We start from the raw sequence: 144,179 nt of genomic DNA, 5'->3' as shown, positions 1-144,179 counted from the left end.
ATTATTCCTAATATTCTATATGAGGCAGCATTATCTTGATATAAAAACCAAGCAAGGATACAACAACAACAACAAAAATATAGGCTAATATCCCTGATGGACATAGATGCAAAAATTCTCAACAAAATGCTAGCAAACAAAATCCAGCAACATATTAAAGAGATCACTGTCCATGTTCAAGTATGATTTATTCCAGGGATGCAAGCATGGTTCATCATATGCAAATCAATAAATATAATACAGCACATCAACAAAATGGAGGATAAAAACCACATGATCATCTTAATTGATGCAGAAAAAGTATTTGATAAAAGTCATCAACACTTTATGATAAAAACCCTCAATAAATTAGGTACAGAAGGAATGTACCTCAACAAAATAAAGAGCATATATGATGAACCTACAGCAAATATCATGTGGAGTGGAGAAAAGCTGCAAGATTTTCCTCTAAGAATTGAAACAAGACAAGATGCCCACTCTCTTCACTTTTATTCAACATAGTACTGGAAGTCCTAGCCAGAGCATCTAGGCAAGAGAAAGAAATAAAGGGCATTCTAATTGGAAAGGAGAAAGTTCAATTGTCCCTATTTGCAGATGACTTTATCTTATATATAAAGAACTCTAAAAGCTCCATCAAAAAACTCTTAAAACTGGCAAACAAATTCAGTAAAGTTACAGAATACAAAACCAGCAGTCAAACATCAGTAGCATTTCTATACACCAATAACAAGCAAGATAAAATTCAAGACAAAATTCAAGAAAGCAATTTCATTTACAATATATAAAAAAAATAGGAATTAAATTAACCATAAGGTGAAAGATCTCTACAAGTAATACTGTCAAACACTGTGGAGGAAATTGAAAAGAACACACAAAAAATGTTTGGACATCCCATTTTCATGGAAGAATTAATATTTTGAAAATAATCATACCACCAAATGCAGTATACACATTCAATGAAAATCCCTGTCAGAATACCAATGGCATTCTTCACAGAAATGGAAAAAACAACCCTGAAATTTGTATGGAACACAAAGACCCAGAATAGTCAAAGCAGTATTGGGGGAAAAAAAGTTGGAGACATTACACTACCTGACTTGAAATATACTGCAAAGCTATGGTAAGCAAAACAGCATGGTACTGCATAAAAACAGACACATGGACCAATAGAATAGAAAAGGGAATCCAGAAATAAAGCAATGTATTTACTGCCATCTGATTTTTGACAAAAGCAACAAGAACATTCATTGGGGTAATGACAGTCTCTTCAATAAATGAGGCTGGGAAAACTGGATAGCCACATGCAGAAGAATAAAAGTAGAGCCCTATCCCTCACAACATATCAAAATCAACTCAGAATGGATCAAAGACCTAAGTGTGAGACCCTAAACCATGAAACTTCTAGAAGAAACATAGGGGACACACTTCAGGTCATTGAGCTGGGCAAACACTTTATGAATAATATTTCAGAAGCAGAGGGAACAAAAGCAAAAATTATTAAATGTGATTATATCAAACAAAAAACCTTCTGCACAGCAAAGAAAACAATCAAAATAGTGAAGAGACAACCTGCCAAAAGGGAGAAAATATTTGCAAACTATGCATCCAACAAGGGATTGATGTTTAGAATATATAAGGAACTCAAACAACTCAGCAGCAAAAAAAACAGATAATACAAATAAAAAATGGGCAATGACCTGAATTTCTCAAAAGAAGACTCACAAATGACCAACAAATATATGAAAAAATGCTGAGGGGTTGATTAATGGATACAAAATTACAGGTCAACAGGAGGGATAAAATCTAGTGTTCTACAGCACTGTAGGGTGACTATAGTTAACAACAATTTATTGTATAGTTTCAATTAGCTAGAAGAGAAGATGTTGACTGTTCCCAATGGAACAAAATAATAAACGTTTGAGGTAAAAGAAAAAAATCAGTGATAGTCAAGGTTTCAGGAAAGGAGAAAACGAGGGAGAGATAAATAGTGGTTTTTTTAAGGGCAGCAAAACTACTCTGTATGATGCTGTAATGGTGAATATATGACATTATGCACTTGGAAAAACCCATAGAACTGTACAACACAATGAGGGAATGCTAATGTAAAACTGAGTTAATAATACATCAATATGGTTTATAATTGTAACAAATGCACCACAGTAATGTAATATTTAACAGGACAGATTGTGTGTGGGGGGTGGTAGTGGTGTAGGCACTATCTGTACTTTCTGCTCAATATCTCTGTCCACCAAAAACTGCTATAAAAATAAAGTCTATTACTTAGAAAAAAAAAAGAATAAAAAGACCTAATACAATCTGTAATGTAGAACTTACAAATATATATATATATATATATATATACATGGATTCTCACACACCGGTAGTAGAAAACACATTTTTTTTCATTATTCTTTTAAGAAACACACAAATATGAATCTTTAAAGCAAAAATTGTTATCTCGTATAGTGGGGGTTAGAGCATCTGGAGTTTTAATATATATGATAACAGTACCATAATGGGTAGGGACATAAATGTAACTATACTTTATTAACGCTCTTACATTTTATGTAAAGTGTTGCAATAGCAGCTCTTAGAAGAGTGTGATAATTTGAGTGCATACTATAATCCCAATACACACTTAAAAAAATCCAAAAAAGTATATTTAATGTGGCAATAAAGGAATTAAAATGGAAAATAAAAAATATTTTTAAAAATATTTAATCCAGAAGGCGGTAGAAAAGGGAAAAGAGAAAAAAATAGACATAGGACAAATTAAAATGATAGGCAAATGATACACCTATGTAAAAAAAGTCAATAATTATATTCTGTGTAAATGGACTAAACACTCCAATTATGTCAGAGGTTGTCAGACCAGCTCTATGCTGTCTACATGTGATATACTCTAAAGACAGATTGAAATTAAAATGATGAAAAAGTTATGCAAACAGCAAGCTTAAGAAACCTGGAGGTGTAATATAATATTAGAAAAAGTAGACCTTAGTGCAAGAAGTATTATCAGATGTGCAGAGACCACCCACCTATTCCAGGATTATTTTTCCATCTCAGAAACCTTAACCTAATCATATCTTCAGAGTTATTTTTGCCGTGCAAGGTAACATTCACAGGCTCTGGGGATTAGGAAGTGGTTATCTTTTGTTGGGAACTGGGGGTGGGTGGGTCGGGAGGTGTTGGGGGAGGGGAATTATTCAGCCAGCACAGCTTGTAATTAAAAACGTCCCTGCAAAGGCAACTCCTGGTCTAGGTATTCTCACTCATAAATACTTCTAAGCAATTTAGGAGAAAATAATACCAATTTTTTTTTCCATAAGATAGGAAAAGATGTATTTCCCAATTCGTTTTATGATAGACAAAATTACCTATACACAAAAATCTGGCAAAGACCTTACAAGAAAGCAAAATTATACGCCAATCTCTCTCTCTCTTTTTTTTTCTTTAAATTTTTTCTTCTTCTGGTTGTTATTTTTAAAAAGCTGGCTTTTGTTTTTAAATTGAAACGTATTGATTGTACATACTTGTGGGGTACAGAGTTGTATTTCAACATAAGACTACAATGTGTAGTGATCAAATCAGAGCAGTTAGCAAATTCATCATCACAAAAAATTATCACCTTGTCATGGGAACATTTGAGCTCTCTTCTAGCTATTTGAGAACATACAATAAATTATTGTTAATCACAGATGCCTTGCACTACTGTACACCACTAGAACTTATTTTTGTATCTACCTGAATTTTGTGTGCATTAACCATCCTCTGATTCTCCCCCCTCCCCTTCCAAGCCTCTAGTAACCACAGAACTACTCTCTCCTATTTTTTTTCTCCATTTATATGACATTTACTAAATCACATAATTAGAAAGATGGAGAGCAGTTTACTGGTTGCAAAGATTTAGAAATGAGGAAAGAGGACATCGATGTATCTACAAAGGAGAAGCATTAGGTAGTTATGCAGTAATGATACAGTTACACAACTTTTTTTTTTACTGGTTATGAATATTCATGAGATACAAAGCTAATTGTCACCCTTCGTACCCATGTTGTGAGGGCCAGATACCCTGGCAGCATACCCATTACTACAAATTACATTTGGACCCCGTGTCGCCCACCCAATATCCCTAACCTCCCTCTCCATCTCCCTTCCCGCCCCCCCCCCACTCTGCTTTGTAGCCCAAGGAATGTTCTTTCCCTCTGCAAGTCCAACATACTACTGTGGTCTTTCTTTCCTTCCTTCTTTCTCTCTTAGCTCCCACATATGAGTGAGCACATGCGGTATTTATCCCTCTGTGCTTTGCTTATTTCACTCAATATAAGTTTCTCCAAGGTCATCCATGCTGTTACAAATGGGAGAATTTCATTCTTTTTTATTACAGAGTAGTATTCCATATTGTATATATACCACAGTTTCCTTATCCAGTCATCTACTGACGGACATTTAGGTTGGTTCTATGTCTTGGCTACTGTAAACAGAGCTGCAGTGAACATAGCAGTGCAGGTATCCCTTTGACATGATGATTTCCATTCATCTGGGTATAAACCCAGAAGTGGGATTGCTGAATCATATGGAAGATCTATCTGTAGTTTGCATAGTTAGCAAAAATTTTCTCCCACTCTGTATGTTGTCATTTCACTTTGTTGATTGTTTCCTTTGCTGTGCAGAAGCTTTTTAGTTTGATATAGTACCATTTGTTTATATTTTCTTTTACTGCTCATGCTTTCGGGCTCATGTTCATAAAGTCTGTGTCCAGACCTAGATGCTGAAGTGTTTCACCTATATTTTCCCTTAGTAATTTTATAGTTTCAGGTCTTATACTTAAGTCTTTAATCCATTTTGAGTTGATTTTAGTGTATTGTGAGAGATGCATATATAGTTTCATTCTTCTGTATATGGATACCTAGTTTTCCCAGCACCACTTGTTGAAAAGGCAGTCTTTTCCCCAATGTAGATTTTTGTTACCTTTGTCCAATATCAGATGGCTGTAAGCCTGAGGGGTGATTTCTGGGTTCTCAATTCTACCTCACTGGTCTGAATGTCTAATTTTATAATAGTATCATGCTGTTTTGGTAACAACAGCTTTGTAGTATAATTTGAAGTCAGGTAGTGCTATGCCTCTGGCTTTATTTTTTTTGCTTAGGATTGCTTTGGCTATTCAGGGTCTTTTGTTGTTCCATATGAAAGGTAAGATTGTTTTTTTCCATTTTTGTGAAGAATGTCATTGCTATTTTGATGGGGATTGCACTGAATCTGTAGATTGCTTTGGGTAGTATAGACATTTTCACAATGTTAATTCTTCCAATCCAAGAGCATGGAATATCTTTTCATCCTTTTTATGTCTTCTTTAATTTCTTTCAGAAGTGGTTTGTAGTTATCATTGTAGAGGTCCTTCACCTCCTTGGTGAAATTGATCCCTAGGTATTTTATTTTTTTTGTGACAATTGTAAATGGGCTTAATATCTTTATTTCTCTTTCTGTTAGTTCATTATTTGAGTATATAAATGCAACTGATTATGGTGCATTTATTTTGTATCCTGCAGCATTACTGAAGTTATTAACCAGCTCTAGGAGATTTTTGATGGAGTCTTTAGGTTTTTCTATATATAGTATTATGTCATCTGCAAATAGAGAAAGTTTGACTTCATTTTTTCCTATCTGAATTCCCTTTATTTCTTTCTCTTGCCTGATTGCTCTGGCTAATACCTCCAGTAATATGTTAAATAGAAGTGGTGAGAGTTGGCATCCTTGTCTTGTTCCTGTTCTTAAGGGAAAGGCCTTCAGTTTTTCCCCATTCAGAATGATACTGGTGGTGGACTTGTCATAAATGGCTTTTATTGTGTTGAGATATTTTCCTTCTATACCTAATTTGTTGAGAGTCTTTATCATGAAGGGATGTTGAATTCTGTCAAATGCATCTATTGAGATAGTCATATTGTCTTTGTCCTTGACCTTGTTGATGTGGTGTATCACATTTATTGACTTTTGTATGTTGAACCATCCTTACATCCCTGGGATGAATTCCACTTGATCATAGTGTATAACTTTTTAAATATGTTGCTGCATTCTGATTGCTAATATTTTGTTGAGGATTTTAGCATCTAGGTTCATCAATATATTGGCCTGTAGTTTTCTTTTTTTGTTGTGCCTTTATCCGGTTTTGGTATCAGAGTTATGATGGCTTCATAGAATGAGTTTGGGAGAGTAGCTTCTGTTTCAATTGTTTGGAATAGTTTGAGGAAAATTGGTAGTAACTCCTCTTTAAAAGTTTGATAGAATTCAGTTGTAAAGCCATCTGGACCTGCACTTTTCTTTGTTGGAAGATTGGTAATTACCACTTCAATCTCCTTGCTTGTTATTGGTCTGTTCAGGTTTTCTATCTCTTCTTGGTTCAGTCTGGGTTTTTTGTATGTGTCTAGAAACTTATCCATGTCTTCCAGGTTTTCATATTTATTGTCATACAGTTGTTTATAATAGTCTCTAATGATTCTTTGTATTTCTGCAATATCAGTTGTAATGTCTCCCTTTTCATTTCTTTCTTTTTTTATGAAAGATGACTGGTAAGGGGATCTTAACCCTTGACTTGGTGTTGTCAGCACCAGGCTCTCTCAAGCGAGCCAACCGGCCATCCCTATATAGGGATCTGAACCTGTGGCCTTGGTGTTATCAACATCACACTCTCCCAAGTGAGCCATGGGCTGGCCCTCCCTTTTCATTTCTGATTTTTGTTATTTGGGTCTTCTCTCTTCTTTTTTTTTGTTAACCTAACTAATAGTTTGTCTATTTTATTTATCATCTCAAAAAACCAACTTTTTCTTTTGTTGATATTTTCTAGTGTTTTTTGAGTCTCTATTTCATTTAGTTCTGCTCTGATCTTAATTATTTCTTTCCGTCTACTACCCTTAGGTTTGGATTGTTGTTGTTTTTCAAGTTCTTTGAGGCATAGTGTTAAGTTGTTTATTTGAAGTCTTTCTGTTCTCTTGATGTAAGCATTTATCTCTATAAATCTGCCTCTTAGTACTGCTTTTGAAGTATCCCACAGGCTTTGGTATGATGTATCTTTATTTTCATTAGTTTCTAGAAATTTTTTGATTTCCTGTTTAATTTCTTCTTGGACCCTTAGGTCATTCAGGAGTCTATTATTTAGTTTCCATGTATTTGTATAGTTTCCAGAGTTTTGCTTATTATTAATTTACAATTTTATTCCATTGTGGTCTGAAAAGATACTTGAAATGAATTCAATTTTTAAAAATTTGCTGAGGCTAGATTTGTGACCTAATATGTGGTCTATCCTGGAGAATATTCCATGAGCTGATGAGAAGAAAGTATATTCTTTAGTTGTTGAGTAAAATGTTTTGTATACATCTGCCAGGTCCAGTTGGTCTAACATGTATTTTAAATTCTGTGTCTCTTTGTTGATTTGTTGCCTGGAAGATTTGTCCCATACTGAGAGAGGGCTGTTCAGGTCACTCAGTATTAACATATTAGGGCCTATTTCTTTCTTTAGGTCTAGGAGTTTTGCTTTATATATCTGGGTGCTCCAGTATTGGGTGCATATATATTTATTATTTTTGTGTCTTCTAGCTGGATAGATCCTTTTATCATTATATAGTGGCCTTCTTCATCTCTTTTTATGTTTTTTGGTTTAAAGTCTATTTTGTCTGATATAAGAATAGCTATTCCTGCTCGTTTTTGGTTTCCATTTGCATGGTAAAAGGCGAAAGATTTATGCGATCTGAAGAGAAACCAGAGTATCCATTTGCATGGTATATCTTTTTGCATCCTTTCACTTTTAGTCTGTGTGTGTCTATATATGTGAGATGGATCTCTTGAAGACAGCATTTACTTGGGTGTAGCTTTTTAATCCAATCAGTCAATCTGTGCCTTTTGAATAGGGAGCTTAATCCATTTACATTTAGGGTGGTTATTGACAAATATGGTTTAAGTTCTGTCATTTAATTGCTTTTTGTTCAGATGTTTTAAATATCTTTTGATCCTTACTTCCCCTTTTATATCTCTTCTTCAATGTTAGTTGGATATTTGAGGTAGCATGATTTAGCTTCTTGTTCTTTCTCACTGGCATTTTTGTTTTAATAGCAGGTTTTTCTCTTTTTTTGTGTATCCATGGTAGTTACATTCATTATTCAGATTCTGGATGAAGGGCTACCTTAAGAGTTTCTTGCAGGGTTCGTCATGTGGTGATAAACTCCCACAGTTTTTGTTTGTTTGGGTAATATACTATTTCTCCCTCATTTCTGGAGAGCCTTGCTGGGCAAGGCTGGTAATTTTCTTCTATTAGTGTTTTGAATATATCATTCCATTTTCTTTTGGCCTGTAGGGCTACAGTTGATAAGTCTGCTGTTAGTCTGATAGGGGTTCCATTATAGGTGACTTGATGCTTTTCTCTTGCTGTTTTAAGAATTCTCTCTTTGTCTTTGAGCTTTGTAAATTTGACTATAATGTGTCTTGGAGAGGATTTTTTGGATTGAATCTGTTTGGGGACCTTTGATCTTCCTGTATCTGAAGGTCTACATCTTTCCCTAACCCTGGGAAGTTTTCCGTTATTATTTCCTTAAACAGGTTTTCAATACCTTTTCCTTTCTCTTCCCCTTCTGGAATACCCACAATTCAGATGTTAGAGTACTTGAGGTTGTCTGCTATCTCTCTTAGATTTTTCTCATTATTTTTAATTCTTTTTTCCTTTTTTTTTTTTTTTTTGGACTTCCTGGCTTATTTCAAAAAGACCATCTTCAAGATCTGAAATTCTTTCTTCTGCTTGCTCTAGCCTGCTACTTAAGCTCTCTGTTGTGTTTTTCATTTCAGTAAGTGAATCTTTCATTTCTAGGAGTTCTGCTACATTCTTTTTTAAGGTATTAATCTCTTTGAAAATTTCCACCTTCATATTCTGGATAATTTTTCTTGTTTCCTCATGTTCTCTAATTGAGTCTTCTCTTATTCTTTCAAGCTTTCTTAAGATTATTGCTTGGAATTCTTTCTCAGACATTTCTAGGATTCCTCATTCTATGGGGTCTGGAACTTGAGCATTACTATATTCCTTTGGTGGTGTCATATCTTCTTGTTTGTTTGTGGTTCTAGCACTTTTTCATTGATGTTTGGTCATCTGGTAGAGGACTTGCTTCTTCTTTCACTCTGTGGTTGGGTATGAGGATAAAGAATTCCTCCTCTATTTGTAGGCTTTATTGGTGACTCTTTTTATATCAATGTAGTCAAGTGAGTGGCAGGTTGCCTGTAGAGTGGCTCTGGCTGCTTCTGTGGTGGTGAACTGTCCTTGTGGTGACAGAAGGTATAGTGGTATCTATATTACACCACCTTGGCTCCTGTTCTAGCTTTCCATGGCTGTAGACTGAGCCCCTGGTGCTGTGCAGGTCTCAGCTCACCTTGGTGCCTGCTGGGCTGTGTGCATTTCCTTTCCCCCAAGGACCTTAGGCTGGACCCCAGTGCCACAAGGGTCTGGTCTCAGCTCACCTTGGCAGCTGCTTGGGTATGCACACTTCCCTTCCCCTTGGGGCCTTAGACTGAGTCCCAGTGCTACACAGGTCTTGGCTCACCTCAGTGGCTGCTGGGCTGTGTGTGCTCCCCTCTGGGCTTTAGACTGGGCCCTGCTGCTGCAAGGGTCTGGTCTTGACTCACCTTGGCAGCTGCTGGGCTGTGTGCACTTCCCTCTGGGCCTTAGACTCTACTTTCTACTTCTAAATGTTCAACTTTTTGTCATCATCATCATTATTATTTTGCTTCCGCATGAGTAAGAGCATGCAGTGTTTATCTTTCCATGTCTTACTTATTTCACCTAATATAATGTCTTCCAAGCTCATCCATGTTGCTGAAAATGACAGGGTTTTATTCTTTATTCATGGCTGGGTAATATTCCATTGTGTATGTACACCACATTTTCTTTATCCATTCATCTGTTGATGGAAACCAGGGTTAACTTCATATCTTGGCTATTGTGAATAGTGTTGCAATAAGCATGGGAGTGTGGATATCTTTTTGGTTTGCTAATTTGGCTGTACTAATTTACATTCCCACAATAATGTATAAGAGTTCCCCTCGGTCTGCATCCTCACCAGCATTTGTTAACTGGGGTGAGATGATATCTCACTGTGGTTTTGATTTGCATTTCCCTGATGATTAGTAATGCTGAGCACTTTTTACATGTATCTGTTGGCCATTTGTATGGTCTTTTTTGAGAAATTACTATTCAGGTCATTTACCCATTTTTAAACTGGATTATTTGGGTTTTTTTTGGCTGTTGAGTTGTTTCAGTTCCTTGAATATTCTGGATATTCAAGATGAAGAGTTGTCAGATGAATTGTGTTCAAATATTTTCTTCCATTCTGCTGGTTTCCTCTTTACTGTGTTGATTGTTTCTTTTCCTGTGCAGAAGGTTTTTAGTTTGATGAAATCCCATTTGTCTATTTTTGTTTTTGTTCCTTGTGCTTTAGAAGTCTTCTCCATAAAAATTTTGCTCAGCCCAATGTCTTGGAGTGTTTCTCTTATGTTTTTTTCTAGTAATTTTATAGTTTCACGTCTTATATTTAAGTCTTTAACCTATTTTGAGTTGATTTTGATAAATTGTGAGAAGTAGGGGTCTAGTGTCATTCTTCTGCACATGGATATAGTTTTCCCAGCACCATTTATTGAAGAGTTTAGTCCTTTCCCCAATGTATGTCCTTGTCATCTTTGTCAAAGTTAAGTTGGCTATAAATATGTGGATTTATTTCTGGGTTCTCTGTTCTGTTCCAGTGGTCCATGTGTCTGTTTTTATGTAGAACCAGCTTTTTTGGTTACTATAACTCTGTAGTACATTTTGAAATCGGCTACTACTATAATTCCTCCAGCTTTACTCTTTTTGCTCAGGATTGCTTTGGCTATTCTGGGTCTTTTGTGGTTCCATATGAGTTTTAGGATTGTTTTTTCTATTTCTGTGAAGAATGTTATTGGTATTTTGATAGGGATTGCATTGAATCTGTAGATTGCTTGTGATATATGGTTATTTTCACAGTATTAATTCTTTCAATCCATGAACATATAATGTCTTTCTATTTCTTTGTGTTCTCTTTAATTTCTTTTGTCAGTATTGTATAGTTTCCTTGTAGAAATCTCTCACCTCCTTGGTTAAATGAACTCCTAGATGCTTTATTTTTTGTAGTTATTGTAACTACAAAATGGGATTGCTTTCTTGATTTCTATTTCATCTTGCTCATTATTGATATATAGAAACACTACAGATTTTTGTATGTTGATTTTGTATCCTGCAACTTTACCAAATTCATTTATCAGTTCTGAGTTTTTTGGTGGAGTCTTTAGGATTTTCTGTGTATAAAATCATGTCATCTGCAAACAGGCACAATTAGACTTCCTCTTTTCCTATTCAGATGTCCTTTATTTCTTTCTCTTGCTTAATTGCTCTGGCTAGAACTTCCAGTACTGTGATAAATAGGAGTGGTGAGAGCGGGCATACTTGTCTGGTTTCTGTTCTTGGAGGAAAAGCCTTCAACTTTTCCCCCTTCAGGATAATGTTAGCTGTGAGTTTGTGATATATGGCCTTTTTGTGTTGAGATAGTTTCCTTCTACAACTAATTTTTTGAGTATCTTTATCATGAATAGATGTTGAATTTTGCCAAAAACTTTTTCTGCATCTATTGAGATGATCATATGGTTTTTGTCCTTCGTTTTGCTGCTGTGGTGTATCACATTTATTACCTTGTGTATGTTAAAACATCCTTGCATCCCTGGGATAAATCACATTTGATCATGGTGAATAATCTTTTTAATATGCTGCTAGATTTGGCTTACTAGCGTTTTGTTGAAAATTTTTGTGTCTATGTTCATCAGAAATATTGTCTGTGAGTGCCTCTGTGGCCTACACACTGGAGCATTTGGCAGCTCTTTGGCTGGATTGGGCAACACTGGTTTGGTCCACAGGGATCATGGACAAGGTTTTGAGATTCCCTGAAGAATCACTGGAGTCCTCTGCAGCCCCTCAGTTGGAGTGGGTAACCCAGGGCAGGCTCAGTGGTGACCCAGCCAGGCTCCTGTGCTGACAGAGGACTGGGGTGGTCTGCAGCTCCTCAGCTGGAATGGGCTATTCTGAGTAGGTTTGTTGAGACGGTAAGCAGGATCCTGCAACCCCAAGAAAGATCCTGGGGCACTCTGCAACTGCTCAGCTGAAGTTGGCCACTTTGGACAAAACTTTCAGGGCTGTGCATGAGTCCCTGCACCTTCAAGAGAGACACTAGATTGCTCTGCAGCTAATCAGATGGAGTGGACTGCTCTGCATAAAGTCACTGGGGTGGTGGGCTGGCCCCATGCCCCTTTCCCCTAAGAGAGATGCTGAATTTCCCAGAATCAGATGACCATGGGTGGGCTCACTGAAGCTGTAGACAGGGCTCTGTGCCTACAAGAGAGGTATGTCGGCACTTCTCCCAGCTGGAGTGCCTGTCTCTGGGTAGGTTTACCTGAGCCTTGGCAGAACTCTGTGCCACTAGAAGAGGTGCATAGGCACTCCACTGAAGAGAGCTAGACTGCCAGCAGTGGCAGAAGGCCCCAATTGGTTGGCTCCCTGGCTCCTGAAAGTGCACACATTGGCTCCTTCTGTCCTGGAGGTGGCTTTTAACTATGCTGAACTGCTTGTTCCCAGGGTGCAGGGGACCACATGGGCTTGGGTGTGAGAGTTCCAGTGTGATGAGGGGGCATTAGGGCTGTGGAGATGCTGGGGCTATTGAGCCCCAGAGCAAAACACACTCGGGTGTTGGCTCTGATCCCAAATGGTGATATGCAGTAGCCTGGAACGTGGGGGGTGGGGAAGCTCTCAGTGTGAACTCCCTCCCTAGATTAATATAGTCGTGTGAGCTCCCGGCAGCTCCTCACACTGGGTTCACAGACTGCATGGCCATGTGGCTCCCTTGTAGCTTGGATCGCAGGCATCTGCAGCACAGCTCTCTTTTCCCTTTTCCCTGTAGGCAGAGGCTCCTTCTGGTTTCCTGCTGCTCCTGGCTAGACGGGGTGGTGGAGGCCAAGTATTTCCTTCCATTCTCTATGTGGCTATCCTGAGTTTCTGTTACTCTTTTGATGTGCTCAAGCACTCTGCTTTAGTTATTTTCATCCAAGTGTAGCTGCATATTTGTTGTTTTGTCTGTCTTTGTGGGAGAGAAGAGCAGTAGGGCCGTCTAGGCAGGCATCTTGCTCCACCCCCTGCCCCAGTACCTCTTATAAATGTAAAATATTATGAATAAAAAGATAGCAATAAAAAAGATAGAATTTAGCAATACATAAAGGGGATAATGTATTCCACAATTTACTCATAATCTTTACAAGTCAATTTTCCCCTAGGACTAAGGAAATCGTTGGGATATATTTAAACACAGATTATGATTATTTTTGCCTATTGAAGAGCACTATATATGCAGTCATACAGTACATATTCTTTGGTGTCTGGCTTCTTTCACTCATTATAATGTGCCTGAGATTCATCCATGTTGTGTATATCAGTAATTTGTTACATTTCTGGTTAGTATGTCCTCATATGAATATACAGTTGACTGTCATTATTTGTGGTATTTATGTCCTATAAAGTCACTGAGAACACCTAATTTCTGATTACTGAAACATTGCTACTAGGAGAAATACAGGAATAGGTTCCTGTATCCCCTGGCCACGGCATTTTTGCCAACTGATCAATACATAACTGTATTTTATGTGTGTTTTATTTTTAAAGACAACTTAATAAATATTGTTGATTCATTAACATTAAACTCATGGACAACAGCATTATAACTTACACCTGAATGAAACTTATCTAACACATGTATTTTCTTTGTAAAGCACATCAAAGGCTTCTTGCACTTGGGAACACTTCAACAAGACAATGCTTCAGCACTATTCTTTGGGACAATTATAAACATCAAAATCACTGACAAAAAGCACAAAAATACAAAGAAAAAAGTGGTACTGAAAATGTGAAAAGAATACTTGTATAGAGTATGACAGAAACAGGAAGGCAGAGCATTACCTTGTTTGAGCTTAGCTGAGGACATGTGCACCAGGTAACTCAAAACTTCCACACATACAAATACCAGCAAACAACCTTGAAAGAATAGCAAGTCTTGATTTTGAGGTTACAAATAAATTTTATAGAAGAGGTGAATTTGTAAACATGGAGTCCATGACTAAGGAGGCTCAGTCTTACCACTGTCTTGTTGATGGATATTTGTTCTGTCCTCATTAGGTACAATGAATTAAAGTGCTATGAAGTTTCTAATAGAAGTCTTTGTGAGGCCATCTGCTTTCATTTTTCTTAGGCTAAAACCTAAAAGTAGAATTGCTAGATCATAGGGTAGGTGTATCCTGAACTTTAAAGAAATTGACAAAACTCTTTCTAAATGGATTTTACTAATTCATACTTCTTCCTGCTTCTGAATTATGTACTGGGCCAGTGTGGCCTTGCACAACACTTGGAGAATACCTATGGAAACTGAACCATGCTCTGAGTTAGGGAAGTTAGTTCTGCAATAAGCGTTCTCAGAGAAAGGTTTCATCCTCTTTGGATTTCCTCATTTTTCCAGCAATTTCTCTTCACATTACTCTGTAATCACATGACCCACCATAGCTGCCTAGGCACAGGTTCAGCACAGTTTCCATGGGGATGTGTCCTTAGTTCACAGGATGATTATTGACGTCTACTTTCATTTCTAGCTGGGGTCTATACAGGGCTAACACTGAAACATCTTGCCAAGAGGCTCTGGGGCTAGTTTCAATAAAATCTCATTTAAAGAGGTTATGAATTAATGCAAATTTTGGGGGGTGACGTGAAAACAGCTAACTATTTAATGCAATTCTTTTAAAAGATATTTTTGTACAAATGTACAGACTTACCTATAAAAATATTGGCTACAGCATTATTTAAAGAAGAAAAATAGAAAAAATGAAATGCTTATCACCAGTATCTCATAAAGTAAATGATCGGTATGTTCATAGAGTAAATATTTATTAAGCAATCACTTAAAATGTGATTGATTATAATTGCTAATATGGAAAGGTTTAATATACACAGATGTACACGTACAGATACATTCTTTCACACACATATGTTTATGTACATTATATACATATATGCATGTAAAAGTAGATAGAAGGACAAAATGTTTACTGAAATGTCACTTACCTTTAAACATCATGTAGGGATATTAATATAAGCACACAAAAATTTCTGTGTAAGTGCACTAGAAACTTACACTATTTCGCTCTAGAAGTTAGATCAGAAGCATCAAGCAGAGGGGGCCATTTACATCCTTCCAGAATATTTGATTTTAAAAATACAACCTGTGCTAATTTCATGATAATTGACAGTTGTTTTACAAAATGTAATTATAAATATTTTATATATAATTCTGCCATTTTATTCAGAATCCCAGCCATCCTCACTTTTATATAGTACTTTTTGTCACTCCTAAATATTGGTTCTTCACCCTTTACCACTCAGTTCAAGAAGCTCAGAAGGGCTCAGCATTCGAAGACTTGCAAGGGAAGTGTGTGGCTGAACGGCCGCAGCTGGAGAATGGGCTGCAGCATTACCGGATGGTGAGGTTGGAGCAGGTGGCAGATCTTCTCTGTTTCTCATTTACCAGTGTTCCCATAGCTATAGGCAGAGGGGATCTGACAGAAGGAGTGCAAAGATCATCTGGGAAGACGAGCATCATAAGAGCTTGGAGATGAAGAGACGTTTTTACAGAAATCCACTTGGTGGCCTGAAGGTTTTTGATATGTGTCTTGGGGCCACTAGTGGGGTCATCAGCTTGGGGGTGGCTGAGGCTCTGTGGGGCTAAATGGAATCAGGGATTGGCACAGAGCAGATGAGGGCCTAACTAGTCACAGCTTAGGTTGTTGGGTGATAACTTGGAGCGTGAAAAGGAGACAACCTGGGTGTTGAGAAGTTGCTGACAAGGGAGATTTCAAGTTTGCCCGTTAAACAACTTTTCAGTGTTCTAGAACTTGATTAGCCTCGGGAGGGAAGAGTGAAAGTTTTCTTTTGCTTTTCCATGATAAATCCCTAGTGTGCCTCTGAACTTGTACAAATTGTTCCTCAGTGAATAGCTATCCTCTGAGACAACAAATAAGGGAGAGATGGAAGGAAGCAGAGAGAATGAGAGATGCGGAGACTGCTGGACTCCCCGCAGCACTAGTGTTTCTGGCCTTTTTCCTATGCTCTCTCTGTGTGGACAGTGTTCTACACTAAGAGTGGAGAAGGAAGCAGCTGCCCCTGTCTCCTAAGCAAGCTCTGTACTTGCCAGGCAAGTGACAGCCTGGGTTGATCCCTGGAGACCAGTGGAACATTCTGGGCCTGTCCCCTTCTCTGGATGTGAGTGTCTTCCAGAGTTCCTCTCTGTGAAATAGGGATTAAGAAAATATCCCGAGCTTGGCTGTCTTCTGGAACGAGGCTAGCTAGGACCTGAGAAGTGGATCAGAGGATCTGCAGAATACATAAGCTTTACGTCCAGGCCTCCCTCCACAGCACAGAACAGATTAATCCTTTCTCTACCCAGTGCTGGTGATAGGCACGCTCTCTGCCATTACCTAAGAGCCTGCCTTCTCGTTTTTCCCCATTTCTTCCTCATAGCCTGCCATTTTTTAGGGAATCTCCAGGAAAAGAGATAGCAGTTTGGGAAATGCTTTAGAGAAGTGTGAATGGAAAGAGAGCTGGTAAGGTTGGGTAGTTTTAGTTCATTCATTGAATTTTTCTTTAATCTATTCATTTCATGTTTATTTTATTTCTAGAGTGCTTATATTGTTGGTCTCTATTCTTGGCATTGGTGATACAAGAAATATAAATTTAAAAAGAAAGAGAAAGTACCTACCTTTGAGATAATTAATTAAATGCAGGATTTTGATGATGAATTAATAAATAAGTAAAAGTATAAAATGATTTGAGATATTCATGAAAGCCAATAGTGAGAAAAATACAAACACATAAAGGTTAGAGGGTGAAGGTCTGCATGTGTTGGGTAGTGGGAAAGGGCCCACGAACAGGAGACATTTGAGCATGGACCCAAGTGTGGTAAGTGAAGGAGCCCAGGCATCCTTAGGAGCTCAGTGTGACCTATTTTGGTGTGTCCTGACACTTTCCCTTACCCCAGAACTCTGAAAAAAATAGGCGGTCCTAGAGGAGCGGGTCTGCTCTGTGAATTTTCCAAACTGTTTCTATGGGATTGAGACGATGGCAGATTGTGTACAGAGGCAGGCTGCCCCTCTGGAGGTCTTCTCTTTCTACTGGAACAAGGGTGTTGAGAACTGGGGAATGTAGAGGAGATGCTGCCTTTAAACCACAGCTGTTTTCTTATCTCCTGGCCCCAGGGTGGAGACCGTGCAGGACAGATGGGAGTTGGACATTAAAGTTCCAGCCTCTTCTCTCCTTTTGGGCTCTTCCTCTCCTGTGTCATCTGGTGACAAAAAGAATCAAAATCTCAGAGCTAGAGGCCACTAACTGAGAGCTAGTCAGACTCTCCCTGCATGGAGGAAGACACATTCACTGAGATGGGGGGTGGGCTTTTATCACAAAAATAAAGAGGAAGAATTGGATTATGTACTCCAGGGAGCAGGCTCCTACAAGTCAGAGAAAGACTTAATGCTCTTACCTTAATAGCGCTTACCTCATGACAATGTCTTGGATAGACTCCACTTCCCAACAAAATCCCCAAAATGATAAATAGAACTAAAGTAAAAACTTTTAAATGAACAAAATGCAAATGGGGCTAAAGTTAGAGGACACACACAAAAAAAGAGTAACCACGTCTTTGTGGAATTGCTTTGAAATATAGCAGGACATTGCAGGATGGGAATGTAATAGGCAGAGGAGAAAGTTTAATTCCGCTCAAGATGGAAGGCGAGGTGCTATAAATGAGCAGGTTGTGATCAGAGAAGTGGGCAGGGTGGCCAGTCAGAGCAGAGTTGGAGCCAGGATGTCCAGCGCACTGAGAGGCAAGGGTGCACTCTGTGAGAGGGGCATTTCATGTTTATGGTGTGGTGTTGGTAACTGGTACTCATCTTCTCGTACTTACACATTTATTTTCACATATAATACATATTTTTTACAAAATGTTTAAGATCAACGTTGTATAGGAAATAGCAGAGTTGTAAAGTCAAAGAGCAGGAGGGGAATGTTTCTTCAACTCAGAGATGTCATTAATCCTTTTGATATTAAAAGCAGTGTTGTCTCCCTTTTGCTGTCTACATATCACAAGGAACAAGGGCTCAGAACTAAATGTTGGAGAATCAGTCTAGTGTCACTGAATTTTATCTCCTTGGCTTCCCTGGCTCCAAAGAACTACACCATGTCCTTTTTGCTATCTTCTTCTTCCTCTACTGAGTGACATTAATGGGAAACACAGTCATCATCGTGATTGTCTCTGTTGATAAACGTCTGCGGTCCCCCATGTATTTCTTCCTTGGCCACCTTTCTGTCCTGGAGAGCCTGGTCACGACCATAACTGTCCCCATGATGCTCTGGGGATTGCTGCTCCCTGGGATGCAGACGATATCTTCGAGTGCGTGCGCTGCCCAGCTTTTCCTGTACCTCGCTGTGGGGACGACAGAATTTGCATTACTCGGAGTGATGGCTGTGGACCTTTAGGTGGCCATCTGTAACCCTTTAAGATACGACATCATTATGAACAACCGCACCTGCAACTTGATAGTAATCGTGTCATGGGTGTTTGGGTTCCTTTTTCAAATTTGGCCAGTTTATGCCACATTTCAGCTCACTTACTGCAAATCAAATGTTACAGACAATTTTTCTCTGTGACCGAGGGCAATGGCTCAAACTATCCTGCAATGATACTCTTTTCATAGCGTTTATCCTCTTCTTAATGGCTGTTTTTGTTCTCTTTGGTTCTTTGATCCCTACATTGTCTCCTACACCTGCATCAGCTCCACCATCCTCAGGATCCCCGCGGCCTCTGGCCGGAGGAAAGCCTTCTCCACCTGTGCCTCCCGCTGCACCTGTGCCTCCCGCTGCACCTGTGCCTCCCGCTGCACCTGTGCCTCCCGCTGCACCTGTGCCTCCCGCTGCACCTGTGCCTCCCGCTGCACCTGTGCCTCCCGCTGCACCTGTGCCTCCCGCTGCACCTGTGCCTCCCGCTGCACCTGTGTCGTGATCGGCTACGGCAGCTGCTTGTTCCTCTACGTGAGACCCAAGCAAACGCAGGCAGCCGAGTACAACAGGGCAGTGTCCCTGATGGTTTCTGTAGTGACCCCTTTTCTGAACCCTTTCATCTTCACCCTCCGGAATGACAAAGTTATAGAGGCCCTTCGGGATGGAGTGAAACGCTGCTGTCAGTTATTCAGAAACTAGCCTATTCTATGACTGGAATAATCCAGAAAGGACTTGCTCATCTTTGAGCTGCCTCATAATCATTATCATCATTAAATAATCTGTGTTCAACAAAAAGACTTTGAGTTATGGCCACGGTTTTTAACATGGTTGTTACTCAAAATTTACTTTATCGTTTTTAAGATATATAGACCCTTCTCAAGTTATGGTACATTTCACAATAAAACCTTGAAAGTTAAATATAAAAATAATACGTGTGATATTTAGATTTCTGTACAGAAAAAGCAAGGAAAATTATTCTCTGACTGCAGAGTGGAATAACTACTTGATCTTAGGTTCCTGAATCATCTTCCTGTAAATTGTCCTGTGCTTTCAGTCATCTAGCTGTGTCATCTTCCTGTGGCTTCTCTGGCTCGAGCACATTCTCTTGATTTTCTACCCCAAATTTTCATTCCCTTAGTACTTCTCTGTATATTTTCTTGGCTGACATAGTTTATAGAATAAACTCATTCTATAATTCTGGACGCCTTTACAATCCCAGGAGTGATTGTTTTTTGGTGTAGACACATCTGTAATTTGTGGACTTTCTCAGGGTGTAGGAGGAGCTAGGAAAGGAGGTGTTCTCTTACCTGATAACAGCCATATCATGCTGCCTGCCACGAAGGAGATGGCAGCTGAGGTGGCAAGGGACAGCTGGCCTTGCTGTGTCCTTCCCTGGGCTGAGGGAGGGGTACAGACAGGGCAGAGGAAGAGGCAGCCTCTGATCCCTCTCCCTGCACTTCTCACATTCTCCAACCCCTTCAAGGTCCATGATACCTCCCCGGCTGCCTTTCTGCTTCCTCTGTTCATCCTCTCCAGCCCACTCTCTTTCCTGAGTCCTCTTTGTGTTTCTCTTTCAGTGACTCCAGTTCTGCAATTCATTGCTAGGTCCCCATGTTCCTCTACCTTCTCAGAAATCCCAAGTTTACCAGGCTGTCATCCAGATTACCATAGTACTGCACGAACGCCTCCTTTCCAGCATCGGCCAACTCACCCTTCCCTCCCAATCAGCCCCACCCCAATCTAGTCAATGTTTCCGTTTCTTATGTCATGGGCACAACTTTATCCATTACAGCATTTTTGTACTAACAAAAATATTGGTAATCAAATGGAATATCAATAGGTGACTGGTTAAATAAGTTGTATTTCATCCATACAATAAAATACTACACAGCTGTAAAAAGAGTGAATTTCTTTCTGCAATGATTAGAAGTAACCTCCAAGCTATATTGTTAAGTGAGAAAAACAAAATGCATTGAATTTAATATTAAACCTTTTGCATAAGAAAGGAGTAGAAATATGTGAATATTCATTTTACTTCTGTTTACTTGTGGAAGGTATCATAAGTCTTACAAGTGATTACCTGTGCAATTGTGGCAATGGGAATGGGCAGGTAGGGTGGGGCAGGTAGCAGGACTTTTCACTATATGCCTTTTAATATTATTTTTATTTTTGCAGCCATGTTTGTGTATCATCTATGCAAAATTAAAATAATCTAATTTCCTTTATGTGTCATAGTGAATGTATTAATTCAACTTCTCACCCTTTAATGATCCAGGAATACCTGCTTATTTATACATATATATTTCCCAAACTGGGTAGATATTTAGTAAGTGGAGACTTGTGTTAAATCAAAATATTTCTAGAGCTTAGCATAGAAGCTTGGAGCTTAAGAAAAACATTAGGAGATAGAGACATGTGTAAGTATGACTGTACACTTTCCTTAACTTAAGGCTTAGGTTGATATGTCTAACAGGAAAAAAATATCACTCTGAGCAGAAAAGAAGAGGCTGCCTCATTCTAAGGCAGTTTGCTCTGACACAGTACGTACCTTACCTGTGTACTAGGTACCAAAAGTCAGAGAGAACTATCCATCTGGAACTCCATACTCCAAAGCAGCATACTCTGGGAGCTATAAATTGCAGAGGCTCAATGTCTAAACTCTCCTATATCCAACTCTCAGGGTAATAACTTCCTATATACTAAATATTTCTCCCTGCTTCATGAAATTAGTTACAGAAATACTTGGGTTTTTTTATGTATAATACAAACAATAACAATGGTATTAACAACCATTATTTCATGTTATGCCTGTCAAGTGCACCTCTCACATCTGGCCCTAGAGCTTCCCTGTTGATTTCACCAAAGGACCCTCTTGGCATCCAAGCCTGTGCATGGACAATGCAGAAATTCTGGGGAGTTACTCTCTTGTTGGATAAACTTTGACCAATAAAGGTGGAAGCTGAGAGATAATTCTTTCCCTTTTACCCTCAGAAAGACAGTCCTGAGACACAGTTCATAGGTCCTCTAATGTGCGTAGTCCCAAAGATCAAGCAGTTAGATGCACTTGGTGGCAGCAAGCTTGATAATGACCTTTTTATCGCTTTTACAGGCTTCTGGGCCTCTCACCCTTTGTCACTCATCCTGCTCTCATGGAAAGTATTCCCTAATGGAGTAATAGCTCATAAGTCCTTGGCCTCCTGGGGAACCCAAGCTAAGAAAGACTGCTTAAATCTGGCACTTACTTTTTACTACTAAACAAAGAAGAACTTATTTAAATCACAAAACAACTCTACAGGGTAATTATTATTATTATTCAAGAAACTGTGGCTCAGAGATGGTAATTGGCTCTGTATGGCCAAGATCACGTTGTTACCATGTAGGGGCCTGAGTCTACACCTAGGCAATCTGGCTCCAGAGTTCATTCTCTTAACCACTATTTTAAATAAGCTGTACTGTGAAATTATGCAATGCTAGTTGTATATTTTTATCTGAACTACTTGTTACTCATTTTTATCAAATAGTATAGGCTAGATTATGTCATTGTAAAAAACAATAAAATCTTTGTGGCTCAAAACTACAAATATTTATATTTGCTCCCATTATTTATCTTCTGTGAGTCAGTTGCCCCTCTACTCCTGTGTTCTTTATTATAGTCCAGGCTAATGGGGCAGCCCCTAACTGGAGGTTGGTCTTGAGATAGTGGGGAAAGAGAATGATGAATCATGGTCAGATTTCACTGGCCAAAGCAAGTGACATAGACACCTACTTATAATTAATTTAAGGAGGGGAAAAGTTGGACAGAACATTGATTTCAATCCTAAGTTTTAAAAACTTGGCACTTGGAAAAACTGGATGTCCACAAGCAAAAGACTGTATTTGGACCCTTGCCTTACACCATATACAAAAATTACCTCGAAATGAATCAAAGGCCTAAATGTAAGACCTAAAACAATAAAAACTCTTAGAAGAAAACATAGGGCAAAAGTTCACAAAATTGGATTTGGCAATGATTTGTGGATATGACACCAAAAGCACAGGCAACAACGACAACAAAATAGATAAATTGGATTTCATCAAAATTAAAATATTTTGTGCATCAGGACACTATCACAAGTGAAAAGGCAACCCATGGCATGGAGGGAATATTTGCAAATTTTATATCTGATAAGAGACTTGTATCCAGAATATATAGAGAATATTTATAAGTCAATATTAAAGAGACAACCCAATTTAAAAATGGTCAAAGCATCTGAATAAGTATTTATCCAAGGAAGATATAAAAATGAGCAATAAGCACAAGAAAAGTTGCTCGATATCATTAATCAGTGAAATGCAAATCAGAGCCACAGGGGGCTACCACAATAAGATAACCAGTAGGATAACTAGAATCAAAAGTTAGGTAATAACAAATGTTGGCAAAGATATGGGAAAAAAATGAAATCCTATACAACACTGATGGGAAGGTATAATGGTGCAGCCGTTTTGGAAAAGTTGGCAGTTCCTAAAACAGGTTGTCATAGACTTGCCATATGACCCAGCAATTCCATTCCTAGGTATATACCCATGAGAAGTAAATAGACACAACTACACAAAAACTTGTTCATGAATGTTTATAGTGGCGTTATTCATAATAGCCAAAAGATGGAAACCACCTAAGTGCCCAGCAGCCGATGAAACAATGGAATATTATTCAGCCGTAAAAAAGTAATACTGATACATGTCACAACATGGATAAACCTTGAAACCATGACGCTAAGTGAAAGAAGCCAGTCACAAAAAAGCGACATATGTTACGATTCTATTCATGTGAAAGTCCAGAACAGGGAAATCTATAGAGATAGAAAGTAAACTAGTGGCTGCTAAGGGCTGAGGAGAATGCAGGGATAGGGTGTGCTGTGGATTGATTGAACTGTGTTCCTACAGTAGTAGACTGCAACTGTTGAGGGTGGGAAATCCTATTATGGTAACTGAAAGGTGGGGCCTTGAAGAGGTGATTAGATTGTAGGTCCATGCTGTAGTGAATGGATTAATAATGGTGGTCAGGAGTGTGGTTCTAGGGCTTTAAAAGAAGAGCACGTGAGCGGTTAGTCTCTCTCCGCTGCACCATTTCATGATGTGATACCCAGGCACCACTGAGTTACCACCAAAGAAAGCCTTCACCAGATGTGTTCTCTGGACTTTGGACTTCCAGCCTCTGAAACTGTAAGCAATAAATTTTATTTTCTTATTCATTTCCCAGTTCCAAGGATTTTTGTTATAAGCAACAGAAATGGACTAATACAGGGTGGTGATCACTAAAGAATACAGGCTTTTTTCTTGAAGTGGTGGTTGCAAATATCTCTGACTATTCCCCAAACCATTGAATTGTACATTTTAAATGGGTAAATTTTACTGTATGTGAATTATATCTCAATAAAGCTATTACAAATAGATAGTATGTTAGATGGTGGGAAAGTGTCGTAAAGAAAAGTGAAATAGGAATGAAAGGGAATATCTGTTGGGGGAATGTTGAAATTTTAAGTGGGTTGTCAGGGAAAGCTTGGGAGAGGTAAGGTAGTGAGACATTTGGACATTTATTAAAGGACCTTTCAGGCATAGTGAAGAATATGTTGAGAGATCCTAGGGAAGGCGTAGTAGGCAAAGGTGCTGGAATAGAGTGAGCAAAGGAGAATGTGAGAGAAAATGAAATCAGAGGGGAAATTGGAATGTAGATCATATAGAGCATTGTAAGCCTTGTAAAGAGTTTTGCTTTTTCTAGGATTGAGTTGGAAAATCATTGCAGGGTGCTGCAAAAGAGTGAAAGAATCTGTCTAATGTTTTACAATATTATTCTGTTGGGTGGACGATAGACTAAAGGATAGTAAGGAGAGGAGGAGACCAGTTAGGAGATTTTATCAGTTAGCTTTTGCTATATATGAGGCAACCACAAAACTCCAGTGGCATATGCAAATAAGCTTTTATTTTCATGCAATAGGGTTTCAGCAGATTTAGGTAGGCTCAGCTGGTGGTTCTGCTGATCTCAGGTGGGTTTGTCCATGAGTCTAAGAGTTAGATGGGGTTGGCTGACCTAGGCTGGGCCCATGTTTGGAGCCATGGGAAGCATGGCTTTGACCTCCATGTGGCTTGGCCACAGAATTTTTGAGGTACCCTTCTCTGACTTTGGAATAAATACGTAAACAAGTTCTGAGAAACTCAATGGCTTGCCTACATACAGCTTCAAGCAAACTGAAAAGCTACTTCTTGGATGAAGATCTCAATTCAAATCCTCCACAAAGTGCTTTTCCTAATGCTTATGCCACTGAGATACATAAAGGGGATTTTATTTAATAGGTACAAGAATTTCATGAGATGAGTGTTACCTACTACCCCATTTTGTAGGTAAGAAAACTAAGAAACAGAAAGAGTAAGAAATCTGTACAGATTTACATAGCATATTAGAATCAAAGTCAAAAAACTCAAACCCAATGGGTTCCTAAATTTTCATTGCTTTTAAAAAAAATACCATTGCTGCCTCATAAAAACCACATTTATCTTCCCTTCTAAGCATTCATCAACCCTCCCTAGTAATGAGCTTCAACCAAAGTCCACATATTCCCTACTTACTCTCCGCTCCCAGCCCAGCCCACTGGGCTTGTTTTAGAACTGGCACAAAAGTGCCTTCTCATCTTGGATGGAATTTTAGAGGTCTCCTAGTAATTTCTAGATGTCCATATTTCCTAACTATAAAACTCTGCAATTATTCTGTCATGAAGTAGGCAGTGTGGCAGCTACAGTTCTCTATCCTCAAAGCAGAAGGACTGCAGTTTCATTTCTGTTTTCTGAGTTCTGGGGCTTACCTGTGGTTAGAGTTCTGATGATTCTTTTCTCCTTCATAGACTCAGCCCCTCTCCCTGCCCAACTGTAGCATTTGTTCTTTACTAAAACCACCCGAGGACGTTCTCCGTGGGGTCCTAATGTACTTCCAGTACCCACCCCACCCCCAACACGGAGTATTTCTGGTAACCCCCTTTGAGCAAATTCTAACTCCTAATGTGATATCTCATTTTTGAAAATTGTAAGTGGTCATGCTAATGAACCAAAAGTTATAAAACCTAGAAACTTATGAACAGAACTTAATGTCATAATAAATAGTAAAACTTACACCAACTTAGTCTGACATACATATGATGATGGTATACACAATCATTGTTGTGGGTTCATTGTTATTAGACACAAATGGTAAGCAGTTAACTTAGTTTTACATGGTCTTCCATTATGGTTTAATTCTTGTTACTCAAAACACACCAGGCATCTCTTTTGTTTTTTTCATGCACTGAGGAAGATAAGTAGCTGACGTCTTGTGAGTGTACAGAACAGCCAGATATCCCAAGACTTTCTACCTTTTTCTTGCCTTCCTTCTCTGCTTTTCCCTTTCTATTGTATACTTACTCCTGGCCTCCACCCAAAGTTTCCTTGAGCAGCCTCCTCTTTTTATACTCCTTGGTTAGCTGGACCAGTCCTGGTTATGTGTGTGCAAGGATTCTCTGGGCCAGTAGGCTATACCTGGTAGCAAGGTCTCTCTAGAACTGAAGGGAGAAATATGTTGTAACTACTGAGGCCTAAGAGACAATCCCTAATTCTTAAAATATATTAATTTGACAAACATGTTCAGGTAATCAAAACCTGCACAGTGAAGAGAATCTGCTTACCCAAATTTTGGTTGCAAAGGAGTTATATGTATGACAAAGGAGATTCAGAAAGACAGGAAACATTTTTTAGCTTTAGCAGCTCTTCAGGGGTATGTGGTTTGATTCATCCCCTTGGCTGTCTGTTTTTTATAAGGAGTCTCTGAGAAGATTCCTTCTTTGCCCAGACCCCCTTCCATTCCCATAAACAACATTCTTTCTGCTCCAAGAAAAGCTCTAGGAGCCCTCCTCAGGGCCTGGCCTCAGTTCAGAGACTGAAGGGCCTCTGCTTTCCAACTTTGGGGAAGGGGAAAGGCGGTTGTAGTTGACGTATGAATGGGGGTCTGTTGGACACAGAGGTGCGGCCACAGAAGCTGAGCATATCCTTCAGCCCATGCTACTCTCTAAATAATGTTCATACCTTCTCAGTCTGCAGTTTCTTTCTGGTGGTATGATCATGGGCTCTGAGGATAAAACATACTCTGTCGATAGAGTAAACTCTGTCGATCGGCCAGGAATACTCAGTTCTATAGAAACAGAACTCATCTCTATACCAACTGACAGTCCATGAAGTTGACCCAGTCTCCTGGAGATGGCCAGCATCTAGTCCTCCAGAGCAGAATCTGAAAGCTCATTTTCCCAAACGGGCAAAGACTTATACTGGTCGACAGAGAGATAAAAGAATCATTGATGGGACAACTTGTGTGGATCTGAAAAGTCTCTGGTGTGGCCCACAGGAAATGTGGCTCAAAATGGGGAGTGTGCCCCAGGTGTGTGTGTAAGTATATGTGTGGAGCGGGCAGTGCGTTAGCCCTGATGATTCATCAAGGAGCACTGCCAGTAACCTGTGGAAGTCTGACACAGTAACTTGATGTTCTGTATTTCCAGAACCAGTCCCAATTGCAAGTATTCTCTTTTTCTGTCTCCATAGGTATATTTGTTCTTGTCCAGAGAATTGTGATCACTTGGCTGCCTTCTCGCAGATCCTGCGGTAGGTGACGTCACACAATGCAGCATCAAATGTCATTGTGAGTCCTATGGTCACACAGTCAAAATTCTGATTGTGATTGGTAATGCTAGATGAGAAAAGAAAGCGTAGTTAGGTCCATGCTTTCAGCCCTGTCTTCTCCTAGTACCACAATGAGAGTTTCAGAGGAGCTGTCCATGGGGGACAGCAGGCTGACCAGATGCCCACACACTCCACTAAAGCAAGCCCCCTTCCCAACTCAGACTCCTCTTCTAAATCCACCTTCCCCAAACTCAGCCCTAAACAGAGCTTTTCCTGTCAACTCTCCTGTGAGCTTTTATGGATTCACAGAGTCTTGGACCCACTCACTCTTGCATTTGGTCAGAACCATCTCACGGGCTGTCCCTTTTTCTTACAGATATAAAGTTTGAGTATATATGTCTGCTCACAGAAGCAGGACCTAAAGAAGAAGGAAAGAGTTCCCATTCTTTCCTAGACCCCAGTTTGCTTTAGGAAAAACTTGGTGGAAATATTTGTTGGTCTTCTCCTACCTCTTTTTCTGCTATTCAGTCCCGTTCAGAATGCGGAGAGTCTGGTTTCACAGAAAGGTCATGAGTTTTGGACCGAAGGGGACGTGAGACCAAATTGTGACTCCACCACTTTCTAGTTGTGTGACATTCATTATGTTTCCAAGCCTTTCTTGTCCTCAATTCAACTGTCTGTTGAGTGGGGAGTAATAAAAGCTTTTTCTGCAGCATCTTGGCAAATACTGCAGAAAATAGCATGTGTGAAGTGCTTAGCGTAGTGCCTGGCATTTAGTAGACACTGAATGAATGTTAATTTCCTCCCCTCTTTGGGGAAGCCCAGTTACACGCTGTGGAACTAACTTGCACTCTGACAACAGTTTCCTATGAACACCGGGAATATTACATTCTCCACCAACACTTATCTCCATGGAATTTTTCATAGGAGATAGCTCTTGGGAGTTAAAAGTTTATAGTTTTAAGGCATAGACAAATTGCTTATAATAACCTTTCTTTAGATAAAAAAGCTATAAGTGGGGAAACTTGTAGGCACTTAGTAATAAAATGTGGTATGTGGATTAAAAGCAATTTGTGACTTCACATATCAAATGAACGCGATATATGTGGATTTGCTTGGATATTGATTTGAACCAAAGAATTCATTATATGAATACTCTTCTCTCTACTTTCGAATGTTTAAAATTTTCCATAATAAAAAGTTTCTAAAATAAGTGTCTCTAGGAATGGATGGGTTGGAAGAAAGGTGGAGGAGAACGAAGAGTTGAGTCTCAGCCTTTGAGCTATCCCAGGATGAACCTGCTGAATTTCAGATGTGGTCTCTTGACACAAACCAAGATCCTCAGAAAAGTGTGGAATGTTCACGTACTTGCCTATGAAGACAGAGTTGTCGATCCAACGCCAACTTTTCTCTGCATGTTGGTATGTTAATCCAATAAAATACTTCTCAGCACCAGTTATGCTCTGGAGATACTTCTAGAAATTAAAAACAAAAATAAACAGTTGAACAGCCAGTCCTTTGCTGCTTTCTTCCTTGAGCCAATGGGCCCGTGATTATATCTGATTCTGGAAGAAGGAAGACTGGTGGGGAACTCTGAACTGGTTGTCGCTGGCACTCGCCACTAGCCCTAGAGAGGGAGTTCTCAGGCTTCACAGGGCATCAGATCATCTGAGGTCTTGTGAAAACACCGATCGCTGGGCTTCTGGTCCAGTCAGTGCAGTGCATAGAAATAGGAATTTACATGCCCAACAAATGCCCAGGGCTGACTGATGTTGCTTTCCAGGGATCACTGAGGGAATGAAGGGGAAAGGGTACTGTACTATCCCAAACAGGGTAATTTCTTTTCTTATTTGTCATGCTTCTCCACATAGAGTTGTTTTCATTGCAGCAATTTTGTATCTTATTTATTTGTTTATTTTTTCGGCAGCTGGCCAGTTTGGGGATCCGAACCCTTGACCTTGGTGTTATCAGCACCATGCTCTCCCAGGTGAGCCAGCAGCCAGCCCCCAGAAATTTTATATTTTAAATGAGGTTGAATCAAGTGGTCTCATAAAATGCGTTTCTATTCCTTGAGTACTTAGCAAAGGAAAACAGGGAGACTTAAAAGTGTGTTTGCTAAATAATCCAAGGGGAAAAAATTCAAGTGTTTATCAAATATTTGCTATATTGACCGTAGTCCAAGATGCCTTAGTTTCTGTATTAAACTGATGAATTGCAAATCACCTAAGCCAGAAGTCTGGGAGCTCCTGTACTCTTCACAGACCTCCTATAACCATGGGGTTTACGAGTCTTATTCTCTTCTTGCCCACAGCCCCTGCCTTAATTTTTCCTTTCTTGATGTTCTCCTTCCCTGAAATATCTCAGCTCATTAATTTTGTTTATTAATTATTGAATTACTCATTTAGCAAACATTTTTTTGAGTGTCTATTACATGCCACGCATGTACTAGGCTAGGGATAAGAAAATACATTTGTTTCTCCTGAAAAATATTATCTAAAACAAGGGTTGGAAAACTACAGCCAGCAGGCCAAATCCAGACTGCAGCCTGTTTTTGCACATACAGTTTCATTGGGATGCACCTATGACTGTTTGTTTGCATGTAGTCTATGTCTGGTTTCAAGCTACAACAGCAGAGTTGAGTAGTTGCGACACAAACCTTATGTCCTGAAAAACTTAAAAAATATATTTTCTGGCCCTTTAAGAAAATGATTGCTGATCCATGGTCCAAACAAGTATTCTTAAGCCATAATGCTCCTGCTGGAAGCCATGGATGGTTTCCAAGGGAATCTATGAAGCTGTTGGCATTTTATTCAAATATTGTGCTCATATAATGTTTCTGGGAAGAGGTGCATAAATTTCATCACCATTTAAAAAAAACTCAGCATTGCCATTGTATTGAAGAACCACAGGTTTAATAGAAAAAGACCAATGAGTTAACTAGTGTAGTGAAGTATCACAGGCATACTTTTAGGAAATATGTATTAGACCTGGCACAGGCAGAAAGGGGAAAGGGATCGATTCTACATGGATTAGAGGTTTTTCTAGAAAGACTGTGGATGAAGTGCTACTTGAGATGAAGTTTTGGAGACAGCTAACTGTAGATCAGGTAGAGGAAGGTGAATTTCCCGGGAGAGGGAGCATGGGATTGCAGGCAGGCTGGAAAGCAGCTGGGAACATCTGAAGAACCACAAGATGTTCAATACGGTTGGTGCAGAGGTGGGTTGAGAGACACGGCTGGAGAGAAGGCAGGGACTGGACTACACAGGCCTTGTATGTCTTGCTAGGAAAACTGAACTTGTTAAGTTCATGTTAGTCTGAAGCATGGTACAGATGGTCGAGAGCCTTAGAGATATTATGTCAGTACAGAGGAAGATATGAGGAAGAGGGCAAAACTGAAGGTAGAGATGAGTTAGGAGAATTCAGAAGAACTGCAGGTGAGAACTAAACTATTTGCGGTGGGGATAGGGAGGAAAGGATTTGGCTAGCAACTAATGTGGGAGGAAGAGAGAAGGTGAAGTCCCTGCAAACTCCCAGCGTTCAGTCTTGGGTGACATGACTACTCACGAGTATTTGGAATATGAAAGAGGAAGCAGTTGGGGTAAAAGATAACCTCAATTTTGAACATGGTGAGTTCGTGGTACTTTTGAAGCATCACAGTGAAATCTGGACTAGTGTCTTGTTTGGAGGACAAGGCTGAGCTGAAGATATAGAATTGAGAGTCATCAACAAACCATTGGTGTGATGAGCTTTTTCTGAGGTTAGCAAGTTGTATAATTTGTGGAGAATCCCAAGGGTGGAGCTCAGGACACACCAAAACTTAAAGGTGAAGGAAAATGGTCATCAACTTCCTGTCCCATCTCCCTTTTCCCTACTCCCCTTCTTTCCTATTTTCTTCCCCTGTCTTGCTCCTGGTTTTCTACCTTAAGGTATTTTCTCCTAGTGGACCTATGGCATCCTGATTCAAGCCCTTTGCTGGTCATCTATTAATAAGATTCAGAGAAGACACTCTTACAAATTCTCACACAGGAGGACTTTTTAAGGAGGCATGAAGGAAGAGAGGGGAGAGAGACAAGGATTGTGTATATAGCACAGTGCCTAGCACTCAGCAAATGCTTAAGATTTGAAGGAGAAGCAACTATAAGCTAAAATAAATTATGGTCTAAAATTGATTAGAGTACAGGTTTTGGAGTCAGAGAGATCTGAATTCAATCCCATGTTCTGTCATTTAGGTGTATGACTGTGGTCAAATTACTTTTCTGTGCCCTAGTTCCCTCAGTTATAAAATATGGATAATAATGCATCCTCAGGGTTGTTACAAAGTAAAAGGAGATAATAAATAAAGCTTTCTTCATAGTGTTATCTATTTTTATTATCATTATTACAAACTTCAAACCCAATTCTATGACCTGATTCTTTGTTTCTCAAATTACTAATTTTTAAAAATTTGCATTTTACTTATTTACTATGCAGACTGGGATGATATATTAATAGCCCACATCTATGATGTACGCTGTAGTTTTTAAACAGCTTTTATACACGTCAACTCATTTGGTCATTCCCTGCACTTTAAATGTCTTGGCCTGTCCTTGCGATACCAGTCCGTGTAGTTCAGATGAACCTGCAGAACATGCCCTGCTGCTACTGAGAAAAGTCTCCCAACCCCAGGTTCAGAGCAAGGAGCTCGAACTTCCCAGCCAGCCATCTCTCCATTCCTTACTTCCACTCCACCCCCGCTGCACCAAAGTACCCCAGCATCTCCAGCCACTGAGGCTGGCGTAGGGTGGGCTGCTTTACTGCAGCATCCCAATGCTCTCACCAGTTTCTGTGGTGTGTTGACAATTGCCAGAGTGGATCCTTCCTTTTTGCAAGAGTCCCTGCCTTCATTCCAAGATAATTCAGAGGTGGACAAGAAAAAACATCTTCCTTGATGAAAATCCCAGCCACTGGGGCAGACTGAAGAGATCCAAAAAAAGGGAGTATGAGGTTAGTAATCTGAGGTGTGAACCCTGGAATTGAGTCGTAAAATAGTGGGACGTGGGTTTCTTTATAACGATTATATTCATACAATTGATCCTCAATTCAGTATGAAATTCCACCCAGTCCAGTCTGTTTCCCTGTCAATAACATAAAGGGAATAAACTAGAAGGTGTTTAGGGCCCATTTAAGGGAACAAAGTTCCATAAGAAGAGAGGCAGTGGGGAAAATCTCTAAGAATTCAACCCCTGAGAGCCTAGGGGTGGAGAGGAGGTTGGATCCATGCACTTCACCTGTTCCATAGCTCCTCGTGGGAATTATGTTGTTGGGATTTAAGGAACTGCTCCCAAAAATCTGCGAGACTGAAATGAAAAGAAAACCTGAAAGTTACTGCACAATGAATAAAACACACAAACAACAGAATATGGACTGTGACTATTGTCTTTGGAAGGTGGAATGACAAGGGGATCTTGGATCCTCTGAGCTAGAATTTTTACATATTTTCTTTCTTTGAACCTTCCATCTAACTACTACCATTATTTCTCATGCTTGACATCTGAAGTCCTATTTCATGACTTTTTTTTTTTTGGTGTGGCCATAGGTGTGAAATGCTGAGAGAAAGGGCTAGAAAAAGGAAAAGTAATGGAGGAATTTAGTATCAGAGGGAAACACTCTCAGTCTTCTCTTCTATAGACCTTTGACAGTGTCATCCCTAAAGAGCTGTTCGGAGCGCTTCCACTGCAGGCCCCACACAGCAGCTTTGCTCTTCTCCCTAATTCTGGTGTCCTAAAGCCTGTGTGAAGGCTCGTAGTCCTGGGCAGCTCGTGGACTCATTTCTCATCATCTTTATCAGCTGTAAGGATTGTGGCTAATTTGAACAAGTTTCAGGACCAAGGGGTATTGGCACAAAAGGAAGCAGGTGATTATTCCAGAGGTTTTCTATAAGCAGAGAAGGGTTCATTTATTTCTATAAGTACAAATAAGGGAATTCATAGCTTCCAAGGGGCCTCATTTTTCCTGAGAACATTGGCTGTAGAGGCCCCAGAGGCTGGTTGGACCTCTCCACAGTGGCTTCAGTTATTTTTCCATTGTGGTTGAAGACTACCTTAGTTCACCCAGACACTAAATCAGTTACTTAAAATTATATTAATTAAACAGACAAGTTAGCATTCACTTTTTATTTCAGTCCCCAGTTCACGGACTCTTTCTAATACATAATAGCCTGGTTTTCATCAGAAACTACTTTGGGATTATAGCTGAAAGAACCCAATACATGGGTCTTCAAGAAGTTTATGGAAAGATTCATATTATCTCTTAATTCCATTTTCCATGAACTTTTTGTAGGACCCTCAAATATTTCATGAATATTTTCTCCATATAGGTCATTGTACTGGGTGCCTCAGTTGATACAAAGATGAATGAGAAATATTTTTTTCTCCTAATTATGTCAAAAGTAACAGGTGTCTGAAGAGCAAGTGAGAGGGAGGTCTCAGGAAAAGCTTCAAGAGGAGGTGGAATTAATAGGGAGGGGACAGTTGTGCCTCACTCATCTCTTTATCCCCCATAGCTTCTGGCCTTGTGCCTTGTGCTTTACAGATAATTGTTACCTTATAGATGATGGCTGATTCATAACTCCTTTTTATTTTTCTCCTGTGGTTGGTCTAGCATAACACTTGGCACACAAAAGCGTGCTTAATATGATCTTTTTTTTTTGTTTTGATTTGTGGTGCATGGGTTACTATACAATTCCTCATTGGTGCAGATCACTTCAGAGTCTATAAAGCACTGTCACATCACATTACAATGATTACACACAAATCATCCTCACACCCACCAGGAAAACTGAGGATCAGACATTTCACACAGTCTGCTCATGGTTTTCCCATCTATAAAAGGAAAGGGATTAATTAGATCTGTGTGGACCATCTGTAAAAGAGAATTTCTTGAGAAAGGAGGCCTTGAAGAAGGTCTCAAAGAATTCAGAACAAAGAATGAAATACTACTATTCGCAGCAACATGGATGGACTTAGAAAAAATTATGTTAAGTGAAATAAGTCAGGCGCAGAAAGAGAAATACCAGATGTTCTCACTTATTGGTGGGAGCTAAAAATAAATAAATAAATACACAAATGGGGGGATGGGGAAGACACAACAATCACAATTCCTTGAACTTAGACAAATGAACAGATATGATGTTGATGGGGGAGGGGGAGAGGATGGGGGGAGAGAGGAATTGGTAAAGGGACAAGAAAATCAACTACACTGTATATTGATAAAAATAAAATAAATTAAAAAAATAAAGAACAAAGAAACCGGATGGTGAAGAGGAGATTACCTTCCTGCACAGTACCTGTTTCGTAGCTCCCCGTAGGGGTGAAGCCATCATTATTTGTGCCAAAAATCTGTGGGACTGCAAAGAAAATCAGTTGTTGGCTCAGCCCCAAATGTGGCTGCACGGTAAATATAACAAAATCACCACAGGCACTGTGACTGTTCATGGGGAATACTCAGCTCTCCGGCTCAGGTCGGTGGAGATGTGTACGTGTTTTTTTCTGTGAATATGTTCACTTATTCCTACTCGTATTTGTTTCCTGCTCTCTTAAGCAACAGGAATTGCACCTTCAGATTGAGTCACGAGCAAGACATCTCTTACACAACTGCTGCCTCCTACTTACATTTCCTTCCTTGTTTATTTTTCCTACTGGCTTCTGGGGCTGGAGAAGATTCTACTTGATGAACTGCAGTAAAATCCTTTGATATGAGACTTCTTTTACTAAGCATTTGGATGAACTAATTTATATGTACATAGAGAGAAATTTTCTCCCTCAGTTAAATCCTGTTCCCTTATAATTCGGTTCTTACCACACCTTTATCATTGGGTTGAACTGGAGCTGTATTTTCAAATTTTAGCAACAATAACAAGCACTGCCAAATACTTCAGCTCAGATTAGCCAACTAATACTCTAGTAGCAAAAGCTTTGTGTGGGGTTTTGACTACCAGACAATGGTCAGTTCCACGTCTCCAAGGCAGAGCAAGAACCTGGTCCATTGTGTGTGTTAGGGAGCTAGAAAGACATTGTTAAGTTGTCCTCAGATGAAAAGACTTGGGCACGTACCCTTTACACTCAACGACATTCTGAAAGGAGAGTCAAAGAGCAAGACAGTATGCAGGTTGGGGCAAGAGGTAGCTCGGATACTCACAATACAGCAGAAAAAAGGTCATTCCAATAACTTTAAGCACCACTACGATCAGCCCAGAGATTATCATATGCCAGTTCATGATGACGAGATTCGGAGGCCTGTGGGGTTAGAATATAATGCCATCAGAATTTGGGGACAAGGCTGCTTTTTAACAGGACACATTCTGTCTTTTGCTCACAGCACTCATGGGAGTCTTGGAAGACAGGCATGCCAGTGACAGGTATAAGGAGAGGATCCAGTACATGCCCAGAACACAGAAAGGACCTTGTGCTGTTGAGAGCCTTTCAACTTGACATGCTGCCTCTCCCTCACCCATCCCTTAGCGCTGGGCCTCAGCTCTGTCCCCATGTGTGGCCTTCTAAATTCTGTCTAATAAGTAGATCCTCTCCTGTATTTCAAGAGCCCTTAGCTTTGAAATGATCCTTGCTCCCAAAGACCTTAATCTGAGGTCTTGTCCATCATGACCTCAGTTGTCAGAACATTCAATGTGCAATATGCCAGGGGTAGGTGACAGAGAGAACAGGCATTCTTTAAGGTCATGGCATTGGGGAGAAAAGCCAACAGTCTGCACAGAGAGGACAGACAGACAGACTAACCTGCTCTCTTTCCCTGGAAGGCTGGGCTGGCTTGCAGAGGGGGCTCTTTCCGATAGCCTAATGCCCAGTGCAGTGGGCCGGGGCTCTGTCTCCTGAAAATATGTTCCTTCTGCTTAGACAATGTCTTTCCTTCTTCACACAGTCTCTCTGTCTTGGCAGCATCACTTCCTGTTCAGTGTTTTTGGCAAAGGGAGCAGGAGGGGCCAAGAGGGGAAGGGAGTCTCTAGCCTTGGTAAGAGGAAGGCTCCCGCCAGGGGAGTTCTAACACAGGGGAACATTTTTAGGAGAATTTGAAAAACAAAATACCTCGACACGGACTCACTCTTCCTCTGTGTCTGAATCCTCTTGAAATACAGTGCAAAGAAAATGTAGTAAAATGTTAACAAATAAGAAATCCGGTAAAAGTTATCTGAAAATTAATTGTACTTTTTTAAAAACAATATTTCTGCAAGTCTGAGATATGTCAAAATAAAAATGTTAAGATATCCAGCTGAAGTCACGGATATCAGTGAGCAGGGCCCTCGTGTGTCCCATTTGGTCTATTCACTGCCAGCTCTTCTCAGTCCCCTTTATCACGGACTTCTCTTCTCTGACACCCCCCCCCCCCCGCTCACCTTCCAGACCATATGGTGACAATTTGTATTACTTGGGCATGGCGCTCTGCTGGACACAAGGAGCAGGGAGGGAGTGAATGATACTCAAGCCTTATTGTCAAGGAATTTTTACTCCACATTAAATTTGGAATTTTTCTTTTACTATTCTTCCCTGCTATAAAAGCTCCATGTGGTCATTACAAAAAATGTCTAGAAAACATTGACGAGGAAAATTGATTAAAAAAATCTGTAAGTTTGCACGTTTATCTCAGGAGGTATTCTTTCAAGGTGGGTAGATAGATAAACAGATAGATAGGTGAGAGATACTGGCTCACTGAGAAAAATGGGACCATATTGTACATATTGTTTTGTAATCTATACATCATATTTTAAACTAACACTGTTATAGATATCTTTCCATGTCAAAAAAATGTATTATTTAATATATGTGTTGTATTCAGGTATAAGGGTATATAATTTATTTATTCAGGTGTAAGAGTATGTGATTTATTTAACAATTTGGACAACTGTGAATCTTTTAGTACAGTGTAGTGGATAAGAACAAAGTATTTAAAATTAGTCCTGGAATTGATTCTCGGATCTGTCATTCATTCGTTGAATGTCCTTGACTAAGTTACTTAGTCTCTTTAAACGTCCATTTCTTCATCTGTTAATAGGAATAATTATAGCAAATGCCACATGGGATTGTTGTGAGAAATAAGCAATCTAATGATTATAATTTTAATAGCATGATATCTGGCATCTTGAATATAAATTCTTAGTATTCTAGCTATTTTCTAATAGATCCAATGGACAATGAACAGTGCCTGCATCTTTGTACATATTCCTAATAATTTCCTTGGGCTAAGTTTCCCGAGATATAAGTGCTAGATCAAAGGACATGCACATTTTGAAGGCTTTGAAACACTAAAGTTGCATTTTATTTGCACTCCACACATGTAGTAAACACCGTTCATTAGAGATAAACAAAAGATACACAGAGATTTAAAATGTACTATATTTCATTGACTCTAAGACTTTTTTTTTTACTTAATAACACCTCTGAATTTAGGATATATCCTGGTCAAGGACAAGAGAGCATTGTGCAACATTTTAATTGGCAGATTTTAATTTTTCTCCCATAGTGATATATAAAATAATGGTGTATCTTATAATTGATACCATCTCAGATTCTGTGAAATATAATAATAAGAGAATACCACAAATTTAAGCCATTACAATTTTAAATTTACATGAAATAAATCAATACAAATATAAGGTACCAAAATTGGTTAAGAAAGAGAAGATCTGAAGAGCCTAAAAATTGGCTCTAAGATTTTGGAAAAATTGTGAAGCATAAACTTCAAGAAAATGTTGTTTGAAAGTGGCCATTTCTGTATTAATGGCTACCAGAGGTTGAGAGGAGAGTGGGCGAGGGGGAGGAAAAGTGGTGGACTAATGGGTGGGTGCAAAACTATGCTTTCTACTCTAAGTGAATCTTTGTGTAGTATATGTGTGTATTAAATATGGGGTAAAGTACTCCACAAATATGTACCTCACAAATATGTGCAAGTAAATGTTAAAATAAAATAAATTTAAAAAAAATTTTGAAATCACTTTTGAGAAACAATATTCCTCGGTTTTAGAAAACCTTTCGAATTGGCCTGATATACAATTGTAAAGGTAAGATCTACAAATTTTGTGGTGGTGGCTGGTACAAGTGGTGAATTAACTGCTATGAAAGCACATCAAGTTACAAGTTTCATCATTTTGTTTGGTGATGGATTTTAAATACAATTCTGCCAAAGTTAGATCTCAGAGAATTTTCCCCCCATTTTTGAGTGAAGAAATACTTTTCTTTATGTTTTTATGGTGCTGTGGCCTATAAACCAGTGGTTTACAAACTCAGATGCCTGTAAGTGTTTTAAAAATAATATAATGGGTGAAGTCAATCAAATATTAAAAAAAATCTGTCAGAATTATATGAAAGTTAATTTTTGTTGAACTGGGCACATAAGACAAACATGTATGATATTAAAGATAATATATTAAATTCATTGAAAATACAAATTGATAATTAGAAATGTCTAATTATTCAATTATATTTCAATAATCTATATATTAATTTCATAATTCTAATTTATTTAAAACTAAAAATCTAATACTTTTTCATTATAGATTATAATTTCTGGTTAATATTGGTCATGGTAGTGTGAAGTACAAAATTTAGCCTTTAATCCTTTAAATAGGAGCAATATTTAATTGCATTCAACTTTATAAAGAAAATAGTTGTTTCAAATATAATTTTTTCTAAATATAGATAGAATATTTGCCCAGTAAATTTAAAGTCAGAGAATTCTGTTAGAAATTAATCTTTCATTTTATAATCTTATAAATTTATTTCATATAATCTGTTTCATTTCTAAAGACTACTTTTGGCATAGGAAGTAGACTAGATTATTTATTGTTAAATATGCATTCCAAAATCATACTTTTCCTAGGAATGAGAGATTCTAATTTCACAATTGTGTGTCTACATGTGAATGCCCTGATGCAGAAATAGTCAAAGTGCTTAGATGATATGTAAAGTCAATAAAAACAGGGCCAAATCTATGATACAATCTTTTAAAAAGATTGTAATATTTCAGGTGAGCAAAAAAAATATAAAGAATAATATAATAACATTCTTTTTTTGTGACCGGCAAGGGGATCGCAACCCTTGGCATGGCTTTGCCCGCACCGCGCTCAGCCAGTGAGCGCACCAGCCAGCCCCATATAGGATCCGAACCTGCGCGGTGGGAACGCCGCTGCGCTCCCAGCACCGCACTCTCCTGAGTGTGCCACGTGGTCAGCCCATAATAACATTCTCTTAACCTAAGAATGGAAACATCACAAAATGACTGAATCTCCTTTTGCACTACTCTTCCACCAGCAGTAACCATGCTCCTGAATTTGTGTTTATAATTCTTATACACTTCTTCATACTTTCTCACACACTTATGTAACCCTATATAATATGTGGTGGTGTTTTGTAGGTATTTAAGGACTACAACAATGGTATCATACTGTATGAATTTCCCTAAAACTTCCTCTTTTCATTCAACAATGTTTGTGAGGTCATCCATATTCATTATCGCTGCTGTGTAGAACACCATTGCATATATATATATATATTACAATTTATTTATCCTTTTATTTCCTAATAGATATTTTGGTGCTTCAAATTAGTCAGTGTTGGAGCAGAGATTTGCAGTTATCAGGCATTGTGACTCCAGAACCCTCATGTTTAACCACTTGAATTGAATTGTCTCCCTGAAAGTTCATATCCTAGAAGCAAAAAGTAGCAGGAAAAACATTTGTATGTGATATTCAAAGTCATTGTTCTATGATCCAAATAGAAAATAAAAGATGCAAAATAATCCAGTGGGAATCCACAAGTCTACACCAGCTGAACTCTGTGTGTAAACAGTTCCATCATGTGTTTAGAGGCCTTTAGAGGCACTCAAACACCACCTCCCCTAGGAAGGCTAATCATTTCAATAATCAGTCTGAGGTTGGAGTGTCTGGGCTGCCTCTGGAAATCCTTAAAGTTTATAGATGGATGATTAGATTTCTCATGTGTCCCTTGAGACCGGTCACGCATTTGCTTGCTTCCACTTATAGTTTCCACTACCTCTCAGCTCAAATCCGAGGACCTGAACTGTGTCTGAAATTTGGGAGATGCTAGCCCTCAGCAAAACAGTGAAGTTGATACACTTTGTCATCACCATTTCTTTTTCATTTTCTCCTACCTCTGCTTTTAGCATGGAGACCCCTCAGGTACACAGAGCATGTTCGCTGAGTGATTAGAAGAAATGATCTGGGGTGAGAGGGATTTGGGTCATCCCCCCAACATAATTACAAAGCTGGTTGTGTATATTTAGGGCCTCCTTTGCACAGAAAGCTCAGAGTTGACTCCTACATCGGCTCATCTCCCCTCCCCCGCAACCTTCTTTAAAATCACAACACCTTCTCAAGCAATGTTTAAATGAATAGCACATTAATTAAATAAACAAACCTTTATTTAAGTGTAATTATAAACACATCAAGTTAAATATGTCTTGCAGACAAAATGGATCAACAAGAACAAAACATACTAAAATAGAGGCTCTAACAATGACCCACTCCCTGGATCTTTTTTTATTGTTTGTCTTTTTCTGGTTACTGAAATTAATCCTCCATTACTTAGATTCCCCATGGAGTCTAGTCAGGCCATTCTAAGAATGATGCATTTTTTTCCTGGTCCACAGCTACACGTTTATTCCTACCCTATGTGTCTGCTCATGGACTTACTTTTTCCATTTATGTAATTTTGTACCTCTCGTGTCATAGGTATTTTGGTTGTAAGTGTCAGAATTTTGAACAAATTTAGGTGAAAGTGGTGTGTATTGTATCACTGAATATGACAAAGGGTTGTACGATGCAACCAATGCAGGGCAAGGATATAGCTGGACCTCTGGAACATCAGGAATCAAATAAAACCAGGTTTTTGCCAGATCCACCTCTTGTCTCTGCTCATTTCTGCTTGTAATAGGAAATATGGCAAGGAACACAATCATGGGAGCTGCTGCATTTCATGTCTTACAAATTTTTCTTGGATCAAGTTAGAAAAATCCCATGGATGGATGTTGATGGGCCTGGAATGGATCCATCAAATATGGTAAAGGACAGAGTCATGGAAATCCTCCTGGTTGGAGCACAGAGAGGAGCAGATATGTCTATTAGTGGAGATGGTTTTAGTTACCAGAAAGGAAGTGCTGGGAAGAACCCCCCCCAAAAAGGAGGGGGTCATTCCAGCCATCCTCATAACTCTTGCCCACTTGCTCCTCCCAGAACTTTATGGCCACCAACCTTGCCACCATTTTTCTTCTACGTTTATAACCAGCTCAAAACTTACATTTTCCAGGCTAGCCTCTCTTCTGAAGACCACAAGTCTGTTTCTAGTTCTAAGCTCTAATCTGAATTTTAGTTCTTCATTTTCAAAACTTTGTCTGGTATTTTCCAACTAGATGACATGATGTCAATCCAGTTATAATAAGTCCCAAACTATACTACCATTTCTTCCAAACTCAAAACTACTTCCTCCCTCAACTTCTGTATTTTTGTTAATGATTACATCACATCACAGCTCCACACTGAAATCCCTCTTGATTTTTCCTTCTCTGTCAACCACCATAGCAAGACGCTAAGTTGATAGTGTTTTTCCGAAGCTTTCTCACATCCGTTCCCACTTCCCCCATTCTCACTAACCTCATCCTGGGCCAAATCTCCATTTATTGCAATTGGAGTGCAAGTGGCTTACACCGAGTGCCTCCTCCTCTTGAAATCAATCCTACACAACGCTGTCTTTAAAAAACCTTTATAAAATCGATATAAAATCACTGCTGTGATCATGCCACTCCTTATTTAAAGTTCTGTTATGACCACTAACATGAAAAAGCCTCAACTTGAGCTTGGCTCTGTAATCTGACTTTAACTCACTGTGTAGTCAGCAGAAGCAGATTTGTACTACAAGAAATGTTAAAGAAAAATTTTCTGGCAGCAGGGAAATGACACAAAATAAAAATCTTTATCTACAGGAAGGACTGAAGAATACCAGAAATAGTTAGTATGTGGGCAAATATAAGCAATTATCTTTTTCTCCTTCTTTTAGTTTCTATAAAAGATTACTGACTATTTAAAGTAAAAATCATATGTGGGATCTAAAAAAGTTGAACTCATAGAAATAGAGAATAGAATGGTGGTTAGCAGGGGCTGTGGCGGTGGGAGTGGAGGTGGGTGGATGGGTTGGCCAAGGGATACAAAATTTCGGTTAAGGAAGGAAGAAATAAGTTCAAGAGATCTAATGTACGACATGGTGACTAATATCAATATGTTGTATTCTTGAAAATTGCTAAGAGTAGATTTTTAAGCGTTCTCACCACAAAAATGTGAGGTAATGCATATGTTTATTAGCTTAATTTAGCTATTCTACCATATATGCATATTTCAAAACATGTTGTACATGATAAATACATACAATTTTTATTTGTCAAATAAATAAATAAATAAATAAAGCAAAAAACATAATATTGCATCATGGAGTTTACAGTAAGGTATATGTAAAATATATGACAAAAAGAGCATAAAGGCTGAGGACTGGTGGTCAATAAAACTATACGTTTGCAAGATAATTGTGTAAAATACTAACTCTAAGTAGAATATGATAAGAATTAATACTGTAATCCCTAGAGCAACCACCAAAAATTTAATGAAAAGAGGTATACTTAAAACATCAATTAGAAGATTTCAAAAGGAATATGAAAAACAGGGAAAAAAAAGAAAAAAGAAAAGGGCAGGAAAGAAGAAATAGAACAAAAACAAATGGGCAGAGGGAACAAAGAAAAAATGAATACCAAAATGGTAGATGTTAAATCCAACCATTTCAAAATTACAGAGTGTAAATGAACTACAATCCAAGGACTGCAACTGATAGACTAGAAAAAAACAATAAAGTTCTTCCCTTAAGAGACTTTTTTTTTTTTTTGAGATATCTGACACCTTTATCTTAAAGAAGAGTTGACGTAGTACAGAGAAGTGTGGGCCTGTCTGAAGTGACATGGTTTCTAAGTTCAGAACCCAAAGTGAACATAGGTGGCCTATCTCTACAAGCTGTGCTTTCCCAATGTACTGGCTCCTTTTCCTTCCTTCCTTCCTTCCTTCCTTCCTTCCTTCCTTCCTTCCTTCCTTCCTTCCTTCCTTCCTTCCTTCCTTCCTTTCCTCTTTCTTTCTCTCCTTCCCTCCCTCTCTCTCTCCATCTCTCCCTTCCTTGCTTTCTTTCTTTGTAGTATTTTTCTATACTTCTTAAAAATATTGTGATAAAATACACCAAACAAAATTTAGCATCTTAACCATTGTTAAGTGTACAGTTCAGTCATATTAAATACCTTCATAATGTTGTGCAAACATCACCACTATCCATCTCCATGACTCTTTTCATTTTGTGAAATGGAAACTGTACCAACTAAACAATAACTCTCCATTCCCCTCTACCCTGAGCCCCTGACAACCGCCACTCTCCTTTCTGCCTCTATGATTTTGACTACTCTGAGTGCCTCATATAAGTGGAATCACACAGTATTTGTCTTTTGTGTCTGGATTATTACACTTAGCGTAATGTTCTCAAGTTTCATCCATGTTGTAACATATTGCAGAATTTTCTTCCTTTTTAGTGCTGAATAATATTTCATTGTATGCATATACCACATTTTGCTTATCCGTTCATTGTCAATGGATATTTTGGTTGTGTCCACATTTTAGCTATTGTGGATAATGATATTATAAACACGGGTATACAAATAATCACTTCGAGACTCTTCTTTCAGTTCTTTTGGATATATACCTAGAGGTGGAATTGCTAGACTATATGGTAATTGTATTTTTAACTTTTTGAAGAACCACTTACTGTTTTCCATTTTACAGCTGTACCATTTTACATTCCCACCAAAATGCACAATAGTTCTTCACATCCTTGTCAACACTTGTTATTTTCTGATTTTTTTTAATAGTAGCCATCTTAAGGCATTGTGGTTTTGATTTGTATTTCCCTAATGATTGGTGATGTTGAGTATCTTTTGATGGACTTATTAGCCATTTGTATATATTCTTTGGAGAAATGTCTATTCAAGTTCTTTGCCCATTTTACAACTGGGTTGTTTTTGTTTTTTCGTTGTTGAGTTTTAGGAGTTCTGCATGTATTCTGAATATAAATCCTTTATCAAATATATGATTTGAAATAATTTTCCCATTCTGTGGGCTGCATGTTTACTCTGTTGATAGTGCCTATTGATGCACACAATTTTAAAGTTTTTGTGAAATCCAGTTTGTCTCTTTTTTCTCTTTTGTTTCCTGTGCCTTTGGTGTTATATCGAAGAAATCATTGTGAAATCTAATGTTGTGAAGTTTTTCCCATTTTTCTTCTAAGAGTTTTATTGTTTTAGGTCTTGCATTTAGGTCTTTGATCCACTTTGAGTTAATTTTTGTATAAGGTGGTAGGTAAGGGTCCAACTTCATTCTTTTGCATGCAGATATGTAGTTTTCCCAGCACCATTTGTTGAAAAGAATGTCCTTTCCCAACTGAATTGTCTGGGACCCTTGTCAAAAAATCATTGACCATATATGTGACAGTTTATTTCTGGGCTCTCTTGTCTGTTTCACATGGTCTGTTATGTCAGTCTTTATACCAGTACCATACTGTTTTGATTACTGTAGCTTTGTAGCAAGTTTTAAAATCAAGAATTGTGAGACCTTTAGCTTTGTTCTTTTTAAAGATTGTTTTGGCCATATGGGGTCCCTTGGTATTCCATATAAATTTTACTATTTTTTTTCTATTTCTGCAAAAAACATCATTGAGATTTTAATAGCAATTACATTGAATCTGTAGATAGCTTTGAGTAGCATTCAAATTTTAACAGTATGAAGTCTTCCAATCCATGAGCATGGAATGAGCTTCCATTTGTTTATGTCTTCTTTGATTTCTTTTGGCAACTTTTGTAGTTTTCACTGTACAAGTCTTTCACTTCTTTGGTTAATTCCTAAATATTTTATTCCTTTTGATGCTATTGTGAATGGAATTGTTTTCATAATTTCATCTTCAGATTGTTCAGATTTTTATGTGGTGACTTTGTATCCTGCAACATTACTAACTTCATTTATTTGTTTTAACAGTCTTTGGTGGGGGCTTCAGAGTTTTCTATATATAAGTTCATGTCATCTGCAAACAAGGACAATTTTACTTTTGCCTCTCTGGTTTAGATGTCTTTTATTTTGTTTTCTTGCCTAATTGCTCTTGCTAGGACTTCCAGGACTATGGTGACTAGAAGTGGTGAGAGTGAGCTTCCTTGTCTTGTTTCTGATCTTAGAGGAAAAGCTTTCAGTCTTTTCCATTGATATGATGTTCAGTGTGGAATTTTTATACATGGATTTTCATTATGTTGAAGTAGTCTCTTTCTATTCTTAGATTGTTTAGTGTTTTTATTAGGAAAGGGTGTTGAATTTCATCAAATGCTTTTTCTGTATCAACTGAGATGATCATGTGATTTGTCCTTTATTCTGTCAGTGTGATTTATTATATTGATTGATTATCACATATTGAATCTCCCTTGCCCCCCAGGAATAAACCCCACTTGTTGCTGAATTCATTGTGCTGGCATTTTGTCAAGAAGCTTTGCACTAAAGTTCATAAGGGATACTGATCTGTTCCTTTCTTTTCTTTTTGTGTCTTTGTCTGACTTTGGTATCAGGATAATGCTGCCCTCATAGAAAGTATTCCCTTCTTTTCAACTTTTTGGAAAAGTTTAAGGAGGATTGGTAACAGTTCTTTAAATGCTTGGTAAAATTCACAAGTAGAGCCATTAGGTCCAGGGCTTTCCTTCATTGGAAATTTTTGATTACTGACTCAATATCCTTACTAGTTATATATCTCTTTAGATTTTCTATCTCTATGTAATTTAGTCCTGGTAGGTTTTGAGTTTCTAGAAATTTGTCCATTTCATGTACTCTATTTAATTTGTTGTCATACAGTTATTTATAATACTGTCATAATTCTTTTTATTTCAGTTGAATCAGTAGTTGATGTCCCCACTTTTATTTCTGATTTTAGTAATTTGAGGTTTTTGATTTTTTTTTGTCTTAGTGCATTTAGCTAAAGTTTGTTAATTTTTTTGATCTTTTTCGAAGAACTGCCATTTGGTTTCACTGATTTTCTCTATTGTTTTTCTATTCTCTGCTCTAATCTTCTTTATTTCCTTCCTTCTGCTACCTTTTGGTTTAGTTTGTTCTTCTTTGTCTGGTTCCTTAAGTTGTAAATCTAAGTTGTTGATTTGAGATCTTTTTTGTTTTTTAATGTAAACATTTATAGCTATAAATTTCCCCCTGAGCATTGCTTTCACTGCATCCCATAAGTTTTAGTATGTTGTGTTTTCATTTTCATTTTCTCTGTTTTCTAATTTCCCTTGTGGTTTCTTCTTTGATTAATCGGTTACTTAATACTGTATTTTTTAATTTCCACAATTTTGTAAATTTCCCAGCTTTTCTTCTGTTGTTGATTTCTAACTTCACACAACTGTGGGCAGAGAAGATACTTAGTTTGATATTTACCTTTTTAAATCTATTGAGACTTAATCTGTAGTCTGATATATTTTCATATCCTGAAAAATTTCTCATGAGCACTTGAGAAAAATGTGTATAATGTTTTTGTTGAATAGTGTGTTCTGTACACGTCTGTTACATTTAGTTGGTTTATTGTTTTAAGTCCTGTATTTGTTTTGATGTTGTTTGCTTTTTGTGTGTGTTGTGTTGTGTTGTTTGTTTGTTTTTTGTGGCTAGCCAATTTGGGGATCTGAGCTTTGTTTCTTTACTTATCTTCCTTCAGTCTAGTTCTTCTATCCATTATTGAAAGAGGGGTTTTGATGCCTCCAACTATTAATGTAAAATGAAATGTAATTAATGTAAAAGAGAAATGTCCATTTTTCTCCTCAACTTTATTAGTTTTTGCTTTATATATTTTGATGATCTCATTAAGTACATAAATGTTTGTAATTTTTATATCTTCTTGCTGTATTCAAACTTTAATTAATTTATAATGTTCTTTGTCTCTCGTAAATTTTCCTGATTTAAAGTCTATTTTGTCTGATATTATTATAGCCACTTCAGCTCTCTTTCGGTTATTATTTGCATGGAATATCCTTTTCCATTCATTCCCTTTCAACTGGTTTATGTCTGTGGATCTAAAGTGAGTCTATTGTAGACAACACATAGTTGGATCAAGCATTTTTATTCATTCTTCCAATGTCTATCTTTTGATTAGAGAATTTAATCCATTTACATTTGAAGTAAATACTTATACAGAGGGACTTACTTCTATCATTTTGCTATTTGCTTTCTATGTGCATTATAGCTTATTGTCCCTTATTTCCTGCATTACTGTCCTTTTTCTGTGTTTAATTTCTATAGTGAAATATTTATATTCCTTTCTCATTTCCTTATGTGTATATTCTATAGCCATTTTGTGATTATGTGTGTGTGTGTGTGTGTCTTGGGTATTACACCTAACATCTTAAAATTATAACACCCTAGTTTGAATTTAAACCAATTTGACTTCAATAACATACAAAAACTGGTGCCTTGAAGCTCAGCCCCCACCCCTTTCAGTTGTTGATGTCACAGAATTACATTCTTATATATTTCAGGCTCCCAAATGATGAAAGAATAATTCTTTAAAGGCATTAGTTTTTAAAATCATGTAGAAAATAAAAAAGTGAAGTTACAAAATGTTGTTACAATGTTACTAGTTTTTATAGTTGCCCATGTGTTGACCTTTATTGAGATCTTTATTTCTTTATACAACTTCATATTACTATCTAGTGTTCTTTCATTTCACCTTGCTGGACTCTCTTAAGCATTTCTTGCAAGGGAGATCTAGTAATAATGAACACTCTCAGCTTATTTTCTTTAAGTGTATAGTGTCAAAGAATCTACATACAGCCACTGAAACTAACACATCAATTCAGGAAAATTGTGAGATACATGGTTAATATACAAAAATCAATTGTATTTTTATATACTGGCAGCAAATAATTGAATAAAATTGTAAATAATCTTATATACAATAACATTATAAAACATTAAATACTTAGAAATAATTTTATCAAAATACTTCTACACTAAAACCTACAAAACATTTCTGAGAGAAATTAAAGACAAATAAATAGAGTCTTTAGGCTGTTCTATATACAGGATCATATCATCTGCAAACAGGGACAGCTTAACTTCATCTTTTCCAATCTGGATGCCCTTTATTTCCTTCTCTTCTCTGATTGCTCTGGCTAATAATTCCAACACCATTTTGAATAGGAGTGGAAGAGTGAGCATCCTTGTCTTGTTCCTGTTCTTAAAGGAAAAGCTTTCAACTTTTCCCCAGTAAGGATGATATTGGCAGTGGGTTTGTCATATATGGCTTTAATTGTGCTGAGATACTTTCCTTCTATACCCAGTTTATAGAGTCTTTATCATGATCGAATGTTGAATTTTGTCAAATGGGCTTTCAGCATCTATAGAGAAGAACATATGATTTTTATCTTTGATAAAAAATTTCAGCAAAGTTGTAGGATACAAAATCAACACATAAAATCAGTAGTATTTCCATACTCCGACAATGAACTAGCAGAAAAAGAAGTAAAACAAAGCTAGCCCATTTACAATAGTAACCCTCAAAATAAAATACCTAGGAATGAAGTTAACCAAGGATGTGAAAAATCTCTATGATGAGAACTACAAACCACTGTTGAAAGAAATTAAAGAGGACACAAGAAGACGGACAGATATCCCATGCTCTTGGATTAGAAAAATTAACATTGCGAAAGTGTCCATACTACCCAAAGTGATCTACAGATTCAATGCAATCCCCATCAAAATTCCAATGCCATTTTTTTCAGAAATGGAAAAAACAATCTAACATTCATATGGAGTAACAAAAGACCATGAATACCTAAAGCAATCCTGAGCAAAAAGAAAAAAAAAAAAAAAAAGCCAGAGCTATAACAGTACCTGACTTTAAACTATACTGCAAATCTATAGTAACCAAAACAGCATGGTACTGGCATAAAAACAGATGCACGGACCAATGGAACAGTATAGGGAATCCAGAAATCAACCCATACACCTACAGCCATCTGACCTTTGATAAGAACACCAAGTCTACACACTGGGGAAGAGACTGTTTCTTCAGCAAATAGTGTTGGGAATATTGGATGTTCATATGTAGGAGAATGAAATTAGACCCATACATCTCACCATATACCAAAATCAACTAAAAATGGATTAAATAATTAAATATACATCTTCAAACAATAAAACTCCTTAAAGAAATATAAGGAAAACACTCCAGGAAGATTGGGTACAGACTTCATGAATACGACCCCAAAAGCACAGGCAACAAAGGAAAAATAAACAAAAGGGATTATAACAAACTAAAAAGCTTATGCATAGCAAAAGAAATAATTAACAGTGCAAAAAGACAACCAACAGAGTGGGAAAAAATATTTGGAAAACATACATCTGACAAAGGATTAATATCCAGATTATACAAGGAACTCAAACAACTTTATAGCAAAAACCCAAGTAACCCAATTAAAAAATGGGCGAAGGAGCTGAATAAGTATTTCTTAAAGGAAGATATACAAATGGCCAGCAGACATGTGAAAAAATGCTCAACATCACTCATCATTCAGGAAATGCAAATCAAAACCACTTTGAGATACCATCTCACTCCAGTTAGGATGGCTAATATCCAAAAGCCTGAGAATGGTAACTGCTGGAGAGGATGAAGAGAAAAAGGAACCTTCCTACATTGCTGGTGGGACTGCAAAATGGTGCAGCCTTTATGGAAAATGGTATGGAGGTTCCTCAAACAATTATAGGTAGATCTACCATATGACCCAGCTATTCCACTGCTGGGAATATACCCAGAGGAATGGAAATCATCTTGTTGAAGGGTACCTGCAGTCTCATGTTTACTGCAGTGCTATGTACAATAGTAAAGAGTTGGAACCAGCTCAAATGTCTATCATCAGATGAATGAATAAGGAAAATATGGTATATCTACACAAAATGGAATACTACTCTACTGTAAAAAAATATGAAATACTACCATTTGTAGCAACATGGATGGACTTAGAGAAAATTATTTTAAGTGAAATAAGCCAGGTACAGAAAGGGAAACACCACATGTTCTCACTTATTTGTGGGAGCTAATAAAAATAAATAAATAAATATACAAACAAATAAACTGGCGGGGTGGAAGACAACAATCACAACAATTCCTTGAACTTGTTAAGACAAGTGAACAGATATGAAGTTGATACGCAGTGGAGGTGGGTGAGGGAGGGTAGAAAGGAGGAATTGGTAGAGAGACATGAAAATCAACTACATTGTACATTGATCAGTTAAAATTAAACAAGACTTAAATAAATAAATATATCGGGTTCATAGATTGTCTGACTGAATACTTTTAAGAAGTCAGTTCTCTCCAAACTGATATCTAAATTCAACACAATAACAATTAAAATACCAAAAGGCTTTATATATGTGTGTAAAGAAAAGTTAATTTGGAAGGATCACGATATCTGGTTTCAAAACCTACTATTAAGCTAGAGTAATCAAGAAAGTGAGGTATTGCTTAAACACTAGACAAATAGATCAATAGGAGACAATGTAGAGACCAGAAGAGATCCATGCATGCATAGTCATATGACTTTGGACAAGGGTGTCAAGTCAATCCAATGAGGAAACAAAAGTCTTCAACAAATGATACTGTAATGCCTGGATATACATATGGAAAAAGTAAAGTTCAACCCTACTTAATACAACACACAACAATTAATTCAAGATGAATTATAGTCCCAAACATAAAAGTGAAAACTGTAGAAATTCTAAAGGAAATCATAAGAGAATATTTTTGCATTTTAGAGGCAGGCAGGTATTTTTTATGGGGCACACAAAAAACACAAATATTAAAGAAAAAAATAACAATTTGATTTTTATTAAAATTTCTGCTCATCAACAGGCTATTAAGAAAATGAAAAGGCAAACCATAGTGTGGGTTAAAATATTCACCATAGATATATCAGACAAAACACTGTATCCAGAATACACACACACATATATACATATATATGTATATATATATACACACACATACACAATTCAATAAATATTACAAATGAATAAGAAAAAGACAACCCAATATAAAACTATGAATTGTGTATGTAAATGAGTTGTATAAGAATATATATGCAAATATGTACACAAACATACAAATCCTACAAATCAATAATAAAAGTCAACTCAATATAAGAAAATGGACAAATAAAGCAAGTAGTTACTTTACGATAGAAGATATACAAATGGCCAAGAAGCACATGAAAAGGCGAAAAGTTGCTCCATATCATTAGTTATCAGGGAAATGCAAATTAACCACCCCAAAAGATATTATTTCACCCCCACTAGAATGGCCAAAATTCAAAAGACTGACAACCTCAAATGTTGGTGAGAATGTGGAACAACTCCCCCACATTGCTGATGGGAGCATAAATTTAGATTCATTTTGGAAAACTCTTAAGCAGTTTCTTATAACGTTAAATGTACATCAACTTTATGACACAGTAATTTTACTCCTAGGTATTCACCTAAGAGAAACAAAAACTATGACCGCAAAAAGATGGATTCAAGAATATTCATAGAAATTTTATTCTTAATAGTCCCAAATTGTAAACAATGTGAGTATTTATCAACAGAAAATGGATAAACAAGTTGTGGCTCGTACAATATGATGGATAAATATCAAAAATATACTATTAAAAATAAAACCATGGAAAAAAGCAAATGAAAAGGTGCTCCACATTATATGTCCTCAGAGAAATGCAAATTAAGACAAGATACCTATTACAATGGCCAAAATCCAGAACACTGACAACATCAAATGCTGGTGAGCATGTGGAAAAACAGGAACTCTCATTTACTGCTGCTGGGAATGCAAAATGGTAAGCCACCTTGGAAGACAGTTTGGCAGTTTCTTACAAAATTAAACATACCCTTACTATAGGAGCCATCATTTGACTCCTTGATATTTACCCAAAGGAGTTTCATGTCCATGCAAAACCTATATACATGGTGTGTACAGCAGATTTTTGGAAGCCCTTCAGTAGGTGAATGGATAAACTATGATACATCCAGACAATGGAATATTTTCAGTACTAAAAAGAACTGAGCTATCAAGCCGTGGAAATATATGGAGAAACCTTAAATGCATATTAGTAAGTGAAAAAAGACAATCTGAAAAGGCTACATACTGTATAACTTCAATTATATTACATTATGGAAAAGGCAAAACTATGGAGACAGTAAAAAGATCAATGGTTTCCTGGAGCTGGAGGAGGGAGAGGTGAATGAATAGTCAGAACTCGGAGGATTTTTAATGCTCTGCATGATACTGCAGTGGTGAATATATGTCATTATACGTTTGTCCAAACCCACTGAATGCACAACACTGAGAGTGAACCCTAATTTAAACTCTGTGCTTTGGGTGATTGTGATGTGTGAATGCAGGTTCATCAAGAGTAACAAATATACCCCAAATTGGTGGGAGATGTTGATAAAGGGGGAGGCTGTGTGTGTGTAGGGGGCAGGGGTTCTATGGGATATCTCTGTGGCTTTCTCTCCACTTTTCTGTGAACCTAAAACTGCTCTAAAAAAATAAAGTCTTGAAAAGAAAGTGCCATGGAGAGCAGTAAGAAGTAAGGGAGACCTGTCCAGAGAGAGCTTATACGCAAAGAGAGAAAGCAAAATAAGAAGGGACGTCCTCTACTTCTTTTACGATAATATTCTTCTAAGTCCTCTAGGAGAAAGTAAAATGAGAAGGCCACGATGCAGTTTGGTGGGAATGTTATATCATCCAGCTCGAGTAAAAGGGCATCTAGAACAGTGGTGCCTGACATTGGTTGCATCCTGGAATCACCTGAGAGCGTTAAGAAAAAATAACAACTGAGTTCCATCTCCAAAGATTTGATTTCATTGGCCTGGTATGTAGCCTGGGCATTGAGACTTTAAAAATCTCCTCAATTTCAATTGAGTGGCCCAAGAGCAAGGGCCACTGCCTTTGCGGGAAGACTAGGACAACTTTGCTGTCCACCAAGGAAAGGAAGTCAGATGACGTTGCAAATATTGAATTTGAGGTGAAGATGCTAATTTGGGAAAACTGAAAGGAAGACTTGAATCTGTGAAGGTCAAGTGCCCTAGAGGAGGAAGCGGTTCTCTGGCAGCACCCACAGCTGGATGCAGGCCTCGGTGGCCAATTTGCCGTGACTCCGAAGCCTGTCAGCCGTTTAAGTGTCTGGTGTACCTTTTCTCTCCTAAGTTTTATAGGACTTGATTTGAGAAAAGCCTTCTTGGCTAGGTTCCTATGCAGGGAGACAGAGAATGTTGAATCTCTCCAAACACATATTTGTCTAGGCTATTTTGGCAGGTTCCCCAACTAGGTTGACCGAAGGTTGGTACCAGGCAAAGCACCGTCTTCAGAGGCAAAGCCAGCGCAGTCAGATGCCACAGCGCTCCGGTACTCAGGGAACCTGCTGGGCAAAAGCTACCTCTCTTCTTCTCTCATGATAAAGCAGGGTCAAAGTACATTTCTGAATCTGTATTTTCAGGCAAAATGACCCCTAACATCTGGTCCCATAAGAGTTTTAATGTAGCACCTCATGAAGCTGAAATTATGACATAATTATTTTTCTAAGTTTGTCTTTTCATAGCTATGTTGGCATGAAAATCATGCAATTTGAAGAGGAATTATATAATTGCCATAGTAGTGAATATTTTCAAATATGATTTCTAGCACTGGTTTTGAGAAAGAGGTTTATCAATCACATTAAAAGCCAATCATATTATCTTGGGGTTTAGATATTATTTCAGAAGAGGTGATTTCTCATAGGTTGACTCATGCCAAGCAATAATAAACTACAGTATACGATTTGCACTGAATACCTCCTCTACTTTTTTCATTTTATCAAAACAAACCTAGGGCACCAACACCGTTATTCTTGCCTAGGTCATGTATAGAGCTTTAATTACTTTATTCTTCTACAGCTGAGTCCATTGATGTAAAGTGGAGATATTTTTAGTTATGTTTTACAGAAGAAATTGGAAGGCTTCAGGAAGAATCAGAGGTGTATTTATGAAGAACCCATTTCTGTTCTCAGCAAAGTGTCCTGGGATCTGCCTTGTGGTCTGTCTTTACCTTTAGGTTGCTCTGAGCCCAAAGTAGAATGGTCTCCACAGCTCTCCTCAACTTGGCATTGCTCGAGATCAGGACGGCTGCATGTCCAGATGGACAAGCTGCCATTGTGCCCACACAGACCATGACCCCGATCTTGTTGTGGCAAAGCATCAGTAAAGGCACTGAGGTGAGAGCAGCACAGAAGGACACCACGTAGAAGCAGAGAAAGGAGACAAGTGATTTGAGGGCTCTGATGTGGGCCTCCAGGCTGGGGTCACAAGAGTCTCTGGTTTGGGACTTCATTGTCCTCATATGCCTCCCTAGGGAGACGATCAGCACCCCAGAAGAAACCAGAAAAAACAGAAAAGGGGGGATAGACAACAGATTGCAGAAGACAAAGGGGTAAAAGAAATCAAGTTTTGCGATTTGCAAATTGAGTCCTGTATTGTTGTTATTCATGAATAATAAAGCTGTGGCTGTGAAGTGAGATCTGTTGAAAAAATCCCACACACAGAGGACACTGCAGATGCAGGAGAAAAGACTAGCAGCCAGGAGCATCTGGGGGACCTTCCTGGAGATCCAGCTGGCCAAGAAGAGCAGGAGGGGGTGAGAGAAACGGACAATCTTGGAGCAATAGAGGAGACTGAGGCAGGTGGCCATCCAGAGGCTGGCTTGGTTTGTGATCACCCAGAGCACGATGTTGATTTGGTGGCTGTAGCTCAGCGGGGTTTTCGTCTGCTGGAAGAGGGTAAGCTGGATGGCATTCAGAAATAGCAGCCCATGCAGGAAAAGCCGGGTGACGCTGAGACACAGCAGCACAAGATCACAGTTGCTCAGTGGCTGCCTCTTTACCATGTCCCAAAAATTCACCAAGAAAATGAAGGCATTGGCTAAGATCCCCACAGCAAACTCTAGGACTGAAAGGAACAGAAATGCACACTTGACTTCATATGACACAGTCAAGGCGGGAGTCAGAGTCCACATGTTTCTTCTCTAGTTGGCAAATCTACTTAAGACTCAGATACCGCCCAGTGGAGAAGGCTGAGGGTATATTCTGAGCCACGATCTTTCCTTCACAAAGCATATAGCTTTTGCCCTAGATCTATTCCCAAGTAGGTCCGTAAAAAGTTCTGCCAGGAAACTTAGACAGATGTTGCTTTAGAATCTCTCAGATACACACAGGGGCTCATCATAAGGGTGGGAGAGACTGATGGCTCCACCTCTCGGGTGACTCAGAAGCTTTCAATAAATCTAGGAGTTTCTGTATATCAGCCACCCAAGAGGGCCACAGCACAGCACCAGGCATGCAAACAAGACAGGGTGTCAATTTCCTAAGCCCAGTTTTGCCTTCCCATCTGGACCTGTGTGGGTGGAGAAGGGAATAGGATTTGCTTATGGGTTTCAAGGAAACCTGCAGCAGGCAAAGCAGATATTCTCGGTGAACTAAGTTTGAAATGGTGTCCCTTTCCATTTGCATTCCTTCAATCACATCTGAGGCACAGCCCTTATCATGACTGTGTTTTTAACATGGACAAGCGCATGGTTCTTCTCCAGGCACCAGCGTGCGGCTGCAGTTTTAGCTGCCATTGCTAAAGGTTTCATTCAACATTATTATGCCAGAAACTGTGCTTGGTAAGAGGTGTATTTACATGAGCAAGGGCAGCACTTTGCCATGAAGGGAGACGGAAGAGAGACTATCTAACCTGGACTATTGCAGAAGCCTTTTAACTGCTCTCTCCGCTTCCTACCTCCTTTTTCTGTTTCCCCCTTTCCCACAAAGTAACAATAATGATCATGATAAAATATAACTTAGATCATGTCATTGCTGTGTTCAAACCTCTCAGGGCCTCTAAATTCCCTGAGTATAAAAGCTAAGTCCCTGCAGTGGCCTACAGACCCCACATAAGCAGGGCCTCTGCTCCTTCTCAGATGTCGTCTGTGATGCTTGCTTCCTCCCGCCTTCCACGACAGCCACGTGGACCTCTTTCCTGTTCTGTGAACTCACCAAGCAGCCTCCTACTTCAGGATCATCGAACGTGCTCTTCCCACTACCTGAACTGTTTTTCATCTACAGACGTCAACGTCTCACTTGCTTCTCAAAAGTCACCTGATCAGAGAGACCTTCCCTGACTATCCTAGGAATGGCATCCCTTATCCCATTTTGGGTGCACACTAAAATACTTCACTTGTTTATATTCCTTTGTAGATTCAATTACTTATCACCTATGAGCCCCCACTAAAGCATCAGCAGAGTCACACCTACCTCACAGGGTTGCAAGGTCTACATGAATTGGCACATGTGACATTCTTGGAATTGTGACTGAGATATGATGTCAAATGAATAATTATTAGTTATTATCACCACTGTTCTAATGTTTGTCCCGATGTTCTTCACCCTGTTCTCTTTCCTGCATATTTGTTTAAAATATTTCTTAATCTAAGAGTTCTCTGCACTGGCCCATTTGTTTCTATAGATATTTTCTTGGTCTTTCTCATATTTGCTTTTGACTAAAGCTCCTTATTTTATTTTATTTTATTTTATTTTTGGCTGGCCAGTATGGAGATCTGAGCCCTTGACCTTGGTGTTATCAACTCTGCACATTAACCAAGTGAGCAACCAGTCAGCCCAAAGCTCCTTATTTTAGCTATAAGTAGTGACACAAATCAATGATTACTAAAAATGTTCACTCCTGTTTAATTCTGAACTGCTCATATACAGATATTAATAGGGTCCTTCATCACACATAACCATATAGCACTGCCATTGTATTTTATTCATTGTATTTGTGATCGCCTCATTTGGAGCATTCGATTTTACAGATTGCCAAACACTGAGACACTGAGTTCCGCACTCTCAGCTGAAGCTGATTTCCGCCTTCTCTTCACCACACCAGCCGACTGCATTGTACCAAAGGTGTTTAGGAAAGGAGTTTGCTACCACGAGCGTCCAGGTGAAAACCACTTGCTCCAGTGCACGAGCAGAGATATACAACCACAGAGTTACAGCCATTTATATCAAAATCATAACCTTTTATATCAAGAATCAATAAAATCCTCGATGGATGTTGATTTCCTGGAGTATCAGATCCCACCATAGTTTTTCAATTATCAAGGGCTCTTTCAGAGAAATGGCACAAACCCTCATTGACAGCCTCCCCTATTTGACTTATATACACACGTGTTTGGAATTATATAAACAATCACTTGCATTTATAGTCTTTAGAAATTGGCTGTTTTTTGGAAAACTGGATCACTTAGGAACTTAAACAACAGCACAATCCACCACAACACGTACAACAATAGTGGCAGGAACAAAAACTTCCTTCATCGAATGTAATAAAAAATTGCCGTTACTTGAATTTTGCAGATAACACATGTTAAAAATTCTGTAACCTATATAAATTTGTGTTTGGACTTTTGCTGCCATTAATTTCGGATATTGGAATTGAATTCTTTGGACCGATTTTTAAAATCTGCTATTGGTTAGCTTGACAGAAGAATACTATTGCCAGTAATATCGAAACTTATTCCCTCAAAATACCTTGCTTAAATGTTTCTAATGACTGGATAGATGGATATATTAAAAGATATTTATTCTGGATGTTGTAGTGGGCACTGAAGATACATTGGCAAACAACGGGACATAAGAAGAACTGAAAGAGCAAAGGAACAGTACATACCTCAGGGTAGGGGGAGGAAGGGGGGTTGTCCAGAGAAGCCTTCCTGAAAGTGATGTTGAGGTAGATAATTTAAGGATGAGTAAGAGATTTCATATTATACAATAGATGAAGTCATTTTAGTAGGAAGTGATAGTTACCCTAAAATTTAAAGACAAGATGAGCAACAATCTAACAGAAGTTAACAAATATCAGGATACAATAAACAAGATTAGTTGCAACCGATCTTACAGATACGATTGTCAGAAGACTTGCATTTGGATAAATAAGCTGCAGTTTGTTTAAAATAATGAATTGTGGTATAAATAGTATTTTGGGATCACTATCTACTAAAATATTAGAGATATATAACTGTACATATAATCTTGATAGATAGATAGATAGATAAATAGATAGATAGATAGATAGAAATCATGATTGAATTTTTTTCCTATACCTCAGTCTCCCCCCCACCTCACCAGGATGCAAGGATTATACTAGTGACAAGGCACTGGTGTAAAAAAGGTTGCAAAATTCTAAAAGTCAGAGACACAAAGGGGACCTCTCAACCCACTACAAAGTTTAACAAACAAAAATGTCTTTACTCTCAGAAAATTACATGCACACACACATACAAACACACTGGGAAAGAAGAGAGGTTTTTTGGAGAGTATTCACCGAGCCTAAGAGTTAAGAGAGCAGAACATTGCTAAATACTTTGGCCTTGTTTGGAGGAAATTGGAAGGTGCTGTGCTAATAATAAACCCTGAGGTCTGAGGAATGCTTGAACAGAAGTTGAGGTTCTGAGGGCAGGAGGCTTGCTGAAGGGCTTGGCCCAGCCAGCACGAGCAAGAAGACCACACTGTCAAGTGATTAGAAGGAGAGGGCAGGGGCACTGGTATCTCAGTCCCTAAGGAGTTAGAAAACGAAGCTGACTCATTTTTCAGGGACACAGTGAGATGTTCCTGGAGATCAGCAGCTGTGTTGGGTTATTTTGGTGGCTGCTCTGTCAAGGTGGAAAAAGGGGAGGGGATGTGCACTGTAGGCGGGGACTGGAAGAAGATGTGGTGACCCCTGGAAGAGGGGGCAGTTCTTTGAGATGAGCAGGCTAGGGTACAACTGGGCATTGCCAGATAAAAACCCGAGCACCGTGTCCTACGAAACCACCTCATCATGTTAGCCCACCAGTATTAGCCTGAAGCAGAGACAAGAAGCACCCCCTCTGACCTTACAGGGCTTGCTGTGGCAGTGGTCAACGCTCCCAGCACCTGGTGACGATCATGGTTATGGGTGGATAATTAGGCAGCACCCCACTATGTCAACTCTTTCTTATCTCCTCTTCCCTTCCTGGGTGGGGTATAAGAAGAAACAAACAGGTCCCGAAAACTGGAAAGGGCCTAAGGAAAGAAAGTTCTGAAATTAAGGTTATAAACAAAATGGTTGCAGACACTTTAATAATTAGATTGGGTTACATAAAGCACTGCATCGATTTAATTTTAAAACTAGTAATGAGTCAAATTTGCTATAGGCAGATTGGATTCAAGGTCAAGAAAGTCTGTATATTTTTGAGGACAAAATGAGCTTAAGGTTTGAACTTTACTGAGTTGAGACTCAGTCCTTGCTACCTTCAATGCACCTCTCACCAACCTGACCCCCAACCTATCGACCTAGACTCAAAGCAAAAGGGCAGCAGTGGAGAGACATCAGGGAAATCCAAGCAAGGCCTTGAGAAAATAAGTCAACAGGGAGCATGAGGAAATGGCAGTTTACGTGTGAAATAGCACATTCCTTAGGGAAAAAAGCCATTTTACTTTAGAGGGAAAAACACCACTAAACGACTTTAGAAGCAAACTTAACTGAGAGAAACAATTTAATGATACTGGGACAGACAACTGACAGGAAACAGACAATTGGAGTAGTATCATTTTGGAAGAGGACAGTGGCCGTGATGGAAAGCACTCAGAACAGAGTAAATGGCACCCAGGAAGGAGCTCTAAGGAGGCCAGTGGGCTTGTAGCTGGAGGTGAGACTGGGGACGCCAGCTCCAGTTTGCATCCTGTGGGTGGGCAGACAGCAGCACAGAGACTTGTGCGAGACCGGTGGGAAAGGACAGACAACCTGCTCTCAGGAAAAGCAGAGGCTGAGGATGAGTCCTCCTGTGTCCAATTTTCCCAGAAAATCGTACAAGGATACAGTCCGGACAAACCTTTGGAAGAGGCATGGAATCACTACCGTTTTCGGGAAGTTCAAGCCAGCCTGGGACTGAGTCCTCCTGTCACTATTTAACAGCTCCCACCAGGTGGCGCCAGACCACCGTGAAGTCTGTAATTCCGGCGTGCTCATGGCGAACGTGTACCCCAGCCATTTTATTTAATTTAGCAATAATTTGATCCTATATTTTACAGAATTGAAGTTTTAGACTCCACTTAATGCGTTTTGGTCAGCTAAATATTCTTTAATCCCACAGTTGCCCTGAGAAGAATGTAATGATACTTCTGTTACCAGAGGAGAGGATTTGGGGAGGTCAGATAGGTGACCTCAACCTTGTCCCTTACCAGGACCATCCACAGGAACGATTTCAAGAGCAGAGTCAGAGTAGAAAGTGAAGACAGGTTTCATGTAAAGAGTGACACCCTTCAGAGGCAAAGTGTGGTCGAGAGTGAGCAGCCTCCCTTGGGCCCTTGATTCTACCTTTATAGTTGGCTAGCTATACATTTTCGTGATATTTATGAATATTTAACTAAGGGGGCGGTTCCAGGTGACATAATTCTTATGCTACTGTAGCCTTGGGCATGCTCTTTTGTTCCTTTCAGAGCATGAGCAGTAGTCAAATGACAGCATATGCAGTGTACTTGAAATATGCTCCGTGCTCTCCAGCACCTCCAGTGGAAGGTCATTCAAGGACAAACTCCTTTCTATTGAGCATGTTCAACCACTGAAATTGATCAGACCTGTCTCCTGTAGTTTCAGTGTTGGGAGCTGTGCCTGAAAATAGGTGCAACATGCAACAGTAACTCTCTTCTGGCTCAGGGTTTCAAAGAGGAGCCTGAGCTCCTGAGAGCTTTGTGGTTCTGGGAAACTGAGCAACTTCTATCTCACTTCCGTTTCACTGATAAGAAAGTGGGGTTTCAGGAAACTTAAATAGTTAAACATCTTGGCCAAGGTAGCTGAACTAGTAAGTGAGAAGCCAGGAGTCTCACCCCAGATATCCTGATTTTGCTTTTGGTACTCTTTCCTCTAAGCCTGACTACCAATCTGAGGTGCAGGATGGAGAGGATACCTGTGCTTTGTTAAGGTGACTGGTAACATTCTCTCCAACTTCAGCCCTATTTGAATGTTTTTTGTTTGTTTCTTTTATGGAGGTGGGTAGCAGTTGAGTCCTTGTGAACCCTCTCAGGGTACATGTTGTCTTAGCAGACATGTTAATTGACATTCACTTGAAGGCTCCACCAAAAATGAGATTCAGGCTTTTGTTAGAAATTAAAGAGGGACTTTGATGCTTTTAGATGGTATTATAGCCAAGAGTCCCAGGAATTCTCAAATCCAGCTCTGCAAGTTAGTCCCGTTACATGAGAACAGCAGTGATATGGGGTGTAATGTGGGTATTATTTCATTAAAAGTGAAATCAGCACCCAAAGACTCCCAAGGCAGAGCTCTGTACAAGTCGAGCTGGAGCGGGCAGTAGACCTGGGCACAGTCCACCCAACCAACTTGTTGTTCTGTCCATGGTAGATACTCCCAATTGCCTGTACAACATCAACTCTCTCCTCTTTGTTACCAGAACCCTTGTGTTTATTGGGCATGCCAATATTTCCAACTAAAAATAAACTGCATTTTTCATCTTTCTTTCAGACAGGTGTGGCCAATGTGACAAATAAGAAATAAAGGGATGGGATTTCTAAGAAAGCCCTTGCTGCTTTTATTTCTTTAATTCCTTCAACTTGGATGGATGATATAGTTGAACTCCAACCATGAAGAAAAAGTCAAGGGAATCTCAAAACCTTGACCTTGAGCAGCTGAAACCACACCGCAACTACTCTCCTCTAGGCTTCTCGTTAGGCAATAAAAATAAACTCTTATGTCCTTAAGCTGCAATGCTTGGGCCACTATTACTGGAAGCTGATCCAATCACTAACTGATCTATTGTGAAATCTATATCTTGAGATCAGAACGCTCAAGTGTAGACAGAGTGAGAGACAGAGGACAGGCCAGAGGGAGAGAGACAGAGGGAGATATGACTTACCCACATAGTTGGAGAAAGAGAGAAAGAAGAGATCACTCACTTGCAAGAAGGGTCCTGAATCTACCTGCCCATCTAAACATGTGAAGCCAGGAAATGAATGGAGAAAAGGTCAGTCTGCTTCCTGTCTAGGTTTGCTTGTCACGAAGAGGCAGAAAACAGGAAGTGCAAGAGAGGAACCAAGAGAAGAGATGTCTCTACTTCCCCATTTTAAGCTGTATTGTTTTTGTTCACACATAATTGTCACGGGGAGGAGGCAGCGTGGTACTTGTATGGGGAGATGAAGTTAAAGATTCTCTCATGCAGTGCTTATTTCTGATCTGCCTTTTAATTTTGTTCTTGCTACTAATTGATCCTGCTATCAATTCTCTCTGTGTCTTACATTCAGAAAAAGAATCTCAGTGGTCTTGTGGTCACAAAGCAAGATGCTTCATAAACCGTTGGCCAATAAATGGATTGGCCGTCTTTGGGTTATGCGCCCATCCCCGGTTCAGTCAGCTTTGATACCAACACGGAACCTTGTGATTAAGGACGTAAATATGATCACTTTCTTTGGCAGGGAACTGCAGGTAGGGATTTCTTTGGAGGAGCATTTAAACCCCTCTTTAAGCTTCATTTTGTCCACAAACATGAGCTAAGGGAGAGGAGGTTTGGGAAAAGCTGATAGAGCTGTAAGACCCTGGATGACAGCCAGCCCTGTCTGTTTCTCTCTAATCGAGCATAACGTAAAAAAGGCGAGAGAACATCGTGTAGCCCTGGAACTTTGAGGGTTCTCCCTCTGCAATCAGGAGTTCAGACTGTGCCCAGATGGAGACAGTGTGGACATGGTGATTCCCAGACAGCAGAGCAGGAAAGGGAAGTATGTGTGGGAGGGAGGCCGGGCCAGAGAAGAGGGCACAAATGACAGAGCCCACGCATGGCTGTGAGATATTGTCAGTGAATTTAAGATATTTCCTATGGAATTCTTTTCACCTTTTTCCTCTGCGGTGGGGAACTGGAGGGAAGCATACCTACCAAAGGCTCATCACAGGGGAAAATTTCTGTAGAGTTTAGTGTTTTATGGTGGAAAAAATCATGTAACTTTGCATATTATTACATTATGTTGCCACATTTTTCATAATTCAAAATACTGATTGAAATTACGTATTCTCCTCTAATGATCTTGGACTAAAATTTAATTTCCAAGAAAATGCACTATCCATGCACCTCTTGGTATGCCACCACATACCCACTAGGGTACATGTACCCTGATCTAAAAAATACAATTCTACGGGAATACCAAACAATTCAGAGGGACTTTGTGAAGATTTGGAGGTCCTACAATTGCAGGTGGTTGTATAGCCCAGAAAAATCCACAGAACAGGAGGATAATTTGTTGCTTATAGGATAGATTGGAGTGGTTAGACATTTTTGGTGGGGATATTTATTTACGCTGGACGAGGGGGACAATGAGAGCCTGTCATAGCAGGGCCAGAAAAAACCATTTGGTTTCATGGCACAGAGACTCACAGAAACTGGCTGGAAGTTAGGAGGGTGATGGTGGTGGTGATGGTGCTGGTGATGGTAGTAATAGCTGAAGAGGTGATTTGGTGAAGAAACAGGAGAATCACATGACATTCAGTTGTACATTGACCTCCATAGAAATTGGAAAAATATTACCAGTTAGTCTCTGTTTTTCCTTCTTTAGGTTTTAATTGGTCTCTTATTTCTGCTCCTCTCTACGTGTCTATTCTATTCTCTTTTAGGCAAGTAAATATTTTCAAAAACCTCTTTAATGTCTACCTCTCAATAACATGATATTATCCACAGACCTCTTGCCCAATGCAGTATGACCCAGACTCTGTGTCTGAAATCCTAATTTCTGGAAGAGAGAATCCAATTAGATGAGGTTGGATCGACAGTCCTGGGCTGGTCCAATCTGCTGTCATAAGAGGGTTAGGGTAACGTGGAGGTTCCCTTGCAAGAGTGGGTTGTGCTCTGGACACGGGAGAAGGGGACCTGGAGGAAAGGATGGGAGTTTCCAGTATAAGATTTGGGCTTAAAGAGAAGTAGCCATCTCTCAGGTAAGGATGGTAGAATTTGATAACTGATAGCATTGGAGGGGTTCCACACTGGGAGATTTGGTGATGAGTGAACTTTGAATTTGTTGAATGAATGAACAAACATTTAGTCTGAAAAAAGCAATTTTCTGGATTTACTGACTTCAGACTCTTGGATTACTAGATTAAAATTCAATTAGTATGAATTCAACTCTGCATCTATTTGAGTGAACTTTATTTAGCAAGTAATATTTTTAACATCTATTTCCTCATTTATACATGGGGATTAAAAATATCTGCTCTATCTCATAGGGTTGTTGTGATCAAGGAGAAAATGCAGATTAAAGTGTCATAATAATGTAAAATTTTATTACTTACATGTGATCGCTAGGTAATGTATTCTTCTCCTTGGACTTGCACTGTGTGTTCAAGGATCAAAGACGGTATAAAATGCTGAATAATAGACATTTCACAAGAGAAGGAAACACTGTAATACTCTGTGTAATACTTTGAGTCTTTTCTGTTCTCACCTTCCTCTGAACATTTCTGATTAGAGAAATTGCTTCTTCTCCAACCAGCTCTTTTTCTCCCTTTCCAGGTGACTTGTGATGAGAAGGGCTTATGTGCGGGACAAAAGAAGAAAAATCACTCAGCTGCAGTAAAAAGAAAGAGGTAAAATTTGCAGTTTGTAGGCTGTGGAGACTGGGAAAGACTTAGCTAGGCAGGTGTATTGTGAATGTGTGTGGTATGCTGTGATGTCGTACGTGTGTGCGAGAGAGAGAGAGTCTGGTAGTGCAGAATAATGGGGTAGGCCTGGTGTTCATCCACTGGCCTGGAGAATCAGTTCAGTGTGGGATGTGTGGACTGTTCCCCACTTGCCCATCCCTGTGGTCCATGATGGAAGAGACCACCTCCTTCCACCCCAGTCTAGCGAGGCTATTCCTAGGGGCTGATGAACTGGAGGAACAGTTCTTACCAGAATTTAAGCTAATGATACTGCTTGCTGCCTATCATTTTATTTTATTTTCAGAAAAGACAAGTCGAGGAAGGGCTGGGCAACTGACATTGGATGTCAGGTAGTTATTGTCTCGGCTTAGGCTCAAAATAACATGATGAAGGCTATGTTATCATCCCTAATTTACAGACAAGGCAATTGAGCTTCAGAAAACGTAAATGACTGCCCAAGGTCTACAACAAATAAGTAGAGGGTCTGATATTCAATCTCAGGCTAGTTTGATTTCAAACTCCATGCTGTTTCTATGATACTACGATTGGGGCTGGAGACCCCAAATCACCATCTGAAGATTTAACATGGAAACACTTTCCAAGAAATGACGTATCTTGATTTAAGTGTTATATTCAACAGTTTCAGATGAAAGGCTATTCGGGATAATTTCAGGGTCACCTAATCCACTCACAATCTATTGCTTGTAAAATCCAGAGAGATGAGAATATCATTTTTCATAAGGACTTCATTCCAGGAAGGGAGAATCCACAAACTCATGTTCAATACTAGAAGGATGGAGAATACACACTGGGCTCATCTGTCCCTTCTGGGTTCAGTAGTCAGAAGATACTCCTCATGTGGGCCTAGCTTTGATGGAGAGTTTGAGGGATTCAGGCAGCAGGAACCTGCGAAGGGGCCAGCACTCCTTTGAGCACTTTGGGAAATGCACACCTATGAAATAGAGCAATGTATTCTTGAGTGTACTATTACTTCAGTAGTTCAGGAAAGGGGGCATATCAGAATAACGGTAAGGCCGTTTGTGGAGTGCTTATTATGACCTATGTATTATGCTTAATGATTGACATGCATTATTTTACCAGCTCTTCATAACTGCACAGCATCACTCCAACTGGTACCCACCTCATGCAGCTTCCAGAGTCCCCTGTGGATACACACCTAGTCTGCTTGAAGGTGTGGGGAGAAGTAATATTCTTCTGGATGAAAGACTGAAAAAGGCAGATAATCCAGTATTTTGAGTCCTGGGCTTAGAAATGTGTCTTGTGCTTAAAACAGCTCTAAGACATTTCTTACCTGCAATGATTCCCAGTCGCTTGGAGAAATCTTCTTGCCAAGAGGCTAGAATCTTCATATCACGTTGCAGTGCACTTTTCCAATAGTGTCCCTGATTGTCCCCCAGCTGTCTCCCTGTCGGTATCTTTTTCCTGCCGTTTCCAAAACAGGTCCTGTTCTTTCTTTCTTACCTCAGTGCCTTGCTCAGGCAGCTCCCTTGGCCCAAAATGTCTTTTCTTCTCTCTTTCCTTTTTCATCTTGCTATGCCTTTGGTTCTTTCCTGTCCCTCCCAAGGTGTGTATTCTCTTCTGATAGCGTCCTTTGGTGCGGTCTTCTCTTTCGTACCACAGCCGTTTCACTTCTTCCATTCTCTCGGCTATGAGGTCACGGAGAAATCACATTTGTGCTTAGTGCAGACTTGACCAGACCACCTGGCTTTTGCATTCAGGTATCCCCTCTTATTAGTTCCATAACCTTGGGCAAGTTTCTCTTTGTCCCCGAGGTTACTCATCTGTAAAACCGGGACAGTAATAGTACCTACCTTGTAGTGTAGCTGTGAGGAGGAAATGAAATAACGTGTGTGAATCGTGTAGCACAAGGCATAGGCCACAGTAAGCACTTCGGAAATGTTGTTGTTATTCTGACGGTGCTTTACATAGATGTACAATAGCTATATATTGAATTGAGTCATGTTGAGGAAGTGGATATTGCTGTATTTTCTGTGGCTGGGAGCAGGGTGGCAGCCCAGGGGCTAAGGCTTGATTCAGATGTGGGGTCATGAAGGTATGGGGAAGGGGGGGTGGTCAGGAGAATGAAGAGGAGGAGGTATTGTCATCACATTGCTGGTTCTCGCATCTGAGTGGTCTCCACAGCTCCCAAGTAGACAGGTATTCCTGACATCTTCCAAGACCAGGTAGGGCTGTCAAGAGACAGCAAGCCACTCTAGGCACCTCAGTGCTTGAACCTTGGTCTGGCCCAACCCATCTTGTCTAATCCAGGGGCTTGGAGCTATAAAATGCTACAGTCAGGCAACATCATTGCGTTGGTGTGTAGCCCAGGGCCATGTGCAAAGCAGTTGCTCAATAATTTTTGTTTTTTAAACATTAGTGACTACCCGCTGTGCTGAGAATCCTGATTTAGGATAGAATGGGGGATGGGCATAGCGAAGGAGCCCTTGGGTTGGGAGTCCAGGGTCTGGGCTCCAACCACAGCTGTGGCAGATGCATAACCACATACAATTATAACAAACACTTGTTGAGAATTTATTATGTAACACCAAGTCTTTTACTTGCATTATTTTGCTTTTTGTAAGTTTATTGGATAGGTTCCATTTTTATCTTTATTGAAGTTAAGGAAACAGAGGCTTACTGACCTAAGCTCCCACGACTGGCAAGCATACCTGGGTTTGGGATTCGGGTCTGCCCAGTTCAGATCTGGACCTTTTAGTCAGCACACATGCAAACTTCACGACATTCCCAACTCTCACTTTCGCTCACTGTTCTGCAAAATGAGGGTGCTATGCCTGGTAATCTTAAAAAAAAATAAAAATAAAAAGCTCCTTAAGGATAGCACCAGACTATCCAACCCACTTGGGCTCTAGAGTGAGGTGGATGTGCATATGGGTAGCAGTTTGGACCCTTGCTGCCCTGGGGCCATTGTGAATATCAGTGAGATAGAGCAGGCAGAGGTCTTGGTACCAGCAGGCTCCCTGCATGTTAGCTTTCCTTTCCTTGCTCTTTCAGTTCTAAATTCTTTGCTTCCATGATGCCAAAGACATGCAGTAAATGACTGTTGCCGAAGGCTGATCTGCAGACTCTGTCTACAGATTTCTATCCCAATTTCTGACATTTTCACTGGTGGTTGGTAAAATGAGAACAAGTAAGGACAAGGAACTAAACTTTTTAAGAAGATGCATTGATTCCATTTTGATTGTCTGAGTCTGTGTCCACCATGAAATGACCAAAGAGATGGTGACTTTAGTTTTTCCAAGTGATATACACAGTTTATAAATTCATGTCCCTTGGCCCCAATTTTTCCTGCATATTCACTGGCCCATAAAGGCAAATGTCTAGAAATAACAGTAGTTGAGCAGGACTTTTAAAACTATGTGTAGTAAAAGAGGACTTTTATTTTTAATTTTAGTTTTCACTAGAAATAAGTTTATTTTTAATTTTACAAAAGTCTCTGTCTGTGACATATTAGAAACTTCAAAAACAAAAGATATACAAATACAATCTCCATTTTTTAATTATTAGAGTTGATAGACATCAAATTACTCTTGTCAAATTATAGTAAACGCTTCTCAACGCTTATCCTCAACTTCTGTACTTATTTCTTTGGTGACATGGGTCACACTTTGAGTAGTATGTAGGGAGGACTCTGCCTTACCTGGAGCAAGGTTCATTTAATAACAAAGCAGGGTTCTTAACCTGGGATTTGCACATATAATTCAGAGAGCCTATGAACTTGAAAGGGGGAAAATATTTGCCTATTTTTTTCTTTGCTAACCTCTAGCTGAAATTTAACAATTTTTTTAGGGATAAATTTAGGCTGCAAACTGCAGTAGTGTTGTGGTACCCATGACTTTGGTTCTAAGAGAGGTCAACAGATACTTTCATGTCATATGATAATAAGATAATATCATGTCATAAGATAATATCAAAATATTGTTTATGTTTATCACTATTTAGAAATTGCACTAACTGTCAGACCTGTCACTATATTGGTAGTCAATATATCTCTAAAGAGGCATGTATTGCAATTAAAAAAATATTCTAGTAACTGTATTTCAATGTAATTGGTTTCCTTTCTATCCTTATTTACTTTATCTCATGCACTGAGAAGCATAATTTTAAAAGAGGTCCATAGGAGTTGCAAGACTGCCCAAGGGTCACCATAGTGCAAACCAGTTTAAGGACACCCCTTGCAGTGGCAAGAAAAGAAAACTATTTTAAAAACACTTGCAAAACAATTTCCTTCAATTGCAGATCAACAGATTGAATTTCTAAATGTCAGTGTGTTCAGAGATTAGGAATCACTGGGAGAGATGGGTGTTCTCCTGTGACATCGGGGTCATTTATTTTTTTCTCTTTATCATCAGTCCTGTGTTCTGTTACCAGACACACGAGTGTATTCACCCTTGAATAAACATTCGGTGCCAGGAGGGGACAGAGTGGGTCCTGGGGAGTGGCTTCTTCCTCTAGGGTCTTAGGCACATTCTTCTTAGGAAGATCCTGATTACTAATTAACTAACAATTCTGATCCTGGGAATGAAAAAGCCGGGCAATCAGTTGCACTTGAAAGCCATTAACATTTTCTTGATAGGCCGGTAAACAGTTACCAGGGCATTGGTTGCTCTCTGTGGACTGTGCTCCTCTGCTTTTGTTGTTAGGCCATCCTTCAGAGAGAGCACGAGCAGCTGCAGAAGGAAATGAGGTACGTTTGTGAACTGTACGTCCGATTATGGTGACAGACGTGTGTGTGTGCAAGAGTGTGTGACCTCGTTTAGTCAAAATGCCCTCAACAACTCGTGCAACACAGACAAAAATAAGCGACATCAACGACACACCAAAAATTCGTGGGTGCTTGTGTGTGTCTCTTTGTGGGGTGTGATGAATTATTTAATATTCGGGGTGAGGTAGCTGGTAGAAATTCTTTCTGATTCTGGAAATGAAGTGAGGGAAGTGAGAAAAAGGAGTCGGAATTAGAGAGAAGAGAGATTAGAGCATTTGGGGCATGCCTTCTGAAAGGATGTGGAGTCGCGACTGAGGAGTGATAATTAGAGAATTAGTTGTCATCAGGAAGTTGAGAAATCTATTACTATCTTTATGGGTTTGGTGCCTTTATTGATCAATAAAGAAAGATCTTCGAGAAGAGTCTGAGGGGATGTGTGTGTGTGTGAAACATTGGGATGCATGTGTGCTGTGGTGTGCAGTGGGGGGTAGGAGAGATTTCACACGGAATCTGGAAGTCCTGAAGGCAAGGACACAGTATCTGGACTGCCACTGGTGTGTGAAATAGAATAGATTGTTGTTGGCCCCTCTCTGGTAAAACTTAAAACAGAGTTGGAGCCTCACTCGTTGCTCGTCCAGCTAGACACATGTGGGCACTTCTTTTCTGACTGGCCACTGAGGCAGGAAGGAAGAGCTGCTACTGAGGAAAGGGAGAGAGGTCAAGATTAATTCTCACGGATCTCACTGGAAAAGGCTACTGGTAGGTTCCTGATATAGGGTCTGAACGGTGGCTTTGATATGTTGGGAGGACCTCCTGATCTCCACACTGCCTACTGGTCTGGTGTCTTGGTGCAGGACAGTAAGTGTAAGTGTGTGGGTAGGCTGGGAGGGATTGAAGAGGAGGGGTCTTTGCTTTGTTGTACTGGGTAAGTCCCTGTGCTCTCAGGCACCAAATGAAGTGGAAAGACACTCTATCCTGTGCCCCGAATTTAAGACAGCTCATAACTATTTCACTCACGCTTTCACAGGATGCCAGTGATTTTTTTTTTATCAGGTGTTCCCGCACATATGAATTTTGATGAGCTAATAAAATTATGTTACAGACTGCTTCATAAACACGGAATACTAAGGACTAGATGGACTTAGAAGAAGAAATGTTTTATTTAAAATTGGTTCAGGTGGTAGCTGTGGAATGTGATGAGGAAGATTAACCTTTGCACACCCTGGTGCTGGGATCACAGAAGGACATAGCTGTCCTCTAGAGAGGACCCCTTTGTGGTTCAGATGGAGAAACTGAGGCCCAGTGGAGTTAAGTGGTTTTTCCAAGGTCACACAGCTGGGTATGGTCAAAGCTGACTCTTAGATTTCTGCACTTTAGATGTGACTTGCAAAAAAAGCCATGTACAGGTACAGAACTATGCTATCTACCCTAAGTGAAGCATTGTGCAGTATGTGCATATATTGAAACAACACACTGCACCCCACAAATAGGTACAAGTAAATGTTAAAATAAAAAAGGAATGAAAAATTTAAAAATTTATTATTATTTTTTATTGAAACATAATTGGTTATACATATTTGCAGGATACTCAGCTGACTATCAATACTTGTGTCCAATATGTGATGATCAAATCAGGGTAATTAGCATATTCATCATTACAAAGTATGTTCATTCTTTGTGTCCATTAACCGATTTCTTGCTAACCCCTCTCTCCCTCCCTCTTTTCCACCTCTAGTAAGCAAAAAATTTTTTTTAAAAAAGTTAAATTCAGACTTACACATACACACACATAAAAAAGCCATTTATTAGCTACTTAGTTTTCCTTCCGATTCTCTTAAGTAGACGGAGACAATGAACCAACCTACTAAATAGTGCCCCGTGTTCTGGGGAACAGCCATGGCTTGCTGGGGTGCTCTTTGCAAGTTATTGTGGTCTCTATAAAACTAATCGTCTTCTTTTCTAGATCTCTTGCCTTGTGTTATCAAAATATTTTTAAAAAATGGCTTAGATCCCCATATTCAAATCAGACTGGCTAATTTCAGACTGGAAATTTCAAAAAAGGAGAACAATTATCCAGTTTTTTCATGTTAATTTAGATAGCCATTTTAATAATTTGGGTCCCCACTTGGTTTATGTCTACTTTGCCTAAATAACTATAATGGCACCAGGAAAATGAACGTTGACAATTATTCATATAACCTGATAATTTAAGAAGAAGAAAAATTATTGGCGAGTCTACACAATTTGTGTCCAGTAATAATTCTCACCTTTTCAATGAGATTTTTCCCTGACCAAATGAATTAAGTTGCAGCCCTCACTCCCACATTCCTTATCTTTCCCCTCAGGTTTATTTTTCTCCATTGCACTTATTATTTAAATAAGTATTTATTTAAAATAAATAAATATGCAGTCTAAGCTACTATATATTTATTTGCTTTGTTTATTGTCTCTTTTTTCTACCCACTAGAACGTAAGTCCACAAGGGCAGGGTTTTTATCTGTTTTGGTTGTTTTTGTATAACCAGCTCCTAAAAGAATGGTCGACACATTCTAGGGGTTAATAAGTAATTGATGAATGAATACACTGCAAGCAGATATCTCTTTCCTCCAAGGACATAGCTTAGATAACCTGATGATGCCTAAACATGAGAAATGAGGTGCATCAGTAGCTTCTTTTGTCTGGTCTCACAGAGAATGTAAAGCAGTGCTGTGGGCCTTAAACTTAAAAGTGAATTGATTCTACAGATGTTTGCAAACCACTTTTAAATCCCCCAGCGGCTATGGAGACTGAAATGTTGCGGAATGTTTCTTTTTGTTTCTACAAGCATTTTAACTTTGTAGTTGTCTTTGGGAGAATACATGCATCTCCCATACATTTTACCTCCCTTAATTTAGAAACCTTTACTATTCATGGATACACACATTTTCTGTACTTGCATCACATTGTAGAAGATGGTGTAAGATCTTCCTTAAAAGCAATAACTTTGGATTCGGATTGTCTGGTTTAAAGCCTGGCTCTGCTACTAATGAGGTCTGGACCTTGGGAAACCTGGCCTCTGTAAGGCTCAGTTAATTCATTCGTAAAATGGGGATAATAATCCCTACTCGTAAGGTGATCGTGAGGTCTAAATGAAATAATGCATGTAAGTGCTTAGCCTCAGACCTTGTTATGCCAAGTACTCGATTATTGAACCAGGTAGTATTGGGTAAAACTGCTGTCTTACAAAAAGCCTGAGCTGGTGGGGCATTGTAGCATAGAATATAGAGTATGGTTAAAAGCTCTGGCTGTGGAGTCCAAAGGGCAGGTGTTCAAATTGTGGCTTTGTTCCTTGCTGGCTGTATGACACCAGGCAGGTTATGTGACTTCACCTGAAAGTGAGGATAGCAGCAGTAACTAACTTTGGGTTGTTATGACGACTGCACTCATTGGTAACTATATTATCATTAGAATTAAAGTTGCACAATTATAGTTACATGTCACTTAATGACCGGATACAATCTGAGAAATGTGTTGTCAGGCAATTTTGCCATTGTGCAAACATCACAGAGTGTACTTACACAAACCTAGATGGTACAGCCTACTACACACCTAGGCTGTATGGTGTAGCCATTGTAATCTTACAGGACCACTGTCATATATGCAGTCTTTTATTGACTGGAACGTTATGTGGTACTTGACTATTTTCCATATTTATCACATGATACAGCACACAGAAAATGATGATAGTGTCACTAGGCTAATTGGAGGAGATCTGGATTTCCAGAAGAGGCAATTCCCAACAGAAGAATGCCCCTGGACGCTGCAGCAGCCTCACCCAGCTGTCCATAGAGCTGAGGGCATCAGTCACTCAGAATCCCAGGCTGAGGCATGAGACGCTCGCCCAGACTGCTCCACTTGCTAGCAGCTTACAAATTAGGAGGGAAAGCAGATTTTCCTCAGAATTATAAATATAGGTTCAGATACAGTACTTGAGGGAGGATTACTACTTTTAATCCCTGGGGGAGATATTGTTTGAACTGAAGGATGACAGTGCTGACTGTGGGGGTTAGGGGAGGGTGTGAGCTTCGACACAGCATTGAAAAGCAGCAGAAGCCTTGGCAGCAGGGACTGGGATTGAGGCTCAGATCCACTGTTTCTCTCTGATCACTGACAAGTTCTACACTTTTCTGAGCCTATTTTCTTACTTGTAAAATGGAGAATTATACGTACATTTCAGGGTTACAAAGAGGACTAGTAATGTCTGAACAATACCTGGCACATAGTAGAAGCCCAAAGAATTTAGCTATAATGGCTATTAGGAGTTAGACTGTAGATGACATAATCCAGCCATCTAGATGACAGGAGTAGGAACAGGAACCCCTTGCAAGCTTGCGAGGCCTCAAAAGCAATGGTCCCATTCATACAGATCATTCTGCAGCCTCTGCTCTCCTCTCTTCCCTTCTTCTACTTTACACTTTTCACTGTGTCTGCTTATGGGTACTGCTGACTACAGTCTTTGATAACTTAAGGGGATACAATTGTTACATCATAGCCCTCAACTTGACAAAGGCTTTATTTACTTCTTCTATTTATAGATTTTATACAGCTCTAACAGAGATTTCTCTCTCAGTTCCAGTTTATGTATTGATTGACTTGCTGTAGGCTTAGCTCTCTTCTGAATGGCGAATTTCTGCCATGCAGTGTGAGTCTACATATTTTCTCACACTTCTGGAGAAGTGCTATATTTGTGCTCTATAGATACACATTCTTACACAAAACATGAAAGACAGAGGGAGCCCTTATCTAAGGCAGTAAGGTCAAAAGAAGAATATGCAATGTGGAAGTCAGGACCATTGTCTCAGAACTGATGTTCTGAGCTTTAGGCAAGTTTCATCAAAACATACAGTACCTCAGTCCTTTCATCTGTAAGGTGGAACACTTAGCCTTGCCATTCTTGTATCTTAGTATCTTTGGGAATGTAGAAAGCTATCAGTGTAAAATGTTGCTATCCTAGGTACACTGATGGGCTATTCCTGGAGTTCTCAGAATTTAGCTAATCCAATTAAATGAAATGTCAAGTTTTCCCTTTCAGACAGTAAACGTTACCAAAAAAGAAAATGCTTTTGGAATGTGACAGGACTGACCAAAGGATATGTTTAAGTTAATGTTTGGAAGAGATGTTGACCTGCAAAGGACAAGCTTTTTAGAGAACGGCAGTAGGAGGATCAGAGAAAGGACGTGAAGGGAGTGATGGGGGATTTATGTTACTTGATACTTACGGGGGATAATGCCACAACTCAGTTCAAATGAAAACCTTCTCTAAAAAAGGACAAAGTACTAAAATGCACTGAGAGAGATTTCTAGAAAAGACTGCTTGTGAAGCACAGTCCTCATTTGAGTTTGCATGTGGTTATTTCAGTGGCAGGAAGAACCTTAAATGTGGTTTGTGCCTTCCTGGTCCAAGACTAGGACAGGCTATGAAGCGGTCTGGATGACACTGACCAACCCACAGGTCCTGCCTTGTCAGTGGTCGGTTTTTCCTCCCTTCAAGTCCTGTCTCTGTGTCAATGCCGATACTCACTCTTAGGCACGTGGTATTTTATTTCTTTATTTGAACTTTTGCTATGTTTTGATACTCCATATCTAGAGATATATTCAACCAAATTGATGAGGTCAGGATGTCAGTACCCTTCCCCCTGAACACTTTAGTCCATCTCTGGGCACAGATTTCCCTGTACCTTTCCTTACCTTGGAGAGAATGAATGTGAGTGACTTTGCCTAATCCTTCCAAATGAAAAGCATTTCAAAGCCCAACTTATGGTGAATCTGTAAATATAAAGATAGCATAAAGGACCAGTTTATGGTGGATCTATAAATAAAAGGAATCTGTGGATATAATAACTCTGTGCATCTTTATTTAGGAGCCAATTTATTTTTATTTTTAATTGAAGCACAATTGATTGTACATACCTGTGGGGTACAGTGTTGAATATCAATACCTGTGTGCAATATGCTCAGATCAGGATACTTAGTATATTCAACATTATACAATGTCATCATTTTTTTGTGGCCCTTTACTAATTTCTCGCTAACTACCCCTTCCCCTCCCATTTTCCCACCTCTGGTGGCCTCAGTTCCATTCTCTACTTTTGAAAGTTCAATGAATTATCATGATTGTGTATCTTTTTTTCTTTCCTCTAAAAATTCATTTGTTTATTCTTTTTGCTCCCACTTGTAAGTGAGGACATGTGGTATTTCTCTTTCTGTGCCTGCCTTTTTTCACTTAACGTAATTTTCTCTAAGTTCATCCATGTTGCTGCGAATGTCAGAATTTCATTCTTTTTTATGGAAGAGTAGTATTCCATTGTGTATATACCACATTTTCCCGATCCAGCCATCTGATGATGGACATTTAGGTAGGTTCTAATTCTTGGCTATTGTAAATAGAGCTGTGATAAACATGGGAATACAGCTGTCCCTTAGACATGATGATTTCCATTCCTTTGGGTATATATCAAGAAGGGGGATTACTGGATCGTATGGCAGTTCTATCTGTAGTTGTCTGAGGAACCTCCATACTGTTTTCTATAACGGCTGCACTAATTTACAGTTCCACCCACAGTGTAGGAGGGTTTCTCTTTCTCTGCATCCTTAGCAGCCTGCGTTATTCTGTCTTTTTGATAATAGCCAGTCTAATGGGGTGAGAGGATATCTCAGTGTGGTTTTGATTTGCATTTCCCTGATGCTGAGTGATGCTGAGCGTTTTTTCATGTGTCTGTTGGCCATTTGCATGTCTTCCTTTGAGAAATGCCTATTCAGCTCCATTGCCCATTTTTTAATCTGTTATTTTACTTAAGTTGTTTGAGTTCTTTATGTATTCTGGATATTAATGCCTTGTTGGATATATAGTTTGCAAATATTTTATCCTATCCTGTAGGTTGTCTTTTCACTCTATTAATTGTTTCTTTTGCTGTGCGGAAGCTTCTTAGTTTGTTATAATCCCATGTAGTTTTTCTTTTGTTGCCTGTGCTTTAGGGGTCTTATTCATAAAGTCTTTACCCAGTCCTACTTCTTGAAGTATTTGCCTTATATTTTCTTTTAGGAGTTTTATAGTTTCGGATATTATATTTAAGCCTTTAATCCATTTTGAGTCGATTTTGGTATATGGTGAGAGGTATGGGTCCACTTTCTTTCTTGTACCTGTGGATGTCCACTTTTTCAGCAACACTTATAGAAGAAGCAGTCTTTTCTCCAATGTATGATCTTGGTGCCTTTGTCAAAAATCATTTGGCTATAAGTATGTGCATTGATTTCTGGGTTCTCTATTCTGTTCCATTGGTCCACGTGTCTGTTTTTATGCCAGTACCAAGCTGTTTTGGTTACTATAGTTTTGTAGTATAATTTGAAGTCAGGTAATATAATGCCTCTGGCTTTATTTACACTTTTTGAAGAGTCAAATTTTGACTGTAAATACTCTCTAAATTTAGCATCATGACAAGATGAGCTTCACATGTTTGATTTCAGTATTTTGTATTTTAAGAGCATGTAGGATTCTTAACACATAGTAGAGATACTGTGGTGTGGTTGGCAGAGTGCACTGAACTGGCTATCATAAGACCCCATATCTGGTTGTACAGAATGAGAATATTGTCCATGTGGAAACTTCTGTGGTAGGAGGTTCTGAAAGCCAAATATAGCTATGAGGAGGAGGAAATTCAAATCCAAGGCAGCTAATAGTAGTCACTTGATATGTATCAAGTGCTTTATGGCCAGGAATGCAGTACTTTGAATCAAATCTGATGATGGAGGTGAGGAGTTCAAGAGCTGGTTGGAAGGCGACAGGCATAGGTTGAAGTAAGTTGTTCAAGATTAAAGTTGTGGTACGCTCCACAGCGTTCTAATCATGAGGTGCCCACCAAAAGGTTGCCAGGGTGGATACTGTAGGCAGTAAGAACTATATTCAACTGGTTGGATAATTTGGGTTCTAGTCCCTAGCTATGTGATCTTGAGCAAGGCACTTAACCTACTCTGTCTCACATTATCTATAAAACAAAGGACCTAGACTAACTATTGGTTTCATTTCTAATTTTTTAACTTCATGGACCTTAGTTTTTAATATTTTTGCCTAGTAAAGCATGTTTATTACAACTTGCAAACCTATAATATTGTTGCTGTTTCTGAAATATGGTTGCATCTCAGAATCTTCTGTGGAGCTTTAAAAAAATTAGATATCCTGGTCTTAACTCCAAAGGTTGTGATTCAGTAGGGGACAGGTGCTGAACATCTGATTTAAATTTCTGGACAAAATATTCTAATTCCTGGCTAGGGTTCAAAACAACACAAACCCAGGTGTCTTAGTTCATTTGTGCTTCTATAGCAAAATACCACAGACTAGGTACTTCATAAATAACAGACATTTATTTCTCACAGTTCTGGAGGCTTGGAATTCCAAGATTAGGGCATCAACAGATTTGATGTTTGGTGAGGGCTGTCTCTCTGCTCCCAAGATGGCACTTTGTCACTGCATCTTCCAGTGGGGACAAATGCTGTGTCTTCACATGGTTGAAGGGATGAAAGGACAAAAAAAAAAAAAGAAAAAAAAAGAAAAAAACCACTAGAGTGTTCCCTTCAACCTCTTTTATAAGAACACTGATTCATTTGTGAGGGCAGGGCCCTAAAGACTTAGTTACCTTGCAAAAGTCTCTACCTCTTAACACTCCCACATTGGGTATTAAGTTATAACACAGGAATTTTAGAGGGACACATACATTCAAACTGTAGCAACAGATAAATATGTAATTTCTGTATATATTTTTTAAAATTGCAAATCCTCAAGGACCTCTTAGGGTACCTTAAAGGGCAACCACTGGACAAGATGAGATATAAGGTCCCTTCATTTCTAGCACTCTAGGTTAAATTTCACGAGCTCTTATCCAGACTATGGTTTCTAAATAGTATTGCTATTAAAAAACACAAGGGCTTCTTACAGATATTTGATTCCACAGTGAGGGCAGGAAATGTACAAGATGAGCCTAGGATATCATGTTTTGTCAGAAAGCAAAAATCCCATCAAAGACTACTAGGATTATGCCAACAAGGACTCAGAACCAGCTTGAAGAGGCTCCTGCTGGGCAAAAATGGAACAATATGAGCATTAATAATAATAATAATATCAATGGATTAATACAGATCAAATGTGTTTAAATTGATGAGTTCATAAAGATGTTGGACAAAACCAAAAACTCATTTGTCTCTTTTAGAACATGCTAGGGAAAAAACTCCTTATTTTGAAAACCAGTAAATAAAAAGTCAAACATTTATCCTACCATTTCAATATTAACTTTACCTTTGTGAACCAAATAATAGATAAGGGAAAATTTCTCTCTGTAGGAGAATTTCATCTAATAAATAAATAATGAATTAAATAATTACCATATTGCTATTTCACAGTTCTTAATAAAATAATGGATCTAGGAAACGCTCACCAATGCTGTTAACATCACAAAAAAGAGAATCAACTAGATTTTATGTCTCTTGCTGGAAGATGCTATACCATCTATGCACCATTCTTGTTAAAAAATCAAAGTTGGATCTGATCAAAACTCTGGATTAATAAGTTTACAGGAAATACGAGGGTAGAGAAACATGTTAGCATTCATGGGGTTGTAATCAACAAAATGCAGGAAAAACCTACAGAACAAGCCCTTGTGATAAATCAGTTACAACATATAAATCTTACTTGCATCATTAGGAGAGTAGAACAAACTATAAAAAGTTTATCAGAAAATGAGGAAAATTTCAACATTGACAAGATATTTGGTGACAGCAAGGAGTTATTGTAAAAATATTTCAGGTGTGCTGTTAGTATTTTGCTTGCCTTTTGTAAAATTTCTTATCTTATACAGCAATATACTTAAATATTTTCAGATTAAAAGATATGAACTCTGAGATTTGCTTCAAAATAAACCAGGGTTAGGGAGAGAAGTGAGTAAGAATAAAGATAAAATGAGATTGGCCATGAGTTGGTAATTTTTTAATTTGGATGATGAGTACATGAGAGTTTGTTATGCTATTCATTTGAGGTTTTTCATTAATAAATTGACTAGCCATATATTAAATAAAATTCAAACCAACGTATTTTTTGTCTTTTTTTATAGATGGCAAGAAAGAAGTTGAAAAACTTTACTCCTTTGGAGCTTGTGCTCAGCGTTCTTGTGCTTGTGTTGTTTATCATTGCTGTTGTGCTAATTGTGCTTTTAGTCAAAAGTTCTACAGAATCAAAAGGTAATGGGTAACTCTGGGGCTTTCCTTCCATATATTGCTCTTATCAGACAAAACCCTCATCAAAGGTAGGAAAGTAATGCTTTCATGTTCATGGGTGTGAGTGTGTGTGTGCAGGTTGGATGTGTTTGGGGGAGCACTTAACTAAAACTGTACCAGCTCAATAGGTACTCATTGTAGGTTTAAGTTCTGATGCTTTCACTTCCCAATATAATCAGTGCATCACAGGATTACACAATTGTCACTTGAAATATATTTGCCAAGTTTTACTGATTCATTTAAATTCTGTTCATAACCATTCTGATTCTGATAATTGACAAAAACCCTGTGTGAAAAGTAGTCAGATAGGTATATAATCAATTAAAGTATTTTAGGCCACAGTTTGATTCTTTAAAAAGGAAAAAACAACCTGAGTTATTTTATTAAAAGTTTATTGAATTGTTTTATCCCCTAGAAAGAGCTGGATTGTGCTGAGCTCTCCATGATTACTCATCTGAAGCATCTAGGAACAACTCCTTAGGTGGACCAGGCAGTGATGGGCCAGCCTGTGGCTAGAGGAAAACCTTCTTTGCTCTCTTTCCCCATCCCCAGCCTCAGCAATTTCCACTTTTGTGGGAACAAAGTTGTTCCATTCTTAAAATTCTGTGATTCTGAAGATGGAACTAAAACCCCTAAGCAGAAACTGGCACATATATGGAGTTTGTTTAATCCACTCCTTTTAAATTGGAAACCCCAATGAAAAGAAAGCTAATTAAAAGCTTCATTGTTTCGTCTCAGCATCATTATGAATTTATTGTGGAGTGCCTTAAAGAAAGCTCACTGTCTTATAAAATGCATTAAAAGTGCCTTTGCTATTTTACTGATCTTTAAATTTGAAATCAAGGTTCTCTAACCCCTTGGGTAGGTTCTAGCTTCCAGTTTCTAGACAGTTGGGGTCCCTTTATATTTTCTGTCATGTGAGACTTTAATTTACAGAAGAATGCTATTGCTCAGAAGTGTTCTTTGTCCAGGGGGTTGGCTGTTGGCTGAGCAGGCAGAGTTGAGGCTACTGATTAGGATTGCGCTTGTATTCACGTGTTCTGTGTGTACCAGCTGCCGGAGATGGAAGTAAAGGACCAGAGCAGAGATTTGCAGACTTTTCTGTAAAAGGCTAGATAGTAAATATTTCAGATTTTGTGGGTCATGAGGTCTGTCTTAACTACTCAATATTGCTGTTGTAATACAAAAGCAACTATACACAAATAGGTATGGCTATGTTCCAGCAACACTTTACTTAAAAAACAGGCTTTGACCTGATTTGGCCTGAAAGCCATAGTTTGCTGATCCTGAGACTAATGGAAAGTTGGTTCCCACTTTCATGAGCTTCTAATCTAATGGTTGAATCCTTGTTCTTGTACATACCATCTTGTAGGGGAGAGACCTGGCGGTAAGAGGAGATGATGCAGGTGTACATAGAAGTAAGTGCAGTCAGCAGGAAGAAAATGAGGTTTTATAAGGTGAATGCATAAATTTTGAGTACATCAGAGTGAAGCCCAATCAGTAGTGGAGTTAATATCACTGGAGGTGTTGAGAACTATGAGGCTGGTGAATTCCTATGGTATTAAATCCGTCTGATGGTCATTTTATGTTTGCTTTTGGGATAGCCCCAGAGTCTGGGACAACTAGTACCCCAGAGTCTGGAACAAGTACCACCCCTGATTCTGCTGAGTGCCAAGTGGTAAACGAATCGGAAAGGATAAACTGCATCCCTGACCAGTCACCAACAAAGGTTTGAGTTATGGATCTTGTTTTCATTTAAGAGTTTATGCCATTGGGCAGTTCTTTTTTGTTTTGTTTCCATTTTTAAATTCTTTTTCCTATTTGTAACTCTCAGAGAGTTGCTCATATTACGGCCATTAGTGGGTCAGGCAAGTTAATCCTGTATCCATGTTTGTATGACCGTCATTAACTCATGTTTGGTTTACTCCCGTGGCCTCCTGGCATGTCTTCTAAATTCCATTTTTCCCATCTATTCCATTACATGTGTGATTAAAATTTCTGTCTTTAACAGTGACTTCTGTTTTATTTCTACCCAACTCCAGTACACATAGCAATTTATTCTGCATATTGTGTTGAGTTCAAACATGTCACTGAAGACCCTATTTAGCTTTCTTTGTGCCTCTATAGCATGACTTAGACCCTACTCCCATGCAGATTTTAGAGACAGCTCTCTACACTTATTCTAAACCTATCCATTCTAGAAAAGCCTATCACTTTCCACTTCCTTGTTGAAGCCTTTTAATTGCAGAACTCTGAGTTGAAAGATCCCATTGATGGCGGGGAGCAGAAATATCTAGTCAAAAGCCAGATATCCAGCTCAGGAAAGAGATGGTAGATAATAATTTTAAATACTTTGATTTCTCAGGGTTATAATGTCTTGTATAAACATGGGAGAGCAGTTTGAAATGTTTAAAATAAACCTGCCTGCCTTAAGTGACCATGGCAGAATGGTTAAGCTGACAACAGTTTGCAAATAGTGTTTTCTACAGATAATAATACTAATGGCAATCCTTATGATGATATTTGAGAGGTTCTCATATTTTTTTATTCAGAAACTCATAATTTATAGCAAATACATTTGGTAATTCTCTATGTATCACTTATTTATTTGGCTTATGACATCTTTTTCCAAATTCCAGTTTCTTATCAATGTGTTTATAAGGGATTAAGTTTTATACTTTACCAACAAGGATATTGCATTTTGCTAAGATTATTATGAGTCTCTACCCTTAAAATCCCTCTCTGTTTACACACCATCAGTCAAGAGCCATTATGTGGTGCTAGGAGGAGCAGTGAGCTGTAAAGTCCCAGATACAGACTTCAGTTTATGTTTCACACTTCGAATTGGTAGTGTAGCCATTGGGCAAGAGCATGGTGGGGGAGTCAAGGCACTGGATTCTCATCCTGGCTTTGCTTCTGAAAAACTCTGTGACTTGATTACTAAGTCACGTTTCCTTGCAGACCGTCAAATCCTTATCAATGAAATGCAACAGCGTGTTCTCAGATAAATTTATTCATTAAACAAATGACTAGTGAACGTTGTAGTAAACTCTTTGGTTTAAAAATATTTTAGAATAGTGATCTCTAAGGTCCTGGCATTGTTCTCTGAAAATTCACTATAGTCTGACTTCGGGAATGCCTGGATCATGGGAATGGCAGAGATTGCCCATTTAAACAAATGTATGATCAAAAGTCTTTGCTATCAGACCTCACCTTGAGATAAAAGGAAGTGATCGAGTTAACTTTCAAAACCTGATTCGAGATGCATATACTATAAAATAGTCTATTATTAAGACATTTCATTAAGATGAGATTAATTTTATTCATTCACTTTTGTTCAAACTTGCTGCACATAAAAATAGCTAGAGAACATTCTGGTGAATAGAAGGTGGTTTGGAATTATTTTATTATCAAGTATTTTCAACTTCTAAAATCTCTGCTTCTATTTGAAAATGGGATGCTTTTCCTCATTCTCTTGGTTGCCCTTTTATGGAGACTTTCTGGTTCCAACTTCATGTTCACAATGTCATGTTGTGCTTTTACTAAATTTCCCAGGTGGTTCTGACAGGAACCACAGTTTGAGACTTCTGGAGTGAGATGTGTCTGATACAAAGGGCAAAGTTGTACATTTTTCAGAAGTTCTCTAGGTTATTATGTTGAAAGAGATTTTGATGAAAATATGGAGTGTTTTCAGTCTGTCTTTTCATATTATTAAGCATGATTATTATAGTCTTCTTGATAATTCAATATATGGAAGCTTAGAATGTAATGTTTAATTTGGAACCCTCCCAAAAGAAAGGGGAATTGAGAAGACAGGCAGTTTTTAAATTATTCTCACCTTGGTTTTGATTTTCTTTCTACATAGCACTTAACTTCTTTGAAATAATTATCAATAAGTATTTAAGTTATAAAAAGTTATAAAAGAATATATAACCACTATCCAGCTTCAAAAGTAAAATGTTATTTGTAGAGATGAAGTCCCCTGTGTACCCCTGATGAATAAATTTTCCCTCCATCCTCTTTAGAGATAACCACACTTGTGAAGTTGGTATGTATCATGCATTCCTTTGTACCTTTACTACTTACATATATACTTGTGAAGAATAGGTATATACACCTATAACTAAAATGCATTTTTGCAATTTTTTTTTCACTAAACATTTTGAGATTTTTCTATGTTGATATGTATCTCTAGTTTATTTATCTCACTGTAAAATGGTATATCAAAATCATCCTTTCTCTGGTTAATGGAAATTTAGTTTTTCTCCAATATCTTGCACCTAGAACAATTCCAGTGTGAGTATTCCCGTGTATGTTTTTACTTGCGTATGTTGATATTGGATATATATTTTCAAGTTTACTAGCTTTTATTAAATCGATCTCCAAAGTGGCTGTGCTAATTTAAAAACAGCATCCTCAATAACATTTGGAATTAACAGCCTTTTTAAATTTTGCCATTTGAGGTTATAAACTAGTATCCCATTGTGCATTTAGTGCTGATTTGCATGAATGCTACTGAAGGTGAACATCTTTCAGTTATTGCTTTTCTGCGAATTTCTTTTCTGCTCAATTTCATATTGAGATGTTTTCTATCTTTTGATCTGTACAAGCTTCTCATTTGTTTCTTCACTGTATTCTAGATCCTAATTCTTATTTTTGTCATATATGTTGCAAACATCTACTGTTATGAGGCTTTGATCACCTGTATTTTATGCTGTCTTGATGAACAGGTTTTACATTTTCATGGAGTCAAGCTTATCAACATTTGTGGTTTGTGTTTTGGTGTTTATATATTCCTATATTACATCATATTTCAAAATTTAAAAAGGTTAAAGGCCTAAATGCAAAATGAAAGTTACAAAAGGATCTAATATAGTAATAATTGACTTATTTATTATAAATTTTTTCTATAAATTTTCTTGGATTTCTACCTAGACAATATCATGTCTGGAAATAATGATTATCTTCATTCTTTTCAGTCTTATAAATGTTTTTCTTTTCTTGTCCTATTGTAATTTTTTTTTTTTTGGTGGTTGTTATATTTTATTTTATTTTTTGTCCTATTCTATTATTAGAACCTCTAATATATTTTTAAGTTATAAGCAGTCATAGGTATGGGTCACTTGGTCTTTTTTTCTGATTTAAAGGAAATGCTTCTATCATGTCATCATTTATTTAGTAAGATGCTTATTGTAGTTTTTGGTGGATACCCATTATTAAACTAAGGAAATTTCTTTTTTATTACTAGTTTGCTAAGAATTTTATCATGCATAGTTGATGAATTTAAATGATTATGTGGTATACTTCCTTTAATAAGTTATTGTGAGGAATTACACAAATAGATTTTCTAATATGAAGGGATTCTTGTATTTCTGGGAGAAACAAGACTTGGTCATTATTTTATATGTTGATGATTTCTGTTGTTTATGCTGATTGTGTTTTTCTTTTATTGTTTTGCATTTATGTTCATGGGTAAGACTGGGCTTTAGTTTTTCTTTTCTTTTTTCTTTCATGTCTGCTTTTGTTATAAGATACTTCCTTCTTTGTTTCTTTCTCTCTTTTAAGCATTAAGAAGCATTGGGAATTGGAGGAGGGTAAGATTTGGGTAGAGCAGAGCTTGATTGGGTCTTAAACAGCGTCTTCAGGGTCTGCTTTCTCTCCATCTCTGAGTTCAATCCAGTTCTCTCCTGTGTTGGTGCAAGGGCCTAAATATATACATTATATAAAAAGTAAAACATCTTTACATATTTTTGTGTACTTTATCTATCAATTACTGCAGGAGTTCTTTAAAAATATTTTACCTTGTGATTGTTTAAAATTTTTCTGTATAAATTTTGAGTCTTTATTGTTAGTTGCATACCAAGTTTGAACTGGATATCTTCCTGGAGGATTAAAACTTTTATCATCATGTAGTGACTCTGTGTCTCCCTATTACTGAATTTTTACTTAAAGCCTATTTGTCCGATATTAGTATGGCTGTACTAGCTTTTGGTTATCATTCCTCTCACATATTTGTGTTCTCCTTTTACCTGCAGTGTTTTTGTGAGTTTAAGTTTTGGATGTATCACCTATAAGAATCTTTCTAATGGATTTAGTTCTTTGTATGTAATCTATCTTTGTCTTTTAATTATTTAAACCACATGATAACAGATATGACGCATTTTTTCTAAGGTCCTATTTTGTGCTTTTTGTTTGCTCTGATTTTTATGTGCTGCTTTCACTCCACCCCCTGCCCCCATCAATATGTTTTCTTTCCTTATATTTTGAAAGGAGGATTTCAACACTCCCCCCACCCCAGTTTTTCCCTCAGTAGTGTATTGGTACTTATACATTCTATATTATTTTAGCAGGTTCTCTTACATTTTAATTCTCATATGCAACTTAAAGGAGTATTTTGTGTCTTGAGTCTAATTCCCTTTGTGTTCCTTCATCCTATTCATGTCAATATTTTTCATAGCTTCTAAAACTACTTTCCTAGGTTTCTTATACTTTCTGCTCCCTTTTTACATGGATCTTACTTTGCTTCTCATCCCGCTTTTCCTCCTAATTGCTTAGCTCTCCAGTTGGCCAACAGAGAGTGTTTACTTTCCTTGACGCTTTGGCCGCTCTGATCTTTGCCCTTTCCAGTTCAATGAAAAAAATGTTAAGCTCTGGGCAGTGTCCAGAAACCATTCTGCTTAACACCCTTTTCAACACCGCAGTCTTTCTTATTAGTTATGTTGTGGTTTCGTCAGAGTGGATTTTGAAAGGAAATAACAAAAACAAAGCTGCTGATTGAAGTTGAGTTCACAGTGAAAGCTGATCCCACAGCAAGAGAAACCATATAAGGACATTGTTTTTCTCTCTTAATATTGGCTATTAATGAAAAAAAAAGCATTTGATTAAATTTAATTGTTCATATAGCTAAGTAAAAATTTTTTTCTCATCATGGGCAAGGCATTGCTATATCTTCCTGAAAAATGTGCTTAGAAAATATTCAACCCAGAGATTAGGAAAAAGAAAATGGACAGCAAGAGAACAAAGTTTGGGGCTTGCCTTCCCAATAGCTTAGTAACCTTAGGTTACTAATGTTGTATATATGTCACTTCATTGTATATGATTGTATATATGTCACTTCACCTCTGTGAACCTTTTCTCTGAGTTCGTTCTTCATCTGTAAATGGTGTGGCAGGATGTATTAGTTATCTCTTGCTGTATAACAAATTATCTCCAAACTTAATGGCTTAACACAACAAACATTATCTTCTCATAGTTTCTATAGTCAGAATTCTAGCTGTGGCTTAGGTGGGTGCCTGAATCTCAGAGTTCCTGCAGTGAAGGTGAATGTGGAGCTTTTCAAGCTCACTCATGTGATTGCTGGCAGGACTCAGCTCCGTGGAGGTTGCTGGACAGAGAACATCATTTCTTTGCTGGATACTAGCTGGAGACCTCTCTCAGTACCTTGCCATGTGGGCCCCTCCACAATATGACAGCTCACTTCTCCCAGAGCCAGAACTCCAACAGAGAAAGTGAAAGAGAGCAAGCAAGACAGAAGGCACAATCTTTCTGTGATCTAATCTTGAAAGTTACATCCCAGTATTTTCTCCAGTTTCTATTAGTTGCAAGTCACTAGGTCTAGCCCATACTCAACAGGAAAGATTTCTTTGTCCTTTTTTTCGTGTTTAACAAGATTCCTTCTCCCAAGTTAGTTGGTGTGAGAAAGGGATTCTATTCATTTTGGTCTCCACTTGATTCAGTCACTAGTTGTGCTATAAGGCAGGCATGTGTCTTAAGTAGGAATTAGAATCTATTTGGATATCAAGGAAGGATTACTTTCTGCCTTGGGAGGAGTTGAGAGATTGACTATATGTCACATGCCACATATGTGTCACACACACATATGTAATACATATATTTAAAAGTCAAAGCAAAACTGGTTTGATTTGAAACGTTCTGAATAAAGTTGATTGTGAAGTCTTTTTTTGTTTTTAAATGTCAAAGCCAATATAAATGAAGCTCCATTTGTAATTTTGAATTATTGGTTATATAACTATATTATAACTTAGAATATTTAAATATGTTTATCAGTTTTATTGTGATGAAATGTATGGAATGTGTTATACTGCTACATAGCAAGGACACTGGCCAGAAACACTGATTGTGAGTAGAAGCTCTGCCATTGCTTGGGATAGAGCTCAATTTCTCCAAACATCAATTCCCTTATTTGTAAAATGAAGTTAATGATACCACAATCTCAAATTAGATATTTTGTGCTTTGTAAATGATAGTGTTCTACAACCAAATGGAGTTACTTTGACCAACCTCTTATTTTAGGCCACATGTGACCAGCGTGGCTGCTGCTGGGTACCTCAGGAAGCTACAAGTGTCCCTTCGTGCTACTATTCCAAAAATAATGGGTACCAAATGGAGGGAGATCTTGTAGACACAAATGCAGGTAAGCCAGGCTCTGCCATGAGGCAGGAGGTCCAGACCCTGTGGAGGTTGGCTTTGAATCCCTGGAGAAGAGCTGTGTCAATATGCTGCAGGGCCACAGTGCTGCATGTGACAGAAGGTGGACACTGCTCTAATCAAAGACTAGAATCTATTTTGCATCAAGGAAAAATCACTCTTTGCCTTGGGACTTCAGAGATCATGTTCTATTATGTACCTTTTTGGCCTGGGCAATCTTTATGACCTTTTTGGTCATCAAGTTTATCACTTTTAAAATGGAGAATTTGAACTCAGTAACCTGTGGCACTACTTACAAATCCAATTTTATGTAATTTTTTTGGAGTGGAAATAATTCCAACGTTATGAACATGAAAGTTATATAGTCAGTTTCATCATTCGCGGACCAAACATCCCCTCTTCCCTAAAATGCAGATCATAGGAATGAACATTTTGGGGCTAACAGAAGGTGACACTTTGGGGAGGCTCTTAGGATAACGAAGAGGCATGTTCCTCTTCCAGATGCTGTTGGCCTCATGGGCTGTTCTAATAAGGTCTCAACTCTCCCTGTTTTACCATTTAATTAAGAAGATGGCATCAATCTATATGATCACCTGTAATGTAATATGAAAATAACTGAGAATCAGTAATGTGTATATACTAATGGGGGCTGAGAACGTAAAGGATAGCTGATTAACACAGAATAACTGAGTGGCTGGTGGAATGAGAGTTAAGCCTTTTGGTGGAGGTTTTTAATCAGATTTTGTGGAAGAAAGGCATAGGTTTTTAGATAAGGTGATGATAGTACATAGCTTCAGGATCTGGGCTAAGACAGTGTGTGTATATGATGGGGTATGTATCTGTCTCTTCGCTTCTTTTGGGAAATAAAGGCTTTGCATCAGCCACTTTGACATAAAGCTTAATTTTTATGTGGCTACTACTTGTGAATTTACAGAGCCAGCTGTGAAAACCTTTTTCCTCCTACATCTTAGGATTCACAGCCCAGTTGAGAGGTCTGCCTTTTTCATCCCCGTTTGGAAATGATGTTGACAATGTCCTTCTCACAGCAGAATACCAGACATCCAACCGTTTCCACTTTAAGGTTGTAGTTTGTTAATTTTTAAAAAATCTTTTTGAGAGGCTCTTGTTTCCTACCTGATGACTGCAGTTACTGTCAAACAGATACTTTTGCTAATGGAGGTATTTTTCTCTGCTGTCATTACTCTTATTTAACACCTGTATGTTGAAGGCTTCTATAGCCTGCCTTCAGTGTGATAACTTTCTAAATGTATATTATAGAGTTTACTGGCAAGTTTTGGCTTTCATTTATTTGCCCTAGATATCATGTGAAATGTAGTAGGGAGGGGAAAAATTATCACAGCTTTGAATATTCTAGGGATAATCTATCTCTGCAGACTTGCAGTATATATCTATACCTAGAGACTAACTTATGTCCAAACGCTAAACTTTTGAATTTGGTAACATAATGAGTACATCTACCTTAGACGTAATGCCGGCTCAATCAGTGCCTGAGCTCCTGTACCATAAGCACAGATATTGGGAAGCGCTGGTGTTGGTGGGGACACTTCTGTTTTTTGAAAAACAGAAAAGTTTTTATTTTGGCTTTCTTTTTATTAATCCCTCTGCACAGTTGACTGACGAAACCAAGGACAGATATGAAGTGCCCCATGAACATGTGCAACCCTTCACTGGGAATGCTGCTTCTTCCTTGACCTACGAAATTGAGGTCTCCAAACAGCCATTTAGCATCAAAGTGATCAGAAGAAGTAACAGTCGTGTTCTGTAAGTTTGGGAAGTCTATCTGTGGATCAGAGTAGAAAGTTTACACAGAAGGGAGGTCTGAAGGCTGAGGAAGGGTGCATTTCAATAATGTTCCCAAAGGTCATGGTCCTACTGCTGGTGACCAGACTCTATCTCCAAATGTGTGTTTTTTTCTGACTTACTTCCTCTTTCTTCTTGCTGTTTGCACATTTTTTTCTTTTTCTTTTTCTCTTTCTTTCTGCCATCTATCTAACTACTTGCCTAACAGTAAATAGTTACTAAACATCTACTGTCATGTAAGTATAGTGTTCTGGCCATGTAGTAGGATGTCTGGGGGACAAATAGAGAAATGTACCACATGGTTACTTGCCTTCAAGGAGTCATGGTCTCTCTGCATCCATGGAAAAATGTCACCAGAGGGCAAGTGAGACTGATTAAATGATAAATTAGATATTTTGAAAAGAGCACTTTTTAGGGCCGACCCTGTGGCGCACTTGGGAGAGTGCGGCGCTGGGAGTGCAGCAGTGCTCCCACCGCGGGTTCGAATCCCATATAAGGATGGGCCAGTGCAGTGACGTGTGGCCGGTCACAAAAAAAATAAATAAAATAAATAAAATAAAATAAACCCCAGCTCTTTAAAAAAAAAAAAAAAAAAAAAAAAGAAAAGAGCACTTTTTAAAGCAGTTGTGTTCTCTCCACCCCACTTGCTTCCGTCCCTGTGTTCTCCACTTGTGTCTAGGTTTGACTCCAGCATCGGACCCCTCCTGTTTGCCGATCAGTTCCTGCAGTTCTCCATCCGACTGCCTAGTGCTAACGTGTATGGTCTGGGGGAACACGTGCACCAACAGTACCGGCATGACATGAATTGGAAGACCTGGCCCATATTTAACAGGGACACAACCCCCGATGGGGTAAGCTTTCAGATGGGCCCCTCCACTGAATATCATAGCTCTTTCCTGAAGGTCACCTACAGTACAATGTAGGGTTAAGAGTAAGATTCTAGGGTGAAACTGCCTGGGTTTGAATTCTGGCTCTGTGCTTACCAGGCATGTGGTTCTGGGCAAATTACTTACCTCTCTGCATCTTCAGTTCCTCATCTGTGAAGTGATGATAATGTACTTATTTTACAGGGTTGTGATGAGGATTAAACGAACTGATAAATGAATAAAAATTGCTAAAATTGTAAAGCACCTAAAAGAATGCCTGCAACATAGAAAGTGCTCAATAAATGTCAAGTACTTTAAACTATGTTTCCCTTTTGAGCTAACCAGTTGTGGAGAAAGTGTTATTAATACCTGTACTCTGAGCAAAACTTGATGATGACTCTCCACATTTTCAGGTTAGCCTTTAAAAAATCACTGATTTACCAAGTTTGTCAGCAAAAACTTGAAAGAACAATGGTTCTAGTAACCACTATTCTATCTATAATTCTACTATAAGACCAACTTTTTTAGCTTCCACATATGAGTGAAAGAATAGACAGAGTTTTGTTGTTATTGTTTTGCTCTTTTTTAAATTTGCTTTTTTTACATTTGTTTGACTGCAAAAACTTGAAAGAACGTTGTTTTCTAGGTTTAGCAATACAGTATTGCAGGGGCTTTTCTGATTAAGCAGAACTGGTGGCTGGATGAAAGATCATAGCAATTATGTACTAAGCAACTATTTTTATGTATTATTTCTATTTAGCAAGAGACACTAGAAAACCATAAGAATAATTTCCTCATTTAAAAGACAAAACTGAGATGACCCAGAGAAGCCAAATTAATAGCTCAAGGTAAAATAGTTTGTAAGTAATAGAGAAAGGATGCAATCCCCACTCTATCTAATTTAAAGCCCATACTCTCTACTATACATATGCCTATCAGAAAAGCAGAGAAGCTGCTGAGTCAGAGTAGCTCACCTAGGAACAGCTGGTGATGACTGTTTACTCAGATTCTTACTCCTCAAGGGCACATCATGGGTATCATCCTATAAGCTTTCAGTCCCTTCTTCCATTTATTGAATTAGAATCTTTGTTTAACTAAGGTGCCTAGGTAATTCATACGTACACCAAGTTTTAAGAAACACTGTTCTAGAGCAGTGATTCACAAATGTGACTACATATTGGAATTATCTGGGGGAATAAAAAAAAAAAAAAAGAGTTTCTGCTTCCATCCCCTGGGATTCTGTTTTAATTGGTCTGGGGTGCAGTCTGGGATAAGAACTCCTGTTCCAGAGTCTAGAAGACTAGCCTAGACTAGAGCTCTATCTAGTTGCCTGATTCATACTAAAATTTGATGGAGCTTTTGCAGATAAGGTTAAGACAGGCTTCTTTGAGAGGAGAGTTTTTTTTTTTTTTTGAATTACGGTTTCAAAATTCCCATCCTCCCACCTTCTCACAAATATTACAACCTCCACATTCTTACTAAATGAATGGTCATAACTGGCTCATTCTATAAGAAAACACTAGTGCACTTGGTTAATTAATATCAACCAAATATAGAGCCCATCTTTTAAGATATATTTGTGTCTTTATTGACCAAGAGTTCCCTGTCAATTACTCACATGAGTAAGATTGATTTCCTAAGCTAATTCAGCAATGTGATGTTTAGACTACTTGGTTGTAAATTTCTGGTTTTTAATTCTATTTCTGCAGGATGGAACTAACTTGTATGGTGCACAGACATTCTTCCTTTGCCTTGAAGATGCTACTGGACTGTCCTTTGGGGTGTTTCTGATGAACAGCAATGCCATGGGTAAAGGGTCAAAGGAATATTCATGAAAAAAACAGACACATGAGCCATTTTTAGTCCCTTTCTTATAGTACTGTGATAAAAGAAATAGATCCCTTTCAGAAAGACTAAGCCAGAGCTTAGGGTCATTCTTTCGTTGTTCCATCCCTCCTTCATTACCTGTTGACCCATGTTACCCCTGTGGAGGAGATTCTCTCCTAGCTTATGATTGGCCTGAATCTGGTTGCTTCTCTTGGAATATTTTCTACTGTAGAGTTAAGAAAGCTGACCTTTCCCCATAATCTACTCAGAGACTGTTTTTACCAATTTGCCTTCTCCCTCCTTAGCCTTTTATTCTGTGTCAATGAATCATCACAGGGGAAGAGGAGATGTATCAGCATCTCCCATGGTTGGTGGTGGGCACAGGATACCGATCTCTACCCTCTTCTCAACTGAAAATCACTGGATTAGATCAGTGTGATTTATGGATGGTTCACAGACTGTCTCAGATCTACAGTAAGATGAGAATAGAAACCGAGAGTAAACATTGCTGTAAGATCCAAGTGCATGCGTGAACTTTTTTCTAGTAATTCATTTTCATGCTGTTTTACAAAAGTATCAGTTTCAATGAATTAGAAATGTAAGAAAAAGATGATCTTTCACTATAGATTGTTTGAGAAGCAGTCTAGGTGATCTAAAGTAATTCTGGGAAACCTACCAGAATCTTAGATGATTAGAAGGTACTTAAAATACCCATTAGCCTAACAATAGACTAAGATAATACAAGGACTTTATAGTTTCAGGTAGTTGAAAGGAACACAAACACAAGCTGAGTAAGACTGAATGGAAAAGGCCACACCATCCTAGATACTCTGTTGAGTACATTTCAGTAGCTCTCGAGGCCTTTATCTCTAGATGCAAACCAAGGCTATAAGGCAATTTCTGAAAATGGTGATTGGAGCTTAGAGTGATTTTGAATTTATGATATAATTGCTGACATTTTTTTAGTTCGACTCTTACCCGATGTGAGATTCACTGAGGATAGTACCTCGGTATGTCTAGCTGGGTTATGGCATCCCAATAATGATGGGTTACGGTGTGGGGACAAGTTCTGTGGTTGTGAAAGTTAGGGAGGAAAAACTTTTCTTTTACCTTTATACGTTTAATTTTGGGGGCTTGCAAATTAAACTGACAAGAAGACAGATTAGCAAGAGAAAAGACAGAGTTTATTTACAAGTGCAACTTGTATACACAAAAGTGCTCAGTGGTGAGTAACCCAAAGGGATGGTTAGAACTTGGGGCTCATAACTATCTTAATAGGTGAAAGGGAAGGGGACAGAGATGCTATGGGAAAACAAAGGACTTTTAGAAAAGGTAAATGGGCCCTTAGGAGAATAGATGGGAGATATGTTAGTCTTCCGACAATGGCTGTTTGGGTATGGTGCTTGTTGTCTCAGAGAAGACAATTGAATTCTGAGTTCTTTTGGGAGGCTCTGCTTTTGGCAGATCAGGGATTTCAGTAACTTAAATGCTTTCAACCCAAAAACAGTTTTAATGCTATAGTAGCTTATTGTGGACCTCTTCACAGATCTGGTTGCTTTTTCATCAGAGCCTGGGTCCAGGTACAAGGAGCTAAGGCATTCTAGGCATCTATTTTTGAAGTCTGTCAGAGCAAATGCTTCATCTCCCATGTGTTGTGAGGGCAGATCTCCGTAATCAGAGTTTGTCCATTTGTACACAAAATGCGAGGCAGTGGATCATCTTATTAATGTTCAGATGGTTAGTGATCCTCTGGTCCAAAACGTTGTAGTTATTATTTTAGAATACGTTTTAATTTTTATTTTCTTCGTTTTTAATCTTTCAAGAGGTTGACCTCCAGCCTGCCCCAGCAGTCACTTACCGCACCATTGGGGGCGTTCTCGACTTCTATGTGTTCTTGGGAGACACTCCAGAGCAAGTTGTGCAAGAATACCTAGAGGTAAACTTATGATATTGTGATTAGGACAGGAAATCTGAAATAGCAAGTAGTTAAAAAAAAAAAAGGAAGTTAAGCATGCAAGACTGACCCACGAAAATCTGCTATTACAAATTTGAGACATTAAAGAATGGATTTCATGGACACAATAAAAACTTGCTTTGTAGCATTTTTAAGTTATAAAAAGGTGATAAAATATAAAGATGACCAAAACACGGCCCTACTCTCAATGATTTATAAAGGTGCTGGCAAAACAGAATAACTTTCTAATACCAATAAATCAGTGAGTTGGAAAATTGAGCATATTTTGTGCCTCAAAATCAATGCTTAGAAAAAGTTTTATTTTAAAGTAGAATACTTGCTTACTTTCATTTCTCGTATTTCTTCCAGCTCATCGGACGACCAGTCCTACCCTCATACTGGGCACTTGGATTTCACCTCAGTCGTTATGATTATGGAACCCTAGATAACATGAAAGAAGTCGTGGAGAGAAACCGTGACGCACAACTCCCTTATGTAAGCAAGCCTTTATAAAATTCTTGAAAATGAAGGAAATTCCCTTGAGGAATAAGAACAACTGTTTATACTTTCTTTCTCTGAGTGGTTTTATGTTTTCATTTTTGTAATGAAAGATTTTTATATATTCGGAATACTAGACTTTATAATTTTTACTTTTTTTCCATTGTACATGTTTATGGGGTACAGTTTATTGTTTCAATGCATGCATCTATTGTATAATGATCTAATCAGAAAGCTAAATAGTTATAATTTCTTTGTGGTTATAACATTTAAGATCCTCTTTCCTGGCTATCTTGAAACACACAATACAAAATTATTAGAATATTATTAGCTACTGTGACTATTCATAATAGCCAAGAGTTGGAATTAACCTAAATGTCCTTCCACAGTTGATTGGATAAAGAACATGTGGTATATAAACACAATGGAATACTACACACCCATAAAAAATAGTGAAATTCTGCCATTTTCAGCGACATGAATGAGTGGGGAAAAAATTATGTTAAGTGAAAAAAGCCAGGTACAGAAAGAGAAATACTGCATGTTCTCACTCATATGTGGAAGCTAAAAAAGTTGGTCTTATAGTAGAATTATAGATAGAATAGTGGTTACTAGAGACTGGTGGGGGAAAGGGGTAGGGGAATGAGGAGAGGGGTGGTCAGAATACTAGAATACAGAATACAGACTACTAGATTTTTTGTTGGACCAACCATTTTTTCAAGGAACCCTAGTTCTTTTTAGTGGGAAATAGTACTTAGAAGCTACAATCGTGGGTTAGGAGGCAATCTGTTTTTGTCTGTATTTTTGTTATCACACATGTCATTGTAAAGTTTTCTTGTGCTTCCTGTATTGACTACATTTTATATAATGTGGTTTTATTTGAATTCTCAAGGCATTTCTGCCTGAAGTTTGGATTGTAGCATTTTAATACTTCTCAGTGTAGGTTTTCTCGCCTTACACATTACACATGTTCTTGGTTGGATTGTTTTACTCGAAAGTGTCATGGCAGGGACTGACCATAAAAGTGATATCATATTTTTAGAAACTAGTCTAAGATTCTGGTATAAACTTGATTCTTAGGTTTCGTGTCAGGTAACGAGTGATACAGATCCTCAGTCTCCCCACCCCATTCTCCTGGAGGCAGATACATAGGTCATAGAGCAAGAGTAAATTTCATTCTGGGCTCCACTATTTCTCTATGGGTAAAATTAGGAAAGAATAAACACCAGACTTGAAGTAGGAGAGAAGTAGCAAAACAAAATGTGGGGGAGTAAAATGAGGGAGAAGTGAGGAAGACAGTCTCTTCCCCCATTTACCTGTGGACAGGGCACAATATAGACAATAAATGTGTCTTTGATAGTCTTAGTGACTTGTCATAATTGTTGTGGTTTGTTTGTTTGGCTTTTAATGCCAGAGTGCCAGGGATAAAATGATGCAGTTAACTTGATTGCAGAGGTGGGGCCAGGCCTTAGGAAAACAATGGATCATTTGTTCTTGAAATTACTTTGGAAAAGAAGCACTTAGATGTTAGAGAACTCTGTTTAGAGAGCCCAGCACAGAGTTGTTTATCTTGATTTGACTGATTCATTTCAACATGGAAATTCCTAGGTGTTAAATTGTGGATTTCGTGTATCCTTTCAGGATGTACAGCATGCTGATATAGATTATATGGATGAGAGAAAGGACTTCACTTATGATCCAGTGAATTTTAAAGACTTCCCTGAGTTTGTTAACGACTTACACAGTAACGGACAGAAATTAGTCATCATTGTGGTATGTGCTGCCCTCTTTTTCCCCCAAACCAGGTATTTGCTCTTCCTTACCATTACACCCCATAGTCCTCCAATTCCCAGTCTCCTTTTAGGAGCTTAAAGCTAGTTTCTTCATTGTGCTTTTCCCCCCATTAGGATCCAGCCATCTCCAACAACTCTTCCCTAAGCAATCCCTATGGCCCCTATGACAGGGGTTCAGATATGAAGATATGGGTGAATGATTCAGATGGAGTGACTCCAATCATTGGGGAGGTAACTTGATGGGGAAGCTAGGGGCGGGGGGAGGGGCTACGGCAGTGTGTGTGTGTGTGTGTGTGTGTGTGTGTGTGTGTGTGTGTGTGTGACTGTTTTCTTGTACATTTTCAGATGCCTTATATATACTGGGAATTAGCTTTCCCTTGCCCTGTCATGCCCAAATGCCCACCACCATCCTAGCTCTTACATCCTTGTCACAGCAAAGTCTTTTTAAAGGACAGCTCACATGCTGAGCGTCCACTTCCTCACCCCCACTCATTATCATTAGTGCTTCAGCTGACTGACATCTACTTTCTTTCTTTCTTTTTTTTTTTTTTTTGTCCTTTTTTGTGACTGCGCTCAGCCAGTGAACGAACCGGCCATCCCTATATAGGATCCGAACCCGCGGCGGGAGCGCTACTGCGCTCCTAAGCGCTGCACTCTCCCGAGTGAGCCACGGGGTCGGCCCTGACATCTGCTTTCTTCCCCCATCTCTTCTCTGGCACTGCTCTGGCAAGTGGCACCAGTTACCTCCTCGCTGGAAAATCCAATGGAACTGTTTCATGACACTTCCTACTTGATTTCTCTTCAGTATTTGACAAGCTTGAACCCTTCTTTCTCCAACCTTTATTTGTTCTCATTTTCCATGATGGTGTTATCTGCTGGTTCATGTCTAATATCTCTGATGACCATTTCAGAGTATAGTGTCTGCTGGAAAATTGGATAGGAAAGTGACAGAGGAAAGTAAACGATGTCGGAATCAACAGCTTATAATGGGCCAGTTGAAGTTTACACGGTGCCCTCTCCTCTTCATTCAGTATTCCTAGAACTGGGAGTAGAGATCATGATAAGGAAGGGTGATCCGGGGTTGAAGATTAGCAAGTGAGACAAGGCCTTTGTTTTAGTCTTTTATTTTATGTTGCTATAACAGAAACACCTGAGACTGGGTAATTTATAAAGGAAAGAGGCTTATTTGGCTCACGATTCTGGGACAGCTGCATCTGGCATGGGCCTCAGGCTGCTTCTACTCATGGCGGAAAGTGGCAGGCAGCCGGCGGGTACAGGCAGATCACATGGCGAGAGGAAGCAAGAGAGAGAGAGAAGGTGCCAGGGTCTTTTTAAGCAACGAGCTCTTGTGGGAACGAATAGAGCGAGAACTCACTCATTAATCCCCCTCCTCCAGGGAGAGCATTAATCCATTCATGAGGGATCTGCCCCCATGACTCCATCAGTTTCCAACACTGCCACATTGGAGATCAAATTTCCACATAAGTTTTGGTGGGGACAACACATCCATACTCCGTCAGCCTTTATCCATGGATTAATTCATTAAGAACTTAACCATTTTTTAAAATAGATCTTTTCGTCAAGTGACTATTTGATTCTCTGTGGCATTTATTCTAAGTATTCTGAGTGCTTCACCTTCCTAACTGAAAAGGACCTATGCCTGGGTATCTCTGTTGCCATGACTATGCTACAAATTCCTTTGCAAAGCACTTATTTTATTCCATATTCATTTAATTTACTCTTATCAATGTTTTCATTTTTCTCCTTCAGGTCTGGCCTGGAAAAACTGTGTTTCCTGATTACACCAACCCTAACTGTGCTGTTTGGTGGACAGAGGAATTTGAGCTTTTCCACAGTCAAGTGGAGTTTGATGGGATTTGGATTGTGAGTTCTGAACACTTTGATTATTAGGTGACAAATGTTCAGATTGTGTATATCTGTATCTGTATCTCTGAGTCATGGAGCGTAGGGAGATGAGGAGGGAGGGGAAAGCAAGTCTGACAATAATTTCCAATATTCCCTATCTTGCTACCCAAATAATCTTAACAAAAATGTAGCTTAAAATCAAAAATCAGTATTTTAGTGCTGGAAGGAAACTCAGTCATTTTTTCCTAAGTCCAGCTTTCTTTCCTTTTACAAATAAATGAGCTGAAGTCACTATAGGTCATATACTCCTTACATTGTTTGTCACAAAGTGCACAAGTTGTTCATTTGCTAGCTCAAGACTTTTTCATTTGGGCACATCAGACAAATTGATCAGAGGTAAAGTACTTAGGTGCATGAAAGAACTGTGGCTGCTGTAAAGAGAAATGTCTCGTGTAATGTCAAATGAAAACAAATGCAACCTAGCTGGTGTTAAGCAAAATTTAGGGAGCTCTAGAGTTGAACCTTTTTTATTTATAAGAGAACTACAGAAAATTCAATTATTACAGATAACTAAAAAGATGAAAGCAAAAATCCTCTAAAATGATAGTGACCAAAGACATGTGCCATCAATATTTTGGTATGCATCTTTCCAGACCTCTCATTTTCACAGCTGTTGGCACATACTCTCTCCCTCCATATGTACATGTTTATGTATGTATGTGTATTTGTATGCATATATATATTCATACCTACATTTGGATATATAGAGCATGTATAAGTTGATATATATAAATCATATAAATTGAAATCTTTTTTCACCTAATATGCTTGGAAATTTTTCATTTTCAGTGATTATAGACATATGTCATTTTGAAAGGATTTTAAGAACATTCTCTATGAAGCCTTCAATGCGTAGAGAAGACAGAAACATCTGTTTGATTCTATATACATAAATACCCCCTTTAAAAAAGAATTATCTGGAATAATTTCTCTGATATCTCAAGAAAGAAAAAGACATCATTGTAAGGAAACATGTTACTTTTTCTTAACAGTTTTGTTCTTTGTCTTGTAGGATATGAATGAAGTGGCCAATTTTGTTGATGGTTCAGTTTCAGGATGTTCCACGAGCAGCCTAAATTATCCCCCATTTACTCCTAGTAAGTCTTGGTGGTCAGCAATGCATACTCGATATCTTAAATTTATGAGGATAGATTTGAACAACCTGGCAAGGGAGTTTGTACATAAATGTGCACAGGGAAAGGAAAATGTGAGTAATGTGTAAAAGAAACTAGGAAAGAAAATTAAAATACCCTACGCTTTTCTAAAGAGGCATAAAGTCAAAAGGAGCAATCTAGTCCTTTTACCTACAGTCCAAGTTATTTCTAAGGGAAGGTCCAGAGAGGATATGGTGCAGAAGCCAGAGGCTAGTGAGAGAAAGTGAGCCGAGATGCTGGGTACCGTTCAAGCTTTATTAAAGAAAGAAATCTGCTAGGCTGTACTCAAAGTAGCAGGCAGCCCAGGGCTGCCCTGAAAATGGGGACAGCACCAGGTGTGGGGGTGGTAGAGCTTATATTGGTATGTTGGCACCAAGAGCTGGGTGACCATCAAGGAGGGTCATTATGCTAATGTGCATCGAGGTAGAGAACTGCATCCTTGTGGAAGCAAAAGGGGTTTCTGTTTAAGTCAGGAGGCTTCTCATAAAGGGAAGCGGGGGAGGGGAGGAGGTGAGTGGTGACATTTTATACTTGGGCTTGTCTAGAGTGGCACTGGTTATGTTGCAGATCTATTAGCTAGAGATTAGTTTATGTCACTCTTGAGCGTGCACCCCCACAGGCCAGGGCTTACCAGAGAGAGACCAGATACTCAGGCTTGGTCTTCAGGTGAGGGTTAAGCCTGGTGATATCAGCAGTGTGAAGAACAGACATGAATCACAGGATGAAAGGAAACCAGCCCCTGGCCTGGGGGGTCAAAGTCAGTCAGTGAATGTGGTGCTCCTGAGCTTTGATTGGACTTTGAATAACACTGTCTCTCAGGGTGTGACCTCGAAGCACAGCAGTTGATTGAAGATAGCTAGAGGCTCAAAAACAAATTGTATCTTCATTGAGAAAGGAACAAGGATACTAGGATTATGATATCTCCTGAAGGCTTCAGTCTGATGTGAAAATAGAAAATTGGGACAGATAAGTCAGAATGGAATGTCAAGGGGCTTGGATGGGAGGCTAAACAATTCACACTTCATTCTTTTGGTGATAGAAGCTATTTACATTATAGTTAGAGCAAAGTAAGATAGTCAAGTGGTTTTGGAAATACTAATCTGATGAGGATCCAATATTCAGTAGAATTAGAAGACAGATCAGAAGCAAATAAGTCACTAAGATGCTATTGCAATAGTTAAGATCCAAAGGTAATTTGGATCTGAACCACAATGGGCAATGGGAGCAGAAAAGAATATATAAATGAAAGAGAGATTGGACATTATTCTTTCCATTATATGGTTGAGGGAGAGGAGTCAAATTAATTTAACTTTTGTACAATATTTGTAATCTTGGATCACTTAACTTATCTCAGTTTTGTTTGTTTGTTTTTTCTACTTATTTATTTTAACTTCTCAATATACATTGTAGTTGATTTTCCTGTCCCTTTACCTGTTCCTCTTTCCCCCCTCCCTCCCCCCCCACTACATCATATCTGTTCACTTGACTTAACAAGTTCAAGGAACTATTTTGATTGTTGTGTCTTCTTCCCCCCCTCACCCTTTATTTGTTTGTATATTTATTTATTTATTTATTTTTGGCTCCCACAAATAAGTGAGAACATGTGGTATTTCTCTTTCTGTGCCAAACTTGTTTCACTTAATATAATTTTCTCTAAGTCCATCTATGTTGTTGTGAATGGTAGTATTTCATTCTTTTTTATAGCAGAGTAGAATTCCATTGTGTAGATGTACCACTTTTCCTTATCCACTCATCAGATGATGGACATTTGGGCTGGTTCCAACTCTTGGCTATTGTAAATAGTGCTACAATAGACATGGGAGTGCAGGTATCTCTTCGGCATGATGATTTCCATTCCTCTGGATATATTCCCAGCAGTGGAATAACTGGGCCATATGGTGGATCTAGGTGTAATTGTTTGAGGAACTTCCATACCACTTTCCATAAAGGCTGCACCATTTTGCAGTACCACCAACAGTGTATGGGGGTTCCTTTTTCTCTGCAACCTTTCCAGCATTTGTCATTCTCAGTCTTTTGGATATTAGCCATCCTAACTGGAGTGAGATGGTATCTCAGAGTGGTTTTGATTTGCATTTCCTGAATGCTGAATGATGTTGAGCATTTTTTCATGTGTCTGTTGGCCATTTGTATATCTCAGTTTGAAGACTGTAGGTTGACACTCAAGTCTAACTGGATCCTCTTGCTTCCAAATGCCTGCTTCACATGAGAGCCCAAGTGGGAGGATGTATGTGGGTCAGTAGAGAAAGTACCCCAAACGTATGACCTTATGATAGTGAGGAACAGTATGATCATGTACAGATGGCCACAATAAGTTCCTGTCCAGGGGAGCCACCATTTCAGGTAAATGTGCATCTTAGGCTCTCACTGACTGATCCCCTTCTGTCTCAGGCATCCTGGATGTGTACCTGTTCCACAAGACCCTCTGCATGGATGCAGTGCAGCACTGGGGAAGACAATATGATGTCCACAATCTGTATGGCTACTCCATGGCCATTGCCACTGCAGAGTAAGAGCACTATTGCTATGGATTTATACACAACCAAATTATTGGTCTGCTGCATGCTGGGCCACTCATATGTGTTATTTTAAAAAGCTCTATGAGATAAATGTGGATGTCATTACTAAATGACTGAAGAAACTGCCTGGCACATAGGGAAGAAGGATTCAATCTATAATTTGTGAAATGTATAAAATAAATGAATGAATGAGCAAATGAATGAATGAAAAGTTGTAAGAAAGTTAAGAAACTTGTCCAAGGTCAAACAGCTAATAAATTCCAAAAGCAAAATTTAAGCCCTTTTCTCCATGAGTCTAAAGCCCCTGTGTTTTATCTTCTGACACACTGTGTAGGTGAGTACAGAGGGGTAAGTGACTTGTAGATGTCCATGTGCTTTGGGATTTTACATATTGGCTCAGCATCCTTCTACTGTGCTTTGTTCACCTTTGTGTGTGGACTCAAATTCTACAGTGAGGAAAAGGTATTGATATTTTATCCTACTTACTGTAACGGTGACAGCAGGAAACCAGACCAAAACCGCATTTCTTCATTAACAAAGCAATGGATGTAATTTTAGCCATTTTGAAAGTTGTTGAAAAAGTTGTACAGCAAAAGTTGTAAAATATATGTACAAATATAGACTTCTAATTTAAAACTATAGATGATACATTCTTATATTTAATTATGAAAGTACACACATTCATATATAATTTTAAAATGTCTTTTCTTATTACAAAATTATTATCAAAATGTTTCTGCTTAAAAAGGGTTTGTTTCAAAAGGCTGTTCATACGTCCATTTTTGTGTATGTGTGAAGTCTCATGACATGGCAGACCAATGCAAATGCATCTATGTAAAATTAAGATTCACCTTTGTTCTATAACAATTGTATACCTCTAGTTACTAACCTTTTCAAGCCTGCTTTTGAAATTTTTGGAAATAATGGGGTTAATGATGTGCATAAAACACCTTAAAACAAAACAAAACATGAACATACTTAATGGTGCAGAATGCTCCCGACAGCAACTCTAACCCTACTGGAGAGAATTAAAAGAGGAGAATATTGTTGCTGTATCCCCTGGCTGAGACAAGCTAAAATCACACATTAACTCCCTAAATTTCTCTCTCTTTCTAGTGCTGTCAAGACTGTGTTTCCTAATAAGAGAAGCTTCATTTTAACCCGTTCTACCTTTGCGGGATCTGGCAAGTTTGCAGCCCATTGGCTAGGAGACAATGCTGCCACCTGGGATGACCTTCAGTGGTCCATCCCTGGCATACTTGAGTTCAATCTTTTTGGTATTCCAATGGTGAGTCCTCATTCCAAGCTCTCTTATGAACCTCAATCCCCAGAAAGGCTTATTCTAGAAAGTTTTCAAACCATAAAGCTCCCCTTTCCTGCTTGCCATTGCCCAGGGATTTAATGTCTTGAGAGCATCTACTTTACCAACAACAGTATGTCTCTGATACCATGATGTTCCTTCCTGTACTGCTTTATGAAGGTACAAAGTGCAACCTTGATATTCCCTGGAACATTTCTTTCTATTAAAGTATAACATACACACAGAAAAGTGCACATATCCTTAAGTGTGCAGCTGATGAATTTCATGAACTGAACACATCTGTGTATCTAGCACCCAGATAAAGAAACATAACATTGCCAGCACCCTGGATGCTTTGGCATCTTTTAGTTAATTCAACATAGTCATTTATTGAGCCCCTACTGTGTTCAAGGTACTGAGCTAAGTATGCATGGTGAGGGTGGAGAAAAGCATAAATATAGTTAGAAAAACACCTTCTTTTTCCCCAAAGAGTTTACAATCTAGTAAGAGGAGACATATACATAAATAAATAATTACAACAAGCTAGGGTAAATGGGCCAATAGGGACATATGAGTTAAATGTTATGGGAGATCCTGAGAAAGGGATTTATTAACTGTCAAGATTATGAAGGACAAAGGGAATCAGGGGAGGAAGTCAAGAGAAACTTCATGGAAAAAATGGCAATTGAGTTTAACCTTGAAAAGTATGTATATTTCATCAGGCTAACAAGGGGAGAAGCCCATTTTAAGAATGAGAAATAAACATGAGCAAAAAATGCATGAGCGTGTCTGATGTGTCAGTAAGTATCGGTGTGTAGGACTGGAGTGAGAAATGAGGCTAAAAAGCTGGGTTTTGAAGAGATGATAGGATGGACAGCAAAGAGATCTTGGGAATTTTTGAGTAGGTGACTGACATGATCAGAGTTAGGCTTTAGAAAAATAATGCTGATAGCGGTGTGGTCAAGATAATAATATCAGCAGTGTTACAAGTTACTTTTCATCAAAAAGCTATCATATACCAAGTGTTTACTTACATTATCACATTACTTATTTACTAAAACCTTGTGTAGCTAATTAGTACCCACTTTAAAAAGTGAAGAAACTGAGGCACAGAAGGGTTAAGTAACTTACTGAAAGTCATCCAGCAGTAAAAAGTGAACAGAGGATATAACCCAATTCTGACCACACTCTGTTAGCCTTCTCAGTAAGAGGTTTAGCAAAGTTCATTTGGGAGGGTACCTGGTGGAAAGCAAGGGAGGGTGGTGGAAGTGAGAGTTACACACCCTGTCTGTGTGTCCTTCCAGGTGGGTCCTGATATATGTGGCTTTTCACTGGACACCTCTGAAGAGCTCTGCAGGCGGTGGATGCAGCTAGGAGCATTTTATCCATTTTCCAGGAATCACAATGGCCAAGGCTACAAGGTAAGGATCCCAGGACATATAGTCAAAATAAATATGGCATACATTAGGACTTGATCTACCTGTATCCCTGCCAAAAAATCTGCTGAGCCAACCTCTTACCCGCTGCTTCCCTTATGCTCCTTTGCACCACCATTTGCAATTAGCCAGGACCTGAGCTGTACCATTAAAGTGCCCTAGTGCCATAGCCTCTGCCACTTACTGCTACAGTCAAAGAAATGGTGAATCTGTCAAGGTTTTTCTTATGAAACTTCTGTACACTTAATGTACACTGCTCCTTTTGTAATAACAAGCTAATGAAGAAATACATTAAAATTATTTAAATGGAAGTCTCCCAAGAGAGCAATCCTGAAGAGTGAAATGAGGCAGGATAAATTGCAAGGCAGAGAATGACCGCTTACTTGGTGAGGTGGTCTCCCTTTCGCAGCTGTACTGCTCAGAGGCAAAGTTTGCAATCTAGGCTCCAGGCCATTCAGGAAGGTAATTCCTGGTTGTGATGTGTGGGGCCTAGAATTCTGCAGGGGCTTCTGCTATCCCATAGCTAAACCACAATTACAAACAATTACTATTCCTCCCAGGACCAGGATCCTGCCGCCTTTGGAGCTGACTCCCTGCTGTTAAATTCCTCCAGGCATTACCTGAACATTCGCTACACTCTACTGCCCTATCTCTATACTCTCTTCTACCGCGCTCACAGCCGGGGGGACACAGTGGCCAGGCCCCTTCTGCATGAGTAAGTTCACCTAACCCAAAGGAATTCTGTCAATGCAAATGGAGTGACATTGACTATATCATCAAATATCAGAGTAAAAATTGAAACAATTCAGGCAGTTATTCACATATATATTTAACTGGAATATCCAGCTGGTATCTGTAACCGCCTAGATATTATTCTAGGGATATATGTAAGCATTATAGCATGTTTCCTTTTGGGGGGAGATAAAGAGTAAAAGTCATGGGACTTAGGATCTTTTCTCTGTTTTGCCACTAACTAACTCTCTGTCTTAGACAAATTCCTTAAGCTTTTTCATCCTTAGTAAAGGATGAAATTTAGTCCTAATTTAAAGATTTAGTCTTAATTTAAAGGATTTGATAGCTTTAGTCTTTATTAGTCTCAGTAAAGTGTATTTATTAATTTTAGTTTTAATTTAAAGACTTAGTCTTAAATTTAAAAGATTTCAATTTAGTCTTAATTTAAAAGATTTGATAGCTTGATGTGGTCTCTTCTGTAATGCATAATGATGCCAGGACTATCTTCAAGCTCTAGAAATGAGCCTGTAACTTGCATGCAAATAAGAATATTATAAAGGATTTCTAGAATTCCAGAATTCTTATTTGTCAGCTGTAAGCGTCTCTAATTTAACTCCAAACATGTTACTTAAGCACCTTCCCTTGTCAAAATACAGTTGACTCCCTAATGTGTATGACACATGAGGCCCTCAGGTACATATCTGTACTGTTATATATTTATTTTTTTGTAAAGTCTTTGCTAATACCTGGAATTTCCTGTTAAGAGGGAGATATCCTAAAAGAGAAAAGAATAAAGTTTTAAATTATCTGATATTTTTTGTGATCAGATCCAGGTCCTTTTTTCACAGTCAGCTGAAGTTCTGAAATACATTGACTATTTTACTTATATTTTTTAAAGGGGATATGACAAATAGAATGACAGCCTGGGGCCTGCCTAGGAGGGACACTGAAATAGGAGCTCCTGTCTAACCCAAAGGAAGACTAGGAGGGCATGTGGGTTGGGAGAGTGGATCGATCAGAGGGTGGGGAGGAGTAGGTGTCACAGGATAATCTGGGGGGTTTGCCCAGGCAGGTAACCTGCATGCTTTGGACAGGGCAGGGGGAGAGCTGCCAGGAAGCACTGGCCCAAATCTCAGTGACCCATCTCTCTGGCCTCCAGGTTCTACGGGGACAGCAGCACTTGGGATGTGCACCGACAGTTTTTGTGGGGGCCGGGCCTCCTCATCACTCCAGTACTGGATGAGGCAAGTGCTCCCGCACAGATATGCTGACACTCTCTGCTTCCTTTCCCACTGCCCTCCAAACTCCTCTCTCCTCTGTATTCCAAACCCATTTCCAACATCTGTGCCTGAGTCAGCCTTGAAGAGAGTGTGCTGGGATTCTGGGAAGTTAGACGTCTGACAGTTACACATTTTCCTCTCTAGAAGTCTCTTTTCTCGACCAAGTTCCTAACCAGTGTAGAAGCAGCTACTGGCAGCTCTACATTTGGGAATGGTCCTATGTGTTGTCAGATTCTCATGGCAAATCATGGCTTGCTCTGTGATGTACAGGCAGAGTGGAGGAGTGGCCTGCACTGCTCCAAAGTCAGACTGCTCAGGTGTGCTTGTTGTCTCTGCACTTAGTCCCTGCATGATCTGGAGCAGGTTGTTGTGCTGGTTTCTTATCTGCATAGGTCGGGTAATAATAGTATCTACCACGCAAAGCCGGAAGTTTTGCCACAGTAAGTGCTCCATTATAATTGTTATTACTGTTATTACTACTACTACTACTGCTATTATTATTACCGTTGTTATTCCTAATGTGTTCCCATTTGGCATTTTTCTCTGGGTTGCCAAGTGATGGCTTCTATTTATATTAGAGGAAAGGCAAAAGAAAGGCATGATCTGAAAGCAGAGAAAAGAAGGGCCATTTCTGCCCTCTTTTGATATGGTTAAGAAGTTCCCTAGGGAATACTAAGAAACCCATTTTATTGCCCTCAAAGACAATACTTTGCTTTAATTTCAGGGTGCAGAGAAAGTGACAGCATATTTGCCTGATGCTGTCTGGTATGACTATGAGACAGTAAGTAGCTTTGACTTTTCTTAAACTCCTCAAGATTGCAGCTGCAGCTGCATAGACAAGACACATCCATCCATATACTGAGAAGTTTTTCTGTAGTGTTCTCTGTAATTTCATAGTAGAGCCTGGATAGAGTGAGCCTAAGTCACTTAACATCAGTCATGATGAAATCTGAAGAAAATATTATACATACATTCATATACTTTATGGTATACATTCATATACTTTATTCAGCAATAAGATAAAGACTTAAATAGTATCAGATGGGCAAATATTGGAGGGACTGATGGACAATTTGAGCTCGGTCAGGAATCAGATCACTTGTTTGGAGCTGTCAGTTTGCTTAATACTCATGTGTATCCAACAGCCTCAGCATGGCATCAGTGTCCTCACAGGCACCCAACTGATGACAGACATGCTGTTCCCAGTTTTTGTCCTTCTCCTGTTTGATTACCTAACCAGACAATAATTCAGCTAAGTGGGAGAGGGAGAGAGCTGTGGAGGGAGGTCAGTGGAGGTGCATGTGCTGTCAGGCCAGAGTGTTTGATTTATCTGCCTATGTCAGGGAGAACGGGTGAGATGGAGGAAGCAGAGCATCGAGATGGAACTTCCTGGAGACAAAATCGGACTTCACCTTCGAGGAGGCTACATCTTCCCCACGCAACAGCCAAATGCAACCACCGTGGCCAGGTAGAGCATGGCTGCAAGTGTCCTTTAAGGGGGAAGCTGACAAAGCTGGCCATTTCTGTCCCCATCTGTTGACCATGCAGAGGATGCTGAAGCACCATGTGGAGCGTGGGGAGGAAGAGTCCTGTGTGGGTTCATCAAACTCTGTCCTTGGATGTCCTTTGGCCTCTTCTCAAGAAGGTGTTGATTTAGAGCTGCCCCCAGATGAATTGTGGAATACCTTGATCCCTTCTGTTTCTTAAACGCTCTGAATTTGTCCTCAAAACACACTGACAGCTAGGGTGGTCAGCCTTCCTGGTTTGCCTAGGATTGTTGCGCTTTTAGTACAGAAAGTCTCAGGTCTTGGGATACCTCTTAATTCTTGGCAAAGCAGGTCAGTTGGTCACCCTACCTGCCTTGGCTGGGCCATGCCTCCCTCCGTGGTTCTCTGCTTTTGACTCACTCATTCTCACTTCCAGGGAGTCAGGATCCACTTTCCTTCCTCCTCTAATCTCAACTTCCCATACCTTTTCTCCCACTGAGCCATTTCCTCCTTATGATTCAAAACTCACCTTCTCCCGCTAACCTCAAATCTCCCCCGTATCACTGATTTTTCCTTTATACTTTTTTGATTTCAGAATTATAGACTCCATCTGTACTAAAGAGGTGCATATTTATATCTTTGTGTCCCTAAAAGCATTAGCTTCCTTGCTTTTAACAGACTGAGAGCTCTTTGGTTGCTGGAAATCTGTCTTTTCTTTTGAACCTCCATTACTACCTTAATTTTTCAAATTGTTCTTTTTATGATACTGATGGGAAATATACCTAAATCTAATACCAATTGGTTTCTTTTTCTTTAATTGTTCATCTTCAGGCTGTTCCCACACACTAATACCAAAATTATCTTTCCAAAATGAAAATTTCCTCTTCTTGAAGTCCAAACTCTTTCATTGTTAGTGTATTCAAGGCCAATCACAATCTGGTTCCAAGTTACCTCAACAACTGTATCTCCTGCCACACCTTAATATACATACAGACCAGCCATGCCAAGAATCTTGCTATTCCCTAAACATACCCATCTGTTTTACTGCATTTTGGTCTCTTGGATATATCCCTTATTTTCTCGAAAGCCCAACAATGTTTTAATGGGAAGATGTGTTGTAATTTACCTAGGCTCAAATTGGCGGGTGGGTCCTCCAGAATATTTAGTCCGCCATATTTCCGGAGGTGCCATTCTGGACGTGTATAGTATCTTAACTTTTATGTTCCTATTTACTTTCTGTCTTGATTATTTGGTGAGTGTGTCTAATCTTTTTTGTGTAACATTTAAGGTCATCAAGCTCAGGAGTTGTGATTTATTCATCTTTGTATCTCCTTGACTGTCTAGCAATGACAGCCACTCAATGCATCAATCTTTTGTTGATAACAGAACCAGACTTGCAGAGTGGAAGGCTGAGCTGTGAAAGCGTTCAGTGGGAAGGGGAGGCCAGCAAGGCACACATGAGGAGCAGGAAATTGGGAGGTAGACTAGAGGACTGGCAACATGAGCAGACATTCCAAACAAAATTGCTCTCTTTTCCCCCTCTTTCTCTACGCCCATCTATTTCACCATCTCTTTGAGTAGTGTTTTGCATTTCCTGTTCTAAGATATACAGCAGATAATTAGGATGTTTTTTTTCCTCAAAATAGACTAAAAGTAAATAATCAAATATGGAAAGTTGCCACTATATAGATGGATCTTATTGTAATTTTGTTGCTTTCTGAGTAAAAGTGGTTCTTAGGGAGGGAGAAGTACGTCTCCCTCACAGCAGTTGACGCTTCTCCTGCGGGTAACGCATTTAAAATGATCTGGTGGAACCAATTATTGTCTAGGAGTTCTTTGTCTTCCAGCTGTCTGTATTCTAAACAATTGTGGCAACAGCAGCTTTTATTGAAGCTATTGCAGTGATTCTGGTGCTTAAATTCTTGCCTCTTACGTAGATATTTATTGCTAATGTTTGGGTTTTTCTACCTCCTGTGATGTTATTGAAACTAGAGAAAGATACGCCTGTTGATCTTGCCTTTGTGCCTTTGGGCAGGGTTATCTGCCACTGGTAACGTTTCCCATTTGAAATTTGATGGAAACAGTCCCAGCTCATTTGGCAAAATTCTCTGAGTCCTAAGTCTTTGCCTTTTACATAAATCTTCTTCCCCACAGTCGACAGAACCCTCTTGGTCTTATCATCGCCCTAGATGAGAACAAAGAAGCAAAAGGTGAACTTTTCTGGGATGATGGGGAAACGGAAGGTGAGCCCTGTTGTAATAATGGTGCTGTTTCCCTACCTGCAGATTCAAATTATGGCCCTCACTCCTGCTGGTCATTCCACTGTGGGAGAAGTCTCACCAGACATGGTAGCAAAAGCCACTCGAGAGAATTTGTTTCCGATTGCACTGTTCAGGGGTAGTGGCAGATGAACCACAGATGGAAGGAAAACATTTTTCTGTCTCAGAATTCTCCCACTGGCCAGCGAGATACATTGTGTGTGTGTGTGTGTGTGTGTGTGTGTGTGTGTGTGTGTGTGTGTGTGTGTGTGTAAAATAAGCTCTCTTTTTATTGTCCGTGGGCATCTGGAAGAGATGTTTTCAACACTGTTCCTGTAATTCAATGTACATATCTTCCCACCAAAATACTTATGAATAAATGTTGATGATATGAAAAACATATCCATGCCAATGAGGCAGTGAGAATACACTTTTCTGGTGTATGTACATCTAGCCATGATTTTTAGCACATTTTTTCTAGCTCGAGTATATAAACAATTCTTGTGGAATTAGGAAATAGATGTCCTTGAAGCATATACTGTGAAAGCACTTGGAAGGGAATCTTTTCAAGGTTATGGTAGGAAGGAGAAGCAGTGGCTTGACTTTGCAGACTCTGTCCATAATCTTGTCATTTTCAAGATGTAGCTTTATTTATTTATTTATTCATTTGATTTTAAAGTATTTAATTGACAAAGGAAGATTGAATATATTCAAGGTGTGCGAAGTGATCATTTGATATATGTATTTGTTATGTAATGATCACCACAAATTAACACATCCATCACCACCCGTGCTGTACATTAGATCCCCAAAACTTGTTCATCTTATAACTAAAGGTTTATATCCTTTGACCATCGTTTCCCATTTCCCCCATTCCCCAGCCCCTGACAACTACCATTTTACTCTCTGCTTCTGTGAGTTCAAATTTTTAGATTCCACATATACATGAGATTATACAGTATTTGTCTTTCTGTGTGTGGCTTTTTTCACTTATTATAATGTTCTCCAGGCTCATCCATGTTATTGCAAAAGGTGGGATTTCTTTCCTTTTACAGCTAAATAGTATTCCATTGTACATATGTACCATGATTTCTTTATTCATTCATCTGTTGATGGACACTTAGGTTGTTTACATATCTTGGCTATTGTGAAAAATAAATTAAAAACTTAAACATAAGGGTTGAAACCCTAAAACTCCTAGAATAAAACATAGAGAAAAAGTTCCCTGTCATTTGTCTTGAGGATGATTTTTTGGAGACGATACCAAAATCATAAGCAATAAAAGCAAAAATAACAACTGAAGCTGCATCAAACTAAAAAACTTCGGCGCAGCAAAAGAAACAATCAAAAAAGGGAAAAAGCAACCTAAGGAATGGGAGAAAATATTTGCAAACCATATATCTGAGCATATGTTAATATCAAAAATGTATAGGGAATTCATGGAATTCAATAGCAAAAGAACAAATAACCCAATTAAAAATTGGGCAAAGATGGGCTGGCCCCGTGGCTCACTTGGGAGAGATTGGTGCTGGTAGCGCCAAGGCTGCAGGTTCGGATCCTATATAGGGATGGCCGGTGCGCTCACTGGCTGAGCATGGTGTGGACCACACTGTGCCAAGGGCTGCAATCCCTTTACCGGTCAGAAGAAAAAAAAAAATGGACAAAGAGTCTGAACAGATGTTTTTCCAATGAAGGCATACAAATGGCCTTATATGAAAAGATGCTCACCATCACTAATCAGCAGGGAGATACAGATCAAAAACAGCAGTGAGATATCACCTTATACCTGTTAGAATGGCTATTTTGGAAAAGACAAGAGATAGGTGTTGGCAAAGTGTGGAGAAAATAGAACCCTTGTACATAGTTGGTAGGAATATGAGTTGGTACAGCCATTATAGAAAACAGTATGGAGATTCCTCAAAAAAATAAAAATAGGACTACCATACAATTTAGCAATCTCACTTCTGGATGTATGTCCAAAGGAAACGAAATCAGGATGTCAAAGAGATATCTGCACCCCCATGTTCATTGCAATGTTATTCACGATAGCAAGATATGGAAACAACCTAAGTGTCCATCGACGGATGAATGTATAGAGAAATTGTGGTATGTGTATATAGTGGAATATTATTTGGCTATAAAAAGAAGGAAACCCTAACATTTGTAACATAGAGATGCAGCATTAAGGAGAGGCAGGGTGAAATCTGTTGCTCTGTGGTGGGAAGGCCAGAGTCTGACTTGTTTTTCTCTTGCTTTCAGATACTGTGGCTAATAATGCTTATATTTTATGTGAGTTTTCCTTCACCCAAGTGAGTAACATATTTTTATGAATTTTAGGTGTGGGCTTTGCCTGACTTTAGCAGATATGTGTTTGGGTATATGTGTGATTATATTTGTAGCTTCATATACATTTGTGACTACAGGTGAGCACATTTTCATTTATGACTTAACTCCCAATAATTGAATCATCCATGTTGTATCAAAAGAAGACAATAATATAAACAATGAAAGCAGCTAGTGTTTCTAGATATAGTTTTAGAAAGTGTGTGTGCATTTCTGATTTTTTTTTTTCGCTCAAGGGATTATTAAAATAAGTTTATACTCCTAGAGCACACGTTACTACGGAAAGCTAAGAGGCATACAAGCAGTCGGGAGTATCTGGTCTAGAATGAAATATTTGAGAGACTCGAGAATCTGTGTATTACGGGCATACCTTTGTGCTTTATTGTTTTGCAGAACTACTTGGATGTGAAGGTTTTACAATCAAACTACCAGGACCCCAATAATTTAGCATTTAAGGAGATTAAAATCCTTGGGACACAGGAACCTAGCAATGTTGTAGTGAAACACAATGGTGTCCAAAGTCAAACTTCTCCTACAGTCACTTATGATTCTGATGTGCAGGTAAAAATCCATTTTGTTGAGATGGTTTATCCAAAAATTCTCCATAGCATCATGGTATTCCTAAGGTTGCATGGATTTCTAAAAGACCAGAGTATACTCTGAAGCTTGTGGTGAGAAAGTCAGTGGTTTGAGAATGAAAACAGAAGTGATGAGGTGGGCAGAATGAGCTGGGGAGCTGCTGAGGAACGGGGATAAGGAAAAAAGGTCATTCTGTTCTTACTGCCTTCTCTGCCCCTCAGTGTCCTGTTCTCTCTGACTGGTTTCACTTTCAAAGAAATAGTAAAGATGCAACATAAAAGAGCAAAGTCAGGAAAGTGGGGAACAGGATTAGAGGAAAAGTGGATCTGAGAGCTGCTGGCTGATGGTGGAAGGGTAGAAGTGCAAAGTAGAGTCCCATTAAACCAAAATTTTAAAGTGCATTTTTAAAAACTGTATTAAGAGATACAGACTCTCACTCCAACACAAACATTTTTATGAAATATTTTAAGAAAAGTAATTTGATAATACTAGCTAATGGCTTCTTATTTTGTCAGATGATAATAATAAAATAATTTCTCCTTAGTTGTAAGGAGACCTGACACTTCTGAACAGTTTGTAATCAGATGATTTTGCCAACTCACCAGTTTTGCAGTCAGCAAAACTGAGATGTAAAGAATGGTCTCAGAAGAGTAGGGATGAGAACTTAGGCCACACGATTCTCACGTGATTCTTATTGCTGTGTGCACGCCACCACTCCAGATCAATAGGGGACATTGGTTTGAGGAGTGCAGGGCAAGGAGGTCAGCTCGATTTGGGATGACACTATGTATTTGTGTGTGTTATGCTGCAAAGGGAAGTGTGCGGGAGAGCTTTCCTGACAAAATATACAGGAGAAGAGAAGTCCGAGGAGGAAAGAAAAGGGGTGATCACAGCAGGCTTTATTTGTCCTACTTCTTTTCACTATGCCACGTACAAGATGCTGATACCGTTGTGACATTTGCCCTTGCTGCCGCTGAATGGTTCTCTCCACCATACAGCTCCGTTCATATAAGCCACAATTGTATGTTACTTTGTTGAGTTACTTTGTTTTTCCGTTTCTTTTACTAAAAGCTTCAGATCTTGCAAGGCTTTTGTCCTGAGGAGGAACTTTCTAATGACGTCCCCATTTTCACAGGTTGCCATTATCAAAGAAATTGATCTCCTCTTGGGAGAAGCATACACAGTGGAGTGGGATGTAAAGATAAAGGAAGAAGAAAAAATAGACTGTTATCCTGATGAGGATGGTATTTCTGCAGAAAACTGTGAGGCCCGTGGCTGTGTCTGGAAGGTAACCATGTTGTTGGTATTAATGTAGATTAAAATTCTCTACACTTAACTTGCAATTTTATGGGCATACACTAGTACCTATGTAACTACTTAAAATCCATAGAAAGAAAGGACTTCCAAAGGAACTTATATGTATGTGAAGAGTAGGTGGAGACAAGGGGTGGGACTTCTTGAAATAAATATTTTGCTTAGAGACCAGGAATTTAAATTAATGTCATTACCAAATGATATACACTACAAGCAAATGAGTGGTGGTCTGGCTTTATCTCCCTACAAATGGACTTATCTAACCCTTTTTATTTGATAATTCTAGGAGCACATGCTGATCTATGAATTTTGCCTTACATTTCAGGAATCCAGTTCTGGGGCTCCTTTCTGCTATTTTGTTACTGATCTATACGATGTCAGCGATGTTCAGTATAGTTCACATGGGGCCACAGCTGACATCTCCTTAAAGTCTTATTCTGCCAACACCTTGCCCTCCACACCTGTGAATCCCCTCCGCCTGCAGGTGACCTATCATAAGAATGAAATGCTGCAGTTTAAGGTAAACACAGTATATGTATCAGGTACTGACTAGGCCCTTTTGAGTTTCATTACTTTTTGCTGGTCAAGGTTGCAGAAGCCTAATATAAGTTTACTCTTCTAAGTTAATCATGCTACATGATTAGAGATTAGATTGAGAAGACTCGATCATTATCCTGAGTAACAAGAAGCCATTGATGAGACCTGTCCTAATTTGCATTTTGAAAAGATTGTTGTGGTTACTGTAAGAAAGATGGTTGGGCAACCAGAGTTGATATGGAGAGGTAAATTAAGATCCAGTGACTGATTGCAAGAAGATGATGAAGAGGAAGGAAACATCAAGAATAATTACCATGTTTCTAGTTTGTGTATGTAGATGTTAGTGACATTAACTGGAATGGGGAATATGGACAAGGTTTGTACTTGGTCAATGTAAAATGATGAATTTGGTTTTGGACACTGAATTTGGGATATCTGCAAAATAGCCACCAAAGTACAATGATTTCTTTCCCTTCTATGGTTTAATTACATCCAAGGACTAGGGATAGACTGGCTGTTCTTATGTCTGTTTCTCTATTAAACCGTAAGCTTCTCATGAACAGGAATTTGTCCTTTTACCTTTGTGCTTATGAAATCTAACACACAGCCTGGTAAATAGTAAGCACTCACATGCTGAAAGAGTTCAAGCCAGTGTGGCATTGCCTTAAAGGTTCTTTTTAATCTGACATCGACCTGAACTTGGACTTCTTTTACATCCTGTAAAGCAGGATGACGCTCTTTTGTATTTGTATCCTCACCATAGCACTGGTGTGTGGTGGCACCTAATGGGTTTGAAACGAATGGACTTGCTTGGGTTTCTAGCCTCAACACTTGCCTGCTCTACCTCTTGACCAGACAGTAGCTCTCTCCCAAACATTTGCCTCTTTCTGAGCCCACTTTAATACTCTGTGCCTCAGCATTTGTTATTTCTTTACCAGAATGAGTAGGATGTGCTTGATTAATGTCTGCCAAGCCTTTAAGACTCAGCTTGTATTTTTGTCATGAAACCATCTCAGTCTCCCAGAAACAATGTTATGCATTTCCTTCCCTGTGACCTCACAGCACTTCTGCATAGCTATACTTGAGGACTTTCCCAGCTGTTGAGCATAGTTCTTTCACTTCTCATTAGCATGTGAGTTTTGTAAAACAATAACCTTGTCTTGTTTGGTTCATATCCCTAGTGTACCAGGGATACACTGTATAGTATCATGCAGGATATTGTAGGTATTCAATGAATTAATTTAGATATTTTCAGCAAGGACATCTATTTTAATCAAATAGAGTTCATATTTTTTTGAAAGATTTTTTTTTTCAATTCAGAAAAGTATTCAGGTATTCACATACATCCATGCCTACACATAAAGTAATAAATAATATATTTATAAATTCAACACTTATTCTAATAATTTCCCAAGACAGCACCAATGTCAAAGTGAATGTAATAAAGGCCTTAAAAATGAGATATGATAGACTCAGACTTAAATGTTAAACCTGATGTTGTTCTTTGATATGTTAATTAAATCCAAGGTATCATGAGCTCAAGGAAGACAAAAAACATAGCACTGGACTCTGTCAAAGACAGGAAGGTTCTGCTGAGGGTATAGGCTTATCCTTCCCTAAAATCTGTTTCCTTTGGCCTAGATTTATGATCCCAACAACAAACGGTATGAAGTCCCAGTCCCTCTGAACATACCCGATGTTCCATCCAGCACTTCTGAGAGTCAACTCTATGACGTGCTCATTAAGAAGAATCCATTTGGGATTGAAATTCGCCGGAAGAGTACAGGCACTGTAATGTAAGTGCCTTCTAATCTGACTCAGAACTGATGGTTACCTGTACATTCACTGGCAAGTCCATTGTCCTTGGAGACATCCTGGCTCAGAGCATCACACTGTACATTTACAGGTCCATGACTAACTTATTTCTTTCAGGTCTGTTCTTATCAGAAATCTTTAGCATCAATGAATATTTACTGAGGCAGTTGCATGTACTTGGGGATTCATACAACAAATGGTTATGGGGTGCCTTCTCTATATTAGGTGCTGTTCTAGGCACTATGGTTGTAGACAGATGTCTCTCTTCTCATGATAAAAAAAATAAGTAAATAACAAAGGTAATGGAAGTTGAGATAGTGATAACTGCTATGTAAGAAAAAGAGCAGAGTAATCGAAAGTTATGGGGAGGTTACTGCTTTTGATACTGTGGCCAGAGAAGGTCTTTCTGAGAAGATGACATTTAAAATGCGACCTGGATGAGGAAAAGGATCCACCCATGTGGAGATCTGGGGGAAGGGGGAAGCTTTTCAGACAGAGGGACTACTACGTGCATAGGCCGTGAGGCAGGAGCAAAGTTGGCATTTAGGGAACAGAAATATTCTAAGGTAGCTGGAGCGATGTAGTAAATAAGGAGGGAACAGTGGGAGATGAAGCTGGGGGTGTGAGGTGGGCTTCAGGTCAGGGTCAGCCTTGAAGGCTTCAAAAGGTGTTTTCATGAGAAAGCCACTAAAGTGTAAACAGGGGATGACATGATGTGATATACTTTAAAAAGTATCACTCTGGGTGCTGTGTAGGAAGGCAGGGGACCCAAAGTGGGAAGTAGGGCTGGTACGGAGTGCCAGCAGTTGAGATGTGAGAAGGGATTGGGTCTGGGACTCTGGAGGTCGCACCGCAAGGAGGCAGTGACAGAAGGAAATAGAAGAATGAAGGATGACTCATGGGCTTCTGGCAAGGATATCTATGATTCCTTCAATCAGACAGAGTTATGGGGGAAATGAGCAGATTCTGACTGGTGGGGAGAAAATCCAGGGTTCTGTTGTCCTTGAAAAGTCAGCTGCTTGAAGCCAAAAGAAAAGCCCATTTTTTTTTCTTCTAAATCTACCTTTGTGTGTTGCAGCTGGGACTCTCAGCTGCTTGGCTTCACCTTCAATGACATGTTCATCCGCATCTCCACCCGCCTTCCCTCTGGATACCTCTATGGTTTTGGGGAAACTGAGCACACAGCCTTTAGGAGAGATTTAAACTGGCACACATGGGGGATGTTTTCCCGAGACCAACCCCCTGGGGTAAGGATCCCTGTCTCTGCCGCTGTCCACCCACACTGTGTCCACTTTGTGCTTGATCTTCCTGGACTCAACGTGGATTGTCACCTTCTGCTTTTACACAAGCGAGCCAGTTCTCAGGCTCCGTTGTTTCCACGTGTCTAACCTATTTCATGGGGAAGACTAGATCCATCTCAGTGATCATTTGAGTTTCTTTCTCAGCCACAATGTCTTTTAACCTCCTACTGCTTCTCCTCCTTGACTCTCTAGTACAAGAAGAATTGCTATGGTGTCCACCCCTACTACATGGCACTGGAGGAGGATGGCAGTGCCCACGGAGTGCTCCTGCTGAACAGCAATGCCATGGGTAAGATGGTGCCAGCATCTACTCTTATTTTTGTCCACCAATCATTCTTGAGTGACTTCAGAAGATGTTTGATCTAGCTGCCTCCCGAAGTCAAAATTATCATCTATGGGTAGTGTTCCCTCCCCTTTCTGGGTATACTTCTGTTTATTTTAGTCCAGTGACATGTGATAACAAGATTTAACCCAACTCTGATTTTGGCAAAAATCACATTAAAATCAAGTAAGTCTAAAATATCCTGGAGGTCAGTTAGTGGGAGCCATCTACATAATTTGAATTGGTGGTGAATCTATGGATCAGAGCAGTCACTCTTGGAGTTTGAGGTTGTGAAGAAAATCTGTATGGTATATAGATAGAAAAGGAGTGGAAAATAAGGGATATGGGGAAAAACATGTATTAAAAATTGGTGAAATATGTATCATACCTGAGTTAGTAGTAGTGTACTGATGTCAGTTGCCTGGGATGTCAGTTGCCTGGTTTTGACAAAGTACAGTGGTTATATAAGAAACTATCATTGAGGAAACTGGGTTAAGTATACACAGGAACTTTCACTACTATTTTTGCAACTTCTTATGAGTCTTAAACTATCCTTAGATAGCAGTTATAATAATAATTTTAGAAGAATAGAATGACAAAACATAATAAGATAATAAAGCACATCAAAGGGAAAATAAAATCCAGGATGGGACCCTACAGACTTTCACTATCTTCTTTAATTCTGTGTGGGTATAGTACCAAATACCTGCTCTTAGTACTCTACAATAGGGAGATAGTAGGAAATTCAGGGTAATTCCTCACCTTGAACGCTTCCAGCTTGGTTGACATTTTCCTATATTTTCAGATGTGACATTCCAGCCCCTGCCTGCCTTGACATACCGCACCACAGGAGGAATTCTGGACTTTTATGTGTTCTTGGGGCCAACTCCAGAGCTTGTCACTCAGCAGTACACTGAGGTAGGGGAGAATTCAATGGATTATCAAGTTTTTATACAGCACATTCTGTGTGTGAAAACCCACATTCATTAGTATAACTCTCAGGTATTAGCTAAAATTCTTGGTATTACTCATAGACAGAAAGTTTATAGAATAAGGAGAAATAAATACATTCTAATAATCACTAAATTCATAGCCTCTATAAGTATTGCAAGTAGTGGTATAAGTGGTGGTGGTGGTGGTGATTGTGGTGGCAATGGTGGTGGTGGTGATGACGGTGATGGTGGTGGTAGCAGTGGTGATGGTGGTGGTGGTGGTGATGGTCATGGTGATGATGGTGGTGGTGGTGATGGTGATGGTGGTGGTGGTGGCGGTGATGGTAGTCGTGGTGATGGCAATGGTAGTGGTGATAGTGGTGATGGCTGTGGTGATTGTGGTGGTGGCAATGGTGGCGATGGTGGTGATGGTGGTGATGGTGGTGATGATGGTGATGGTGGTGATGGTGGTGGTGATGGTGGTGATGGTGTTGGTCGTGGTGGTGGTGGTGACGGTGATGGTGGTGATTGTTGTGGTTTTGGTGATGATGGTGATGTTGGTGATGGTGATGATGATGATGGTGGTGGTGATGGTGGTGGTGATGGTGGTGGTGATGGTGGTGTTGGTAGTAGTGATGGTGATGGTGGTGGTGATGGTGATGGTGGTGGTGGTGATGGTGGTGGTAGTTGTGGCAGCAGCATCACTTATAGAAACTTACTGTGTGTCACTTATTTATTACTTGTTGTATGTCAGAGCACTTTACATATATTAACTAATTCAACCCTCACAAAAACAGTGAGGCAGATACTACTACACCCAATTCACAGGTGAAGAAACTGAAACCCAAAAAGGCTATTTAACTTTTGCCCAAGATCACACTTATAGCAGGGACTGGAGCCTGGATGCTAACCTAGGCATTTTGCCTCTGGATTCTGTGCTCTTGACCAATAAGCTAGCCCACCTCTAGGAATCAAAGTAAAATGGATAATCCAGAATTCCTAGAAAGGAGCTCAAGTCTGGTATCCTTTCTCTAAGGTATCCCTGTGGCTCTGCATCCCCTCAGTTTGTGTATTTGAATTTGTTGATTGTCTAGCTTGGGGCATGGAAAAATAGTCTTATTACTTCATGTACAACTTCAATTCAGTTTGTTTGTTTGTTTGAAGACTAGTATTTCTGCCTATTTTCTAGGTGATTGGTCGTCCTGTGATGGTACCTTATTGGGCCTTGGGGTTCCAGCTGTGTCGCTATGGATACCAGAATGACACTGTGATTGCCAGCTTATACGATGAGATGGTGGCCCACCAGATCCCTTATGTGCGTTCTCAGTTGTGGTGTACTGGCTCTGGGACCTCATTGCTAGCCCAGGTGTCTCTGTGTCTGGATTTGTGTGTCTGATTTTTGTGGGCCCTATAAAGATATGAAGTGTTTTCTCATACAATATCCCACTGAGCCCACCCCAACACAGTGATGCAGGTGTGGGTCCTTATCCCCATCTTAGAGAGATGGTAGCCCAAAGGAGACACAGTGATTTGCCAAAGGAGGAGGAAAGAGGACTAACTCCAATGCTTTCTGCTATATCATGCTTCTTTGCATTTCTTTCAGATGACTTCAAATCATTTAGTCAAAAAATCCTTGGTTCCATAAGAATAAAAGAGCCCTTTAACAGTAGTTTTGTTTAATTTAAAAAAGTTAACCCAAATTCAGTTCAACCATGTTACTTGCAGATTTGATTTCAGTTCCAACACTTCACTGGTTCTGCAGCACAGTGTTCCATCAGCTTGGAGCTAATCACTGGTTGAATGTAGGGATCCTGGGACTTGTTTCCAGAGGAAACACATATAGGAACCAACTCTACCCTTCACTGAAAACAAGTGGATTCTAATAATCAAAGAATTGATCCTGTGAACCACTTACATATTTAATTTCATTTGACTTACTTTTCTGGTGTTTATAATTGTTCCACTAATGGAAAGTGCATCATGAGATATTTCATTCTTTTAAAAAAATTAATATTTATATTTACTTACTATTTTTTTACAGATAGTTCCCACACCCCCTCCCTCCTCAACACATAACCCAGTTTCTGATTTTATTAACATGTTACATTAGTGTGATATGTTTGTTACAATTATGAACTAATATTGCTATATTGTTATTAACTCGGTTTTACATTAGGGTTCCCTCTTTGTGTTGTACAGTTCTATGGGCTTTGCCAAACGCATAATGTCATGTATTCACCATGGCAGTTTCATACGGAATAGTTCCACTGCCCTAAAAATCCTCTGTGCTATACCTATTCATCTCTCGTCTCTCCTTCCTCTCCTGAAACCCTGGCAAACACTGATTTTTTTCCTCATCACCTCAAGTATTTATCATTTCTTTGTGCTGGGAATATTCAAAGTACTCTGTTCTAGCTAACTGAAACTAAACAATAAATTGTTGTTAATTATAGTCACCCTACAGTGCTGTAGAACACTAGATATTATGATATTATTTCTCCTATGTAGCTGCACTTTTGTATCATTAACCAACCTCTCACTATCCACTCTCCCTTGCCAGCCTCTGGTAACCCCCATTCTGCTCTTTACTTCTATGTGATCAACTTTCTTGGCTTCCACATAGAAGTGAGAACATGCAGTATTTCTCTTTCTGTTTCTGGCTTACTTCACTTACCATAATGTCCTCCAAGCTCATCCATCTTGCTGTGAACGACAGGACTTCATTCCTTTTTTATGGCTGAGTAGTATTCCACTGTGTATATAAGCCACATTTTCTTCATCTGCTCATCTGTTAATGAACACTTAGTTTGATTCTGTATCTTGGCTATTGTGAATAGTGCCTATTCTTACTAAGAAAACTGTGTCTTATTACCCTCAACATTGGATATTCTGAAGCAATCGCAGGTTTTTGTTTTGTTTTGTTTTGTTTTGTTTTGTAGTAGATTTACTGCCCATGTTGCATTGGTACTGGATAGTTAACATTATTTTCTCTGAACATGAACCAGTGATACCAGGGGCAGCCTCTTGGGGGAGGTAACCACAGTCACTCCTTATAACGCTCTGTTTCAAATCACTTTCTCATCTGGTATTTTTATTTATCTTCACAACAGCCCTGCCAGATAGTATTATCATTCTATTTTCTGCTGACTTAGTTGGGTTTTTTTTCCCCCTATTTTATGGCTGAAAATTTGAAAAACTAAGTGAATTTCCCAGGATTCATACTTAACAAATCACCAAGCTGGGATTTAAAAGAGTCAGAAAGAAGCCATCTGAAATTCACCATCGGGTGGTACAGGGCTGTTCTCCTGTGGGACCCGGACTTGCACGACCAGCATCTTCTCAGTTTCCTGTGTCCCCCCAGGATGTGCAGTACTCAGACATCGACTACATGGAGCGGCAGATGGATTTCACTCTTAGCCCCGAGTTTGCTGGACTTCCAGCTCTGATCGATCGCTTGAAGGCCGATGGGATGCGGGTCATCCTCATTCTGGTTAGTCCTTATGTGAATGTCTGGAGTCTGTTTGGGAAAATGAATGGGCTTTGGTGGAGAAAGCCTTCTACTCTACTGTCTTTCCATCTTACAAGCAGAGAGATTGAAGTGCAGTAAGAGAAGTGTATTTCCCAAGATTCACAGGAACTCTACTGATCAGGTGGAAGCTAGAAAATTCCCTCTTGAGGAGTTCATTTTTCTGTGCTTCGTCCTTCTCTGGTTTTGGTTTTCCCACCTGCCTTGTGCTTTGATTTCAGGATCCAGCCATTTCTGGCAATGAGACACAGCCCTATCCTCCCTTCACTCGGGGTCTGGAGGAGGATGTCTTCATCAGATACCCAGATAGTGAAGACATTGTCTGGGGAAAGGTATGATCTAACTGGTGATCCACTAATCCCCAGCTTGGGGGTGGGCCCCACTGCTGGTGTGTTTATGCACGTTGTTTTTTGGCTTCTTCCTTTTGGGTTCTGAGATGAGAAGTTCTCATTTTCTCAATCAATATTTGACGATACAGTTAAGGGCTTTTTTAAAGACATGAATTGCAGAACTCACTTTTCTCTAGATCAGTCATACACGAGAATCAAAGTATTGTCACTCCTAAGACGATGGTTTATAGTTTCTGAGGAAATACCATATAAGGGAAATAAATTGTCTAGTGCACTGCTGTTGAATGTTTTTCTCTCCACAGGTCTGGCCTGATTACCCTGATGTTTTTGTTAACAATTCTCTAGACTGGGACAGTCAAGTGGAGGTAAAGGGCTCTTGGTGGATGTTGGGTGAAGCCAGGATTGCTTGGAAGGGGCAGCCATACCCAAGATATTGGACATGCATATACCATGGACATGGGCATGGCAAGGGAGAGACACTTAGTAAATGTGTTCTCAGTGTCAGTCTATGTGCCAATTAATTTAGTGTAATATTTTACTCCCAGCTGGGACATCAGTATTATTTTCCTTGGGATTTAAGGCTCAGAGAGCTCAAATTACTTGTCCGTGATTTTAGGTGACAGAGTGGTGATTTCAAGTCCAAGGATGTCAGATTCCAAAGGCCTATGAGTTTCCACTTCATGATACCTCCAAGAAGTACTATCTTTTTTCTTAATTAGTATACTCATTACTGTTGGTGGCAATGCCTTGGATATCCCATTTAAAGAGAATTTCCAGCCCTTGACTTTAGTGATTTGGTCATTCCTTGGGTTTCTCAACTTTGCTTTTACCTCTCAATTTCCAGCCTTGTGTTAAAACTTGCTCTCTCCTGGGAACAGTTTCTTGCTTGTAACGGATCCAGGTAAACCATACTTCTGGACCTGAATTTTTCCCAAATTCACTAAGCATTTGTTGCTTGAATGAATGCATGGTTCCTTACTGGTCCAGGAAACCTTCAGCCCCATTCTCTGGCCAAGATATGTGCCCAGTGAACTGATGCAGCCTGCGTGCTTTGTCATCAGTAATACCTACGAGCAGGGTTCTCTGGTTGGGGCAGGGACTGTCCTGGAGAGCACGTACCCTGCCTTACCTGCTTTAGCTCTTCTTCAACAATGACTAGTCTTTCTGGACAGGAATTGTAGCAGGGCACATGTAACCTATGCGACCTCCATAGATGAGTTAGGAACACAAGGAAAAGGCTTATTTCCCAGGGCCAAGGGTTGAGGAAACAAAGAAGCTGGCCTCTGTGTGGTCAGCAAGGTATGTCAAGTTACAGTGTCTAAAAACTCTATCAGGATCAAGTATTAATTGTAAATATCAGTATTGTTCAAACAAAGCATAGCAGTTGTGAATTCAGGTATCAGCCACTCAGAAGCACAGGGGCAAAGACCCCCGTGGTGAGCTTTTTACATGTAATGTAGGGATTCTGTAGTAGTACAGAAGAAAGAATCTGGTCACCAGCAATGTGACTGGTGGGAGTTAAGCCAAATATTTATGCCTTATCCAGATAAGCTGGTTTTCAGGGAAAATGGTAGTCCTAGAGGGGAAGACAGATAACAGACAGAACTGGCATAGTCTGGAGATACAGGGCCCAGGACTGGAACAGCTCTGATAGTGTAGTCATAATAGACAGCCTTGCAAGCCAGTGATGCAGTTGCCTGGAGTTAGTCTCGGACATCCTGGATCCCAGATCCAGTTGGCAACAATAGTACTCTAGATGCAAAGTGAGATATATGCACGATTGGGACCAGGCTGCTTAGCTATTGCACTGGGCTGTGTATCTTTATTTTCTAGCAGTACATGCACTAGAAAAACCAGAAGCCAGCTGGGAAAGGTTTCAAAGACTGATAAGAATGAGTCAGAGTCTGTTTAAGGTTGTTTTCCATTTACTACTGAACAGGTATATCTATTTGTCTGTCTGTCTGTCTATCTCTCTGTCTGTCTGTCTGTCTGTCTATCTGTTTATCCATCTATCTATCTATCTACTATCATCTGATAAGGATTCAATGGAGAGGACCTGGCTTCCTGTTCTCTCTGTCACTTCTGACAGAGGATCACTTGAAGATTAGTGATCCAGGCAGCTGGCATGAACACAGGGACTAGCCAAGCCACAGAATTTCAGGGTTGTGGACCTGACTTTTTAATCTTTATGCTGGTAGAGGGGCCACTTCAGCAATCAAGGGGTTGCCTACTACCTTATGAGTCCACAGCTCATCAGCCATTAGGGGCAGAACTGCCATCTTGAGAGTGTTCAGAAATCAGTGCGTTGCTTATCACCCTGGGGAGCACCAAGTGGCATTTAGTGGGCAGAGACCTGGGATACCCATAACTATAATTGCGGGGTATTCTCCACAAAGAATTCTTTTGCCTCAAATACCAATTGTGCTCCTGATGAGAAGCACTTCATTAAGGGATCTCAAAATCTATTATGCAACTCATAAGAAATTCTAGGTAGACTGAATAATTATAACTCTTTATATTAGTAAGATCCATTTGATGTGACTGGTGGGGATGAGGCTACTGATGTCCAGGTCAGGCCTCGCTGAGGGTAGCATAAAACAAAAAGAGAAACAGCCAAGAAGCCTATGGAAAACAGATTTCTAAGTCCAAAGCTCAGAGATTTAATTCAGTAAGTCTGGAGTGGGGTTCAGGAATTGCATCCTGGGGCCAGATGTCCAGTGGTTGAAGATCAGGGGAGGCGAAGGAAGAAGCAGTGAGACAAAAGTTTAATACAGGAAGGAGTGAGGCAGCACTGGCACCTTGGAAAAGGGTAGAACATTTTCATCACATGGGTAAGGATCATCAGAGCAGCATTTAGTGGGGTTAGTAACTCAGGCTTGGCCAAAGTTCCCACTTGTATCCCACATGGGATACAATTCTGACTCAGATGTGGCTAATATTGACTATGTGTTCCAATCCTCCATCCACTCACCCCATCCATTGTTTCTAACCCTGTCTGAGCTGGAGCTCTCTGTTTTCAGTGAAAAGTTCTCTTCTCCTGGTTCCATGGTTTCTTCCTCCATTTTCTAACAACAAACATCCCTGGCATGCCTCCTGTCAAGATTCTCGGTGATGCAGTTCAGTGCCCTCTCTTTTCTGTGACCAGGCCCATGTATGCTGATCCGTTTCTGCTTTCTTCTTTGTGTTCCTTTGTTGCCTTTTACCTAGATGTATAGGTTCCTACTTGACTTTTGTCTGTTGTGTTTAAGAGCTGGAGTCCTCTAGACCAAGTCCTCTTTCTGTTTTTCTCCCTGCCCTCACAACCAGCATTATTTAGCTCTTCGACTCTAAAAACCAGTGATGAACATAGAAAAGGGTATATACCAAGACACCCAAAGGACCATAACTTTCTGTGACAAGTAGAAAGGAGTATGTGGAAATTTATGGATCTTTGCTGATGCTAAGGGGTGTGAATCCACAGTGAAAAACTGAATATTTATTTTATGTTAGGTTCTAAGCTGAGCATTGTGGGGAATATAAAGATCAATGAAAAGAACAGAAAACAAGGCTCTTGCTCTCAAAACGTTTACAATACAATTAAGAAGTTATATTTTAAAATAAAGACATTGCTTTTATTATTTGAGGGAAGATAAAGAGCAAGGGAGGTTGAAGCGTACTCTTTACGTACTCCCAATTTTCATTACACACAACTGCAGCTTTCATGGGATTCTGAAACCATAGAAAACACAGATGCATGCCAGTCAAATATGGTGAAATGTAATCTTACTCCTCGTCCCCATTTTCCAGTGGGATTGACACGGGAGGATCACTGCTGTTTCTTCCCAATGTCTTACAGTGCATCTGATGTCTGCCCTTCCAAGAGCAGTCCTTGTCTTTGAGGGGTGCTTAGGAGATGGCAGGACAGAGGTGGGGGCTGGACATCCAGCACGAGAGATAGTGAGTTCAGGATGTTAATTGTTACCATCCAAGTTGATACCAAGAAGAAAACAGTCTATGGATGTTTTCCAACTGCTGAGGTGTGTAATTTGCACTAATTTCTCTTCTTTGCACTCAATGTTTTTCTAATAAGCCAAGAACATTATTTAGGCTCTGTTCAGACAATCTATCACCATGTAGTACAAGCCTTTGAATGAGTTAAGTTCTCAGTAAGGGCCCATTGCTGTCTAATATATTTGTTTGAGACAAATGAATTGTATTTAATTTTTATAGCAATACCGAGCTTATGCGGCCTTCCCAGACTTTTTCCGTAATTCAACTGTCACATGGTGGAAGAGGGAGATGGAAGAAATGTACACCAATCCGGAGAATCCAGAGAAGAGCTTGAAGTTTGATGGCATGTGGATTGTAAGTATGTGTGTATATGTGTGTGCATGGACAGGTGCGTGTCGATCTTTTGTGTGTCTAAGCAATTTATCACTGACCTTCAGTCAAGAGGATAATAATCACCCAAGTAAGACTTTGGTCATATCAGACTGTACTTCCTCTGATTGGGAGTGGAGCAACCCTGATAACACTCATACCTCGTACCCGCCTGAAGTTCCCACAATAAAACCTCCGAAGCGATAACCAGGAACTCCTTGGAACTTTGCTTGACTCACACCCTGAGGGAGACTTTTTTTTCTTTAACCCTCAGGTCAGTCATTCTGTAGGATTAATTATCTTTCTAGCCACTTCTCAACAGGATTGAATGAGCCTTCCTGGACTGGTAGAATGATCTACTCACTACTTGCTTGTCTCTGAATTGACAGGATGTAATTTTCTTACTAAGTACTCTACGTCTGTGTTTGTTATTTCTAGGATATGAATGAGCCGGCAAACTTTGTGAATGGGGCGGTTCCTCCAGGCTGCAGGAATGCCTCTCTGAATCATCCTCCCTACATGCCACGTAAGGACCCTTGGCCACCTCTACTGGCAGAGCCATGGCTAGGAAGTTGACCACTGCAAGAGACTAGAGGCCAAGGGTTTGTCCTGACAGCTCAGGGCACGTCCTCACTGGTGCTGTGGCTTATTGGGGGCCGGACACAAAAGCACTTTATCCAGTGTGTGTGTGCAAGTTACTGGACCCATTGGGCGAATTTCTCAAATTTGTCCAGAAAGCACTTCACAGTGGTAATGTCTCCAAAGGATTCTCACAGCTAGATTTCCCAGTTCTTCAGGCTCGTGTTAATTCCTCTGCAGGAATTTGTTGGATCACCAATGGGTGGAAAGTAGCAACTTCCCATTATCATGGAGTTGATGAACTTTGGAGTTATACTTGTGTTCATATCTCGGCTCCAGAAATTATTATCTCTGTGAGTTGTGTGCCCTTCCACAGATTACTTGATGTTTCCAAATTTCAGTTTTCTAAACGGTAAAAGGCAGATAATGATATCTTCTTCATAGAATTATAAGAATCACATGAAACAATTTGCACATTAAAAGCCTAGATATGAGCGTGTCATGTACTAAGTGTTCAAAAACTGGGCGTTCTTTCTCTGGCCTCTGCTTTCTACAACAAACTTGATGTTGAAGATACCTGCAGGCACCATTGCGGCTCAGAGTCGAGCATATTCCCATGCCCCTGGGAAGGAGGAAAGGGGTCCATGCAGGGCTCAAGTCGGTCTTAAGATTCAGAGTCCAATCCCTTGAAGAGAGGTCAAGAGCAAACAGGATCAGGGCTGGTTTTCATGTTGCTAGATCTTTCTTCTCAGATCTGGAGTCCAGAAGCGATGGCCTGAGCAGCAAGACCCTGTGCATGGAGAGCCAGCAGATCCTGCCGGATGGCACCCCGGTGCGGCACTATGATGTGCACAGCCTGTACGGGTGGTCCCAGACCAGACCCACATACGAGTGAGTTGCTGCCTCCCTTCTGCAGTTGGCATGACCTGCAGGGACAGCCAGTGACTGACAGCTGCCCTGCTCTCCCTTTCCTTCCCTGTTCTAAGGACTAAGAATATTTTAATTTGTACAACTATGTAGCAATTCTTACTTATGAAAAAAACACTCACTGGAGTCAGGCCCTGTGATCTTAATCAAGAGGACAGATTTAAATAAGGAGTGGTCCCGCCAGTGAGAGACTAATAGTCCAAGCAGGGAGACACACGTGAAGACACCAGTAATTATTAGCCAGTGCAGCTGGTGCTATGACAGCTTTAGTTACAAGAGGAAAAGGGAACAGGACTGCGCATCTCTCTCCTTTATTTTAGAAGCGAATCATCTCTACTGGGATTTTTTTTTTTTTTTTTTGGCAGGGGATGGGGGTTGTTCTTGTTGGATAGTCAGCAGATGTTCTACTGAATTCGCACAGTCCCATTTTGTAAACTCAGTGAATACTGTGAATTAGCCTAAGCAAAATCTTACAAAGAAATTCACCCTCTTCCTCCCGAAATATAGAATACCAAGTATTGGGTAAATCAATAGCAAGATTTAGTGATGACTTACTTTTGGGGGCAATCCAGTGAGTTTAGTACACGGCAAAGTTCTTTGTAAAACACTGTGAAAAGGCATGGCCATTATTATCTCCATCGTCTGGGATCAGTCAAGGGGGCCTCATTATAGCTCAGATTTCCATGTCCCCTCTAATCATGCAGCAAAGATTCTGCCACCATGCCCTGGGCCCCGGTGCTCTGGAGGAAACGCTCTATGGCATTTCCTCAACTCATCTCCTCGTTCCCCTCCAACCAGAGCTGTGCAGGAAGTGACAGGACAGCGAGGAATCATCATCAGTCGCTCCACATTCCCCTCTTCTGGCCGCTGGGCAGGACACTGGCTGGGAGACAACACAGCTGCATGGGACCAGCTGAAGAAATCCATCATTGGTGTGTGGGCTTTTTTGCAGCGGCCTCTGCTGGGGGGAAGGAGTCAGGGTCCCTGGTGAAGGAGGGAGGTGGAGGCAGGGTGTAGGCAGTCGTCTGACACAGCTGTGGTCTTCCTTGCAGGCATGATGGAGTTCAGCCTCTTTGGCATATCCTATGTAAGTGACCTATGGGTCCCTCTTAATCATCAAGAAGATGGCAGTATCTTTTGAAAGTCATCAACAGACTCATTTTCTTCCCTCTTGTCTCAGACAGGAGCAGATATCTGTGGCTTCTTTCAAGATGCTGAATATGAGATGTGTGCTCGCTGGATGCAGCTGGGGGCATTTTACCCCTTCTCGAGGAACCACAACGGCGAGGGGAACAAGGTAGGATGTCGCCCCTACCACAGGTGTTTTGTGCCACTCGAAATGCAGCCTCCATCTGTGAGCTGCAGTTAAGGCAGTCTGCATTTTCTGGGAACATCTTCGAAATCATTCAACCCTTCTGTCTCGATGAACCTATTCCTCAGTATAGATTATTCTTTTTGTTTAGGCAGAATCATATCAAACATACCCCAAAAATATTGTCTCATGGGGAAAAATTTTCAGCTGTCCTGGGAGAGCTTCAGTAACCTTTTCCAGTCAATTAGGAATATTCTCTGAAAGGCTGGCTGGTTAGCTCACACGGTTCAAGTGTGGTGAGGGTAACACCAAGGGCAAGGGTTCAGATGTCCTTACCGGCCAGCCACCAAAAAACAAAAAAAACAAACAAAAAAAGAGAATATTCTCTGAGTCCAATCTATAATTATCTTTAGCTTAGCTATGTGTGATCTTCATTTGGAGTAAGGTTTCAGTGACTTCCTTAAGTCCCCTAGATCCCCTAAGGTGAGCTCTGAAGACTCCTCTTTTTCTCTTTTAGAGACAAGACCCTGTATCCTGGAATGATACCTTTGTTAATATTTCCAAAAGTGTCCTGCAAACCAGATACACCCTGTTGCCGTATCTCTACGCCTTGATGCACAGGGCCCACACGGAGGGCATCACCGTTGTGCGGCCTCTTCTCCATGAGTGAGTGGCTAGCGGGATCCTGATGACTGATGGATATTTCCTTCTACAGGTGGCAGTTGATTCCAACATAAAGACATGCTTGCTCTTTGTCATAAGCTCCACAGCACAGATGATATTGTATTATTCCTTTTAGCAACAGTGTTATACATGCCATAGGTCATTGAGGAAGGGCTGTTTATGGAATGAAAAAAAAATTTGAAAAGATACGACATAGCACAGAATCATTTCTTTCTAATTCGACGGTGCAAAAGCCTGCCTATGTTTTGTAATGTTTGGTTATGTGGACCCAGACCAAAATGAGCTCAGGTCACAAAGGAAGGTATTCCAGGGGGAGATTGAGGGATGTGGGCTGTTCTTGCATTTAAAATTTGCCACAGTTAAGAAATGTAGAACTATCTTGTAGGAGAGAACGTATCTAAATCCAACCATTTCTGAAGTGTAAAGAGCATCACATGTAGAAAGTGGGGGCTGTCTGTTCCTGACTGAGCTAGATGTAGGCAAAGAGTAAAGGATGGCATAGGATGCAACTGGATTTCTGACTTGGATATGAATTTGGGGAGTTTCTTCAGAGCCTTAGGCTGGGGCCCTGTTGGGGCTCTGATTGTGGCACCTTCATTTCCTTTTCCAGGTTTGTGTCAGACCAGGTGACCTGGGACATAGACGATCAGTTCCTGCTGGGCCCAGCCTTCCTGGTCAGCCCTGTCCTGGAGCCCGTGAGTGTGGAGGCCTCTGATGGGGGAGGATCCCAGCTGTGAGGCTGGTGTACAGGGCGAGGAGAAGAGGCCGGTCTGGGCGAGTCCTGAGATGTGGCTTTTTATTCCACTTCTGTCTCTTTCTGTCCTTCTGAGCTGATGTCTTTCACTTGGGTATTCTGGGCCTCAGACCCCTCATATTTAAAATCAGCCTAACAATTCTGGTTCATAGGACAATCAAGGAAAAAAACCAAACAACCTTATCATATATTTGAAGATACAATTATTTCCCCATTAACTAAAATGAGGAGTACAGAGTCAGGTGGAAGCAGCAGTGTAAAGAATTTACAACAATCCTTTACCACCATTAAAACAAAACTTTGCAGGAGAATTACTTGCAGCACTGTATGGATCTTGTTGCTCTGGCTAGCCCTTCCCTTGCTCTATAAGAGGTTGGCCAGGCAGCAAAAGCCATTTCTTTACTTCCTCTGTGGATGATTAGGCTTCTGATTAAAATATCAGCTAATTGCACCATCCCCAAATCTTACTGTATTTACAAAGTTTTCTTCTATCCCAGACCCAACCTTGATTGCTTGTCTCTTTAGAGAGGATATGGGGTAACTCTATAAGCAAATCAGATTTTTTTTCCAAAGTCCTGGATCTCAAAGGGCTTTATGGAAACCACTTGGCATGGGTGGGCAAATCTCCCCTGTTTGAAAAGGGGGAAGGGAAGGAAGGCTTCTCCAGCATGGATGTCCTCTGAGAGGAGTGGGTCCAAGGCTATGGCTATTGCTTTAACCCCTTTCCTGTGCACTTTGGCTGCTCTGCTCTTGGTGACAGTGCCCAACACTACCCCTCATTTGTGTTTACTTTCAGAATGCTGAAACCGTCACTGCTTATTTCCCTAATGCCCGCTGGTATGACTACTACACGGTAAGTTTTTCTGAATGTTTATACAGCCTGGGAAATGGTATGGTGCAGGACTTCAGATCTGACAGACTTCAGCTCACCTGCTGGCTCCGTAATCTACTCAGTGCGTGGTCGTGGACAAGTCACTTTAAACCTTGTAGCCTCAGTTTTCTCATCTCCAAAAAGGGTCAGACCACTTCCCTGACAGAATTACTGTGTAATAACACATAAAGCCTCTCACTGAATGCCTGGCTTTTCCTGGGTGTTCCTTATGTATCAGTTTTCATCTTTCCTGATAAACCGCCACTATTCACAGTGGTGTGCAAAGGCAGACACTAGTAAACACTTGAGATCGTGCTGTAAACTAGAGTGTTTGTTTCTATCCTTTCCTTTCTGGAAGTTTATAAGTATAGAGGCCTTTAACTCTGTTTTTTTTTTATTAAATGTGTCCTTCTGTAGCATAGATTCTCAAAGAAGAGTTGCTACATAAAATTACTTAAGGTAAGCAAGGCGATTAGGCAGTGAGTGTATAAAATGCACACAAAGGTATGGGCCCAACCCTGGTGAGTCTAAGCAGTGCCAATGCATTTAGAAATGAGGGACTGAGGAAGAGCTCGCTGTCATGTAGTTTCTGGGCTAGTGGGAACCACAGAGACTCAGCTGGGAAAACAGGGTCTTCCAGAGCAGCTTCAGGGTGGTATTCTCTTGCAGGGACATAGACTAATCAGAGTTTGATTCTTGGGAACAATCAAAGGTTGGGGGGTGTCTCCTCATCCTCTAACCAGATCTCATCTTCTGACTTTTGGAGAACAAAGCAGAGGACGGGAAATACAGCAGAGGGACAGTGGCAGGAAGACGAGAAGCAGAGTAGTGCCAGCCCCTTTGGTCCTGGGGCACTGCGATGGGGTTAGATGGAAACTGGGCAAGGACAGTGGAAGCTTTGTTCCTACCTTTTTTCTGTCCTAGGGAGCCTGAGTACCCCCAACTCCCCTTTTTTGTTGCAAGGCTGGATCCATCCTTAGGGTGGTAACACATGAAGACTCTGCTACATGCTTTGCAGCCAGGACTTCCCTGGGAGGGAGCAGCAGCTTTCTTTAAGTGAGCCCAGCCTTTGTCCTGAGCTTGCATGTTGATGTCCCACTCACTAACAATCATTATCTAGTATGTTGAGGCCCCCTGGAGCAGAGCCTGGACTAGGGTGAAGTGAGTGAGGTGCCCAAGGCACACATTAAGGAGGCTCCCCATTTTAAGCCTGACCCTGCATTTGCCTGACCTTGAGAGTGTGGGCCTCCTTCAACTTTGCACCCTTGGGGGCACCTCACTGTCCCACTCTGCCCCACCTGGCCCAGGTGCAAACCACCTTGCTGAGAGCTCTCTGTGTCACAACATCGGAAAAGTTTCCTGGTGGAGTTCGTCATGCGATCCGGAGCTAATGCTTTCTTGTCATAAACACTAACAGATGTATGTAAATAATTATATAAACCACGTGAAAGGAAGTGAAGTGTAAGTGAGGGCTAACAAAGAAAAGTTCTCTGACATGGCTAATTTTATACCTGGCTTTTAAACAGAAGATAATTTTAGTTGAGGAAGAAAAGATAAACGAAGTCATGTGGGAAGCCAAAAGTTGATGGCCATTCGACAAGCCATTTAGAAAATATTTAGTTAAAATGAAGATTCTGCAGTTGGGAATAATGAAGTAGTGTCTCCTCTGTTAGTCTTCACAAGTTTTGGATGCCTGTTCTTTGTTTTGGAGCACGGGTTGGCAAACTATGGCCCACAGCCAAATCTGGCTGTCACCATTTTTTGTAAATAAAGGCTCATTGGAACACAGCCATAGACATCTCTTTACTTACTGTCACCAGTAACTGCTCCTTACCTCTGACATAGCAGTTCTCAAATGGGGGGATTCTGCCTACTAGGGGACATTTAACAATGTGTGGAGACACTTTCGTTATCACAGCAGGGTGGTGGTGAAGGGAGATGCTACCGGCATCTAGTAGGTGGACACTGAGGTTGCTGCTAAATATCAAAAAAGCACACAACAGCTTCACAATGAAGAATTATCTGGCCCAAAATGTCAGTAGCAAGGAGACTGAGAGACCTGCCCTAGTTTGAGAAAATGTGGAAGGATAGTCCCTTAGGAACTGAGGTTTATAACTCAGGTGGGAAAGCACCTCTCTCTGTTCACATGAGGCAAGGTAAAGATGTCAAACGTAAAGGCAGATGTGTTAAGCCAGAGATAAGCGTTTGCAAACTAAGTCAGCTCATTTTGATCTTTACTGTGAAGAAGGCATCAAAGGTGTTAATTACATCTATGGGGGTGGGGCTGGGGTGGGACAGTGAGGGGAGATGGAGACAGCGGGCTTTTGGTGGAAAAGAAAGTCGAGAGATGCCATTGTGGGGAGTGCACAAGGAGCCAAGAAAAAGCGAGGGAAAGGGTTGTTGAACCTCCTCTAGCAGTGCTTGGTGACACAGAAATAGGCTGTGAAGTGAGAGTGGGCCATGATCCATGCTAGAACCTCATGTTGTATGTACTGTAGAAACCCCAAAGGCATGGGACCTTAGCAAGTTGTTGCAGCAGCAGTGGAAGATTTCACACAGCACCTGGGTGACTGTGCAAAGGGCAGTAGCAGGTGTGTGCTCAAGGGTGATGACCAGGCAGCAAGTTCAGAGGGTGGACAAGATGTCTGGCAAAGTGCAGTATTCAGGGAGGTGTGTGTTCTCTTCTGTATCTCTTACCTTCTTCTGGCCCACAGGGTGTGGATGTTAATGCAAGGAAACAGTGGAAGAACTTGCCAGCCCCTCTAGACCACATTAATCTTCATGTCCGTGGAGGCTACATCCTGCCCTGGCAAGAGCCTGCACTGAACACTCACTTAAGGTGAATGAAGGGACTAGTGTTTTCCTTTACATACCAGTTAGCTCGCCCCTTTGTAATGAAGCCCACCAGCACATGAGCATCACTCTCGAGCCCAAAAGCAATTTCACTAAGTAACACTCATTTTCGTCTGCTTGCTTATTTGAATTTTAACCTTTTTTTCAAACTCTGCACTCTGTGAACAATTATTAACAATTATTTTCTATCTAAATGAGTGAGATGATAGGTCTAAGACGTGACGTTGGAAATGGAAATCAACATAGGAGCAACCGTGATCCATGATAGTTTTGAAACACTAACTGCATTGTAAATAACTCTTTCCTAAGAAAACTACTGCTGAAGAATTGTTTAAGTCATATTACAACTGATACCTACGCTGAGATCTTTCATATAAAAGATCTTAAAATTCTAGACCTAAGTCTATGTAATAATTAATAATAATTAACATCAAGGGAATGCTTGTTCTGTGATATTATAGAGATTTCTATGTTGAGATGATCTATTTTTCTTTAACAAAAGGAAAAAAATTAACTCTGTGAGGTAGGGACTGTTATTGTCCCCACTTCACAGATGAGCAAAGAGAGGCTTCAAGAGGCTGAGTGATCTACTCGGAGTCACACAGCAAGTAAGGAGGTGAATAGGGACTAAAATCCATGTCTGTCTTGTACCAATCCTAAAATTCTTAGACCCCTACTCATTTGATTCCAAAGATGCAGTTAGGAACTGAAGAATTTAGGACATTTGTAAGCAGAGCTCACTGTACATGTTTTTGAAATTAGATAATGAAAGAAGAAAGATTACAGCATCAGGGTTTTCCTCACACAGGGGAAAGGAGGAACCCAGTTTTCTTGTACTTTCTTTAAAAGCCTTAAGGGAAAATTCCCCTTGGATTCACTCACTCACTCATTCATTCATTCATGACATGAAGTCAGAACTAGATGGTGATAGAAGTAGAACTAGCTCACGAGTCTCTTGATCGCAGTGTCCGGTTTCTATCCCCAGTACCCAGTTTTATTTCTTTTGCTCCTTTATATTTTTATGAAAACTCTTGATTGTGGCTGTGACTTTGTTTTTAGCTAATGCCTCTCTCCCACCTCACTGCAGTCGCCAGAAATTCATGGGCTTCAAGGTTGCCTTGGACGATGAGGGATCTGCTGAGGGCTGGCTCTTCTGGGATGACGGAGAAAGCATTGGTGAGGAGGGTTCCCTGGGATGCATGTCAACACCATTGACTAAGTTCCTGGATCTCTTACAGGCCTGCTTCTTCCTTTCCAATATTAAAACAATTGTGCATTTTTAAATATAGTCACTTGTTACTTTAAGTGTAGGACCTATATTGTACATGATCCTTATGCCTCATATAAATGAAGCTTAGGTTGAATCTCTCTCCATTCCTCAACGGTCCCAATCCACTGTGGAAGGCAGCAGTGTGAGAGCCATAAGAAAAATTTCATATGAAAGTTTCATATAAAAGTTTCATAAAGCTGAGATAACTTTCATATGATTTATGGTCAAGGACACAACCCCTAATTACATGGTTTATTGTCGCAATAAGAGGAGCAATGCCTCTATCAGTGGCGCTGGATATTTGAGGAATTTTCCTTTAGGAGTTTTCAGGAATTGGTCAACTCTCAGGAGGAGGGCTGAAGTCTCATCAGCTATTTCCACATCATTGTTGTCCGATAGAACTTTCTGCAATGATGGAGATATTCTTTATCTTCTGCTGTTGAATATGGTGGTTATTAGGTATATGTGGCTATTGAGTACTTGAAATTTGACCAGTGCATCTGAGAAAGTGAATTTTTAATTTTATTTAATTTTAATTAAGTTAAATGTAAACAGTTACATTTTGCTAGTGGCTACTATCTAGGACAGCTACTGTCTTAGACAGTTCTAGAGGATAGACAATGGCTCCTGACTGAATGGCAAGTACGTTAGTGAGAAGTCACGAGGGTAGCGCATGGAAAGAGAATACCTGAAACAAGTCCCCTGATTAGTCACCTTTCACGGGATATGCTGAACTTCATACATTAAGGTTAAAGGACAAAGAAGTCTTTGCCTGGTTTACTTTGTTCTCTGGAGATAACATTTTAAAAGTTGCCTAATTCCTCTCAAAATACCTCTCAAGATAAACCCACCAAGATACCAGTCTTGGTGCCTGTGTATGTGTGTGTGTACGTATGTATGTGCACATATGTGCACATCTAGCAAAAGGAATCTGGAAATTCTGAGATGACTAGGAAGATGTTGGGAATGGTGGACCACAGCAAGAGAAGCAGCCTAAGAGTGGTGCTAGGAAACTGCTGTATGAGTGACTGTCAGCCAGGTGCATCTATAACCACTCATTTCAAACATTTTGCATAAACTGGAGTGGGTTGCAGAGCCTGATTAGTTTTACAAAGGGGACTTAAATTACAAAATGGAACTCTGTAAAGAAGAAAAATAAAATAAACCAAACAAAAATAACTCCCACTCTCTCAACCAAGACAAGCACTCAATTAGAATTCTATAGCATAGGCCTGGGTCACATTTTATCTGTCGTTTGTTTGCAGATACCTATGAAAAAGGACTCTACTACTTCGCCACCTTTTCTGCCAGCCAGGTGAGTGTGAGAATAGACTTCTCCTGTCTTAGTAGAATGCTGTATATTGTAGGAGTAGAAAACACTACCTAGAATTCTTTCGGCAATCATCTTGCTAATTCACATCCTTCCCTTTCTCCAGACTTCAGGTGGAGATTTACTATGCTCCCGGGAAATTTTCTGTGATTAAACCTATCACATCTCATCAGTAACTTATTTCAGCTTACTATTTCACAGATGGACAGACTGTTTCTATGTTATTTTGCCCTTGTTTCTATGTTGCTTGGAATTGTCTGCAGATTTTGTGAATTCCCCACTGTAGAATATAAGTTTCTCTGTAGTTGAGACTCTGTCTCCTGTAGAGTTCAGAGAAATGCTAGAAACCCTGCAAGTGCTTGTCAGTGCAAATGAATGGTAGTTGGAGCAGGAGACAGAGTGCTGAAATCATGGTCTTTGCTACCCAAGGACACAAGATGATGACTCCAAAGTTCTCTTACTTCATGATCTACATTTGTACCTAAAAAGAGGTTGGGAAGAATTTGAACTAATTTTGCTGTTTTATCTCCAACTTGACAGAATACAATGCAGAGTAATATAATTTTCAACAATTACATCAATGATATAAACCCTTTGAAACTGGGCTACATTGACATCTGGGGAGTGGACAGTGTCCCCAGTACTAGTGTCAGCATCTCTGTGAGTAGCACGGTCATGACGCTGACTTCCAACTATGACTCTACAACACAGGTTTGTGACCAATGGAAAGTCCAAATGGTATTTCCCACCCTGATGTGCCCAGTGCAATGCCTGACTGTTTCCCTTCAAATGACACTCTTTTCCTGCAAAGCCCTTCAGGAATCCCTGTTTTCAGACTGTCAGCAGTAGATAGTATGAAGATGAAGGGAAAATTCATGCTTTATTTTCCTTTGGAATCGAAGGTCTGGATCCTTACTTATCGATTTTGTCCTCTTGTCTTCAAACCTATGTGAAACATTGTCTTTACTTGTTCACCTCTGCCTCAGAGATTAACTTCCTAAACAGCTGGAGCTTCCATTTTTCATCGGATATAAGACAACATCCGTTAAGTGTTGCTCCATTATTTCATGCGCCTTTCATGAAGGAAGAAAAAAGGCTGATAAAACTATGATCCAACATTTTCCTATTACTCAAATTTTTTATTTTAAACTAGTAGAAAGCTTCTGAAACTTAGATGTTTAATCTAAATATTTTAATATTTGAATTGTCAATACAGATGAAAATGTTGGGTGGAGACACATTAATGATTCGGTATCAAAGTAATTTAGAAGAAGTAGACCCTGAATGCGAAGAAGGGTTAGAATTACTAGAACCTTAACCTTACATTTGTATTACATATTTTATTTTATTATTTAAATGTGCATTAAAACTTTTTATCATTTTATTATTTAAATATTTTATTCTTTTATTTATTTTTATTTAAAAGAAAAGTGTCTGACACAAATTGGTTAAGATATTTCCTCCACACTACCAAGGGTGATGGTGATTCAGCCTTTCAAAAAAATTCTTCCACTATTGTCTGTGAGATTTTCTCCTAAGCCACTAACGGGCTTTATACAAGTTTCATCCTAGCATTTTCTTGATTTTACTACATGTTCTTTCCTAAAATAATCCTTAAATGGTGAATCTATTCACTTGCAGTCTATTCATTCTTAATAACCATAATAGCAGTGAAGTTACACATGCACAGACAATAGCAATTATGTTATAAGTGCTGCTTGGCTCACAATAATCCTAAGGCTGTTGTTTACAAGATGCATTCTGATTTCATACATACTAAATACGTGGAAAAATCTGCACCTTAGGATTCATGCAGTACAGTGGTCCCCACACCTATTATGCTGATGGCAAATGGTACCTTTTCTTCCTTGTGTGCTTCTTGCTTTTTCCTAAACTATTTTTCTTTCATAATCCTTCCTGATTACTAAAGCCACCCTACCAAAAAAAAAAAAAAAAAAAAAAAAAAAAAGAAACAAAATTTAAAAAAGAAATACAGAACTAAAGGTAAACTTTTGTTTCAGGCTTGAAAAGTTTTCGTTTAGTTCTGTATTTTTTTTTTTTTATTTGTTTCCTCATGCTTGTGGTTTTCTTGTCAACCAACTTCCCCACCTCTCCCAAGAGCTTATGAAAGACTGCCTAGTTCTGTCATTGACCAGTTCATGGACTGGTACACAAGTAAATGCCTGCACACACAGCAAAACCTTGTGGAAAGTAATATTGGACTCTTTCTGGGTGAACATCAGGGTGCTGTGAGGAAATGGGAGAAGGGGAAAACAGAAAGAGGGCTTCAAGGAAAATCCACACTTCAGAAGAACGGGAAAGAGGGCATTCTCTCTAATTTGCCCATACAGTTGTTTTTCTGAAGTGGTTGCGTATTGCATTCTCCAATCATCCCATCTCTATCACTGAACAGTCTTTGTACTCTAAGGATTTAGGAAACACCCTCCTCATCTGAAAATTTGAGGGCAGTCTGGCAAGCAGGCAACAAATTGTGCAAGTGTTAGGAGGTTATATGTTTTGTTGAACTTGTATCTGCAGGAAATTTCGAACACCAGATACCCAATACTTTTCCTTTGATTCCCAACAGGTGTTAAGCATTGATGTGACTGACAAAGACATCAGCCTACATAATTTCATTTCTTTGACATGGGGAAGCACTCTGTGAAGTTTTAGAGCAAGATCCTTACTACGAATGACTTTGAAGCTACTTATACTTCATGCTCATTAAATTTTTGTGTGTTGCTAATTGGCTCATACCCATTATGTGTAAAATATTTTCTTAATTGTATTATATGTTTTGTCTGTGAATCCTAAAGGTGAAATCTTAGCCCTGTGGGACAGGCAGTAGGGATGTGTGAAAAATCTATGAGTTACCTTAATGTCTCTGTGATTAGTATGGTATCAATGGTTCCTCATATAACATGTCATGAAGACGTGTGTGTGTGTGTGTGTGTGTGTGTGTGTGTAATCATGGAATGGACCCCACTCTCTTGCAAAATACACAAGAAAAAGCTTGCCATGACTGTTCCAGGTTTTGAAGCTAAACAACACCTCATGAAACTATCCAGAAAGAACACCTGTTAGTTGGTTGTAGGGACAATATACGGAGAGCATGACATAAGGGGAAGAAAAGGCAGACACAAGGAAAGGAAAGATTTTCTTTAACAGGAAAGATTGAAGGAAACAGAAGATGAGGATAAAAGTGATCATAACTATAGTCTGGGAAGGGTAAGGGAGAGGAGAGGACAGGAAGAGGCTGATTAATGGATACAAAAGAATAAGAAGAGGAAAAATTCCTAGTGTTCTATAGCACTGTGGGGTGACTTTAGTTAACAATAATTTATTCCATATTTTCAAATAGCTAGAAAGAGGATTTTGAGAGGATTTTGCCCAACACAAATAAATGATAAACGCTTCAAGTCAGGAATATGATAATTACCCTGATTTGATCATTACATGTTGTGTATAGGTATCAGAATACTACACTATCTCCCATAATTATTTTGTGTTAGATAAAAATAAATAAATAAATTCACAAACCTCCAAAAAAAGCAAGTGATCAAGTAAGGACATAATGGAAAATTGTCAGAAATAGTAGCCTCATGGGGAGGAAAAAGGAGTCTACTCACTTGGAAGAGAGAAGAGGGGCTGGAGGAAATCCTTAGCAGATGGAAATAGGGGTGAGGATGAGCTTTTAAGCAGGCAAAACTGAAGGAAGGAATGTGGATGTAAAAAATAATTTATTTTCACAGTAAGACGCTTCAAAATGTGTAAATCTACTCTGTATATAACTATAGTTCCAATGTGCAATTTATATGCCACAGAAAAATAAAATGAATTTGCAATAGATTTTGAATTCTGTGATATTTTAATCATGGGTAATCTCTGAGGTTAAGGCTTCTGTTTGTTCAGCAGACTCTGGTGAGTTGGTCTTTCTGGTTCTCTTCAGCATCAGTGTAATCCACCGATAGAATGATCTGATTTATGATTTTCCACTCCTTTCCTTATGTCTCTGCAATGCATCTATCTTAAGATTTGGGTTTGTGGAAAAGTGCACTTGCATTGCTGTTGTTTTCATCATCATAGTCATTGCCATATCTGGTAAAATATTCTGACAAAAATAGGAGTTGCAACACTATTGGCTAAAACACTAAATGGTTAAAATTTGGGATAAAGAAATTATATATTAATGTTCAACATCGATATTTACTTTTAGTTTTACTTGAAAATGAGTTAAAATGAGTGTGTTTGAAACGAATGTTTCCACTTCCCTAAGCCTTTTTCTTTCCTTGTGTACGAGGGAGCCATTCTGCTCGCATACCCATGTGCGGGTGCCTGCATAAGGCTACAGATAAACAGTATTGTTAATTTGGCTTAATGTTCTAATTATCAAAATAAGGGGCTTTCAGATGAGGACCTGAGCTATCTACGCAATTAGTGAAATGTGGGAAAGCACCCATGGGAATCCTCTGATCAGAGAGATGGGAAACTTCTTGACTCTCCTGTTATCAACTTGGGAAGGCTATGAGGATGAAAGCATGATTTACTTGATATTTGAGAAACATTTTATCTTGCTGTCAAGGATATATTGGCAGAAGTTGGCTCTGGTTGCTGGAAAGTGCTCAAGGAGAAGCTTTCTGCTAGT

The 144,179-nt window shown here is 39.4% G+C and overlaps 3 protein-coding genes and 1 pseudogene across 4 annotated transcripts; 2 read left to right on the top strand and 2 right to left on the bottom strand.

Moving 5' to 3' along the window:
• The first annotated feature begins 18,283 nt into the window (after positions 1 to 18,283).
• LOC134381234 (olfactory receptor 9A4-like) lies at positions 18,284 to 19,372 on the top strand (annotated as a pseudogene).
• Positions 19,373 to 27,298: 7,926 nt separating this feature from the next.
• CLEC5A (C-type lectin domain containing 5A) lies at positions 27,299 to 35,600 on the bottom strand. Of its 2 annotated transcripts, XM_063101282.1 has the most exons (6): positions 35,522 to 35,600; positions 34,671 to 34,730; positions 32,614 to 32,682; positions 32,163 to 32,299; positions 28,715 to 28,821; positions 27,299 to 27,413 (listed from the first exon to the last, which is right to left on the bottom strand). In XM_063101282.1, exons 1-6 carry the CDS (start codon positions 35,598 to 35,600, stop codon positions 27,299 to 27,301), a joined length of 567 nt encoding a protein of 188 aa, XP_062957352.1. The 2 variants fall into 2 exon arrangements, with proteins under 2 accessions (XP_062957352.1, XP_062957353.1); XM_063101283.1 differs by lacking the exon at positions 32,614 to 32,682.
• Positions 35,601 to 54,534: 18,934 nt separating this feature from the next.
• TAS2R38 (taste 2 receptor member 38) lies at positions 54,535 to 55,539 on the bottom strand. Its single transcript, XM_063100090.1, has one exon. It carries the CDS (start codon positions 55,537 to 55,539, stop codon positions 54,535 to 54,537), a length of 1,005 nt encoding a protein of 334 aa, XP_062956160.1.
• Positions 55,540 to 80,096: 24,557 nt separating this feature from the next.
• Positions 80,097 to 142,199, top strand: MGAM (maltase-glucoamylase). Its single transcript, XM_063098774.1, has 47 exons — positions 80,097 to 80,223; positions 81,864 to 81,988; positions 88,573 to 88,693; positions 89,679 to 89,788; positions 90,338 to 90,489; positions 91,208 to 91,379; positions 93,104 to 93,203; positions 95,045 to 95,157; positions 95,545 to 95,670; positions 97,315 to 97,446; positions 97,581 to 97,697; positions 99,237 to 99,350; positions 100,405 to 100,489; positions 102,956 to 103,073; positions 104,200 to 104,371; positions 105,688 to 105,804; positions 106,380 to 106,534; positions 107,711 to 107,795; positions 108,556 to 108,612; positions 109,175 to 109,299; positions 111,473 to 111,561; positions 113,836 to 113,885; positions 114,313 to 114,480; positions 115,634 to 115,797; positions 116,146 to 116,332; positions 117,991 to 118,145; positions 119,243 to 119,411; positions 119,658 to 119,754; positions 120,593 to 120,705; positions 121,909 to 122,034; positions 124,081 to 124,209; positions 124,467 to 124,577; positions 124,898 to 124,960; positions 128,805 to 128,939; positions 129,393 to 129,480; positions 130,286 to 130,424; positions 131,259 to 131,392; positions 131,513 to 131,547; positions 131,641 to 131,757; positions 132,290 to 132,438; positions 133,067 to 133,151; positions 134,007 to 134,063; positions 136,796 to 136,920; positions 138,022 to 138,110; positions 139,470 to 139,519; positions 140,075 to 140,245; positions 142,122 to 142,199. Exons 1-47 carry the CDS (start codon positions 80,097 to 80,099, stop codon positions 142,197 to 142,199), a joined length of 5,496 nt encoding a protein of 1,831 aa, XP_062954844.1.
• Positions 142,200 to 144,179: the final 1,980 nt, after the last annotated feature.

Source organism: Cynocephalus volans, chromosome 6 (genome assembly GCF_027409185.1).
Source record: "Cynocephalus volans isolate mCynVol1 chromosome 6, mCynVol1.pri, whole genome shotgun sequence".
NCBI classification, from domain to species: domain Eukaryota; kingdom Metazoa; phylum Chordata; class Mammalia; order Dermoptera; family Cynocephalidae; genus Cynocephalus; species Cynocephalus volans.
Note: the sequence above shows the minus strand (reverse complement) of the source record. Positions and strands in the feature narration are given on the sequence as shown.

What these genes read in the sequence shown, in the direction of transcription:
- CLEC5A (XM_063101282.1), bottom strand. Translation starts at nt 35,600, where the DNA reads ATGAACTGGCATATGATAATCTCTGGGCTGATCGTAGTGGTGCTTAAA. An exon ending in TACGGGGAGCTACGAAACAG is followed by an intron (nt 32,683 to 34,670) that starts GTACTGTGCAGG and finishes TTTTCATTTCAG; the next exon opens with TCTCGCAGATTTTTGGGAGC. An exon ending in CACGAGGAGCTATGGAACAG is followed by an intron (nt 32,300 to 32,613) that starts GTGAAGTGCATG and finishes GGATCTCTTCAG; the next exon opens with TCTGCCCCAGTGGCTGGGAT.
- MGAM (XM_063098774.1), top strand. Translation starts at nt 80,097, where the DNA reads ATGGCAAGAAAGAAGTTGAAAAACTTTACTCCTTTGGAGCTTGTGCTC. An exon ending in GGGACACAACCCCCGATGGG is followed by an intron (nt 91,380 to 93,103) that starts GTAAGCTTTCAG and finishes CTATTTCTGCAG; the next exon opens with GATGGAACTAACTTGTATGG. An exon ending in AGAAATTAGTCATCATTGTG is followed by an intron (nt 97,447 to 97,580) that starts GTATGTGCTGCC and finishes TCCCCCCATTAG; the next exon opens with GATCCAGCCATCTCCAACAA.
- TAS2R38 (XM_063100090.1), bottom strand. Translation starts at nt 55,539, where the DNA reads ATGTGGACTCTGACTCCCGCCTTGACTGTGTCATATGAAGTCAAGTGT.